General features: G+C 46.2%; 2 long non-coding RNA genes and 31 other non-coding genes across 33 annotated transcripts; 2 read left to right on the top strand and 31 right to left on the bottom strand.

Moving 5' to 3' along the window:
• Window positions 1-5,069: 5,069 nt before the first annotated feature.
• Trnag-ccc (transfer RNA glycine (anticodon CCC)) lies at window positions 5,070-5,140 on the bottom strand. Its single transcript has one exon. It is a non-coding gene; the product is annotated as a tRNA-Gly (tRNA).
• Window positions 5,141-5,345: 205 nt separating this feature from the next.
• On the bottom strand, window positions 5,346-5,416 carry Trnag-ccc (transfer RNA glycine (anticodon CCC)). The gene has a single exon. It is a non-coding gene; the product is annotated as a tRNA-Gly (tRNA).
• A 205-nt stretch (window positions 5,417-5,621) lies between these two features.
• Trnag-ccc (transfer RNA glycine (anticodon CCC)) lies at window positions 5,622-5,692 on the bottom strand. The gene has a single exon. It is a non-coding gene; the product is annotated as a tRNA-Gly (tRNA).
• Window positions 5,693-10,822: 5,130 nt separating this feature from the next.
• On the bottom strand, window positions 10,823-10,893 carry Trnag-ccc (transfer RNA glycine (anticodon CCC)). Its single transcript has one exon. It is a non-coding gene; the product is annotated as a tRNA-Gly (tRNA).
• Window positions 10,894-15,114: 4,221 nt separating this feature from the next.
• Trnag-ccc (transfer RNA glycine (anticodon CCC)) lies at window positions 15,115-15,185 on the bottom strand. Its single transcript has one exon. It is a non-coding gene; the product is annotated as a tRNA-Gly (tRNA).
• Window positions 15,186-20,087: 4,902 nt separating this feature from the next.
• On the bottom strand, window positions 20,088-20,158 carry Trnag-ccc (transfer RNA glycine (anticodon CCC)). The gene has a single exon. It is a non-coding gene; the product is annotated as a tRNA-Gly (tRNA).
• A 455-nt stretch (window positions 20,159-20,613) lies between these two features.
• On the bottom strand, window positions 20,614-20,684 carry Trnag-ccc (transfer RNA glycine (anticodon CCC)). Its single transcript has one exon. It is a non-coding gene; the product is annotated as a tRNA-Gly (tRNA).
• Window positions 20,685-27,571: 6,887 nt separating this feature from the next.
• Window positions 27,572-27,642, bottom strand: Trnag-ccc (transfer RNA glycine (anticodon CCC)). The gene has a single exon. It is a non-coding gene; the product is annotated as a tRNA-Gly (tRNA).
• A 205-nt stretch (window positions 27,643-27,847) lies between these two features.
• On the bottom strand, window positions 27,848-27,918 carry Trnag-ccc (transfer RNA glycine (anticodon CCC)). The gene has a single exon. It is a non-coding gene; the product is annotated as a tRNA-Gly (tRNA).
• Window positions 27,919-33,003: 5,085 nt separating this feature from the next.
• On the bottom strand, window positions 33,004-33,074 carry Trnag-ccc (transfer RNA glycine (anticodon CCC)). Its single transcript has one exon. It is a non-coding gene; the product is annotated as a tRNA-Gly (tRNA).
• Window positions 33,075-37,123: 4,049 nt separating this feature from the next.
• Trnag-ccc (transfer RNA glycine (anticodon CCC)) lies at window positions 37,124-37,194 on the bottom strand. The gene has a single exon. It is a non-coding gene; the product is annotated as a tRNA-Gly (tRNA).
• A 210-nt stretch (window positions 37,195-37,404) lies between these two features.
• On the bottom strand, window positions 37,405-37,475 carry Trnag-ccc (transfer RNA glycine (anticodon CCC)). Its single transcript has one exon. It is a non-coding gene; the product is annotated as a tRNA-Gly (tRNA).
• Window positions 37,476-37,680: 205 nt separating this feature from the next.
• On the bottom strand, window positions 37,681-37,751 carry Trnag-ccc (transfer RNA glycine (anticodon CCC)). The gene has a single exon. It is a non-coding gene; the product is annotated as a tRNA-Gly (tRNA).
• A 3,752-nt stretch (window positions 37,752-41,503) lies between these two features.
• Trnag-ccc (transfer RNA glycine (anticodon CCC)) lies at window positions 41,504-41,574 on the bottom strand. The gene has a single exon. It is a non-coding gene; the product is annotated as a tRNA-Gly (tRNA).
• A 210-nt stretch (window positions 41,575-41,784) lies between these two features.
• On the bottom strand, window positions 41,785-41,855 carry Trnag-ccc (transfer RNA glycine (anticodon CCC)). The gene has a single exon. It is a non-coding gene; the product is annotated as a tRNA-Gly (tRNA).
• An 8,872-nt stretch (window positions 41,856-50,727) lies between these two features.
• On the bottom strand, window positions 50,728-50,798 carry Trnag-ccc (transfer RNA glycine (anticodon CCC)). The gene has a single exon. It is a non-coding gene; the product is annotated as a tRNA-Gly (tRNA).
• Window positions 50,799-51,003: 205 nt separating this feature from the next.
• On the bottom strand, window positions 51,004-51,074 carry Trnar-ccu (transfer RNA arginine (anticodon CCU)). Its single transcript has one exon. It is a non-coding gene; the product is annotated as a tRNA-Arg (tRNA).
• A 206-nt stretch (window positions 51,075-51,280) lies between these two features.
• On the bottom strand, window positions 51,281-51,351 carry Trnav-cac (transfer RNA valine (anticodon CAC)). Its single transcript has one exon. It is a non-coding gene; the product is annotated as a tRNA-Val (tRNA).
• Window positions 51,352-51,557: 206 nt separating this feature from the next.
• Trnav-cac (transfer RNA valine (anticodon CAC)) lies at window positions 51,558-51,628 on the bottom strand. The gene has a single exon. It is a non-coding gene; the product is annotated as a tRNA-Val (tRNA).
• A 206-nt stretch (window positions 51,629-51,834) lies between these two features.
• On the bottom strand, window positions 51,835-51,905 carry Trnav-cac (transfer RNA valine (anticodon CAC)). Its single transcript has one exon. It is a non-coding gene; the product is annotated as a tRNA-Val (tRNA).
• A 206-nt stretch (window positions 51,906-52,111) lies between these two features.
• Trnav-cac (transfer RNA valine (anticodon CAC)) lies at window positions 52,112-52,182 on the bottom strand. The gene has a single exon. It is a non-coding gene; the product is annotated as a tRNA-Val (tRNA).
• A 206-nt stretch (window positions 52,183-52,388) lies between these two features.
• On the bottom strand, window positions 52,389-52,459 carry Trnav-cac (transfer RNA valine (anticodon CAC)). Its single transcript has one exon. It is a non-coding gene; the product is annotated as a tRNA-Val (tRNA).
• Window positions 52,460-66,015: 13,556 nt separating this feature from the next.
• Window positions 66,016-66,086, bottom strand: Trnag-ccc (transfer RNA glycine (anticodon CCC)). The gene has a single exon. It is a non-coding gene; the product is annotated as a tRNA-Gly (tRNA).
• A 205-nt stretch (window positions 66,087-66,291) lies between these two features.
• On the bottom strand, window positions 66,292-66,362 carry Trnag-ccc (transfer RNA glycine (anticodon CCC)). Its single transcript has one exon. It is a non-coding gene; the product is annotated as a tRNA-Gly (tRNA).
• Window positions 66,363-66,567: 205 nt separating this feature from the next.
• Trnag-ccc (transfer RNA glycine (anticodon CCC)) lies at window positions 66,568-66,638 on the bottom strand. Its single transcript has one exon. It is a non-coding gene; the product is annotated as a tRNA-Gly (tRNA).
• A 3,715-nt stretch (window positions 66,639-70,353) lies between these two features.
• Trnag-ccc (transfer RNA glycine (anticodon CCC)) lies at window positions 70,354-70,424 on the bottom strand. Its single transcript has one exon. It is a non-coding gene; the product is annotated as a tRNA-Gly (tRNA).
• Window positions 70,425-70,629: 205 nt separating this feature from the next.
• On the bottom strand, window positions 70,630-70,700 carry Trnag-ccc (transfer RNA glycine (anticodon CCC)). Its single transcript has one exon. It is a non-coding gene; the product is annotated as a tRNA-Gly (tRNA).
• A 205-nt stretch (window positions 70,701-70,905) lies between these two features.
• Window positions 70,906-70,976, bottom strand: Trnag-ccc (transfer RNA glycine (anticodon CCC)). Its single transcript has one exon. It is a non-coding gene; the product is annotated as a tRNA-Gly (tRNA).
• A 205-nt stretch (window positions 70,977-71,181) lies between these two features.
• On the bottom strand, window positions 71,182-71,252 carry Trnag-ccc (transfer RNA glycine (anticodon CCC)). Its single transcript has one exon. It is a non-coding gene; the product is annotated as a tRNA-Gly (tRNA).
• Window positions 71,253-76,184: 4,932 nt separating this feature from the next.
• Window positions 76,185-76,255, top strand: Trnag-ccc (transfer RNA glycine (anticodon CCC)). Its single transcript has one exon. It is a non-coding gene; the product is annotated as a tRNA-Gly (tRNA).
• A 429-nt stretch (window positions 76,256-76,684) lies between these two features.
• On the bottom strand, window positions 76,685-76,755 carry Trnag-ccc (transfer RNA glycine (anticodon CCC)). Its single transcript has one exon. It is a non-coding gene; the product is annotated as a tRNA-Gly (tRNA).
• An 8,942-nt stretch (window positions 76,756-85,697) lies between these two features.
• Window positions 85,698-107,461, top strand: LOC135368722 (uncharacterized). The gene is made up of 4 exons (XR_010414861.1): window positions 85,698-85,750; window positions 105,611-105,751; window positions 105,952-106,055; window positions 107,415-107,461. It is a non-coding gene; the product is annotated as an uncharacterized LOC135368722 (long non-coding RNA).
• On the bottom strand, window positions 97,165-98,380 carry LOC135368718 (uncharacterized). The gene is made up of 3 exons (XR_010414860.1): window positions 98,058-98,380; window positions 97,684-97,716; window positions 97,165-97,336 (listed from the first exon to the last, which is right to left on the bottom strand). It is a non-coding gene; the product is annotated as an uncharacterized LOC135368718 (long non-coding RNA).
• Window positions 107,462-121,896: the final 14,435 nt, after the last annotated feature.

Raw genomic sequence — 121,896 nt, 5'->3', positions numbered from 1 at the left:
TTTCGTGAGCAGCACGCTGGGAAGAACAACAACTGCCACTCCTGCGAAAAATTAGATTAGATAAATATCGGACGATTCCAGTTTCACTGGCACTGCATGTGGCTCTGTTTCCCTGAAGTTTTCATAGTTCGAACAACGTTTATTTGGAATTTCTTTAAAGTCCCCATGAATTTCCAATGAGCTTTTACTGTAGAGGTGTAGTCCACCCTGAATGTGAACAAGAGCATTTTGCATGCAAAATCTATCAAAAATGGCAACATTTTTGTGCCTTTCGCTTGTGCTGCCCCGAGCGACCGACCAAAAATATGCCCCCCTCCCCCGCTGTCCCCTGTTAAGCTGAACTCTCCTAAGACAAATTTCTGCATATGACGAACAAGGTGTAGGCACTTGGTTGGTTTCCTGTACCTTCTAGCACCTCTGTTTAGACAAACTTCTGAGGAAGAGGAACAGATCTCTGTTGTCCCTTCGTGTTAGTCTTGAAGAGATTTCACTGTATGTGCATTTATATGCAACATAAAATCATCGTAGTCGGCCTCAAACAAAGCCCAAATGCTACACCATATCGAGGACAGAAACATGCAATCCACCCGAAGACATGCCGCAATACACAGGGCATAAATCTGTGGCCACAGATTAGCACGGTCACCATCGCAAACGCCTTGTCAAAGCCTGATGAGTGCAATCATCAGTGCACTTACGGAAGCACTAGTAAGGCGTTTGTGGCCGTGATCGTGCTAACCTATGCTTGTGGCCCACCATTTTACGACATCCAAACAAGATGACCTTGCTTCTGCCTATAATGATCAGTAACACTGATAATTGGTTTAGGTCTAAAATTGCAATACAGTGTCCAGTGGAATCAGAATAGAATTTTGGAACGAGACATTCCTGAAAGTGACCGTTTTCTCCTTCGTAGTGTGTGCAGATGCTTGTGCGCGAAAGTATAGGAACCTGTTTGGCACATACAAGTCCATATCGGACAAGGAATCCAGAACAGGCCAAGGACACAAGAAGTGGCAATACTACGATTTTTTCTCAGAGCTTTTTCATAAGCATCCAAAAATACAACCCATATCTGTCCTCATGGCTGGTGCTGAATTTTCTGCAGCTGTTACCACTGGGCCTGAGGAAACGTCAGTGGATGGCTCCAATCACTGTAAGAACAAATTTTTTAAGCACATCTCTTTGTGAAACTGTCACAGCTTAATTTGATTTATTAGCAGCAGATGTAGCAGAGGATGACACACCCCCAGGCAACGATTCTACACTGCCAAGCATTGAAAATACACCACAAGGAGTAGCAAGAAGGCGCCGACGCCCAGTTCACCACCAATCAGAGGAACTACTGCACGAATTTAAGATGTATAGGAGAGATGTGGTGCAGGCCTTGCAGGAAAGAAATGCAATTTTGCGTGATATTTTAAGCTCTCTGCGTTCCAACCCATGATGCCAAGATTGTGACACGAAATAAAAACAGTTTAGTCAAGAGTTTGTGTGCATGCTGTTCAAGTTAGCATCTCAAATCAGATGTATTGTGCTGCTTCAAGCAGTACATTCCTGTCCACTGTAGAAAAAGGCATTGTACTCAACAGTTTGCTGCAATCCAATCTCGCTTGTGGCAGGCGCTGGACTGTCCTGTCTCGTTGGTGGCTGGGAGACCATCCTCATCATCACTTGAGTCTTGGTCCTCTAGGTTTTGGTCATCTTCACCAGCCCCATCGGTCCTGATGATATGGTTGTGCAGCACACATGCTGCCAGGATCACCTGATAGGGAAGAATGCTTTAATGGACGGTGCACATGGTAGTTATAAAGTGTAGCTATGCAGCTGAAACATACCTCGTTTATTAGGAAAGGATTGTCCATTTCCAGGTACTTTAACCTCCGAAATTTGCCTTTTAAGAGGCCGAATGCTCGCTCAATGCAGCTCCGGGTAGCACTGTGCACCGTGTTGTAGCGACGCTGGATGGCAGTGAGGTGGCCATTGTCACGGTATGGAGGGAGCAGCCAGGGCTGCAGAGGATATGCTGAGTCACCAAGCACATGAAACTCTGGTGAGCAACTCGACTGCAGTTTTTCCATGGCAGCGCTTTTCCTCCACACTCGTGCATCATGGTAGCTCCCTGGGTGCCCCACACACACATCAATGAAGGCTAGAGTGTGGTCGCAGGTACCTGTAGAAGAAAAGCCAACTCCGGGATATATTGTTGCCGGGTGCAGACGCAGGGGGGTCAGGAAAATTTTACACCGTTAGTGTTAGTCTATTCTGCAGATATTGTGCATATATTGTACAACTGCAGCAATTTTGAGACTTACCTTGCAGGACTATGGATGTGAATTTCTTTCTGTTGTAATAGGCCTCTTTATTTTCCCTTGGTTCCCTGATGGGGATGTGGCAGCCATCCACACAACCGATGACACCTGGGAAGCCATACTTTTCCGCGTAGTATGCAGAAGTATCTACAACGCATATTCACATGGTTGTATGTGTCTGTCATTGCAGTGAAACCAAAGTTCGCACCAACAGACATACTGGTATACAGAGATAAGGCGAAGTGCATCAAGCAGCATATAAAAGAGGTCCCCACTGATTTCACACGAGCGTTATTAATTGTGCCATTCTAAAATAAATCCTGGAACTACCTTTCATATCTGCATACGTCGGCCACAAAACGAGATGTTGTGCCAGTTCGACGAGTTTCCGTATGTACTTGACATACAGGTGGTGCGCAAGGCCCCTGCTGAGTCCGAACCTGTCCGAGACTGTTCGGAAGGGCTCTTTCCCGGCAAGGGTCCACACAGTCAGCAGAAGGCACACTTTCGGTTCGACGGAGTATGTCGTCTGCCCAGTGGCTGTAACCCGTTGTAAGAGCTCCTGAAGCAAGTGACACGTTTGTCAATGGCTACCCGACGCTAACATGCAGCCTATACGGGTCGTGGATACATGAACTCACCTCAAACGATGTTGGTGACATTCTAAAATCGGTTTGGAAGTGGTAGGCGTTGAACCGAGATACGCTTTCGGCGAGACTAACCTGAAGGCGGCTCTCGTGCATGGCCTCGGATTCTTTGTCGATTTGCCTTTTCGTAGCAAGGAAGGAAAGCGCGCCTGTTATACACAGCTCTTCATCTGTCTCGGAGGCTTCGGAAATAAGAACACCCAGTAAACGACTGCGCGGTACCATCGGGGATCTCGTCGTCTGCTCGTTGGCCGCCATTTTCAGCAAAACCAGCGAGCTTGTCTACTAAACCAGCGCCTGCTGTCGCTAGCGCTGCCCCCTACCGGTGCTGTCGGCGCTTTTTTAGTAGACGCAACCAGTGATGAGCACAGCAGTCGATGTGGACGCCATGTTCAAACTACGCGGCGGGCGATGTCGTCTGCTATCGTGACGTCACACAGCCAGCAGCAGCGCGCTCAGCGGCTCCCGACCTGCTGCCTGCGCTGGCCAGCGGGATCAGCGGCGCTGCGGCAGCAGGTTGTCTACGAAACGAGCGCGCTGCCCTAGTAGACGGAAACTTGCCATCCACTGACAGCGCTGGCAGCGGCGCTGCTTTAGTAGACGCAGCCCTCTACTCGCGACATTTCAAAACACGTACTGATGCAGATGGCGCTCAGTCTGCTCCACTTGTCGACAACGAGACCGTTAAAGTTTCGGTTTCAAACTAAAGTGAAAATTACGCAAAAGTTCGATTTCGGTACTCTGCGAGAATGTTTCTGGTACATTTACCGACAAAAAGTATCTCGGGCGAATTGCGGTAGGGCCATAAACAATTGATATATTATAGAATGTAAATGGAGATTATCATTTATCTTGCAAAAACGCCCAATGGACCCGGTGCACGTATGCTGTATGCACCTGAAAGGAATGCAGAGCGTTTTCAATTCACCCCGATGAAGGTTTGCAAATATTTCTAGGGCAGGTGTCAAAATTACAGTGGACCAGCAGGGATAAGTTCACTTGCCAGCGAAGTGGAATACAACATCCACTTCGCAGTCTAGAACTAGATGGTAGGCACACCCAGTTAGCATGGGTTAAACCAGATGGAAACCACTTGGCAGTCAAGTGGAACCAGATGGAAGCACATCCAGTTCAACTGGAGCCAGAATGATACCAGTTGGAAACCATTTGGCAGTCAAGTGGAACCAGATGGCAGGCAGATCCAGTTCAACTGGAGACTGGGTAAAGCCAGTTGGAAACCACTTGGCAATCAAGTGGAACCACTTCACTCTAAACCGGAAACAGTTTATTCCACTTTAAACCACTTTGGCATGCAAATGGATCCACTTCAGATTCCAGTTCAGATTTTCACCTGGGAAGCCTTCGAAGAAAGAAGTCTTCCACTTTTGCCGTTTGACGTCCTTTACTTTCCCGTACGTCGAGAGCAAGCGAATAACTGCCTCATCGGGGACATTCCTTGGAATCCAATGCAGCTTCACGACAATTTCCTTCACGTTGGGATCGATGATTATGCACTTCTTACCTTTCACTTGCAGTTCTTTGAGTTTCAAGAATTTTTCTTTTGCCGCGCCGTGATGAAAACTGATTGTCCACACGTGGTTATACTGAAAACCGCCAAAGTTCGCCACGTCATCTTTTTCCACTTTTCCTTCTAGGGCCTCGCCGAAGTGATGCATGTTGTACGGTCTTCCAGTAGGATCCGCATGTAGGAACAACGTGTTGTACGAAAGCTTCCCAGAAGGCATCGAAGGCATAATAATACGGTAATCCTTCGTGTCCTTTGAATCAGTACGCACTGTATTAGCCCGGCTAGGCCTAGCCGTTTGATCCGCCCATGAAGAGCTCATGATCCCTGCGTCCGCTCGCACTCGCGGCCGGAAACAGAAAGTCCTACACCAGCGGCGCCGTTTCCACTCCTATCTCCGACGAGGTCCATTAATAAAAACGTATGATTCGTAGTAATATTTCCTTCACTCATTTTCTTTGCCTCCTGGTAAATTCCTTCTACCTACGTTTCCGCACTTGTAATATTGCTTCTGAAATGGGTCTCAAACAAAGTTAATTATCAACATGCACTTTAGAACATGGTCCTTGGCACATGCAAAAGCGCTGCGCCGCCCGGGAATCGAACCCGGGTCGCAAGAATGGGAATCTTGCATGATACCACTACACCAGCGGCGCCGTTTCTACTCCTAACTCCGACGAGATCTGTTAATAAAAACGTATCATTTGTAGTAATATTTTCTTCGTTCGTTTCCTTCACAGCAGTGTAAATTCCTTGTACCTACGTTTCCACACTTGTAATATTGCTTCTGAAATGGGTCTCAAACAAAGTTAATTATCAACATGCACTTTAGAACATGGTCCTTGGCACATGCAAAAGCGCTGCGCCGCCCGGGAATCGAACCCGGGTCGCAAGAATGGGAATCTTGCATGATACCACTACACCAGCGGCGCCGTTTCTACTCCTAACTCCGACGAGATCTATTAATAAAAACGTATCATTTGTAGTAATATTTTCTTCATTCGTTTCCTTCACACCAGTGTAAATTCCTTGTACCTACGTTTCCACACTTGCAATATTGCTTCTGAAATGGGTCTCAAACAAAGTTAATTATCAACATGCACTTTAGAACATGGTCCTTGGCACATGCAAAAGCGCTGCGCCGCCCGGGAATCGAACCCGGGTCGCAAGAATGGGAATCTTGCATGATACCACTACACCAGCGGCGCTTTTTTTTTTTTTTTCTTTTCCACCTTTATTTTTCAGAGCTTACTACTCTGAGTCACGTCGACTCAATACCTCACAATACCATACACAATACGACAAAATCACAGAGAGAGAATACGATGTTTCTCCTCTATACCGGACACGTTAATAACACAATTTCTACAAAACATTCAGCCTTTCGCAGACTGTATCTAACCACTCAGGCACTTCTAAGAGCTGAGTACAAGCTAACTTTACCTGCAGTAGTTCGGCTTTGAAATATTTCATAGGAGGACACAAGGGCTCTTCGTTCCTATCGGCCATACGAAGCTTCCACAAACAGTACATGGCAACAAGAAGAACGATATCGTATCTCACATTTTCACCGGGGCGTAATGGGAGGAAGCGGATAGTGTGAGGATTAAGCGAAAGACGGCGCTTAAGGACTTTGAACTGTAAGTCATCCCAAAAGAATAAAGCTTCTGTGCAGTCCAGAAAAAGGTGATCGACAGTCTCGGGCGTGTTGCAAAATCTGCAATTCACGGACCACGGAACATAGAATCCCTTCTGTTGAAGCCAAGCTTTCACGGGCAGTGTGGACGTGTGTAATTTAAAGAAAAATGACTTCATGTTGGGCTTGACCGGCATCTTCCTGACTCTGCACAATACATCCGTGCCGTGCCATCCGGAGGGGATTTGACGGTAGATGGGCACAGGAAAGAGTACATCGAGAAGATGAGCTACCAACGTTTTCTTGGCGACAGAAAAGAGGTACTCTAGGCTGAATCTAGCCTTCAAGAAGTTTAGGCTCTCGACAACCTCTTTGTAGAACCCGCTTAAGCGTAGACTTTCTTCGTGAAACCCAACATATATATCGGGAATGTAGTTGTACGCAAGGGCCCGCTTGATGGTTTCCAGAATCGGGTGTGAACTCTGCCTATAAAAAAACAGTCTCATGACGAGTTGCTTGATGTAGAGATGCTGTAAGCCTAGTCCGCCGTCCTTGACTTTCTTGAACAGGTTTTGTCTTCGCATCCTTTCGAACGTTGAACACCATATTGTGGTGGCAAATATGCGATGACAACGATGTATAATTTTGCGGGAGCATTGCAGGACTTGCAAGAGGTAAATCAGCTTAGCGGCCAGAAAAACATTGCACACAGAAGCTCGTTGAAACATTGAGAGATCTTGTTTTTTCCAGGTCGAAGCATGTGTCCTAATGTTTTGTAATCGCTCCGACCACAAGGAGGTCGTGTTACAACTTTTGTCTAACGGGACCCCAAGGTAGCAAGGACCACGGGTTTGCCACTGAACGCCACAAAAGAATTCCGGGGCTGTTCCCCATTGACCGCACCATATCCCCAGAGATTTGTCCTTGTTTAGACGTGCCCCAGAGACTTGACCAAACACATGAAGTTCGTGAATAACTTTGACGACACTTGGCTTGTCTGTCACGAGAAACGCAAGGTCATCCGCGTACGCCACGACCTTCACCACAGCATCGCGAAGCTCGAAACCACGTATGTCACCACGAGAGATGATACGCTGGCATAACGGCTCAAGGTATAGATCAAATAGTAGGGATGACATGGGACAGCCTTGTCGTACTGAAGCTCGAAGGGGCACTGGCGCGGTAAGAGTGCCGTTAATTACCAGGCTCGTTGCAACCTGTTCATAGCACAACTTGATTCGGCTTACGAACTTGTCTCCCATGTTGACGTAATGCAAGAGCGAAAACAAATAATCGTGACACACCCGATCAAAAGCCTTAGAGAGGTCCACTTGCAGTAGGGCTACATGACTTCCTTCAAGTCGACACCAGTCTAGAACCGAGCGGACAACATGGATGTTTGTTTGTATGGTCCTGTTCCTGATTGCGCATGTCTGATGATCGCCAACAAGTTGTGTCACCACAAGCTGGAGCCTGGCAGCAAGTACTTTGGCATACACCTTATAGTCCACATTACAGAGTGTGATAGGCCGATAATCGGTCACCTTGGGTAACCGTGTCTCCGCCACTTTTTTGGGTATGAGCACAGTATGGGACCTTCGAAAACTGTGCGAGAAGATCCCGTTAGTCTCAGCTTCCGCGTAGACGCATTGTAGAATGGGCACCAGCAGGTCCACGTACCGCTTGTAGAACTCAGCTCCCAAGCCATCAGGTCCAGGAGAACGGTTAAAATTCAAACTCTGTATTGCAGAATGGATTTCCGCCTCTGTAGTTTCAGCGTCCAGGACATCTTTCTCTTGCTCGTTTAACTTGGGCATATGAGAGAGAAACGACTGGATCAAATCGTCGTCCACCGTGGCAGTTGGCCTCCCAAACAGGTTCTCATAGTAGTCAACAAATATTTGTTTCATGCGTTCAAGGTCTGTGACAACATGTCCTTGGTCCACCAACCGCGTGATGAGTCGAGAGCCGGTGTGCTTACGCTCTCCTGCAGCATGACTTTTAGACGCGGTCATATCCGGCAAAAACCTCTTCGTTCTCGATCGTACCCTCGCGCCTTCATACCGATTGTTGTTGAAAAGTTCAAGACGGAGACGAATCTCATTTAAATCTTCCAAGAACGTCCCAGGGTTATCTGCTTCCAGTCTTGTGAGTTCTTGTTGTGCTTCCTTTAACATGTTCTCTTCATACATTTCTAGGTAGGCTAGCACGTTACTTCTCTCTATTGCAAAGGCTCTCACGTCTTGTTTGAATGTTTCCCATTTAGCAGCCCAATTTCGCGGGTCATGTTGAAGCCGTGAAAGATTGGCCACCACGTGCTCATCAAAAACTGGATCTTGGAGCAACCTAACGTTCATCTTCCACAACTTCCATGACCTGGGGCTGCCCAGCCTAGGAGGGCGACACCCAATAGCGACCTTCACGAGGCAGTGATCAGTAAAATAAACAGGGTGCACTTCGTACTCACACACCGTATTCCACTGAGCGACAGAAAGATAAATACGATCCAATCGTGCGTGCGATGTACCTTGAAAGTGAGTGTATCTTATCACTGGCTGTGTGCTGTATTCGCAGGCATCTCTTAAACCATAATCACGTGCTATTCGCTGCAGACACTCGGCACTGCGGTCCTTCGCTTGAGAGGCAACGCTCCGGTCACTAGTTGACAGCACGCAGTTAAAGTCCCCTAAAACGACCAGGTTACCACGGGCTTGCAAATATTGCGTTAAGGATTCGAAGTACGCACACCTTAAGGTTGCATCATTGGGAGCATAGATAACTAGAATCCTCCAAGGCGTTCTGTCAATAAGGATATCAAGCATCACAGCCCTACCGTCGTTGTCCACCGCGTGATAAACATGAGTGTAGCCTAGGCGTTTTCGCACGAGAAGGAGAATACCTGCTGAGTAGCCCATAGCCTCACTAACAACAACGTCGAACTCATCGAGAAAATACTGGGATAACATCTGCTCAGTGTTTTCCGGAGAACCTAGTTTTGTTTCTTGGAGTGCGAAAAAGTCAACATGTGGGAAGCTGTCAAGGAGTCTTTTCAGTTGATACTGTCGCTTTTTGGTATTCAAACCCCTGACGTTAAGCGTGGCAAATGTAAGTTGTGGAGGCGTCATTAGGAGAGTGGGGAAGCGTACATGCAGGATGGGCAAAGAAGAGGAGTGAGTTCGTAGCAGTAGACTTACCGCGCTTGAAGAAGTCAAACTGCACAGTCACAAGAAACGAGTCTTAAAACAAGGGAAACGTACAATGCAACAACACACAACAGCACAATGTGACAACATGTCAGCACAGCAAAGAGCACTATTCCGACTGAAAGCCGACATCGTCGAGGGCAGAGTGCCCCACTTCGACAATCTTGACGGGCAATGTCGCCGGAGGTGATCTTCTACCCTTCTTCCTTCTCGGGGTTACCCATTGATCGTTATCATCGTCTTCTACGCGGGTCTCGGCCCAGTTGTTGCAATTTCCACCTTCCAGGACTGGGACTTGTGAAGGACCCTCTCCTGGTACTGGGTGTGGTACCGACGAGGACGGACATCCATTTTCCACCAACTTCTGAGGCTGACTCACTGAGAGGGGGGCCGACGATGTCGGCTGAGGCAGAGCAGCGGGCGGAAGGGGAACACTGGGTACACAAGGCGACGGATTGCTGTCGGCATCGTCATCAAGTTCTATGTCCATCTGATCGCCGTGGCTGGTGTGTTGACGAACCTGAGACGCATAGGTCACGACACATTCATCATCCGCATGGCCAAAGCGACGACAAACCTTGCACCACGGGGTGTGGCACTGCTTCCGAATATGGCCCACCGCTTTGCACCGCAGACACAGGGGTGGCCTACCTGGGACGGCAACTAGAACCTGACATCCGGAGATAAACATCTGATGCGGCAAGTTATCTGCCGCTACACCACGCTTCAAAGTAATAAACATCTGTCGAGTAGTCGTCTCAGCGCCCTCAAAGAAAGAGTCTCTCCACCGTTCTCGAGTGATATTCTTCACAACACCAAAACGGTCTAAAGCAGCCTCAACAGCTTCGTCAGGTACATGCTGCGGAAGCCAATGTAGCTTGATTTGAAGCTCTTTTTTGTGGGGGTCCAGAATGACGCAGCGTTTCCCTTTTACTGTCACTTCCCCAAGGCTTAGCAACTGGTCCCTCGCAGCCACATTATCGAAGGTCAGGGCCCACAGATGATTGTATACGAAGGGACCAACTGATGTAACCTGACTCCGGTTCACTTTGTCCTTGAGTGCATCACTAAAATGACCAATGTTGTACGGTCGCCCAGCGGGGTCCGCGTGTAGGAAAACTGTATTCAAGGCAACAGTACCTGAAGGAATCATTGGCAGAACAAATTTATATCCATCATCCCGGCTAGGCCTAGCCGTAGAAGCCGCTCGATCAGAGCACATATTTCTTGCGTCCGGCCGACTCGCACGAGCTCGCAAAAAAAAAAAAAAAAAAAAAAACTACACCAGCGGCGCCGTTTCTACTCCTAACTCCGACGAGATCTGTTAATAAAAACGTATCATTTGTAGTAATATTTTCTTCGTTCGTTTCCTTCACAGCAGTGTAAATTCCTTGTACCTACGTTTCCACACTTGTAATATTGCTTCTGAAATGGGTCTCAAACAAAGTTAATTATCAACATGCACTTTAGAACATGGTCCTTGGCACATGCAAAAGCGCTGCGCCGCCCGGGAATCGAACCCGGGTCGCAAGAATGGGAATCTTGCATGATACCACTACACCAGCGGCGCCGTTTCTACTCCTAACTCCGACGAGATCTATTAATAAAAACGTATCATTTGTAGTAATATTTTCTTCATTCGTTTCCTTCACACCAGTGTAAATTCCTTGTACCTACGCAACACAGGGTGCCTGCACCGACGAAAGAAAAACAGTCTCATTATCAATTGCTTAACGAAAAGATGCTGCAATCCCACGCCTCCGTCACACACAGGTTTGAAAAGGTTGCTTCTTCGCATCGATTCATAGTTGGATATCCAGATAAAACTCGCAAAAACCCTATGAAATTGTTGCAACTTCGCCCGTGAGCACTGCATCACCTGCAACCAGTAGACAAGTTTTGCCACTAGAAATACATTACACACAGCTGCCCTTTGAAAAATGGACATTTCCTCTACTTTGCACATGTTCGCACGGGTCCGCACTTTCTTGCACAGTTCCGTCCACATCTTGTTTGGGTTTCGAGATTCCTGCAGCGGCACTCCTAAATATACACTGGGTTCGCATTGCCATTTGATACCCTCAAACGTTATCGGTGTCGACCCCCACTGTCCAGCCCATATTCCAATAGACTTGTCTTTGTTAAGGCACGCACCGGAATCTTCGCAGTATGACTCAATTTCCTTCATCACGGCTTTAACACTGTTCTTGTCTGCCACTATGAAGGCTAAGTCATCAGCATAAGCAAGCACCTTCACGACACTCACTCCCAAATGGTATCCTCTGATCTCCGTGTTGCACAACACATTTCGGCACAGGGGCTCAATATAAATGTCAAAAAGTAGAGGGGAAAGCGGGCACCCTTGCCGAACCGACGAGCTCAAAGGAATTTCCTTTGTGCACCTATTATTGATGATGAGTCTTGTTTTCACTTGCTTGTAGCACAACTGTACACGTCTTGTAAAATTCGTTCCAAAGTTCATCTGCTGAAGCGTGGAAAATATAAATTCGTGGTTGACTCTGTCAAACGCTTTCGACATATCAGCCTCCATCACAGCCGCGTGGTCGCCCTCCTGCCTGCACACGTCTAGTATGGTTCGCAATACATGGATATTATTTTGAATCTTTCTACCCTTAATGGCACATGACTGGTGTTCGCCGACGATGTTTGGGATTACTCTTTGAAGCCTAGCTGCGAGAACCTTTGCATATATTTTATAGTCTACGTTGCACAAGCTAATTGGTCTGTAATCTGCCACACAAGGCACACTTTCACTTGATTTCTTCTTCGGTATTAGGATGGTGTGAGACTGGCGAAAAGATCCAGGGAGCATCCCTTCTATTTCTGCTTCTTGATAAATATCTAACAATATGGGTGATATCTCGTCCACAAACATTTGATAGAACTCCGCCCCGATGCCATCCGGCCCAGGCGTCTTGTTCCTCGCTAAGGTTGTTATCGCTTCTTTGACCTCTTCCAGTTGAATCGGCCGGTCCAACCATTCTTGGTCTTCCACAGTCAGTCTTGCTAAGTTGCACTTTTTTTCATTTGCTGCTGTCAGTTGTGGTTTCCACACCTTACCAATTAAATCGGTGTAGTATTCTTCAAAACATTTACGAATATCTTCCTCGTCGCTTAGTGTTTTTCCTTGATGTTCGATTTCACAGATGACCTTTCTCTTAGCGTGCTCTGTCTCTTGTCGGAAGTATCTTTTGCTTGGCACCTCATCTGGAAGGTATTGTTTCGCTCTTGCTCTCACTCTTGCTCCTTCATATCTGGATTGACTGATAAGTTCAAGTTTTTATTTAACGTCGTTCATTTCTTTTTGAAAAGTGCCTGGACGTTCTGACTCCAGTTTGATAATACTGTTCAGTTGTTTCTTAAGTTCTATTCACGCCACCTTTGTTCGTGTGCAAGGACGCTACTTCTCTCTATTCCAAGAAATCGTAGTCTTTGTTTGAATTCTTCCCACGATAATGTCCCCCGTCCGGTGTTTGTTATGAGACTGGTCATTTCCTTCTTGATATCCACCACATATTTCTGATCTTCTAAGAGTTTCACGTTCAACTTCCATAATATCCATCTTTCCGTTCTATGTTTCAATTTGTCATCTTCTCCGAGAGTAACCTGTACCATGCAGTGATCGCTGAAATGAGCAGCGTGCACGCTATATTTCTGAGTTCTCTTCACACATGACGATGTCACATATATTCGATCTAGCCTGGCGTGCGAATTCTTTTGAAAATGCGTGAATATTCGCTTGTTGCCTTTCCCATATTCCACTGCTTCGACCATACCACTGGTGGTTATCAATGTACGTAATGCTTCTGTGCTCTTATCAGTTAAGTGTTGGTACTGCTTCTATCACTGTCTTTCAAGGTGCAGTTGAAATCACCAAAGAGCACTGTGTTATCGATTTCTGTTGTAAGGTTCGTCAATGATTCAAAAAATAGTGCCCTTTCTTGCATTTCATTGGGAGCGTAAACGTTGATGAACCGCCACGTGTAGTTTTCTATCAGGACATCAAGCTTAGCTGCCCTGCCTTGGTTATCAGTAGCATACTGCACTGGTATCATATCCCCCCTTCTCATTAGACACAATAATGTTCCTGCCGAGCACCCAACTGCATGACTAACAACAACATCATACTTCTCTCCAAACAGGTTCTTCATTAAAACTGCTGTACCTGCGTCCGAGCTGATTTTGGTTTCCTGTATCGCTATTATATCAATGTTGGGGTAATCATCCAAAAAGCGTTTCAACTGATACTGCTTCTTACGGCAATTCAGGCCTCTGACATTTAACGTGGCTACAGTAACAGTTGTAACACGCTTGTTTTGTGCTTGTTTCTGGTGAGGAGAATAATGCATACTTAACTGTTCTGCGTTGCGGAGTCACACGTCCAGTCTATGATGCGTCTCAATTAAATAGTTCCAAAAACACTGTCATCAATAGTGGTTGCTCCTGCTTCCTGCATCTTTAGTGGAGAAAGTACAGTGAAACTGGTCTGCTTCAGTCTCTTTGCTGCAGGAGTAGTGTCACGTTTTCCTTCCCCTTGGGAATCAGGCTGCTTAAGCTCTGTTCCGCTTCTTCCCGCCGTTCTCTTCGTTGTCAGTTCACTTTCATTCATCTCTACGTCGTCCTCCTCATTCTGTCGAGCCTCGTCTACCTTGTCCAGTCTCTCGACATTTACAAATGCTTCATTGCTTTCTTCTTTTCCATTCAACTTCGTTTCCACGGCCGTGTCTCCGTCCGCCTCTTCGGTGTACATTTCCCTGTCAGGTTCGTCCTGTTGCTTAGTTAGCGATGCATACGTAGTGACACATTCATTTTCCTCATGTCCAAATCTCCGGCATTTTTTACACCAGGGAGTGTTACATGCCTTCCTTATGTGCCCAGCCTGTTTGCATCTCAAACATAGCGGTGCACGTCCACGCACATCTAGTAGGACCTGGCAACCCGCAATAAATGTCAGATGGGGAATGTCATCCAACGAACCACTTTCCCTCATTTGCAAGGTTACCTCACACGTTGTCGTTTCCACCTCCTCGAAGAACGATGTTTTCCATGTTTGCCGAGTGACCTCTTTCACTTTCCCAAAGTCAGCGAACGTACGAATGACTGCTTCATCAGGTAATCACCTCGGAATCCAATGAACTTTCACCACAACTTCTTTCAAGTTGGGATCGACGATTTTACACGTCCTTCCTTTCACCTCTATCTCTTTCACTGCAAGCAGTTTGTCCTTAGCCTCGCCATTATGGAAGCTAATAGTCCATACGTGGTTGTATTGGTACACTCCGAAGTTGGCGACATCTTCCTTCCTAACTTTTCCATCAAGTGCTTCACCAAGATGGTGCACGTTATAAGGTCTTCTGGTAGGGTCCGCATGGAGAAAAACGGTGTTGCAGGCATGTTTCCCGGAGGGCATTGGTGGCATAATGAAACGGTATTCAGTAGTGCCCTTCGTCACTGTCACTGTCTTGTTTACCCGGCTAGGCCTAGCCGTTACAGCCGCCCCAACGGAGCTCATGATGCACACGACCGGTTAGCACAAGCGCCGGAAGTGGAATCCCACCAGCGGCGCCGTTTCCACTCCTCTCTCCGACGAGGTCCATTAATAAAACGTATGATTCGTAGTAATATTTCCTTCACTCGTTTTCTTTGCCTCCTGGTAAATTCCTTCTACCTACGTTTCCACACTTGTAATATTGCTTCTGAAATGGGTCTCAAACAAAGTTGATCATCAACATGCGCTTTAGAACATGGTCCTTGGCACATGCAAAAGCGCTGCGCCGCCCGGGAATCGAACCCGGGTCGCAAGAATGGGAATCTTGCATGATACCACTACACCAGCGGCGCCGTTTTTTTTTTTTACCATTTTTATTTCGATACATTTTAACTTGACATCAGATTAAAAACACTTGCATTTAAAAGAGTGGACTCCGACTTGGAGCAACACAGCCGCAGAATTGTTCAAGCCATTCCGGTACTTCTCCTCTGTATTCAGCATATCGTTTCATTTGTCTTAGTTCTTCTCTTAAATATACCATCGGTGGTCTCATGGGCTCCTCGTTTCTGCCAGCAATGATGACTTTCCATAATGAGTACAATGCGACTACACACAAGACGTCATATCGTGGCCCTTTCTTCTCTGCTAAGGGTAAGTAGCGCATCGTGTGGGGATTAAGTCGCAAACTTTTCCCAATTAATATACTTAGGTCTTGCCACAGGAACTGGGCCAATAAAGAAAAATGTGTTCAATAGTTTCAGGTTCTCTGCAGTAACGACAGTTAACTGACCATGGTACGAATATTCCTTTCGCTGCCAGCCACGATTTCACGGGCAAAGTGTTTGTATGTATCTTGAAGAAAAATGTTTTTAGCGCTGGCTTAATCGGCATTTTCCTAATACGGCAAAGTACATCAGTACCTGGCCAGTCACTCGGAATTTGTCTGTATATTGGAGTTGGAAAGAGGCATTCAATGAGATCCGCTCTTAGCTTGCTTCTTGACACACTGAACACGTAGTCTCTTGTAAACCTAGTCAGTAGGAACCTTATACTTTCCACCACATCATTGTAGAAGCCAGACAACACAAACGTACGTTTCACAGTCCCTACCACGACCTGCGGTAGATATACCTGTCCAACACTCTGCAGCATTTCACACAAAACAGGGTGCCTGCATTTGCGAAAGAAAAAGAGCCTCACAAGTAGTTTTTGGACAAACAGATGCTGTAGCCCTACTCCCCCATCACGTATCGCTTTGAACAAGTTGTTCCTTCGCATTGCCTCGAAGTTTGATTTCCATATCAGTGTCGCAAACACACGGTGAAGTTGTTGAATTTTGCTCCTCGAACACTGCATCACTTGTAACAGGTAGACAACTTTTGCCACAAGGAACACATTGCAGACACTTGCCCTTTGGAAGATGGACAGCTCTGTCCCTTTGCACGTGTTTGTACGAATTTGCACCTTTTTACACAGTTCTGTCCACATCCCATTAGTGTTTCTGGTTTCCTGCAGGGGCACACCTAAGTATACAGTCGGATTACACTGCCACCTTATACCCTCATACATCGCTGGTGTAGAGCCCCATTGTCCAGCCCATATACCAACTGATTTTTCCTTATTAAGCCTGGCACCCGACAACTTAGAGAATTCTTCAATTTCCTTCAGCACTCCCGCAACACTCTTTCTGTCCGCAACCACAAACGTCAGGGCATCACCGTAAGCCAAGACCTTCACTATGCTGTCACCCAGGTGATAGCCTCTTATATCCATGTTGCTTAAAACACTTTGGCACAGTGGTTCTATATAGAGGTCGAAGAGTAGTGGGGATAATGGGCACCCCTGTCGTACCGATGATTTCAGTTGGATTGCACGTGTGCACTTATTATTAATTACCAGTTTCGTCGTCACTGCGTTGTAACAGAGACGAAAACGTTCCGTGAACACCTTTCCGACATTCATGTGCTGGAGAGTGGAAAATAAGAAATCATGACTCACACGGTCAAAGGCGTTCGATAAGTCGGCCTCAATGACTGCCGCCTGATCACCTTCTTGCCTGCATACATCAATTACAGTACGGAGCACATGAATGTTCGTTTGGATGCTTCTACCCCTGAAGGCACAGGTCTGATTATTTGCGACGAGGGTTCCCATGACTTTCTGCAGCCTAGCTGCGAGGACTTTGGCATAGAGTTTATAATCTACATTGCTGAGTGTGATAGGCCTGTAGTCTGCGACACATGGTATTCTTCATTCTGCCTTTTTCTTCAGTATTAGGACGGTGTGTGATCGTCGAAACGATCCAGGTAGCAATCCTTCTCTTTCGGCTTCCCGATATACTTCTAATAACACCGGTGATAACAAATCGGCAAACTTTTGATAGAACTCGGCCCCTAGTCCGTCAGGTCCCGGTGTCTTGTTCTTTCCCAATGATGTCATTGCCGCTCTTATCTCTTGTAGTTGTAATGGATGGTCTAACATTTCTTGGTCTTCCGTTGTTAGCTGCGTCAGCTTCCATTGGTTTTCACAGTCCGTCAGTTTCGATTTTCTTTCTTTACCTATTAATTCTTCATAATATTCTTCGAAGCATCTGTGTATTTCTGTCTGTTCACTGATTATTTTTCCTTCATGCTGGATTTCTTGTATAACATTCTTCTTAGCATATTGCATTTCTTGAGTGAAATGCCGTTTACCAGGTAGCTCATCTGGAAGAAATTGCTGTGATCTTGCCCTAATTTTTGCGCCTTCATATTTGGAGTGATTTATCAATTCAAGCTCGTATTTTATATCTTCCATTTCTTTATAGTATCTTCCTGGACTTTCCGATTCCAATAACGTGACACTGTGCAGTTTTTTTCTTTAATTCGTCTTCACGCCATCTTGCTTGGTACGCTATGATGCTGCTTCTCTCGATAGCAAGGAATCGTATTCGCTGCTTGAATTGTTCCCAGAATAAAATCTGGGTTCCACTGTCTGGTATGATCTTTGCGATTTCCTTCTTGACATCATCCACAAATTTCTGGTCTTCCAACAATTTCACATTAAATTTCCAAAGCACCCATCCTTGCTTGTATGATTCTAAAGGCTCGGATTTTCTCAATGTAACTTCCACGAGACTATGATCACTGAAGTACACTGGTTCCACCCGGTATTAGTAGACTTTCTTCGTACTTGACGCCGTAACATACACACGATCTAACCTGGCATGGGCATTCTTTTGGAAATGAGTAAATCTCTGTGTCTTTGGCGCTGCATATTCAAATGCGTCTATCATGCCTGAGTTTCGTATTATGCTTCGTAAAGCTTCTGTACCTTTATCAGTTGTCCCTTTTACATTACTTCTGTCGTTATCTTTCAAGGTGCAGTTAAAGTCACCCAGGAGCACTGTGTTATCAACTTCTGTTATAATCTTTGTCAGCGATTCGAAGAAAGCGTCTCTTTCTTGAGCTTCATTAGGTGCGTACACAGCAATAAACCGCCACAGGTCGTTATCTATGAGGACATCGAGACGAGCTGCCCTGCCTTGATCATCAGTTGCATATTGCAGCGGTATCATATCTTCTCTTTTTTTTAAACATAATAATATTCCCGCTGAGTAGCCATCTGCATGGCTGTCGACAACATCATCTCTCTGTTGAAACACGATGGTGATTAAATCTTCAGTGGCTTCTTGAGAACTTATTTTTGTCTTCTGTATCGCTATCAGATCTAGGTTCGGGAAATTTTCCAGATAACGCTTCAGCCGATATTGCTTTTTCCGTGAATTCAGACCTCTTATGTTTAAAGTAGCCACAGTAATAGTTTTTTCGTTCATGCAATGGTGTGTCTGCAAAAATTGAAGTGGTGCATACTTAACGTGTTTTCAGCTGTTATGAGGTTGAAGGGGGAACACACCGCTGCTATATATTTCCAAAAGGCACGTTATCCAAACACAACGCTCCGATTTCTTGGGGTATAAGAGGAGAAGTTACGTTGAAATCGGCCTGCTTAAGTCGTTTCGCACAGGACGTAGATCCACGTTGTTCATTTTCATTGCCGGCAGAAACACTGCTTGCTTGTAATAGTCCACTAACCCATCTTCTCGTTGGTTGCTGGTCGTCACGCTGCAATTCAGAGCCTTGCTTCTCATTCTCTACTTCCATGTTTGTCGCTATATCTCCGTTTCCATTGGATTCATTTCTTTGTTCATTCTTCTCTTCTTTTTCATCTATCTGGATGTCGCTGTCCGTGTCCTCCACATGCATTTCTCTTGCAGGATCCTCCCTCTGTTTGGTTCGCGATGCATACGTAGACACGCATTCTTCATCCTGATGCCTACATTTTTTTACACCATGGTGTATTGCAAGCCTTTCTAATGTGGCCTACCTGCCTGCATCTCAAACATAGCGGGGCACGTCCCTGTATGTCTAATAGCACTTGGCATCCCGCTACGAAGGTTAAATGGGGCATGTCGTCAACAGAAACATTTTCCTTCAATTCCACGATCACTTCCCGCGTTGTTGATTCCACCCCTTCAAAGAATGAAGTCCTCCACTTTAGCCGGTTCACTTCTTTCACCTTTCCGAAGGCTGATAAGGTTCGAATCACTGCTTCATCCGGAATGTTTCTCGGTATCCAGTGCACTTTAACGGTGACATCTTTCACATTAGGATTATTTTGCATTTTCTTCCTTTCATTTCTATTTCGCCGGTTGCCAATAATTTGTCCTTCGCTACACCATGGTGAAAACATATGGTCCAAACGTGATTGTACTGGTACACTCCGAAGTTCGCCACATGTTCCTTAGTCACTTTTCCTTCAAGGGCTTCACCAAAATGGTGCACATTGTAAGGTCTTCCACTCGGGTCTGCGTGCAAAAAAAGCGTATTCTGAGCAAAGTTGCCTGTAGGTAATGGTGGCATGATGAGACGATATCCAGGTTTATCCTTCGTTTCTACCTGTACTGTATTAGCCCGGCTAGGCCTAGCCGTTGAAACCGCTCCCGAGGAGCTCATGATAACCACGACCGTTTGCCTTCGCAGCCGGAAGTAGAATCCACCAGCGGCACCGTTTCCACTCCTATCTCCAACGAGGTCCATTAATAAAAACGTATGATTCGTAGTGATATGTCCTTCACTCGTTTCCTTTACCTACGTGTAAATTCCTTCTACCTACGTATCCACACCTGTAATATTGCTTCTGGAATGGGTCTCAAACAAAGTTAATCATGAACATGCACTTTAGAACATGGTCCTTGGCACATGCAAAAGCCCTGCGCCGCCCGGGTATCGAACCCAGGTCACAAGAAGGGGAATCTTGCATGATACCACTACACCAGCGGCACCGTTTCCACTCCTGTCTCCAACGAGGTCCATTAATAAAAACGTATGATTCGTAGTAATATTTCTTTCACTCGTTTCCTTTACCCCCGTGTAAATTCCTTCTACATAAGTTTCCACACCTGTAATATTGCTTCTGGAATGGTTCTCACACAAAGCTAATCATCAACATGCACTTGAGAACATGGTCTTTGGCACATGCAAAAGCCCTGCGCCGCCCGGGAATCTTGCGTGATACCACTTCACCAGCGGCGCCGTTTCCACCCCTATCTCCGACGAGGTACATTAATAAAAACGTATCATTCGTAGTAATATTTGCTTCATTCGTTTCCTTTACCCCAGTGTAAATTCCTTGTACCTACGTTTCCACACTTGTAATATTGCTTCTGGAATGGGTCTCAAACAAAGTTAATCATCAACATGCACTTTGGAACATGGTCCTCGGCACATGCAAATGCGCTGCGCCGCCCGGGAATCGAACCCGGGTCACAAGAATGGGAATCTTGCGTGATACCACTACACCAGCGGTGCCGTTTCCACTCCTATCTCCGACGAGATCCATTAATAAAAACGTATCATTCGTAGTAATATTTTTCTTCATTCGTTTCCTTTACCCCAGTGTAAATTCCTTGTACCTACGTTTCCACACTTGTAATATTGCTTCTGAAATGGTTCTCACACAAAGTTAATCATCAACATGCACTTGAGAACATGGTCTTTGGCACATGCAAAAGCCCTACGCCGCCCGGGAATCGAACCCGGGTCGCAAGAATGGGAATCTTGCTTGATACCACATTTTTTTCCCTTTATTTTAAAACATTCGGCGTTCGAAAAAACGTTCACGTCACACACAGTATCTTTTTTTTTTTTTTTGCCATGCGTACTTCCACATGGCTTACAGGACATTCACGCATCAACTATGTGTCAACAAAAAGGCTCATTGCAATTCCCGCCACACACATGTGGCATGAAAACTCCAAGCTACTTGAGGGCCCTCGCTACCTAAACAACAATCCTAAGTGGAATCACAAAACACTTGGTTCAGCAGCATGCATATACATTCCCGCACCAAGCACTCGTTAGTCATTCGTTTTCTCTTTGCACGAATTCACGTTAATGTTATTTCCGGACCTCTTCAAACAGGCCCATTCCTTGTACTTTTCTCTTCTTCTTTTGAGTCGGGGCCGTCCATTTGGTAGCGATCTGACGCTGCAACCAACTCCAATGTCCATTGCATGGCACTAAAGAAACAGGACAACGGAGTTCGTACGTTTTCCGTACAACTGACAAAGTCTTGCCTGTGTGTCCATAGGGAGTAAATTCCAACCACCACTATCACTTCCCAGATATCTGTGTGAAGGATGTCACCAAAGTCGAGGAACTTCATTTCCTCCCACTCCATTGTGGTTCCTATGCCTGCTATAATGCGCGCTTCTGCCCAGAACTGTATGGCGTCCCGGCAGTCCACAAATACCTGTCTCAGGGTTTCTTCTTCACAAAAGCAGCTGTCGCATTTGAGGGACCAGGGTATCTCAAAACCCTTGATGTGCATCCATGTCTTAACTGGCAATGTTTCCGTGTGGAATTGCACAAAACAGTCTTTGATCCATGGAGCCACTGGCATACGGAGTAACTTTTTGAAAACATCCGATTTTTCCCTGCTGGGGAACACGCTTCTGTATATCGGGGAAGGAAACAGTAGGTCGATGACGTCCCAGTATAGCTTTTTTCTTTTAACGTTTATCAAGTACTCCCAAGCGAACCTATCACACACGAACTGCACAGCCTCGGCCAAGTCCTTCTAAAACTTCAGGGCGGGGCGCTTCTTGAATCCACCTCTTGAAGTGGCCATCCATGGTGCTAGGTATGCCGAACCCATCGTCTGCATGGCTTCTCGTAGGATCCCGTTCATCTCGCCCCGGAAAAACAGGAAGCGCTGAACAACAAGTTTCACTGCTATGTTGACCATCTGGAGGCCACCACGTAGCTTCGAATGAAACAGGTTGGTGCGGTGTACAGTGTAAATTCCTTGTACCTACGTTTCCACAATTGTAATATTGCTTCTGAAATGGGTCTCAAACAAAGTTAATCATCAACATGCACTTTAGAACATGGTCCTTGGCACATGCAAAAGCCCTGCGCCGCCCGGGAATCGAACCCGGGTCGCAAGAATGGGAATCTTGCATGATACCACTGCACCTTTTTTTTTTTAATTCTGATAAAAATACACTGTACACTTTAAAAACCTTCCCTGAATGTCACCCCCCTACCTAGTGGCTGCTGCTTTGCGGCCGTACACTTGTCTGCAAAGATTAGCCTCCCCTTTCTCCACTTTGTTTTTTACAATCTTCCAGCAGTCTTCCAGTTCGTCGTCTTGCAGCACGCTCAATGTCCACAGCAGCTTTTCTTTAAAGCGTTTCCACGGAGGCACTGGCTTTTCTCGGCACTCGATCTCGTCCATTCTGAAACTCCACAGCGCGTATAGTCCCAGCACTATCAAGCTTGCCACTGCGTCGCTTTCCGAAGCCTCACCAAAGTCCAGAAATTTTATAGTAAGCCACTGCAGCGTGACGTCCTTCTCGATCAGTTCTCTAAACCCACACCAGAATTGCAGAGCTCTTCTGCACAGCAGAAACACGTGAGTGAGCGTTTCCTCTTCTCCCGGGCAAGCCGCGCAACATATCGACCAAGGTACGATAAATCCCTACCGTCTGAGCCATGATTTTACAGGAAGCACTTCCCAATGAAGGCTGAAGAAGTCCTTCGCTTCTGTGGGGACCTTGAGTTTCCTTACTCTTTTAAGGACACCCTCGTTATTATTGGGGGCCTGCACATTCTATAAAGCGGTGTAGGTAGACTTGCTGCGATCGTGTTCCAGTAGAGCTTCTTCTTCCCCACAGCCGTCAGGTAATCCCACGAGAACCGTTGTTCAAAAAAAGTTACTGCTTCTGCTATCTCCCTGTAGAATGCCAACGCGGGCGTTCGGCGGCTTGCGCCTACTGATGATGCCGTCCACCTCGCAATGTAAGCGCAACCAAGCACTTGAAGCGCCGCCCTAAGGAAAGGGTCTTTCTGCTCCCGGAAGTACAAGAAGCGTTGCACTTTTAGTTTGATGCTCAGGTTCACCAATCCTAAACCACCTTTTTTTAAGCTAAAGAAGAGATTCGTACGTCGCATCTTCTCCATCGTCGATTTGCAGATGAAGGTCGCGCACATTCTGTGGAACTTGTTGCACGTATCTACGTCGATTCTGGAACACTGCGCAACGTAGAGCACTGCGGGGTATAGCACCGAGTTGCAGATATAGGCTCTGTTGGTGAAAGACAAATATCTTCCTTGCCAACCTGTGAGGTTTCCATGGACTGACGTCAGTTTCCTTGCCCATGTCGTTCCTCTGTCCGAATTGAAGGTAACGCCCAGATACTTTCCAAGTGTTCTTGTCCAGGAAATTCGCATGAATTTTTCAGGTGCGTATGTCCATCCGCCCAGCCAGGTCCCCAACGACTTCGCCAAATTCAAGCAGGATCCCGATACTTTGCAGTAGTCTTGTATTGTCCTGATCGCTTCGCAGACTTGGAGTTTAGATGTGCATATAACGGCGCCGTCGTCTGCATAAGCCAGCAAGTTAACGTGTTCGTCCCCCAGCTGTATCCCGTTGATGTACTGGTTTCCTGCAATCCTCCTGCACAAAGGTTCCAGATAGAGAGCGAAAAGCACTGGAGATAAAGGGCAGTCATGGCGGACCGCAGAGAGGATGGGTATTCCCTTGCCAACACTGCCATTCACCCGGAGCCGAGTCGATACTTGATTGTAGCAAATGGTGAGCCATCTGATAAGGAATCCCCCAATTTGGCATTTTCGCAGCACCGCGAACAGAAAAGAATGATTGACACGGTCGGACGCTTGGCTCAAATCAGTTTGAAGTACTGCAAAAGGCTGAGATGATAAGTCCGCTACTTCACACACAGTGCGCATGATGTGCAAATTTCTTGCAATTGACCTCCCGTGCAGACCGTATGGTTGATGAGTTCCTATAACTTCCCGTAGTCCGTTTTCCACTCTTGCGGAGAGAATTTTCGCTAAGATTTTGTAGTCAGTACACAAAAGACTGATAGGCCGGTAGTCAGAGAGAGATGGAGTGTCATTACATGATGTCTTTTTTTGGTATTAAGACTGTGATGGATTGTCTCATGCTTGGCGGAAGCAGGCCTGTTCTGGCCACGTCTTCGAAAACTTTCTTCAGAATACCGCACAACAGATCGCGGAATATTTTATAGAAACTGGCCCCTATACCATCAATACCAGGAGATTTATTCCTTCCAAGCTTTTTTATAGCTCTGCTTATTTCATCTTCTGATATTTCTGTGTTGATAATCTCCTGACATTGTCCGCTCACCGTGGGTAATCCTTCCAGCCATGACCCATATCCACCTTGTAGACTTGGCTTCTCTCTGAAGAGGCTGGTGTACTTCTCTTGAAAAGCATCTATGATGTCTTAATCCTTGGTCAAGGTACGGCCCTCATTTTTTATCGCATTGATGGTGTTCCTGTCTGCTCTTTCCCGCTCCTTGAATCGGAACACCTTGTACGGCGTCTCCTCCCTTGCTAGCGTTTGCACTCTGCTTCGAATCAGCGCTCCATGGTGTTCTTCTTCGTACAGCTTTTGAAGTTCATTTTTAACTGCCTTGATGTCTTCTTTAAAACAGCCTGGATGACTACATTCTGCTTCTACCAATATTAACAGCGTTCCCATAAGCCGTTTCTTTTCCCGTTTTTTCTCGAATGCTCTGATCTGCGAATACTCGATGGCTGTTCTTTTCACCTTGTGTTTGAATCCTTCCCATGTGACAGCATTTACGTCTTCGTCCGTGCTATATTCTTCTATCAGTCTCCTCATTTTTTCCCGGAAGCCATCTCCCTCCAGGATACTTTCATTCATTTTCCATATACTGTGTCGTTCGTTTACTTTACTGGTTGGCCGTTTCTTCACAGCAACTGACACCGAGACTAAAGCGTGATCCGAGAAGAATTGAGGCTTCACCTCATAGTTACTCACATACGGCATTAGTGTTCCGGATATATACATCCTGTCCAACCTAGCGTGGGAAGTCCCTTGGAAGTGAGTGTACTTCATGCTCTCTGCCGACTTTCCATCCCATACGTCCAGTAGGTCACTATCCTGTATTAATTTCAGGAGATCCTTCCTACTTGTGTCAGCCTTCACTTGCTTGTACGAGCAGTCCTCTTTCCTCAGTACGCAGTTAAAATCACCACACATCAGGACCTCCCATGTAACGTTCACAAACTGCTTGAGCGACGCGAAGAAGTCTTTTCTGTCCGTTGTTTCATTGGGAGCATACACACATACGATTCTTATCATTCTCTGGCCATGCAGGACATCCACTATACACAGCCGTCCACTTTCGTCAAGCACACTATCAATCACAGCTAACCCGCGTTTTTCCTCACCAGAATCAAAGTGCCCGCACTCCCACCTATTGCTGTTGAAGAGTAGCACCAAAATTTCTCCCTAAAGAAATTCACGAGTTCTTTTTCTTGTTCTATCGTAGCAATCTTTGTTTCTTGAATGCAGGCAATATCAACCCTCTCGGCAGATAACACATCGCTGGTCCACGGCTTCCGCGTTCTTGATAACAAACTCACTACATTTAATGTTCCCACCTTTATTGTCTTCGTACTTGCCATCTTGCGCTTAGTTGATAAAGCTGACGTAGCCCCTAACTAAAAGAAACCGGGATCGTCCAACTGTGATGACCCAACTTCCTCCAAGGGCAACTGTACTTCAAGGGTACGTCCCTGACATGCTTTCTTTTTTATGTTCTCCAAAATGTCTTCCTGGTTCGCTTCCGCTGATTCTATGTTTTTTTCCAGTGTCCTCCCCTTTCCTTTTTCCGTACGCCTCATGTACAAGGGACCAGTCCTTCACAGTCTCTTTGCATTCTGGCGGCGTTGTTCTATTGTCTCCCGGGTCTCCTTCCATTATATTTCCTTTCCCTGCGACGAAATTAACTTCAGCTGCTTGTTGTTCCTTTTCCTCTCCTTGCTGCATGGCATGTTCTGTGTCCTGGATATCCATTACGATTTCTTCGTTATGTTTTTCCGGCCAGCCTCTTGTCATTGAAGCATAAGTCCGAACGCAGTCCTCTTGTACATGTCCAAATCCCTTACAGCTACAGCAGTAGTCCGTCCTGCATTGGCTTCGTATATGTCCCACCTGCTTACATACTAAACATAATGGAGGCTTCCCTGGGACCGATATCAGCACTTTCGCACCCATTATTTTCAGCTGGTACGGAATGCTTTCAGTGGAAACGCCATCCTTAAGCTGTATGGTGACGGAACGTGTAGTTGTTTCCACTCCTTCCAGTCCAGGTAGCCGCCATTTCTCTCTAACAATATCAGTGGTTTTTCCGTACGTGGACAGTGCACGGCGTACTACTTCGTCCGAGACATTCATTGGTATCCAATGTAGCTTTAGCGTAACCCCGCTTGAGTTGGGGTCGATGATCATACACCTTCTTCCCTTGACTTTCAACACCCCAACTTGCCTTAGTTTCTCTTTTTCCGCCTCCGAGTGAAAGGTGACGATCCACACGTGGTTGAAAAGATACGAGCCAAAACTTGCTATCTCCTTCATGTTCACAGCTTCTCCCAAAGGGGCCACAAAATCCTGCCCTTTGTACGGCCTGGCCGACGGGTCTCCATGAAGAAACACAGTGTTCTTTGAAATTTCACCTTTTGGTAACGTTGGCATGATTATTCTGTACGATTCATTCCTGTACCATGTTGTTAGCCTCATTCCTCAACGACGACAATTCATCCCGGCTAGGCTTAGCCGTTACAGCCGCTCCAACGGAGCTCATGATGCACACGACCGGTTAGCACAAGCGCCGGAAGTAGAATGCATGATACCACTACAACCAGCGGCGCCGTTTCCACTGCTATCTCCGACGAGGTCCATTAATAAAAACGTATTATGCGTAGTACTATATATACGTTCTTCATTCACTTCCTTTACACCAGTGTAAATTCCTTGTACCTACGTTTCCACACTTGTAATATTGCTTCTGAAATGGGTCTCAAACAAAGTTAATCATCAACATGCACTTTAGAACATGGTCCTTGGCACATGCAAAAGCCCTGCGCCGCCCGGGAATCTTGCATGATACCACTACACCAGCGGCGCCGTTTCCACTGCTATCTCCGACGAGGTCCATTAATAAAAACGTATTATGCGTAGTACTATATATATGTTCTTCATTCACTTCCTTTATACCAGTGTAAATTCCTTGTACCTACGTTTCCACACTTGTAATATTGCTTCTGAAATGGGTCTCAAACAAAGCTAATCATCAACATGCACTTTAGAACATGGTCCTTGGCACATGCAAAAACCCTGCGCCGCCCGGGAATCGAACCCGGGTCGCAAGAATGGGAATCTTGCATGATACCACTACACCAGCGGCGCCGTTTCCACTGCTATCTCCGACGAGGTCCATTAATAAAAACGTACTATGCGTAGTAATATTTTCTTCATTCTTTTCCTTTACCCCAGTGTAAATTCCTTGTACCTACGTCTCCACACTTGTAATATTGCTTTTGAAACGGGTCTCAAACAAAGCTAATCATCAACATGCACTTTAGAACAGGGTCCTTGCCACATGCGAAACCGCTGCGCCGCCCAGGAATCGAACCTGGGTCGCAAGAATGGGAATCTTGCATGATACCACTACACCAGCGGCGCTTTTTTTTTTCACCAGCTAATAACGTTTATTTACAAACATTCAAAATAAGGTATGACTGTACAGTGTTAATGAGTGATGTATGATGAATGAATGATGCACACCGTAGCATCCAAATACACAGGATACAAAAAAATACATGGTACACGACACACAGGTTACACAGGTCACATACAGAGAGTAAAAATTTACATACACACAGGATAGAAAAAAATACATGGTACACAACGCACAGGTTAAACACGTCACACAGAGAGTAATAATTTACATAGAGGACAGCGATTCACACAGATGCTCTAACCACGGTGGTGCTTCCAAATGCTGCATGCAGCATAGCTTCAGCTGCGTTATTTCTACTTTAAAATACTGCATGGGCGACGCCAATGGCTCTTCATTTCTGTCTGCCATACGCAGCTTCCACAAGCAATACATAGCTATCAGCATGATAATATCGTAGCGTATATCTTCATTCGGATGTAAAGGTAGGAATCTGATTGTATGTGGGTTCAGAGAGAGGCGTTTATTCAGTACTTTAATCTGTATGTCGTCTCAGAAAAACTGTGCTTCCGTACAATCAAGAAAGATGTGGTCAACGGTTTCAGGGACTTTGCAAAACCTGCAGTTGGCAGACCATGGAACATATATGCCTTTCTGTTCCAACCATGCTTTCACAGAGCGAGCGTTGATGTATGAATCTTGAAAAAGAATGTTTTCATATTCGGCTGTATGTGCATGCGTTTGACCCTGTGTAAAACGTCCGCTCCAGGCTCTCAGACGGAATTTGCCTGTAAATTGGCACGGGAAACAAGGTATCTATCAAATGTGCTGCCAACACTTTCTTTGAAACCGAAAAGAGGTAATCTGGGGTAAACCTGACTTTTAGAAAGTTGACGCAGTCCACGACCTCCTGATAAAACCCTGTCAACTGCAAGCCTTGCTCGTGGAAGCCAACATATATATCAGGCATATAGTTGTAGGCTACTGCTCTCTTCACGGCGTCTAATAGGGGGTGCACAGACTGCCTATAAAACCAGAGTCTCATAATTAGCTGCTTTACAAACAAGTGCTGTAGACCTAAACCTCCATCCTTGACTTTCTTGAAAAGGTTTTCTCGGCGCATTCTTTCAAATGTTGAGCACCATATCGTGGTGGCAAACACGCGATGGCATGCATGTACGATTATACGGGAACACTGAAGTACTTGCAAAATGTATACCATTTTCGCCACCAAAAACACATTGCAAACTGAAGCCCGCTGGAATATTGACAGTTCCTTGCCTCTCCAAGTGAATGCATGCTTTTTCATCTTATCAATTCTTTCTGACCACATCCTGTCTGTGTTTCTACTTGCGTGTAATGGCACCCCCAGGTAGTCCGGGTTGCTCGTCTGCCACTTGATATCGCAAAATATTTCTGGAGTTGAACCCCAAAGCCCACACCATACTCCTAAAGACTTCTCCTTGTTTACTTGAGCTCCAGAAGCTGCACAAAACAAGTCGACCTGCTCCATTATTTTTTCGACGCTTCTCTTATCTTTCACCAAGAACGCAACGTCATCTGCATACGCCACAACTTTAACTTCAACACCACCCAGCTGAAAGCCATGAACGTCATACTGACAGATTACGTGTCTACACAACGGTTCTAAGTACAAATCGAAAAGTAAAGGCGATAAAGGACAACCTTGCCGGACCGAAGCTCCAAGCGCAATCGGGGTGGCAATGAATCTATTCACCACAAGGCTCGTTGCAACTAGTTTGTAGCACAACTGGATGCGATTTACAAACCTATCTCCCATGTTGACATGACGCAGCAATGCGAACAGGTATGTATGACAAACTCTATCGAAAGCTTTCGAAAGATCCAACTGTAGAATCGCCACATGCCCACCCTCATATCTGCACCAGTCCAACACCGTACGAACTAGATGTATATTGGTTTGTATTCTTCTATTCTTGATGGCACACGTTTGATGTTCCCCTACTAGATGGGGCAACACAAATTGCAGACGTGCAGCAAGCACTTTAGCGAAAATTTTGTAGTCCACATTGCAGAGGGTAATAGGCCTATAGTCAGTCACTTTCGGAGTGGACCCCTCAGCTATTTTCTTCGGGATTAATACAGTGTGCGACCTCCGAAAACTAAGAGAAAAAATGCACTTTTCCTCCGCTTCTGCATAAAGATTAAGTAAAACAGGCGTGAGCAGCTCTACGTACTTCTTGTAGAACTCTGCTCCCAAGCCATCCGGCCCGGGAGTGCGGTTGAAAGCTAACTCTTTGATTGCACACTGTATTTCTGTTGCTGCAATGTCCGACCCCACCATTTCTTTCTCCTCCTCACTTAGCTTTGGCATGCTTGCAATGTACCTATTTATCAAACCCTCATCGACTTTTCGTGCTGTTTGTCCAAACAAACTCTTATAGTAATCGACGAATATCTCCCTCACTTTCTCAGAGTCACCCACTACTTTACCCCCGTGCTCTAAACTTTCAATGCGCCTACTACGCATCTGCTTCCTCTCTGTTGCCAAATAGCTTTTGTTTGGCGTTTCATCCGGCAAATATCTCTTTGTTCGACATCTAACTCTTGCGCCTTCATACCTATGTTCGCTGAAAAGGTCGAGCCGGAGCTCGATTTCCTTTATATCGTCGAAACACGTGCCTGGGTTTTTCGCCTCAAGCTGTACCAGACTGCGATGAGCTTCTTTCAATTTGGTTTCTTCACACATTCCTTGATATGCTATTATATTACTCCTCTCAATCGCGTAACCTCTAACCTCCTGCTTGAAGATTTCCCACTTTTCGGCCCAGCCTAAGGGATTCTCGGCAAGACATGCAAGCTTTCGTCGTGTGTAATCATCGAAAACAGAGTCCTGTAAAAGCTTCGAATTCATTTTCCATAGCTTCCACGCCTTTGGAGTGCGTTTTGCCGTTTCGGGATTTCCAATTGTTGCCACTACGAGACAATGATCGCTGAAGTGGACTGGGAAGACTTGGTATTTCGTCACCTCTCTGAGTTTGTTGGCGGAATAGTATATGCGATCCAATCTAGCGTGTGAGTTCCTTTGAAAATGTGTGTATTTAATTGTGTCTGGTGTACTATATTCTGCAGCATCAATCAAATAATGAGTTTCTACAATGTATTGCAGACACTCGGCACTATCATCTTCAAGATTTCGGAACGTGGTTCTGTCACTCGCTGAGAGGACGCAATTAAAATCTCCCAGCAACACCATGTTATATTGGTCATCAAAATATTGTCTGGTCGATTCGAAGAACGCACAGCGTTGATTCTTATCATTTGGAGCATATACGACTAAAAACCTCCAAAGTTCCCCTCTAATGTCTACATCTAGCATTGCTGACCTACCATCTGCATCTACGGCATAGTATACATGGGTATAGGAAAGACTTCTCTTAATGAGAAGCATGACACCAGCAGAATATCCAATGGAATGGCTAACGAGCACTTCGTATTGATTCATGAAATACTGCGATAGCATTTGTTCGGTGTCCCGCTGCGACTCAATTTTTGTCTCTTGAATAGCAAGAATGTCAATTTGAGGAAAACCATCCAGTAGCCTTCTGAGTTGGTATTGTTTCTTTTTAGAGTTCAACCCTCTAACATTAAGGGCTGCAATGACCAAATGACCCACAGCCATGATTTCTATGCTTCAATAGTGATTATGTATTTACTTATCAAATCAAATCACTTATGAAATCACTTTAGTGAACTGGAAGAGCAGCTTAAGCTTACCGACTTTGGAGGAATCTAGTTGCGCATCCTGCTAACACAACACTGAGGTAATCCAATCTCCCCAACACAATATGCTGACAAAAACCCAATATCGTCAAGAACAGAGCGGTCCACTTCAACAATCTTCGGAGGCATTGTCGCCGGCGCCGACTTCCTTCCCTTCTTCCTCTTTGGTGTGATCCAGAAATCATCTTCTATCTCTTCGGTCGCTTCATTTCCAGATCCTTCTAAACTCGACGAGGCTGTATCTTGACGCTCCTGGAGAACGCTTTTCTCCTCTTCTTGTTGAGGGTCACCCATTGCTGGAGCAATGGGCGTGCCTGCTTGGGAAGCTACTGTCGCCGCAGCAGGTGCAACAGCAGACGAAGGAACAGGAGCGGCAACGGGTGCAGCTCCATCAGCATCGTCGTCGCATTCCATGTTGTGCTGACTGTCCTGGCTTCCATGTTGTTGACGAACCCTTAACGCGTATGTCACAACGCACTCATCTTCCTTGTGTCCAAAACGGCGACACGTTTTGCACCAAGGGGTGTGACATTGCTTTCTAATGTGCCCCACGCCTTTACACCGTAGGCACAATGGCGGTCGCCCTGGTATTGCCACAAGAACTTGACAACCGCACACATACATCTGGTGCGGCAAGCTGTCCGCAGTTACACCATTTTTCAGTGTAATTACCACTTGCCGAGTCGTCGACTCAGCTCCTTCAAAGAATGAGTCCTTCCACTTTTCTCTGACAATGTTTGTCACAACGCCATATCTTTCAAGCGCTGCTTCGATTGCCTCGTCAGGTACATGTTGAGGGAGCCAATGCATTTTGATATGAAGCTCTTTCTTATACGGACCAATGAGCACACATCGTTTCTCTTTCACCGCTACTTCGCTGAGGCTAAGAAACTTATCCTTTGCACTCACGCTATTAAAGGTCAGGACCCAAAGGTGATTGAACAGAAACGGACCGACCGATGTGACCTCGCTCCGAACAACTTTGTCCTTCAAAGCGTCACTAAAATGGACAATGTTGTATGGCCTCCCAGTTGGATCAGCATGTAGAAAAACGGTATTTAACGCTACAGTACCTGATGGAATCGTTGGCAGAATCATTTTGTAACCTTCATCCCGGCGCCGTTTCCACTCCTATCTCCGACGAGATCCATTAAGAAAAACGTATCATTCGTAGTAATATTTTCTTCCTTCGTTTCCTTTACCCCAGTGTAAATTCCTTGTACCTACGTTTCCACACTTGTAATATTGCTTCTGAAATGGGTCTCAAACAAAGTTAATCATCAACATGCACTTTAGAACATGGTCCTTGGCACATGCAAAAGCCCTGCGCCGCCCGGGAATCGAACCCGGGTCGCAAGAATGGGAATCTTGCATGATACCACTACACCAGCGGCACCGTTTTCACTCCTGTCTCCAACGAGGTCCATTAATAAAAACGTATGATTCGTAGTAATATGTCCTTCACTCGTTTCCTTTACCTCCGTGTAAATTCCTTCTACCTACGTATCCACACCTGTAATATTGCTTCTGGAATTGGTCTCAAACAAAGTTAATCATCAACATGCACTTTAGAACATGGTCCTTGGCACATGCAAAACCGCTGCGCCGCCCGGGAATCGAACCCGGGTCGCAAGAATGGGAATCTTGCATGATACCCTCTCATCTTCCCCCCGATCGCTTCCGTAGTTCATTGTCCACATTTGTTTCGTTATAATGTTCATTCTTTACGTCACATATCGATTACTGCATTAATTAGCACATTTTTCGTTCGTTTATTCTGTTATGTTTGTTCTCTTGTTCAGTTATGTTCTGATATGTTGCAGTCTATGTACTTTTTATTGCCTATTTTCTATTGTATTAATATGCTGTTTTCGTTGCCACCTCTGCCACTCTCCCATGTAATGCCCTCTGGGCCCTTGGGATTAATAAATGAAATGAAATGAAATACCACTACACCATGTTTCCACGGACATCTCCGACGAGGTCCATTAATAAAAACGTATTATGCGTATTACTATGTTCTGGGTAGTTTCATTTTAAATCGAACAACGTGTGAAAGTCGTATTTTTTAATTCGCTCAGAAAAAAATTATGTTAGAGGACAGTTCAAACGACGCAAATCGCGCCACGTGCGACGCTCGTGCGTGAAGTAGTTTCCGCGTAGGAGAGGGGGAAAGTCGGAGGCTGCTTGGGCGCGCTTTCTTCTGGAGCGACTTTGACGGGATCTAGCACCGCTGACTTTATGTCTAGGAACTGTAGGATTTTTGTGATTATAGGCTGCACCATAGACACTGTCGACAGCCACCCACAGAACTCTGAGAGCCACATATTTTCTGTTAAAAAATGCCAAACTTCGCGTAAACGTTCAAAAAGGCCAAACTTTGTTACCAATTTTCTTCATGACGGAACGTCTGAGAACACCGAGCTTAGTGCCATTCGATAGGACGTTGAAAGAGCTTTCGTGCTGTATAAAATTCATTTTTTTCAGCCCAGTTGTTGCTGTGTTATTAACTTGAGAATCACACATGGTAGGCGAAAATTGCCAATGTTGCATCTCAATTTTCTCAAAAATGCCATCTTCGATTTCCTTGATTATTTTTCAAAAGGTGGTGTCGTGTCTCTACTTTAGACGTCAAGTGAGACAATCTTTTATTTTTGCCTGAGAGACGCGCGGCGATTTTTTTTTGTCAGGCAGGGTGCACGAGGCTGCGGCCTTGCGCGCCCCACCCACGAGCACGCCACCTTCAACCTCTTCTTTGCTACATGTGTCCCGTTGACGGAGAAATCAATGACCACACTGCGTGAGCTTGTTGTAGTGTCCCCGGAGCATCACTTTACGTTTACCCAATGGTCTCTCAGTTCCGTCAGGCTCATTCAAACCGTGGGAGAGTACATGGGTTGTCTGTGCGCCCTTGACGAGAAGCCCCAGTTCGACGAACATACCGACAAAGCAGTGAGAAGAAACGAAGCGCTTCGTAGAGATCTTTATCCACTGGCAACATCTTCGCTTTTGTTTCAGGTTGCCGCCAGTCTCTTAGGCAGTGTGAAAGGCACATCCTTTTCATTGGTAGAAGAACGAAAACCGAAAGTTTCGAAAAACGTAAAATGTGCCCATTGCGAGACCCCTGCAGGTGGTGGCTGCCACCATTGGATTAGCATCATCCGATAGCTTTAGACATGACCTTTCACATGATATAACGTGACTGGGTTCAAGCGCATTCTTTGTCCGCCTAGTATCGCAAAACCACGAGTGGTACGCGAAAATTTTGCATGTTCGATCTTAATTAGTTCTAAAAAGCCGGGATATTTTTCACGATTTGTTCCACAGGGGCAGAATTATGTCGGAACTTTGCGCTGCTGGTAAAGTACCTTTTCTCTTTTTGATTGAGACGTAGGGCTACCTTTCCGCGGAGCGATTTTTCCATACAAAGGCGCTCTTCGTATGCTTACGAGCGCGTTTTGCTTCGTAGTCTTTGCTTTGTAATTTAATGGCCAGATGTTGCATTATGTACTTATTTTGCACTGATGGTACGTATGTTTATTTTTTCCTTTGGAGACGCAGGGCAATACTTTCGTGGGTGACTTGAACTTGCTATTACGCACTTTCATGGGAGTCGCACGCACGACGTGTGCGTATACGCACGTGCGCATATTCACTATTCTCCCGCACATGTGCTTGAGGCAATGCACATACGCACGCTATGAGGCTGTCGTGCGAGTTAATATTAAGAAGGCAGAACTACGGCCACAGGGGACAGAAAGTTACAACACCTGAGAATACAAATTGGTGGTCGCGTTGTTGCAGTCGCCTCTTAACTTGGGCGCAATGAGTGATAGCTCCGAAGGTGTGCATGCTCTCTTTAATTAGTTTTATGCTCCGTAGCGTTATTTCGGAACCACGACGAGTGGTACAAAACCCGTAAGACCGCTGTGATGACAGTTGCTGCTCTCAAGTATAACACGTACACCCTCACCGAGATGTGTCAGTGTCACCTTGGGAATCAAAATTTCCGACAGGACAACGCACAACTAAAATCCCTCGTTTCCGGTAGCCGTAGGTACCTTAAACCATCGGTGTGGTCTTCAGTAGTCCTTCTGGCATCCATGCGCTTGAACCCATTCACTTTATATCATGTGAAAGGACATGTGTAAAGCTATCCGATGATGCTAATCCAATGGTGGCAGCCACCACCTGCAGGGATCTCGCAATGGGCACATTTTACGTTGTTCGAAACTTCCGTTCTTCGTTCTTTTACCAATGAAAAGGATGTGACTTTCACACTTCCTGGTGGACTGGTGGCAACCTGAAACAAAAGCTAAGATGTTACCAGTGGATAAAGTTCTCTACCAAGCGCTTCGTTTCTTCTCACTGCTTTGTCAGTATGTTCGTCGAACTGGGGCTTCTCGTCAAGGGCGCACAGGCAACTCATGTACTCTCCCACGGTTTGAATAAGCCTGACGGAACTGGGAGGCCATTGGGTAAACGTAAAGTGACGCTCTGGGGACACTACAACAAGCTCACGCAGTGTGGTCATTGATTTCTCCGTCAGCGGGACACCTGTAGTAAAGAAGAGGTTGAAAGTCGCGTGCTCGTGGGCGGGGCGCGCAAGGCCGCAGCCTCGTGCACCCTGCCTGACAAAAAAATCGCTGCGCGTCTCTCAGGCAAAAATAAAATATTGTCTCACTTGGCGTCTAAAGTAGAGACATGACGCCACCTTTTGAAAAATAATCAAGGAAATCGAAGATGGCATTTTTGAGAAAACTGAGATACAACATTGGCAATTTTCGCCTACAATGTGTGATTCTCAAGCTAATAACACAGAAATAACTGGGCTGAGAAAAATGAGCTCTATATAGCACCAACGCTCTTTCAATGTCCTATCGAATGGCACTAAGCTCGATGTTCTCAGAGGTTCCGTCATGAAGCAAATTGGTAACAAAGTTTGGCCTTTTTGAACGTTTACGCCAAGTTTGGCATTTTTTAACAGAAAATCTGTGGCTCTCAGAGTTCTGTGGGTGACTGTCGACAGTGTCTATGGTGCAGCCTATAATCACAAAAAACCTCCAGTTCCTAGACATAAAATTAGCGGTGCTAGATTCCGTCAAAGTCGGTCCAGAAAAAAAGCGTGCTCAAGCAGTCTCAGACTTTCCCCGTCTCCTACGCGGAAACTACTACACGCACGAGCGCCGCACGTGCTGCGATTTGCGTCGTTTGAGCTGTCCTCTAACATATATTTTTTCTGGGCGAATTAAAAATACGACTTGCACACGTTGTTCGATTTAAAATGAAACTACCCTTCTTCATTCGCTTCCTTTACACCAGTGTAAATTCCTTATACCTACGTTTCCACACTTGTAATATTGCTTCTGAAATGGGTCTCAAACAAAGTTAATCATCAACATGCACTTTAGAACATGGTCCTTGGCACATGCAAAAGCGCTGCGCTGCGCCGCCCGGGAATCGAACCCCGGTCGCAAGAATGGGAATCTTGCATGATACCACTACACCAGCGGCACTGTTTCCACTGACATCTCCGACGAGGTCCATTAATAAAAACGTATTATGCGTATTACTATATTCTTCATTCGCTTCCTTTACACCAGTGTAAATTCCTTATACCTACGTTTCCACACTTGTAATATTGCTTCTGAAATGGGTCTCAAACAAAGTTAATCATCAACATGCACTTTAGAACATGGTCCTTGGCATATGCAAAAGCGCTGCGCTGCGCCGCCCGGGAATCGAACCCGGGTCGCAAGAATGGGAATCTTGCATGATACCACTACACCAGCGGCGCTGTTTCCACTGACATCTCCGACGAGGTCCATTAATAAAAACGTATTATGCGTATTACTATGTTCTTCATTCGCTTCCTTTACACCAGTGTAAATTCCTTATACCTACGTTTCCACACTTGTAATATTGCTTCTGAAATGGGTCTCAAACAAAGTTAATCATCAACATGCACTTTAGAACATGGTCCTTGGCACATGCAAAAGCGCTGCGCCGCCCGGGAATCGAACCCGGGTCGCAAGAATGGGAATCTTGCATGATACCACTACACCAGCGGCGCTTTTTTTTTCTTTTCCACCTTTATTTTTCAGAGCTTACTACTCTGAGTCACGTACGACTCAATAACTCACAATACCATACACAATACGACACAATCACAGAAAGAGAATACGGTGTTTCTCCTCTATACCGGACACGTTAATAACACAACTTCTACAAAACATTCAGCCTTTCGCAGACTGTATCTAACCAATCAGGCACTTCTAAGAGCTGAGTACAAGCTAACTTTACCTGCAGTAGTTCGGCTTTGAAATATTTCATAGGAGGACACAAGGGCTCTTCGTTCCTATCAGCCATACGAAGCTTCCACAAACAGTACATGGCAACAAGAAGAACGATATCGTATCTCACATTTTCACCGGGGCGTAATGGGAGGAAGCGGATAGTGTGAGGATTAAGCGAAAGACGGCGCTTAAGGACTTTGAACTGTAAGTCATCCCAAAAGAATAAAGCTTCTGTGCAGTCAAGAAAAAGGTGATCGACAGTCTCGGGCATATTGCAAAATCTGCAATTCAGGGACCACGGAACATAGAATCCCTTCTGTTGAAGCCAAGCTTTCACGGGCAGTGTGGACGTGTGTAATTTAAAGAAAAATGGCTTCATGTTGGGCTTGACCGGCATCTTCCTGACTCTGCACAATACATCCGTGCCATGCCATCCGGAGGGGATTTGACGGTAGATGGGCATGGGAAAGAGTACATCGAGAAGATGAGCTACCAACGTTTTCTTGGCGACAGAAAAGAGGTACTCTAAGCTGAATCTAGCCTTCAAGAACTTTAGGCTCTCGACAACCTCTTTGTAGAAACCGCTTAAGCGTAGACTTTCTTCGTGAAACCCAACATATATATCGGGAACGTAGTTGTACGCAAGGGCCCGCTTGATGGTTTCCAGAATCGGGTGTGAACTCTGCCTATAAAAAAACAGTCTCGTGACGAGTTGCTTGATGTAGAGATGCTGTAAGCCTAGTCCGCCGTCCTTGACTTTCTTGAACAGGTTTTGTCTTCGCATCCTTTCGAACGTTGAACACCATATTGTGGTGGCAAATATGCGATGACAACGATGTATAATTTTGCGGGAGCATTGCAGGACTTGCAAGAGGTAAATCAGCTTAGCGGCCAGAAAAACATTGCACACAGAAGCTCGTTGAAAGATTGAGAGATCTTGTTTTTTCCAGGTCGAAGCATGTGTCCTAATGTTTTGTAATCGCTCCGACCACAAGGAGGTCGTGTTACAACTTTTGTCTAAAGGGACCCCAAGGTAGCAAGGACCACGGGTTTGCCACTGAACGCCACAAAAGAATTCCGGGGCTGTTCCCCATTGACCGCACCATATACCCAGAGATTTGTCCTTGTTTAGACGTGCCCCAGAGACTTGACCAAACACATGAAGTTCGTGAATAACTTTGACGACACTTGGCTTGTCTGTCACGAGAAACGCAAGGTCATCCGCGTACGCCACGACCTTCACCACAGCATCGCGAAGCTCGAGACCACGTATGTCATCACGAGAGATGATACGCTGGCATAACGGCTCAAGGTATAGATCAAATAGTAGGGACGACATGGGACAGCCTTGTCGTACTGAAGCTCGAAGGGGCACTGGCGCGGTAAGAGTGCCGTTAATTACCAGGCTCGTTGCAACCTGTTCATAGCACAACTTGATTCGGCTTACGAACTTGTCTCCCATGTTGACGTAATGCAAGAGCGAAAACAAATAATCGTGACACACCCGATCAAAGGCCTTAGAGAGGTCTACTTGCAGCATGGCTACATGACTTCCTTCAAGTCGACACCAGTCTAGAACTGAGCGGACAACATGGATGTTTGTTTGTATGGTCCTGTTCCTGATTGCGCATGTCTGATGATTGCCAACAAGCTGTGTCACTACAAGCTGGAGCCTGGCAGCGAGTACTTTGGCATACACCTTATAGTCCACATTACAGAGTGTGATAGGCCGATAATCGGTCACCTTGGGTAACCGTGTCTCCGCCACTTTTTTGGGTATGAGCACAGTATGGGACCTTCGAAAACTGTGCGAGAAGATCCCGTTAGTCTCAGCTTCCGCGTAGACGCACTGTAGAATGGGCACCAGCAGGTCCACGTACCGCTTGTAGAACTCAGCTCCCAAGCCATCAGGTCCAGGAGAACGGTTAAAATTCAAACTCTGTATTGCAGAATGGATTTCCGCCTCTGTAATTTCAGCGTCCAGGACATCTTTCTCTTGCTCGTTTAACTTGGGCATATGAGAGAGAAACGACTGGATCAAATCGCCGCCCACCGTGGCAGTTGGCCTCCCAAACAGGTTCTCATAGTAGTCAACAAATATTTGTTTCATACGTTCAAGGTCTGTGACAACATGTCCTTGGTCCACCAACCGCGTGATGAGTCGAGAGCCGGTGTGCTTACGCTCTGCTGCAGCATGACTTTTAGACGCGGTCATATCCGGCAAAAACCTCTTCGTTATCGATCGCACCCTCGCGCCTTCATACCGATTGTTGTTGAAAAGTTCAAGACGGAGACGAATCTCATTTAAATCTTCCAAGAACGTTCCAGGGTTATCTGCTTCCAGTCTTGTGAGTTCTTGTTGTGCGTCCTTTAACATGTTCTCTTCACACATTTCCAGGTAGGCTAGCACGTTACTTCTCTCTATTGCAAAGGCTCTCACATCTTGTTTGAATGTTTCCCATTTAACAGCCCAGTTTCGCGGGTCATGTTGAAGCTGTGAAAGATTGGCCACCACACGCTCATCAAAAACTGGATCTTGGAGCAACCTAACGTTCATCTTCCACAACTTCCATGACCTGGGGCTGCCCAGCCTAGAAGGGCGACTCCCAATAGCTACCTTCACGAGGCAGTGATCAGTAAAATAAACAGGGTGCACTTCGTACTCACACACCGTATTCCACTGAGCGACAGAAAGATAAATACGATCCAATCGTGCGTGCGAGGTACCTTGAAAGTGAGTGTATCTTATAACTGGCTGTGTGCTGTATTCGCAGGCATCTCTTAAACCATAATCACGTGCTATTCGCTGCAGACACTCGGCACTGCGGTCTTTCGCTTGGGGGGCAACGCTCCGGTCACTAGTTCACAGCACGCAGTTAAAGTCCCCTAAAACGACCAGGTTGCCACGGGCTTGCAAATATTGCGTTAAGGATTCAAAGTACGCACACCTCGAGATTGCATCATTGGGAGCATAGACAACTAGAATCCTCCAAGGCGTTCTGTCAATAAGGATATCAAGCATCACAGCCCTACCGTCGTTGTCCACCGCGTGATAAACACCAGCGGCGCTGTTTCCACTGACATCTCCGACGAGGTCCATTAATAAAAACGTATTATGCGTATTACTATGTTCTTCATTCGCTTCCTTTACACCAGTGTAAATTCCTTATACCTACATTTCCACACTTCTAATATTGCTTCTGAAATGGGTCTCGAACAAAGTTAATCATCAACATGCACTTTAGAACATGGTCGTTGGCACATGCAAAAGCGCTGCGCCGCCCGGGAATCTTGCATGATACCACTACACCAGTGGCGCTGTTTCCACTGACATCTCCGACGAGGTCCATTAATAAAAACGTATTATGCGTATTACTATGTTCTTCATTCGCTTCCTTTACACCAGTGTAAATTCCTTATACCTACGTTTCCACACTTGTAATATTGCTTCTGAAATGGGTCTCAAACAAAGTTAATCATCAACATGCACTTTAGAACATGGTCCTTGGCACATGCAAAAGCGCTGCGCTGCGCCGCCCGGGAATCGAACCCGGGTCGCAAGAATGGGAATCTTGCATGATACCACTACACCAGCGGCGCTGTTTCCACTGACATCTCCGACGAGGTCCATTAATAAAAACGTATTATGCGTATTACTATGTTCTTCATTCGCTTCCTTTACACCAGTGTAAATTCCTTATACCTACGTTTCCACACTTGTAATATTGCTTCTGAAATGGGTCTCAAACAAAGTTAATCATCAACATGCACTTTAGAACATGGTCCTTGGCACATGCAAAAGCGCTGCGCTGCGCCGCCCGGGAATCGAACCCGGGTCGCAAGAATGGGAATCTCGCATGATACCACTACACCAGCGGCGCTGTTTCCACTGACATCTCCGACGAGGTCCATTAATAAAAACGTATTATGCGTATTACTATGTTCTTCATTCGCTTCCTTTACACCAGTGTAAATTCCTTATACCTACGTTTCCACACTTGTAATATTGCTTCTGAAATGGGTCTCAAACAAAGTTAATCATCAACATGCACTTTAGAACATGGTCCTTGGCACATGCAAAAGCCCTGCGCCGCCCTGGAATCGAACCCGGGTCGCAAGAATGGGAATCTTGCATGATATCACTACACCAGCGGCACCGTTTATTTTTCCTGATCTTGCACATTTATTCATGATTATGGCATATTTACAGTGATATCACATGAGCTTCACGCGCGTAACGTTCCACCAAAAGCCTCCCGACTTGGGAGTAATTTTGTCACATACACACGTAACCACTCCGGTACCAATTGCCTGTACCGTGCTATTGTGTACATTTGATCAATTTCTTCTTTTAAAAAGCACATCGGTGGTTTAAGTGGCTCTTCGTTTCGGTCCAATACCCTGACCTTCCATATGCAAAACATTGAGATTACACATAATATGTCATCTCTGATTTCTTCGGTCTGTTCAAAAGGCAAAAACCTCATAGTGTATGGATCTAATCTTACATATCTTCCCAGTTTCGTTCTGAGTTCATCCCAAAAGAAGAGTGCCTCAGTACAATCAAGAAACAGGTGCTCGACTGTCTCTTGGGTGTTGCAGAATCTGCAGTTCGTCGTCCAGGGCGCGAAAAATCCTTTTTTATCCAACCATGATTTCACAGGGAGTGTCAGCGTATGCGGTATCGTACACCCTGGCCCATCCACAAAGCGTACCATTCGATTCCTCATTGCTGAAAACGTAATACTGTGAATTCGCTCGTCCAGAATCGTCACGGTTATTAAATAAACGAATGAAGTTGATAAGAACAGCGCCAGCACATTGCGATTTCTGTTGGCAACAGCGATATCCGCTACGATGGCAGACCGCTTATTGGATGAACAAATCGTCTGCTCTCGCGCCTTTTTGCAGCGGTGAGAGCAGACGACTTCCAAAAGGTGCTCGAGGATCACGGCGACGGCAATAAATTTGCTGCATGTGGTCTGGTCAAACGAAAGACGCGTATTGTAAAATGTGGCCGAACAACAATGTCAAAACGTCTCGCATCTTCATTTCGAGCGGGAGTTTACGTGGATGACTCCACCTAATAAAGGCAGTTGACGATTATTTACTAACTTGTCTCGTATCGTTCGGTATTTTGAGCACTTCTAGTTCGTCTTACCTGCGAAAAGAATATTAAGTATGGAAGTGGTGGAAACGTAACCCGGGTGTATAACAACTCTTTTGTCGACGACAATGTGACGAAAGTGGATATAGAAAAGAACCTGTTGGGTGTCACATACTCGAAGCATCTTCAACAAAAGGTCTGATTGTCACACGCGTGCGTGTACTCCGCACGTTTCGTTCACGATGCATATGAGGTAAGAGACGTTCTGCGAGCACGATATGTAAGGGACGGCGCCTGACGCAGCTCAAACTAAAAGATGTCGACTGTCACGCAGTCAACTGTTAGCGGCAACGGTGTGCAAAGAACTGGATACGCGCAGTATTGAAATGTAGGTATTACTTTGTTGATAATAGCCAAAAGTGATGTGTACAGAAATTGTCGGCACCGCACGAAACGGCAGTCCCGCGTACCTCGGTAGTATTGCGAGAAGGAAGTGCTTGATCCAGCAGGCGCTACATCAGTTTGTTTTGCATGTAGCCTCTCAAGGTATTATCCCTACCGGAGCAGTATATTGCCAAACTATGCTCAATAATGTTGTCTTGTACCCCTTCAGTAGCTGACACTAACTGATGAGAGTGGCACTCCTTCCTGTGCCAGAATCAACACCTATTAATGGGTCACAAATATAACAACTCCAATTCGCAGGCTTCACAGCTCTATTTAATTTTTCCCTGCACGTTGCTGATGTGAGAAAAGTATTGCATAATATAAATATGTAAGTTATAATCCACAAATCAGTGTTGCGATTATATGATGTTCAAGCAGCAAAAGACAAGACAACCTTGTTGACAGGACAGGACGACAGGTTGCTCAGAGCTTGCTGCTTGAACATCATTATAACTACCCGATACCAACAACCCAATTTTAACACAATTGGTCAGTGCTGTGGACGTACATTACAATAAGGGACAATAAATGATGACTACATAAACACTCAACTTCCGCAACCTTTATATTCAACGTGCTGGACATGTTAGTCTGCAACCCCTGATATCGAATCAAAATGTGAGCCAGTATGGGCTCATGAACACACCGGTGTAACATGAGCAACAATAAGCCAGATGACATGTAAACATGTTGCAAACCGCTGTTCCATCTTACAAATTTGTCATGGACGTCTAGGTATTTTTGATATTTTTGAAAGTTTTTAAACATTTCCAAATCTTTTATATTCAACGTGCTGGACATCTTGGTGTGCAACCCCTGACACAATCAAAATCTGAGCCAGTATGGGCTCATGAACACACCGGTGTAACATGAGCAACAATAAGCCAGACGACATGTAAACATGTTGCAAACCGGTGTTCCATCTTACAAATTTGTCATGGACGTCTAGGTATTTTTGATATTTTTGAAAGTTTTTAAACATTTACAAATCTTTATATTCAACGTGCTGGACATCTTAGTGTGCAACCCCTGACACAATCAAAATCTGAGTCAGTATGGGCTCATGAACACACCGGTGTAACGTGAGCAACCATAAGACTGACAACATGTAAACATCTTGCAAACCGGTGTTCCGTCTTACAAATTTGCCATGGACGTCTAGGTATTTTTGATATTTTTGAAAGTTTTTAAACATTTCCAAATCTTTTATATTCAACGTGCTGGACATCTTAGTGTGCAACCCCTGACACAATCAAAATCTGAGTCAGTATGGGCTCGTGAACACACCGGTGTAACATGAGCAAAAATAAGCCAGACGACATGTACACATGTTGCAAACCGCTGTTCCATCTTACAAATTTGTCATGGACGTCTAGGTATTTTTGATATTTTTGAAAGTTTTTAAACATTTCCAAATCTTTTATATTCAACGTGCTGGACATCTTAGTGTGCAACCCCTGACACAATCAAAATCTGAGTCAGTATGGGCTCGTGAACACACCGGTGTAACATGAGCAAAAATAAGACTGACGACATGTAAACATGTTGCAAACCGGTGTTCCATCTTACAAATTTGTCATGGACGTCTAGGTATTTTTGATATTTTTGAAAGTTTTTAAACATTTCCACATCTTTTATATTCAACGTGCTGGACATCTTAGTGTGCAACCCCTGACATAATCAAAATCTGAGCCAGTATGGGCTCATGAACACAGTGGTGTAACATGAGCAACAATAAGCCAGATGACATGTAAACATGTTGCAAACCGCTGTTCCATCTTACAAATTTGTCATGGACGTCTAGGTATTTTTGGTATTTTTGAAAGTTTTTAAACATTTCCAAATCTTTTATATTCAACGTGCTGGACATCTTGGTGTGCAACCCCTGACACAATCAAAATCTGAGCCAGTATGGGCTCGTGAACACCCCGGTGTAACATGAGCAAAATAAGCCAGACGACATGTAAACATGTTGCAAACCGCTGCTCCATCTTACAAATTTGTCATGGACATCTAGGTATTTTTGATATTTTTGAAAGTTTTTAAACATTTACAAATCTTTTATATTCAACGTGCTGGACATCTTAGTGTGCAACCCCTGACACAATCAAAATCTGAGTCAGTATGGGCTCTTGAACACACCGGTGTAGCATGAGCAAAAATACGGCTGTTCCATCTTGCACATTCGTAATGCACGTCTAGGTATTTTTGATATGAAATATTATAATCATCAATGATGATAAGGGCTTATTCGATGCAGAAGCATGGTCTTTGATGCAGATATGTTGGATGGTCCTGAAAAGGGCTTTTTTTTTTTCATAGGCCAGGGGTAATTGAAGACGTTGACGTAGATCAGCTTATCCTTGATTTTGTCATTTGCTCCAGGTGTAATGACATGAATGGAAAGCCTTCACTTATCACGTTGACAACCTCCTGCCGCTTGCGGGAATGGATAGAAAGAGCAGCTTTCTTCAGCAGTCTATCGAAGTTCTGATACATATGACGAAATGCCCAAATCTGAAATTTTGCATAACGTAAATGGTTAAAAATTGGGCTGTTCGGTACAGCATACTTTAAAAGCGATAAAAACCCCCGTGCCGGGGAACAAGTCAACAGACGACACAACACACAGGCACAGTGCCTGTGTGTTGTGTCGTCTGTTGACTTGTTCCCCGGCACGGGGGTTTTTATCGCTTTTAAAGTTTGCATAACGTACCATGAAACACACATTTTTATATGCAAATAAAAAGCTGCGCAACAAAAACAAACCTTACAACACCTTTCAGGAGAATACAACACCATGTGTACGTGACGGATCGAAACAGGTTCCGGATTGTGCGCACAACACATGCTGGTATTGGCGAGCAATGGCTACACACACACCTGCAATGTTTGTACAATTTAGAATGGTGTCACGATCAGGCGGAACATATATACGCAAAACAGTGCGCTTTTATGGATGAGTCTTACCTGTCAATCGATTCCGGATCATCCACTACTTTCACTGGCTAACCACGTTGTTGTGGCAAAGGGTCAGTAGCTAAAGGTTCATCGACGTCCCCGGTTCTTCAATCGATCGGCGCCGATGAGCTCATCTTAACCGCTTAGTGACAGGGACCCGTCACTATCGCTAAATTTGCTATCAGACATTACGACGTCGCGCGTGACAACTTCCAAGCGCAAAGCGCATACACCTCCGACTATATTGTGCATTGCGCTTCGGTCGCCCAATGGGCGACCTGCCACCATAAATACCATAACCACGTCACATGTGACGTTGCATGAGAGGGAGTTGAATCCAGCTGCGACTTCCGTCGTCTGCTGTCATGGCATATTCCTTCAAATTTCTCGAAAACCACTTCGTTGTTCTGGTTGAAACTTCGCAACTGTGTTTCTGTAGCACTCTTGAATATAATTTCAGCTAAGTTTCGGAATCGCTCGATCTGTACGAGACCGTCCCTTTAAAGAAAAAACTTTTGATTTGAGGTCTTACAGGCATGGCTCGGATTCGGCACACTATGTCCTGTCCTTCCAAGTTCGGTGGTACAATTCTATATATAGGAACGGGGAAGAGAGTGTCTATCAAGTCATGGTACAGCTTTTTTTTTTACCTACACTAAAAACAGATTCGCGTGTAAATCTTACAAGCAAAAACTGCATACATTCTACAACCTCTGCATAAAACTTACTCACAGCATACACACGCTTGACTGTCGCAACAGTTATGCTAGCCAAGTTTTGGCTTCCCACTGACTGTAGTACTGTCTTTAACAATGGGTGGTTGCACTTTCTGAAGAAAAACAGTCGCATCACCAGTTTGGCCGCGAACAAATGCCTTAGCCCTAGACCGCCTCGCTTAACACTGTGAAATAGGTTATCTCGACGCATACTTTCAAACGTTGAAAACCACACATATGTTGCGAACAAACGATGAAACTTCTGAATATTCCTACGGGGAAGTTGCATCAACTGGAGTAAATACAGGAGTTTTGAGACAAAGAATATGTTGCACACGGAGGCCCTCTGGAAAATTGAGAGTCTTCTTTGTTTCCAGCTGTGGACTGTTTTTCCTATCTGCTTCAGCTGTTCATCCCACATCGGGCTAGTGTTCCGAGTCTTGTCCAAGGGAACTCCAAGGTAAACTGTCGGCGCTGCCTGCCATCTAATTCCTCCAAAATGATCTGGCGTGGACCCCCACTGGCCCGCCCAGATCCCTACAGACTTAGCCTTGTTTAGTTTGGCCCCTGATAATTCACAAAACTCCTCTACACACTTCACACAGTTTTTGTCCTTTGCAAAATAGGCAATATCGTCCGCGTATGCTAAAACTTTCACCTCCGTTCCAAACACCTCGAATCCTGTGATGCTCTTCCTCTGAAGGACGCTCTGACACAAGTATTCCACATATACATTAAGTAGAAGTGGTGACAATGGGCACCCCTGCCTAACGGATGACTTTAACGGTATTGAACTCGTACACTGATTGTTGAATAACACCACGGTCTGGACATTCTTGTAACATAGCTGTACTTTTTGAAGAAACGTCTGTCCACTTCCATTCATGGTCATTACCCAGTATAGGAATTCGTGGTCCACTCTATCGAAGGCTTTGGTCAGGTCTGCTAGTAGCACTGCAACTTGCTCCCCTTCTAACTGGCATAAATCCAACACAGTTCTCATTACATGTATGTTCGTTTGAATACTTCTTCCTTTGATGGCAGAAGTCTGGTGTTCCCCGACAATTTCTGTAATAACCTTCTGCAACCTGCCAGCTAAAACTTTTGCGTATATTTTGTAGTCTACGTTACAGAGCATTATTGGTCTGAAGTCCTTCACTTGTGGTACTTTTCCATCTTCTATTTCCTTAGGGATGAGCACGGTGTGTGTCCGTTTGAATGATGGTGGGAATTCTTGTTTCTGTTCAGCTTCTCTGTATATGTTCAACAATATTACTGATAGGAAGTCTTTAAATGTTTGATAAAATTCCGCGCTGATGCCGTCGGTTCCGGGTGTTCGGTTTCTTGGCAACGTTTCAATAGCCTCCCGAATTTCGCCCAAGGTGATAGGCCCATCAAGATGCTCCCTGCTCTTGTCTGATAATCTTCGAAAAGTTATTGCTTCCTGAGGATTGTTCCTCGTAGATTTCTGTCCGCTTCCCATCAGTTCTTTGTACTACGCTTCGAAAGCACCTAGCATTTCTTTATCTGTCGAGATTATTTTTCCGTTGTGGTCTAGCTTGTCGATCTGCTTTGCTCTTCCTCGCTTCCGTTCTTTCCAACAAAAATTCTTTCCTGGTGGCTCATCGGGAAGAAAGTTCTTTGCGCGCGATCTTATCTTTGCACCGTTATACATTTCCTCATTTATGATATTTAGTTCCATCAGAGGTCATTTTTTGCAAATGAAAATTCCCAGAAGTCCTTCGAGCATGCCGTCTGACAGGGGTATTAGTCGCTTCTAAAACTTCGTTCCAGTTTCCTGGAGCCCTTGATTCTAGTTCGAGCACTTCACCGTGTTTTTTGTTTAAGTCATTCTCCTTTTGCTTTTGTAAGAAATTTCTTATGCTGCTTTTTTTTATGGCTATTCCACGTATCTTCATCTTGAACTTCTCCCATGCCACTGCCCATTCTTCGCTGCTTATTGCAACTTCTACAATTTCTTGCTTGACTATATCGAGGAATGATTCATCCTCTAGTATCTTTACAATCAGCTTCCACTTTTGCCATTTGTTTCTTTGGTCTTTTTTCTTCTTCTTTTCCCCAATGGTTGCTGTCACCAGGCAATGATCACTAAAGTAAGCTGCCTTTACGCTGTATTCCGTGACCTTTCGACTATGGGACTCGGATATATATATGCGGTCTAGTCGAGCGTGTGAGTTTCCTTGGAAATGAGTATATACATGAAAACCTCTTGGACAGCTGTCAGCGGCATCTTTTAAATCAAAGTTTCTGAAACACCTTCCAGTACCGCTCGACTTGAATCCCGGTCACTTTCCCTGTCGATCTGTCCCGCTGCCTAAGGGTGCAGTTGAAGTCGCCCAGCAAGATGTATGCATTTGAACTATTGAAGAGGTTACCGAGGCTGCTGAAGAACTCTTTTCTTTCATTTTCGTCATTTGGGGAATAAACGCAAACAACTCTCCAAATGTCCACGTTGTCAATCAATACATCAAGGTACGCTAACCTTCCCTCATTGTCCACTCCATGAAAGATTGGCACGATTCTGTCAGACTTTCTTAATAAGATCAGGCACCCAGCTGAATGCCCCACAGCATGGCTCACAACGACGTCATAGCTTTTCTCGAAAAGATTATGCACTAACCTAGCAGTTTCTTCTTCGCGCTGATTTTAGTTTCTTGTATACCGAGGATGTCAATATACGTATGGTGCTCCAAATACCTTCGCAATTGGTATTGTTTTTATTGAATTTAGCCCCCTTGCGTTTAATGTGCCTATGACAATACTAGTCATTTAGATATTGGGTAACGTCCTGATGCCTGATCACTCCGTCTCGTTCGAATTCAGAAGCGCCCAACGGAAGGAAGGCCATTCGTCTTGAGTTAGTTATTAGGAAAATCCATATCTTCCAGCATCGACGCTCCGGGTTCTGTAAGCTGTGGCTTGGTACTATAGCCAGAATTTCCTTTCATGCGTTTTTCCATTTGACATTCGTTTGTTTGTTCTGCATCCCTTTCCTTCCTTTCCATCATTGGACTCGTGATTACCCCTTTCCTTTTTGTTATCGGCGCCTCTGGATTCGTTTCGCTATTTTCTTTTCTTTTGTCATCTTTTCTTCGATCAGTACCCATTTTCTTCATTGTTTCCTGTTCAGATATATTTGGCTGCTGAACCGCTTCGTCGTATTTCATATCGTTGTCTCCCGGAACGTATAAGTCAGGTTCGTCCGTTGTGACTTGCCTTGTTTTCGACGCGTATGTCTCTACGCATTCCATATCTTCGTGGCCGTATCGCTTGCATTTCCCACATTTAGGTGTCTGGCATTGTTTTCTGGTGTGCCCCATTTGCCTACACCTGAAGCATAAGGGGGCTCTTCCTTTCACTGCGAGAAGAACCTGACACCCGCACAACGACATTTGATGCGGAATGTCATCTACCGTCACACCTCCTTTCAGTTGTATGCTGAGCTCTCTCGTCGTCGACTCGATCCCGTCGAAGAACCAATTTTCCCACAACACTTTGCGCAGCGCCGCCCGGGAATCGAACCCGGGTCGCAAGAATGGGAATCTTGCATGATACCACTACACCAGCGGCGCCGTTCCCACTGCTATCTCTGACGAGGTCCATTAATAAAAACGTATCATTTGTAGTAATATTTTCTTCGTTCGTTTCCTTTACCCCAGTGTAAATTCCTTGTACCTACGTTTCCACACTTGTAATATTGCTTCTGAAATGGGTCTCAAACAAAGTTAATCATCAACATGCACTTTAGAACATGGTCCTTGGCACATGCAAAACCGCTGCGCCGCCCGGGAATCGAACCTGGGTCGCAAGAATAGGAATCTTGCATGATACCACTACACCAGCGGCGCCGTTTCGACTCCTATCTCCGACGAGTTCCATTAAGAAAAACGTATCATTCGTAGTAATATTTTCTTCATTCGTTTCCTTTACCCCAGTGTAAATTCCTTGTACCTACGTTTCCACAATTGTAATATTGCTTCTGAAATGGGTCTCAAACAAAGTTAATCATCAACATGCACTTTAGAACATGGTCCTTGCCACATGCAAAAAGCACCGCGCCGCCCGGGAATCAAACCCGAGTCGCAAGACTGTGAATCTTGCATGATACCACTACACCAGCGGCGCTGTTTCCACTGACATCTCCGACGAGGTCCATTAATAAAAACGTATTATGCGTAGTACTATGTTCTTCATTCGCTTCCTTTACACCAGTGTAAATTCCTTGTACCTACGTTTCCACACTTGTAATATTGCTTCTGAAATGGGTCTCAAACAAAGTTAATCATCAACATGCACTTTAGAACATGGTCCTTGCCACATGCAAAAAGCACCGCGCCGCCCGGGAATCAAACCCGAGTCGCAAGACTGTGAATCTTGCATGATACCACTACACCAGCGGCGCTGTTTTCACTGACATCTCCGACGAGGTCCATTAATAAAAACGTATTATGCGTAGTACTATGTTCTTCATTCGCTTCCTTTACACCAGTGTAAATTCCTTGTACCTACGTTTCCACACTTGTAATATTGCTTCTGAAATGGGTCTCAAACAAAGTTAATCATCAACATGCACTTTAGAACATGGTCCTTGCCATATGCAAAAAGCACCGCGCCGCCCGGGAATCAAACCCGAGTCGCAAGACTGTGAATCTTGCATGATACCACTACACCAGCGGCGCTGTTTCCACTGACATCTCCGACGAGGTCCATTAATAAAAACGTATTATGCGTAGTACTATGTTCTTCATCCGCTTCCTTTACACCAGTGGAAATTCCTTGTACCTACGTTTCCACACTTGTAATATTGCTTCTGAAATGGGTCTCAAACAAAGTTAATCATCAACATGCACTTTAGAACATGGTCCTTGCCACATGCAAAAAGCACCGCGCCGCCCGGGAATCAAACCCGAGTCGCAAGACTGTGAATCTTGCATGATACCACTACACCAGCGGCGCTGTTTCCACTGACATCTCCGACGAGGTCCATTAATAAAAACGTATTATGCGTAGTACTATGTTCTTCATTCGCTTCCTTTACACCAGTGTAAATTCCTTGTACCTACGTTTCCACACTTGTAATATTGCTTCTGAAATGGGTCTCAAACAAAGTTAATCATCAACATGCACTTTAGAACATGGTCCTTGCCATATGCAAAAAGCACCGCGCCGCCCGGGAATCAAACCCGAGTCGCAAGACTGTGAATCTTGCATGATACCACTACACCAGCGGCGCTGTTTCCACTGACATCTCCGACGAGGTCCATTAATAAAAACGTATTATGCGTAGTACTATGTTCTTCATCCGCTTCCTTTATACCAGTGTAAATTCCTTGTACCTACGTTTCCACACTTGTAATACTGCTTCTGAAATGGGTCTCAAACAAAGTTAATCATCAACATGCACTTTGGAACATGGTCCTTGGCACATGCACATGCGCTGCGCTGCACGGGAATCGAACGCGGGTCGCAAGAATGGGAATCCTGCATGATACCACTACACCAGCGACGCCAGTTCCACTGCTATTTCCGACGAGGTCTATTAATAAAAACGTATCATGCGTAGTACTATGTTCTTCGTTCGTTTCCTTTACCCCAGTGTAAATTCCTTGTACCTACGTTTCCACACTTGTAATATTGCTTCTGAAATGGGTCTCAAACAAAGTTAATCATCAACGTGCACTTAGGAACATGATTCTTGGCACATGCAAAACCGCTGCGCCGCCCGGGAATCGAACCCGGGTCGCAAGTATGGGAATCTGGCATGACACCACTACACCAGCGGCGACGTTTCCACTCCATCCTCCGGCGAGGTCCATTGATAAAAACGTATCATTTCTTGTAATATTTTCTTCTTTCGTTTCCTTTACCCCAGTGTAAATTCCTTGTACCTACGTTTCCACACTTGTAATATTGCTTCTGAAATGGGTCTCAAACAAAGTTAATCATCAACATGCACTTAGGAACATGGTTCTTGGCACATGCAAAAGCGCTGCGCCGCCCGGGAATCGAACCGGGGTCGCAAGTATGGGTATCTGGCATGACACCACTACACCAGCGGCGACGTTTTCACTCCAGCCTCCGGCGAGGTCCATTGATAAAAACGTATCATTTCTTGTAATATTTTCTTCTTTCGTTTCCTTTACCCCAGTGTAAATTCCTTGTACCTACGTTTCCACACTTGTAATATTGTTTCTGGAATGTGTCTCAAGCAAAGTTAGTCATCAACATGCACTTTAGAACATGGTCCTTGGCACATGCAAAAGCGCTGCGCCGCTCGGGAATCGAACCCGGGTCGCAAGAATGGGAGTCTTGCATGATACCACTACACCTTTTCTTTTTCTTTTTTTTTATTCAGATGTTAAAATACGGCTAAAAACCACAAAACGCGCCTGTGCCCTTTGCTTCAGTGGTGGCTTCTTCCTGTCGTGGGTCTTGCTCGGGTGGCCTTTAGCAGGCGCATATTTGAAGCCGGTCTGCTCTTCCTCACTTTACGACCTGAGAATTCGTTCCGCTTGCCAATGCGTACAGGTTGCTTCTCGTCCCCTTCTCCAAAACGAGCTGTGGCTCCCTACTGTAGGCTTACCATGCCACGCCTCTCTATTTCTCGGGCACCCCTTTTCTCTGTCTTGATGTGTTGCAAAAGCACCCTCAACGAGTCGCACAATGCATTATCTTCTGTTGCTTTCGCAGTTGCTTCGATCCATTCAAGGGTTCCCAGAAATTGAACCCAAGGTGTCTTTGCCTTCGCAACGCACTCGGCAATAGTCCTTCGGTATCGCCACAGAGCATCTAATCCTGCCACCACGCAGCCGGGGTGTCGTTTTCTTCTCTGCCCTCGAAGACCAGGAACTTGACCGACATCCAGTCTATGTTTATATCGAGGTTGGTGTACAGCTGAAAGTGCTCCCAGAAGTCCCTGGCCCTTTTGCAGGACAGGAACACATGAAAAAGACTCTCCTCCGCTCTGCATAGGTCGCAGTTCAAGCTCCATGGCACGAAGAATCCCTTCTGATGCAACCACATTTTCACTGGTAGCACTTTGCAGTGAAATCTGACGAAAAGGTCTTTTGAACCGATTGGCATAGGTAGCCTCCTTACCCGCCCCAAGACGTTCTCAGCGTTCGTTGATAGGAGCTGTTGTCTGTACAACATCTCCACCGTGTTCCAATAGAGTTTTTTCTTCTTTGCGGTGCATAGGTACTCCCAGAAGAATCGGGCCTCAAAGAATGTTATGGCAGCTGCGACTTCCTTGTAGAAGCTTTTTGCTTGCTTCACTTTCGTATGGCCTCCCACTCTGACTGTCCACTTGTCCAAGTAGTCTACACTGAGTACTTGAAGGGAAGTTCTCAGAAGTGGATCGTTCTGATCCCAAAAGTAGAGAAATAGTTGGACTATAGAGGACTCTCAACTCGATTTCCATGTTCACAAGCCCTAACCCTCCTTTTTTCAGGTTCCAGAATAAGTTCGTCCTTCGCATCCTTTCTATGGGGGAGCTCCATATGAAGGTTGCGCACAGTCTATGGAACCTGCTGAGCATCCGGTTATTGTACCGCGTGCACTGTGCTGCGTATAGTACTGCAGTGTATAGACACGCGCTGAACACGTACGACTTGTTGAAGAGGGAAAGATTGCGCCCATGCCATGGAGACAGCACTTCCCAAAGTCTGTTGAGCTTGTTGGTCCACACCTGATCCGTTGGCTTGTGCAGCTCAAAGGGGACACCGAGGTCCCTGTCCACCGTCCTGCTCCATTATATGCCCAGGAACTCGGCTGGCGCTTCGTCCCACGGCCCCAGCCAACTACCTATTGACTTGTCGAGAGTTAAGCTTCGCACCCGAGTGCCTGCAGTATTTCTCTATGGTGCCTAGCGCCTTGCGAACTCCCTCTTTCGTTGTTGTGATGACTGCAACATCATCGGCGTAGACTAGCAATTTGATGGACTGAGTCTCAAGTTGAAGTCCTGTGATGGCTTCATTCTTGGTTAAGCTTTGACAAATAGGCTCCAGGTACGGAGAAAACAGCAGCGGAGACAGGAGACAACCCTGCCTGACTGATGCATAGATTTGTATTGGTTGAGTTAGCTGGCCATTGACCCCCAGTCTTGTGGAGATATCGTTGTAGCATACCTTTATCCATGCGGTTAAGTAAGCTCCTATGCGCAACTTGTTCAGTACCGCCCACAGGAACTGATGGCTCACTCGATCAAAAGCCTGTCGGAGATCTACCTGGAGTACCCCAACTTGAGTTGGAAGGACTTCTGCAGCCTCGCAAACTGTCCTCTTTGGATGACTCCTCTTCTCAAGCTACAGCTTTAACCCTGCTTCTGATAGCGGCACCTTTGTATTGTAGCTTCATGATTTCGAGGATTCCATTCTTTAGTTTTCGAGTGTCTTCTCTATGGATCCCAGGACTAATATCTTCTTCAGCTATGAGTACACGCAGGTCTGGCATCAGGCTTGAGGTTTCTGCCTTCCGTCTTTGCGCTTTAGCTTGGCAGAAGGCTATTGCTCTGGCTTTAAGGCGTTCCTTGAACCTCTCCCACGAAACTGCACTGACCTTCTCCTGATGTATTAGATTTTCCAGAAGACTTTCCACTTCCTGCTGGAACTCTTCTTCTTCCAATATAGTCTCACTGAGCTTCCACGCCGATGTAGTACGTCGGTCTGTTGTCCCCTTGCGGGCTGCCGGTCTGCCAATGGCCACCTCGATGCTGACTAACCCGTGATCCGAATAGGCCATTGGCCAGACCTGGTAGCTTCTCACAGCATCCACCCAGTCCACTGACAGGTAGAAGCGATCCAGTCTCGCATTGGACGTGCCCTGCCAATGCATGTAGCGAGGTCCCTGCATTAGTTGAACTTCCAAAACGTCAACCAAACTAGAGTATCCCATTGTCTTCTGCAAAGCTGACACGTTGCAGTCTCTCCTGCTCGTCACCATGTTAAACTCCCCACAAAGTATGACTCTTGCCGGCGTGTCAACAAACACCCTCAGCTCTTCGAAAAAGCATTTTCGGTCGTTAGCATTATTTGGTGCGTACACTCCGAACACTCGGACCAAATTGTTACACACGAGAAGATCTGTAACGGCGAATCGACCTGCTTGGTCCAACACAAAGTCTGCGACGGCTAACTTCCGCCCTTTTCTAACAAGTATCGCAGTTCCGGCACTGTGCCCGCTGCCTTGCGAGTGGTAGCACCAAACACTTTGCTTAAAAAAATTCACGAGATATTTTTCTTGCTCAGCGGACGAGCATTTGGTTTCTTGTATACAGATGACATCCAGATTATGTTGGTTTATTGTTCCCATAAGTCAGTGCTTCCTTTCCCGCCTATTAAGACTGCACACGTTGAGCGTGCCAAATCCATAGCTCGGCGCGATCATGATCGCGGCAGCCTTGCCAGTGCTTCGTGATCGCACTCATGATCGCAATCATCAGGCTTTGATAAGGCATTGCGATCATGATTGCGCCGACCGATGGCTAAATCTGATTTTCTCTTTGTACATTCTATGCGTCAAGGTATGTGAGTTCTGTTAAAATGTCCGTAAATAAACCGTCTTCCAGCTGAGACGCTCCGACCTCTTCCAAAGAAATTCCCGATCTCATTGCGCCCGCTTTTTTCCAGCGATTTTCCATTCGGGCATCCCGCCTTTGTTTCTTGATCTGTTCCTTGCTTTGTGCGCATACTGTTTCAGGTCGTTTTCGCTTGATTGTAGCTTCAGCAACCTCCATTCATCCATGCCTCCGCGTCATCCTCTCTTTCCTGAGTAATATCGTTGTTTTCGGGCACTATCTCCATCAGATCGCTATTTGATAGCGGTGCATCGCTTCCAGTCTCTGTATCCCTCTTATCATCTAGATTAGTTAGATCTGTCCAAGGCCTTTGACCGCGTGCCTCATAAAAAGTTTATTCATAAGTTTAGAAACTATACATCAAACGCTAAAGTAAGCGCTTGGCTTCAAGATTATCTTTCCGGGTGTACTCAGCTTGTGGAATATAATGGTTGTCAATCATTACGTAAACAAGTGGCATCTGGTGTTCCGCAGGGGTCGGTTCCTTATTGTATCTAATATATTCAAATGACATGTTGAACTCTATCGATTGCAAAGCATGCTTGTTCGCCGATGACTGTATATTATTTCAGACAATCCACTCAGACGATGACAGGAATATTTTACAAACTGGCTTGGATTCGATTAATAATTGGTGTTCTAAATGGCAAATGCTATTGAATATCAACAAGACAGCAAGCATGACTGTTATCCGGAAGAAAACCGCTTTACAAACGGAGTACTATCTCCAGGGCAATCGAGTAGACCGCTATAAATACTTGGGTGTTGTTATCTCTAGCGACCTTAGGTGAAATCACCATGTACAACATGTCACTACAAAAGCTAGAAACAAACTGTTTTACCTAAGGAGGTCACAGAGTCTTGCGACGGCTGAAGTGCGTTTATTGTCTTATAGGACACTTGTATTGCCTGTGTTACTGTACGCAAAAGTCATCTGGGATCCCCACTTAGTAACCTTAAAACAAGAGCTAGAAAAAATACAGCACCTTGCTGCTCGGTTCATGTTTAACAGGTTTAGAAGAGCAGAATGTCCAACAATTATGTGCCAACAGGCAAAGTTAGAGTCAATTGAGATCCGTAGCTTAAAGGGACCGAAAAGTGAAAAATAACCCCCATATTTTTGCCCACTGTCGTGCACAACATCGTTGTTTGATAAGATACAGAAAGCATTACTTCTCAATTCGGCATATTTTTTATGTATAAATATTTTGAAGATTGCCGGAACATGGACGATGCTGCCAGCGAACGGCGAAAAAGAGCAACTTGGGTTTCAGGTCCAGGGCTCCCAGGGATTGGTCAACCCTTACCACGTGAGAGTTAATTTTGTAGAGAACAAAGATGACGCACATTATATTACAGCTAAACGCCATTTTAAAAATGACGCTCACTTCCATAGCTTTTACGTTAATAAAGCATTCAGCTACTTCGCCGCTACGAGCTACGATCCGCCGCACCATCTGCAAGGCCGTCTGTGTTATCGCGTTTATTGTTTACGTTGTGGGTGGTCGTGTTGGTCGCGCGAAGAGAAGTGAATGACATGCATGTTCGTGTTTGTTGTGTCAATTATTCGAGAGACCTACATATGCCTGGTATAGTTTTTGTGTTCGGGGATGCAAAAATCATGTTCGTTCACCATCGGCGGCGGGCGTTTTCTACCACAAGATTCAACAGGAGAGTGCGCGAAAGCGAATGTGGTTCAAAACACTCGGTTATTAGATGTAGCAGTCGTGTCGTGTGTGCTGTTCTCATTTTGCTGCCGATGACTACGAAGATGTCGTAGAAGGCGAATTGCGAAGACGTCCGAAGCACACTGATGCTCAGTACCCATTGATTTTGCTTCACCGAGGTGACGAGTTCAACACAACGGCTTAGGTATGTACAGGCGTCACACATGTATAAATTATAATATAGCGACCACGTATTCCATTTCACTTATGTTATCCTACTTGTCCCGTACTCAACATTGTCAACATAAACAAATTTAATGTTAGGGGCCTTCCAGTGTTGAAGTGGCGCAAGACTGCTTCGTGTTTGTGTGTGATCCCGGCACTCAAGTTGACATGACGGAAATAGCTGAAAGCAGGTATGCAAAGTCCACAGATGGAAGCACTAGATTTGTTACGTGTTGCAGACTTTGCGACATTTTTTTTAGTCTTTGGACAGGTGCAGAACATTATTATGACGTCAACAAGGGGAGAAGAAACCGATCAGAACTACTAGCTTGTTTGAAGGGTACAAGAATACTTCCTGTTGAGATGTAGTTATGACTTTATGACTAAGGGACGCTATTAATTTTCTCGAGATGCATACTCTACAATTGAATGCCCAGTGAAACAGCAAACGTTCGTTGTCTTTGAAGCCCCACTACTGGAATTGTTCAATGTGTGTCAGAGCTGCAGTGAGCCATGCAATGAGCCACATCATATTGGTCCTAAATTTGCAGAGTTCCCCTATCTAGGACGCAACTGTCATTTCTCTTTATTGCTTTTCCGATCCTACCTTCTCAGAAATTAATGTGGTTCACCATACACTGCATGGGCACTGCCTTTCTCTACTCATGCTTTCGGTTTCTTGTTCTGTTGAATAAATCTTCACTTGAGTTTGCAGCCATCACGCTGTCTACTGTGTTTACCCCTCATCAATATTGATGTGCTGTAACGGTATAGCACATCAACATGCCAACAACCTACCAAACAACCTTGCCTAGTCCTACTTTTGGATGGAAACTACACGATGTGGTAACATCCATCCTCTCGCGGCCTTGCCTATCGTTCAGCGTGTAGACGAAAACACGCTTGCGACGGACTTCTGTGTGGTACTAACGACTCGGGCGGCTGCCTCGACAACGCCCCTACACCGCAGTTTTGTCCACAGTTTGACGGCTGAACTTCACCACGACTGGCCCCGTCCCCCGGAAGTTATGGACCGCGACTTCACACTAATCGAGCTAAAGGCAGCGTTGAAGCTTGTGAACGCCGCCTCGTCCCCTGGGCCCGATAAAATCACCTATGCCGCCCTACGAAACCTTGACGGGCGGTCACCCCAAGCTCTCCTTCATGTCTATAATACGTCTTGGCAACAAAAGGATCTTTACCACATACATGGAAGGAGGCATTGGTTGTTCCCATCCTGAAACCAGGCAAGCCTCCGAATTCCGTATCCTCCTTTCGCCCGGTGAGCCTGACAAGCTGTATGGGGAAACTGATGGAGAGAATGGTTTTGCATCGCCTCGACTGGTGGCTTGAAAAACAACGTGCGTTCCCTCACGAAATGGCTGGATTTCGTCGCCACCGAAGCTCCATGGATCCAGTTGTCGACCTAGTCTCCACAGTTCAACATGCTCGAGCCCATCGACGGATCGTCCGATCGGCCTTCCTCGACATCAAGCGCGCATATGATACCGTCTCGCACATTTGTGTGCTGCACGCCTTGCGCTCGTTTGGAGTATCCGGTCGGCTCTTCATCTGGCTCCAAGACTTCCTTACGGACCGAACTGTCGCTGTCCGTACGTCCCAAGGCCAAACCCTCAGCATCCTGTTCCTCAAGGAGTCCCCCAAGGAAGCATTCTCAGCCCGACACTCTTTAACGTGGTGATGGCCGGCCTACAATCAGTAATTCCTCGCAAAGTATCGTTCTCCGTCTATGCAGATGACGTCGCCCTTTGGACAGTAGGAAAATCACGCCCGGCTCTCCAGCGCCGCCTGCAGCTCGCTTTAAACAATATTCATACGTACCTCACGCACCTCGGGATGGACCTTTCACCCGAAAACTGTGTCGAGCTCCCTTTCACGCGTAAAGCTATGGCCAATTTCCCTCTTTGGCTTGGCTTAAACAAGCTTGACCCGGTACGCTTTCACCGCTTCCTTGGCGTGGTAATCGACTCGGACTTGCGCTGGGCTCGGCACATTAAACATCTTGAAACTAAAGTGCAGCGATGGCTCCCCGCAATTCAACATCTTTCTGGCTCAGGATGGGGCTGTGATCAGCGTTCCCTGCTCGCGGTTCACGCGGCATTGGTGAGGGCTACTGTGCTTTACAGCCTTCCTATTCTGCACAGGATATCAACAACTTCATTAAATACACTTCGGTCCCTGTTTGCTCGAAGCCTTCGTCGATGCCTCGGAGTTCCCAGAACGGCTGAAACACGGCAAGTACTTGCTGAAGCTGGTGAGCTCCCGATTGAAGTTCTCCGTGAACGGGAAACGGCTCGGCACTACCTCCGTTTGCGTGCTCACATTCCCCGCCACCCGCTACTCAGGAAAATTCGATACCGCCCTGAAAGCGACTTCTATCGAGTAGCGCAGAGGACACGCCAGACTCTCACTGGCTTCGTACCTAAGGACACTATACCGCCGGAAGCCCCCTGGTCTCTACCGGTACCGCCCACTTTTGTACGCCTCCCAAACCTCCTGGAAAGAAGAGATCAGGTCCCCCCTCAAGTCCTCCGAGCCCATTTTCATGCTCTGGTAGACGCGAAGTTTTCTACGTTTACGGCAGCATATACTGATGGCGCATCCAACAAGTCCGCCTCAGCCTTCGTCATTCCATCCGAAGGCGTCGTGCACGGAAGACGCCTCTCACATCCAACCTCCTCCACAGCTGCGGAACTCTATGCCATTCTTTTCTTTCTACAACACATCGCTGATTTTCCACCCCGGGAATGCGCAGTCTTTACAGACTCCAAATCTGCCCTTCAAGCAATTGAAAATTCCGGCATACGAGGCCCATCAGAACCCCTAGTCACAGACGTGCTAATGGCTTACCACACTATCTACGCCGCAGGCCACAGGCTAGTTCTCCAGTGGGTTCCAGCCCACTGTGGTGTCGTGGGGAATGAGCAGGCCGACAGCGCCGCAGAAGCAGCACTCTCGTATCGGAAACGGACCCGTATTGTTCTGCTGAGAGGAGACCGCCGTTCCATTCTGCGACGCCTAGTGACACCCCTGGCTTCCCGCCAACGGCCAACCGACATTCTTCCCCCCTCTATGTTGAACAGAGTTGATCCCACGCTCGCTTTCCGCATGCCACGAAACACCTCTCGTCAAGATGCTGCATTAATCCACCGAATGCGCCTCGATGTGGCCTTTACAGCTCAGTGGCGTTACCGCTTGAGGCAAGTTGACTCTCCCACCTGCTGCCACTGTGGTGCTCTTGAGGATCTGGAGCACATTCTTCTTAATTGCCCTCACTATGAACCTTCCCGAACCACACTCTCCGAGTCTCTTCGTCAGCTGGACTCTCGCCCTTTCTCCCTATCGAAATTGCTTGGTCCCTGGCCCAATCCAGCCCAGCAACGCTCTGCGCTCAAAGCTCTTCTGACATTTCTGGACACCATCGGACTTCGATCGTTATTGTGAAGGGGCTCGTTATTTTATTCCCCCCATTCCATCCAGCAATGGGGTAGAGTATCGCCTGTGGCGATGAAACTCCCCACTCTCCAAGGTCGAAAATAAAGTTGTTGTTGTTGGTAACATCCACATATAGAAAGTTTTAGTCGACGGAGATTTGCTGTTTTTGTACAACCTTCATTGTACATTTCTTTTGTCTCACTTAGCATGCCTGAAGAAATGTTCTGATCTTCATCAAGATGACAGGTCACTGCTCGATCTGCAGCATTATTGTTCCTGTAATCTTTTCACCAACAGAGAATACAAAAGTGAACAAATGGTAAAATATAACTAGCTCGTTAAATTCAAAAGGGAAAGACAAAACTGTTTATACTTCTCTTGTTTATTTTGTTGCAGGTTTTACAACTCTATCAAGTATGTCAAAACATCAGAGGGCAGGAAGTCCTACTCTGTTTCCTAAATCCCTGGACAATAAAAAGAAATATATAGTTTGAGTTGTGGCAAAATGTTGCTTCTGCTCTTATATTATGTTTCAATGAAATGTTACGATGCATTTGTAGTGTACACTGAAGCCAGTTTCAGTTTGCAGGGCTGTCAAAAGTACTTTACAAAAGTACGTCTCAATTACAGTAACAGAGAACTTATGCAATAAATGCAATAAATATTTAGCCATTTTGGAGTACTATGCACACCAATGGTGCGTGGTTAACTTTGAACCCAGACCACGGGTTAATAATACTTGAAGTCAGCCCTCAAGTCCTTCTTTACAACTGTTAGTTGGTGACATGATAATGAATCAGTTACAAGTACTCCGTTTGGCAAAACAGAGTTAATTAAGTGTTAAATCCCAATCTTGGTTCAATTATTAGTTGACATTTGGAAACGTGGTCACTAAGAAGTATACTAAAAGGTTATGAACACAGTTCAGCTGAATGACACTGATGAAAATTATCTTACTTACTCCTCACATATACAATTGAGACATGAGTATAACCTACAAATACATCTATGCCCACAGGTTATTTGACCCTCCAGGAACAAACTAGTAATTATAATATGCTGTGACAGCAAACAAAAAGCAATGAGAAAAACTTGCAGCAAACAAGAAATGAAAATATGCTGATAACATTTCTACAGGTCAGCGCACTGATGGGAAAGCATCCCTAATAGCATGCATGACGCAGATCCGAGATCCAGTGGAGTACTTTCCATTGTATTTTCTCGGAGCACCCCATATCCTTCTTGTGAATGGAAGACAGGTGGTATAACAGAATTTCCTGCAGAAATAAGGGTTTCCCGTCCAGTTTGCCGTTCAAGTAGCACGTAAAGACCACACGGCGCTGGCGTGTATGTTGCCATGCTCTTCGGTTTCTCGGATGTATGTAAAAGACACTTGCAGTACTTCGGTGTCAAGACACAGTATTTCGAAATATTCGTTAGTTCTGATGCAATCGTCTGTCTGCTTTTCACACGCATTCTCTACCTCTCGGCAGCAAAAACCGTAGTATCAATCCGTAGTATCCTTCGGTTTGCATTTCACACATGAACACCTGCACGACGAAAAACCAGCGCTTGTTTCGGCTTACACAAGTGCTTCTCCGTGATACATGGAAATTTCACAAAGCAGTCCATGTTCACGGCACGGTGAGCTACTGCTGAGGACGAATGTGACTCCGATTGATCTCTGGACGAGGAATCTTCTGCTGCGAAGAACACACTTTCCAGCACGCTAACGCACGAACAACAGTTCTGTGTGAGCGACAGTTCTCGAATGAGAAATTCATGCGCACTCATGTTCAAGAGGCTCGACATTCTCGACGTAGAAAGTGGTCACAAATGCCCACTGCCATTTTCGTTTTCGCCGGATTAGCGCTCGGAAGTGCACGTATTACATGCGTCCTCGACAGATGGCGCGGGGTGATGACTGCACGGTTTCCTACTAGGTCCCTGGACATGCAATTATGGAAAATTCGATTACAGAAAAACTACAGCGACTTCAGCGGAGTTCTTTGATATTCGAACTTTTGAAGGTTCAAGCTTTTCGCTGAACATAAAGTTTCGATAGGTTTATATTCACTTTTCGGTCCCTTTAAAGGAGAGGCTAAAGTTCTTATATTTAATACTTCGTAATGAAGTTCAAAGCTCTTTGAAATCCAAAATTCAGCTTCAAGACCCATTCTCGCTTCGTGACCGGCATCCTTTGACCTTGAAAGAGATCAGATGCAGAACTGACACATTTAAGTTCTCGTTTTTACCAAACACGATAGCTGACTGGAATAAATTGCCAGCTGACATTTGTAACGCGGATAAATATGATAAGTTCGCGAACATGTTAGATAATTACTTCAAAAGTGACTAATACATCCCAGCTGGCTCCGCGACTTTTCATCTATTTCTCTACTGCCATTGATTATGTGTTTATTATGCGTGTAGTTCTCTACATATTGTTTCACAAGTGTGTAGTTTTCTTCTATTCTAGTGTGTGTTCTTATTCAAGTGTGTAGTCTTTCTATGATTGTGCGTAATTTATTACACCTATACTGAGCACCGTAAAACTGCGTACTTGTATCCTACTCCTGCTATGGCGCCTGGTGGCGCCCGCAGTATTCAGAAATAAAAAAATAAAATAAATAAAAATAAATTATCCTCCTCGGTTTTTTCCGTTTCGTCTGCGTCCATCATATTAGTGAGTTTTAGTATACCGTTGATGAGGTTATCGTGCCTATCGGAACCAATCGCAGTGGCGCGTGACTCAGAATCTTATCCACTGATTGGTTCCGGTTGATACGGTTCGACGCAAGCCACGTTATCAACGGTCTGCTAAAACTCTCTATTCTCCGAAATGATGTCGCCCTTTTGTCTACGTGTCTTGCTCGCATATGTTTACACGCAATTTTCCGGTTCGTGTCAGAACTTTCTGCATTGTGGACGGCCTTGCAGTGGGCGCGGATGTGCCCAATTTCTTTACAACGTAAACATAACGGTGGTTTCCCTGGCACTGGTAGAAGTACGGGGTCGCCTCTAATGTTAACCATGTACGGAATGCGTTCCACGGTACAATTTTCATCGAGCCGAAGCTTAACAATCCTTGTCGTCGTTTCAATGCCCGCAAATTCTGCGCATTTCCGTTTTTCACGAGCGGCGTCCATGACTTTGCCGTACTCCCTCATAGCTTCGTGAATCATTTCATTTGGCAAGTGCGGCGACACCCAGTGCATCTTGATCGTTATTTCCTTGGCATTCGGGTCTATAAATAAACACCGTTTGCCCTTTACGAGGATCCCTTTCGCCTGCAGCAATTTGTCTTTCTGTGTCTCGTCGTTTAGCGTAATGGCCCACATATGATTATAGCGGTGTGCTTCAAAAGCTGCGATTTCTTTCCTGTCTATACAACCGCCTTGAAAGGGAAGTCAAAGTCCAATATCTTATACGGCTTAGCTGACGGGTCCGCATGCATGATAACAGTGTTGCAAGACAAATTACCTGGGGTTATAGTAGGCAGAATCGTCCTGTATTCAGCTGCAGTCACGTTAGGCCTACCTTCAACCCGGCTACGCCGTTGACACCGCTCGGAGCGAGCTCTTTCTCCGCTTCTGGCATTCTACGTCCGTTACCGACGAATGCCGGAAGTGGAATGCATGATACCACTACACTAGCGGCGCCGTTTCCACGCCAATCCCCGACGAGGTCCATTAATAAAAACGTATGATTCGCAGTAATATTTTCTTCATTCGTTTCCTTTACCCCAGTGTAAATTTCGTGTACCTACGTTTCCACATTTGTAATATTGCTTCTGGAATGGGTCTCATACAAAGTTAATCATGAACATGCATTTTAGAACATGGTCCTTGGCACATGCAAAAGCGCTGCGCCGCCCGGGAATCGAACCCGGGTCGCAAGAATGGGAATCTTGCATGATACCACTACACCAGCGGCGCTGTTTACACTCACATCTCCGACGAGGTCCATTAATAAAAGCTTATGATTCGTAGTAATATTTTCTTCATTCGTTTCCTTTACCCCAGTGTAAATTCTGTGTACCTGCGTTTCCACATTTGTAATATTGCTTCTGGAATGGGTCTCATACAAAGTTAATCATGAACATGCATTTTAGAACATGGTCCTTGGCACATGCAAAAGCGCTGCGCCGCCCGGGAATCGAACCCGGGTCGCAAGAACGGGAATCTTGCATGATACCACTACACCAGCGGCGCTGTTTACACTCACATCTCCGACGAGGTCCATTAATAAAAACTTATGATTCGTAGTAATATTTTCTTCATTCGTTTCCTTTACCCCAGTGTAAATTCCGTGTACCTACGTTTCCACATTTGTAATATTGCTTCTGGAATGGGTCTCATACAAAGGTAATCATGAACATGCATTTTAGAACATGGTCCTTGGCACATGCAAAAGCGCTGCGCCGCCCGGGAATCGAACCCGGGTCGCAAGAATGGGAATCTTGCATGATACCACTACACCAGCGGCGCTTTTTTCTTTTCTTTCCACCTTTATTTTTCAGAGCTTATTACTCTGAGTCACGTACGACTCAATAACTCACAATACTATACGCAATACGACACAATCACAGAAAGATAATACGGTGTTTCTCCTCTATAACGGACACGTTAATAACACAACTTCTACAAAACATTCAGCCTTTCGCAGACTGTATCTAACCACTCAGGCACTTCTAAGAGCTGAGTACAAGCTAACTTTACCTGCAGTAGTTCGGCTTTGAAATATTTCATAGGAGGACACAAGGGCTCTTCGTTCCTATCAGCCATACGAAGCTTCCACAAACAGTACATGGCAACAAGAAGAACGATATCGTATCTCACATTTTCACCGGGGCGTAATGGGAGGAAGCGGATAGTGTGAGGATTAAGCGATAGGCGGCGCTTAAGGACTTTGAACTGTAAGTCATCCCAAAAGAATAAAGCTTCTGTGCAGTCCAGAAAAAGGTGATCGACAGTCTCGGGCATATTGCAAAATCTGCAATTCAGGGACCACGGAACATAGAATCCCTTCTGTTGAAGCCAAGCTTTCACGGGCAGTGTGGACGTGTGTAATTTAAAGAAAAATGACTTCATGTTGGGCTTGACCGGCATCTTCCTGACTCTGCACAATACATCCGTGCCATGCCATCCGGAGGGGATTTGACGGTAGATGGGCACGGGAAAGAGTACATCGAGAAGATGAGCTACCAACGTTTTCTTGGCGACAGAAAAGAGGTACTCTAAGCTGAATCTAGCCCTCAAGAAGTTTAGGCTCTCGACAACCTCTTTGTAGAAACCGCTTAAGCGTAGACTTTCTTCGTGAAACCCAACATATATATCGGGAACGTAGTTGTACGCAAGGGTTCGCTTGATGGTTTCCAGAATCGGGTGTGGACTCTGCCTATAAAAAAACAGTCTCATGACGAGTTGCTTGATGTAGAGATGCTGTAAGCCTAGTCCGCCGTCCTTGACTTTCTTGAACAGGTTTTGTCTTCGCATCCTTTCGAACGTTGAACACCATATCGTGGTGGCAAATATGCGATGACAACGATGTATAATTTTGCGGGAGCATTGCAGGACTTGCAAGAGGTAAATCAGCTTAGCGGCCAGAAAAACATTGCACACAGAAGCTCGTTGAAAGATTGAGAGATCTTGTTTTTTCCAGGTCGAAGCATGTGTCCTAATGTTTTGTAATCGCTCCGACCACAAGGAGGTCGTGTTACAACTTTTCTCTAAAGGAACCCCAAGGTAGCAAGGACCACGGGTTTGCCACTGAACGCCACAAAAGAATTCCGGGGCTGTTCCCCATTGACCGCACCATATCCCCAGAGATTTGTCCTTGTTTAGACGTGCCCCAGAGACTTGACCAAACACATGAAGTTCGTGAATAACTTTGACGACACTTGGCTTGTCTGTCACGAGAAACGCAAGGTCATCCGCGTACGCCACGACCTTCACCACAGCATCGCGAAGCTCGAAACCATGTATGTCATCACGAGAGATGATACGCTGGCATAACGGCTCAAGGTATAGATCAAATAGTAGGGACGACATGGGACAGCCTTGTCGTACTGAAGCTCGAAGGGGCACTGGCGCGGTAAGAGTGCCGTTAATTACCAGGCTCGTTGCAACCTGTTCATAGCACAACTTGATTCGGCTTACGAACTTGTCTCCCATGTTGACGTAATGCAAGAGCGAAAACAAATAATCGTGACACACCCGATCAAAGGCCTTAGAGAGGTCCACTTGCAGCATGGCTACATGACTTCCTTCAAGTCGACACCAGTCTAGAACTGAGCGGACAACATGGATGTTTGTTTGTATGGTCCTGTTCCTGATTGCGCATGTCTGATGATCGCCAACAAGTTGTGTCACTACAAGCTGGAGCCTGGCAGCAAGTACTTTGGCATACACCTTATAGTCCACATTACAGAGTGTGATAGGCCGATAATCGGTCACCTTGGGTAACCGTGTCTCCGCCACTTTTTTGGGTATGAGCACAGTATGGGACCTTCGAAAACTGTGCGAGAAGATCCCGTTAGTCTCAGCTTCCGCGTAGACGCACTGTAGAATGGGCACCAGCAGGTCCACGTACCGCTTGTAGAACTCAGCTCCCAAGCCATCAGGTCCAGGAGAACGGTTAAAATTCAAACTCTGTATTGCAGAATGGATTTCCGCCTCTGTAATTTCAGCGTCCAGGACATCTTTCTCTTGCTCGTTTAACTTGGGCATATGAGAGAGAAACGACTGGATCAAATCGCCGTCCACCGTGGCAGTTGGCCTCCCAAACAGGTTCTCATAGTAGTCAACAAATATTTGTTTCATACGTTCAAGGTCTGTGACAACATGTCCTTGGTCCACCAACCGCGTGATGAGTCGAGAGCCGGTGTGCTTACGCTCTCCTGCAGCATGACTTTTACACGCGGTCATATCCGGCAAAAACCTCTTCGTTCTCGATCGTACCCTCGCGCCTTCATACCGATTGTTGTTGAAAAGTTCAAGACGGAGACGAATCTCATTTAAATCTTCCAAGAACGTTCCAGGGTTATCTGCTTCCAGTCTTGTGAGTTCTTGTTGTGCGTCCTTTAACATGTTCTCTTCATACATTTCCAGGTAGGCTAGCACGTTACTTCTCTCTATTGCAAAGGCTCTCACATCTTGTTTGAATGTTTCCCATTTAACAGCCCAGTTTCGCGGGTCATGTTGAAGCTGTGAAAGATTGGCCACCACACGCTCATCAAAAAATGGATCTTGGAGCAACCTAACGTTCATCTTCCACAACTTCCATGACCTGGGGCTGCCCAGCCTAGAAGGGCGACACCCAATAGCTACCTTCACGAGGCAGTGATCAGTAAAATAAACAGGGTGCACTTCGTACTCAGACACCGTATTCCACTGAGCGACAGAAAGATAAATACGATCCAATCGTGCGTGCGAGGTACCTTGAAAGTGAGTGTATCTTATAACTGGCTGTGTGCTGTATTCGCAGGCATCTCTTAAACCATAATCACGTGCTATTCGCTGCAGACACTCGGCACTGCGGTCTTTCGCTTGGGGGGCAACGCTCCGGTCACTAGTTGACAGCACGCAGTTAAAGTCCCCTAAAACGACCAGGTTGCCACGGGCTTGCAAATATTGCGTTAAGGATTCAAAGTACGCACACCTCGAGATTGCATCATTGGGAGCATAGACAACTAGAATCCTCCAAGGCGTTCTGTCAATAAGGATATCAAGCATCACAGCCCTACCGTCGTTGTCCACCGCGTGATAAACATGAGTGTAGCCTAGGCGTTTTCGCACGAGAAGGAGAATACCTGCTGAGTAGCCCACAGCCTCACTAACAACAACGTCGAACTCATCGAGAAAATACTGGGATAACACCTGCTCAGTGCTTTCCGGAGAACCTAGTTTTGTTTCTTGGAGTGCGAAAAAGTCGACATGTGGGAAGCTGTCAAGGAGTCTTTTGAGTTGATACTGTCGCTTTTACTACACCAGCGGCGCTGTTTACACTCACATCTCCGACGAGGTCCATTAATAAAAACTTATGATTCGTAGTAATATTTTCTTCATTCGTTTCCTTTACCCCAGTGTAAATTCCGTGTACCTACGTTTCCACATTTGTAATATTGCTTCTGGAATGGGTCTCATACAAAGTTAATCATGAACATGCATTTTAGAACATGGTCCTTGGCACATGCAAAAGCGCTGCGCCGCCCGGGAATCGAACCCGGGTCGCAGGAATGGGAATCTTGCATGATACCACTACACCAGCGGCGCTGTTTACACTCACATCTCCGACGAGGTCCATTAATAAAAACTTATGATTCGCAGTAATATTTTCTTCATTCGTTTCCTTTACCCCAGTGTAAATTCCGTGTACCTACGTTTCCACATTTGTAATATTGCTTCTGGAATGGGTCTCATACAAAGTTAATCATGAACATGCATTTTAGAACATGGTCCTTGGCACATGCAAAAGCGCTGCGCCGCCCGGGAATCGAACCCGGGTCGCAAGAATGGGAATCTTGCATGATGCCACTACACCAGCGGCGCTGTTTACACTCACATCTCCGACGAGGTCCATTAATAAAAACTTATGATTCGTAGTAATATTTTCTTCCTTCGTTTCCTTTACCCCAGTGTAAATTCCGTGTACCTACGTTTCCACATTTGTAATATTGCTTCTGGAATGGGTCTCATACAAAGTTAATCATGAACATGCATTTTAGAACATGGTCCTTGGCACATGCAAAAGCGCTGCGCCGCCCGGGAATCGAACCCGGATCGCAAGAATGGGAATCTTGCATGATACCACTACACCAGCGGCGCTGTTTTCGCTCACATCTCCGACGAGGTCCATTAATAAAAACTTATGATTCGTAGTAATATTTTCTTCATTCGTTTCCTTTACCCCAGTGTAAATTCCGTGTACCTACGTTTCCACATTTGTAATATTGCTTCTGGAATGGGTCTCATACAAAGTTAATCATGAACATGCATTTTAGAACATGGTCCTTGGCACATGCAAAAGCGCTGCGCCGCCCGGGAATCGAACCCGGGTCGCAAGAATGGGACTCTTGCATGATACCACTACACCAGCGGCGCTTTTTTCTTTTTTTTCTTTTTTTTTTTTTTGCGAGCTCGTGGGAGTCGGCCGGACGCAAGCAATATGTGCTCTGATCGAGCGGCTTCTACGGCTAGGCCTAGCCGGGATGATGGATATAAATTTGTTCTGCCAATGATTCCTTCAGGTACTGTTGCCTTGAATACAGTTTTCCTACACGCGGACCCCGCTGGGCGACCGTACAACATTGGTCATTTTAGTGATGCACTCAAGGACAAAGTGAACCGGAGTCAGGTTACATCAGTTGGTCCCTTCGTATACAATCATCTGTGGGCCCTGACCTTCGATAATGTGGCTGCGAGGGACCAGTTGCTAAGCCTTGGGGAAGTGACAGTAAAAGGGAAACGCTGCGTCATTCTGGACCCCCACAAAAAAGAGCTTCAAATCAAGCTACATTGGCTTCCGCAGCATGTACCTGACGAAGCTGTTGAGGCTGCTTTAGACCGTTTTGGTGTTGTGAAGAATATCACTCGAGAACGGTGGAGAGACTCTTTCTTTGAGGGCGCTGAGACGACTACTCGACAGATGTTTATTACTTTGAAGCGTGGTGTAGCGGCAGATAACTTGCCGCATCAGATGTTTATCTCCGGATGTCAGGTTCTAGTTGCCGTCCCAGGTAGGCCACCCCTGTGTCTGCGGTGCAAAGCGGTGGGCCATATTCGGAAGCAGTGCCACACCCCGTGGTGCAAGGTTTGTCGTCGCTTTGGCCATGCGGATGATGAATGTGTCGTGACCTATGCGTCTCAGGTTCGTCAACACACCAGCCACGGCGATCAGATGGACATAGACGATGACGATGACGAACTTGATGACGATGCCGACAGCAATCCGTCGCCTTGTGTACCCAGTGTTCCCCTTCCGCCCGCTGCTCTGCCTCAGCCGACATCGTCGGCCCCCCTCTCAGTGAGTCAGCCTCAGAAGTTGGTGGAAAATGGATGTCCGTCCTCGTCGGTACCACACCCAGTACCAGGAGAGGGTCCTTCACAAGTCCCAGTCCTGGAAGGTGGAAATTGCAACAACTGGGCCGAGACCCGCGTAGAAGACGATGATAACGATCAATGGGTAACCCCGAGAAGGAAGAAGGGTAGAAGATCACCTCCGGCGACATTGCCCGTCAAGATTGTCGAAGTGGGGCACTCTGCCCTCGACGATGTCGGCTTTCAGTCGGAATAGTGCTCTTTGCTGTGCTGACATGTTGTCACATTGTGCTGTTGTGTGTTGTTGCATTGTACGTTTCCCTTGTTTTAAGACTCGTTTCTTGTGACTGTGCAGTTTGACTTCTTCAAGCGCGGTAAGTCTACTGCTACGAACTCACTCCTCTTCTTTGCCCATCCTGCATGTACGCTTCCCCACTCTCCTAATGACGCCTCCACAACTTACATTTGCCACGCTTAACGTCAGGGGTTTGAATACCAAAAAGCGACAGTATCAACTGAAAAGACTCCTTGACAGCTTCCCACATGTTGACTTTTTCGCACTCCAAGAAACAAAACTAGGTTCTCCGGAAAACACTGAGCAGATGTTATCCCAGTATTTTCTCGATGAGTTCGACGTTGTTGTTAGTGAGGCTATGGGCTACTCAGCAGGTATTCTCCTTCTCGTGCGAAAACGCCTAGGCCACACTCATGTTTATCACGCGGTGGACAACGACGGTAGGGCTGTGATGCTTGATATCCTTATTGACAGAACGCCTTGGAGGATTCTAGTTATCTATGCTCCCAATGATGCAACCTTAAGGTGTGCGTACTTCGAATCCTTAACGCAATATTTGCAAGCCCGTGGTAACCTGGTCGTTTTAGGGGACTTTAACTGCGTGCTGTCAACTAGTGACCGGAGCGTTGCCTCTCAAGCGAAGGACCGCAGTGCCGAGTGTCTGCAGCGAATAGCACGTGATTATGGTTTAAGAGATGCCTGCGAATACAGCACACAGCCAGTGATAAGATACACTCACTTTCAAGGTACATCGCACGCACGATTGGATCGTAGTTATCTTTCTGTCGCTCAGTGGAATACGGTGTGTGAGTACGAAGTGCACCCTGTTTATTTTACTGATCACTGCCTCGTGAAGGTCGCTATTGGGTGTCGCCCTCCTAGGCTGGGCAGCCCCAGGTCATGGAAGTTGTGGAAGATGAACGTTAGGTTGCTCCAAGATCCAGTTTTTGATGAGCACGTGGTGGCCAATCTTTCACGGCTTCAACATGACCCGCGAAATTGGGCTGCTAAATGGGAAACATTCAAACAAGACGTGAGAGCCTTTGCAATAGAGAGAAGTAACGTGCTAGCCTACCTAGAAATGTATGAAGAGAACATGTTAAAGGAAGCACAACAAGAACTCACAAGACTGGAAGCAGATAACCCTGGGACGTTCTTGGAAGATTTAAATGAGATTCGTCTCCGTCTTGAACTTTTCAACAACAATCGGTATGAAGGCGCGAGGGTACGATCGAGAACGAAGAGGTTTTTGCCGGATATGACCGCGTCTAAAAGTCATGCTGCAGGAGAGCGTAAGCACACCGGCTCTCGACTCATCACGCGGTTGGTGGACCAAGGACATGTTGTCACAGACCTTGAACGCATGAAACAAATATTTGTTGACTACTATGAGAACCTGTTTGGGAGGCCAACTGCCACGGTGGACGACGATTTGATCCAGTCGTTTCTCTCTCATATGCCCAAGTTAAACGAGCAAGAGAAAGATGTCCTGGACGCTGAAATTACAGAGGCGGAAATCCATTCTGCAATACAGAGTTTGAATTTTAACCGTTCTCCTGGACCTGATGGCTTGGGAGCTGAGTTGTACAAGCGGTACGTGGACCTGCTGGTGCCCATTCTACAATGCGTCTACGCGGAAGCTGAGACTAACGGGATCTTCTCGCACAGTTTTCGAAGGTCCCATACTGTGCTCATACCCAAAAAAGTGGCGGAGACACGGTTACCCAAGGTGACCGATTATCGGCCTATCACACTCTGTAATGTGGACTATAAGGTGTATGCCAAAGTACTTGCTGCCAGGCTCCAGCTTGTGGTGACACAACTTGTTGGCGATCATCAGACATGCGCAATCAGGAACAGGACCATACAAACAAACATCCATGTTGTCCGCTCGGTTCTAGACTGGTGTCGACTTGAAGGAAGTCATGTAGCCCTACTGCAAGTGGACCTCTCTAAGGCTTTTGATCGGGTGTGTCACGATTATTTGTTTTCGCTCTTGCATTACGTCAACATGGGAGACAAGTTCGTAAGCCGAATCAAGTTGTGCTATGAACAGGTTGCAACGAGCCTGGTAATTAACGGCACTCTTACCGCGCCAGTGCCCCTTCGAGCTTCAGTACGACAAGGCTGTCCCATGTCATCCCTACTATTTGATCTATACCTTGAGCCGTTATGCCAGCGTATCATCTCTCGTGGTGACATACGTGGTTTCGAGCTTCGCGATGCTGTGGTGAAGGTCGTGGCGTACGCGGATGACCTTGCGTTTCTCGTGACAGACAAGCCAAGTGTCGTCAAAGTTATTCACGAACTTCATGTGTTTGGTCAAGTCTCTGGGGCACGTCTAAACAAGGACAAATCTCTGGGGATATGGTGCGGTCAATGGGGAACAGCCCCGGAATTCTTTTGTGGCGTTCAGTGGCAAACCCGTGGTCCTTGCTACCTTGGGGTCCCGTTAGACAAAAGTTGTAACACGACCTCCTTGTGGTCGGAGCGATTACAAAACATTACGACACATGCTTCGACCTGGAAAAAACAAGATCTCTCAATGTTTCAACGAGCTTCTGTGTGCAATGTTTTTCTGGCCGCTAAGCTGATTTACCTCTTGCAAGTCCTGCAATGCTCCCGCAAAATTATACATCGTTGTCATCGCATATTTGCCACCACAATATGGTGTTCAACGTTCGAAAGGATGCGAAGACAAAACCTGTTCAAGAAAGTCAAGGACGGCGGACTAGGCTTACAGCATCTCTACATCAAGCAACTCGTCATGAGACTGTTTTTTTATAGGCAGAGTTCACACCCGATTCTGGAAACCATCAAGCGGGCCCTTGCGTACAACTACATTCCCGATATATATGTTGGGTTTCACGAAGAAAGTCTACGCTTAAGCGGGTTCTACAAAGAGGTTGTCGAGAGCCTAAACTTCTTGAAGGCTAGATTCAGCCTAGAGTACCTCTTTTCTGTCGCCAAGAAAACGTTGGTAGCTCATCTTCTCGATGTACTCTTTCCTGTGCCCATCTACCGTCAAATCCCCTCCGGATGGCACGGCACGGATGTATTGTGCAGAGTCAGGAAGATGCCGGTCAAGCCCAACATGAAGTCATTTTTCTTTAAATTACACACGTCCACACTGCCCGTGAAAGCTTGGCTTCAACAGAAGGGATTCTATGTTCCGTGGTCCGTGAATTGCAGATTTTGCAACACGCCCGAGACTGTCGATCACCTTTTTCTGGACTGCACAGAAGCTTTATTCTTTTGGGATGACTTACAGTTCAAAGTCCTTAAGCGCCGTCTTTCGCTTAATCCTCACACTATCCGCTTCCTCCCATTACGCCCCGGTGAAAATGTGAGATACGATATCGTTCTTCTTGTTGCCATGTACTGTTTGTGGAAGCTTCGTATGGCCGATAGGAACGAAGAGCCCTTGTGTCCTCCTATGAAATATTTCAAAGCCGAACTACTGCAGGTAAAGTTAGCTTGTACTCAGCTCTTAGAAGTGCCTGAGTGGTTAGATACAGTCTGCGAAAGGCTGAATGTTTTGTAGAAATTGTGTTATTAACGTGTCCGGTATAGAGGAGAAACATCGTATTCTCTCTCTGTGATTTTGTCGTATTGTGTATGGTATTGTGAGGTATTGAGTCGACGTGACTCAGAGTAGTAAGCTCTGAAAAATAAAGGTGGAAAAGAAAAAGAAAAAAACAGCGCCGCTGGTGTAGTGGTATCATGCCAGATTCCCATTCTTGCGACCCGGGTTCGATTCCCGGGCGGCGCAGCGCTTTTGCATGTGCCAAGGACCATGTTCTAAAATGCATGTTCATGATTAACTTTGTATGAGACCCATTCCAGAAGCAATATTACAAATGTGGAAACGTAGGTACACGGAATTTACACTGGGGTAAAGGAAACGAATGAAGAAAATATTACTACGAATCATCGGGAATCGAACCCGGATCGCAAGAATGGGAATCTTGCATGATACCACTACACCAGCGGCGCTGTTTACACTCACATCTCCGACGAGGTCCATTAATAAAAACTTATGCTTCGTAGTAATATTTTCTTCATTCGTTTCCTTTACCCCAGTGTAAATTCCGTGTACCTACGTTTCCACATTTGTAATATTGCTTCTGGAATGGGTCTCATACAAAGTTAATCATGAACATGCATTTTAGAACATGGTCCTTGGCACATGCAAAAGCGCTGCGCCGCCCGGGAATCGAACCCGGGTCGCAAGAATGGGACTCTTGCATGATACCACTACACCAGCGGCGCTGTTTACACTCACATCTCCGACGAGGTCCATTAATAAAAACTTATGATTCGTAGTAATATTTTCTTCATTCGTTTCCTTTACCCCAGTGTAAATTCCGTGTACCTACGTTTCCACATTTGTAATATTGCTTCTGGAATGGGTCTCATACAAAGTTAATCATGAACATGCATTTTAGAACATGGTCCTTGGCACATGCAAAAGCGCTGCGCCGCCCAGAAATCGAACCCGGGTCGCAAGAATGGGAATCTTGCATGATACCAGTACACCAGCGGCGCCGTCGCCACTCCTATCCCCGACGAAGTTCATTAATAAAAACGTATGATTCGTAGTAATATTTTCGTCATTCGTTTCCTTTACCCCAGTGTAAATTCCTTGTACCTACGTTTCCACACTTGTAATATTGCTTCTGGAATGGGTCTCAAACAAAGTTAGTCATCAACATGCACTTTAGAAGATGGTCCTTGGCACATGCAAAAGCGCTGCACCGCCCGGAAATCTTGCATGATACCACTACACCAGCGGCGCCGTTTTCACTCCTATCTCCGACGAGGTCCATTAATAAAAACGTATCATTCGTAGTAATATTTCCTTCACTCGTTTCCTTTACCTCCGCGTAAATTCCTTGTGCCTACGTTTCCACACCTGTAATATTGCTTCTGGAATGGGTCTCAAACAAAGTTAGTCATCAACATGCACTTTAGAAGATGGTCCTTGGCACATGCAAAAGCGCTGCACCGCCCGGAAATCTTGCATGATACCACTACACCAGCGGCGCCGTTTTCACTCCTATCTCCGACGAGGTCCATTAATAAAAACGTATCATTCGTAGTAATATTTCCTTCACTCGTTTCCTTTACCTCCGCGTAAATTCCTTGTGCCTACGTTTCCACACCTGTAATATTGCTTCTGGAATGGGTCTCAAACAAAGTTAGTCATCAACATGCACTTTAGAAGATGGTCCTTGGCACATGCAAAAGCGCTGCACCGCCCGGAAATCTTGCATGATACCACTACAGCAGCGGCGCCGTTTTCACTCCTATCTCCGACGAGGTCCATTAATAAAAACGCATCATTCGTAGTAATATTTCCTTCACTCGTTTCCTTTACCTCCGCGTAAATTCCTTGTGCCTACGTTTCCACACCTGTAATATTGCTTCTGGAATGGGTCTCAAACAAAGTTAGTCATCAACATGCACTTTAGAAGATGGTCCTTGGCACATGCAAAACCGCTGCACCGCCCGGAAATCTTGCATGATACCACTACAGCAGCGGCGCCGTTTTCACTCCTATCTCCGACGAGGTCCATTAATAAAAACGCATCATTCGTAGTAATATTTCCTTCACTCGTTTCCTTTACCTCCGCGTAAATTCCTTGTGCCTACGTTTCCACACCTGTAATATTGCTTCTGGAATGGGTCTCAAACAAAGTTAGTCATCAACATGCACTTTAGAAGATGGTCCTTGGCACATGCAAAAGCGCTGCACCGCCCGGAAATCTTGCATGATACCACTACAGCAGCGGCGCCGTTTTCACTCCTATCTCCGACGAGGTCCATTAATAAAAACGCATCATTCGTAGTAATATTTCCTTCACTCGTTTCCTTTACCTCCGCGTAAATTCCTTGTGCCTACGTTTCCACACCTGTAATATTGCTTCTGGAATGGGTCTCAAACAAAGTTAGTCATCAACATGCACTTTAGAAGATGGTCCTTGGCACATGCAAAAGCGCTGCACCGCCCGGAAATCTTGCATGATACCACTACAGCAGCGGCGCCGTTTTCACTCCTATCTCCGACGAGGTCCATTAATAAAAACGCATCATTCGTAGTAATATTTCCTTCACTCGTTTCCTTTACCTCCGCGTAAATTCCTTGTGCCTACGTTTCCACACCTGTAATATTGCTTCTGGAATGGGTCTCAAACAAAGTTAGTCATCAACATGCACTTTAGAAGATGGTCCTTGGCACATGCAAAAGCGCTGCACCGCCCGGAAATCTTGCATGATACCACTACAGCAGCGGCGCCGTTTTCACTCCTATCTCCGACGAGGTCCATTAATAAAAACGCATCATTCGTAGTAATATTTCCTTCACTCGTTTCCTTTACCTCCGCGTAAATTCCTTGTGCCTACGTTTCCACACCTGTAATATTGCTTCTGGAATGGGTCTCAAACAAAGTTAGTCATCAACATGCACTTTAGAAGATGGTCCTTGGCACATGCAAAAGCGCTGCACCGCCCGGAAATCTTGCATGATACCACTACAGCAGCGGCGCCGTTTTCACTCCTATCTCCGACGAGGTCCATTAATAAAAACGCATCATTCGTAGTAATATTTCCTTCACTCGTTTCCTTTACCTCCGCGTAAATTCCTTGTGCCTACGTTTCCACACCTGTAATATTGCTTCTGGAATGGGTCTCAAACAAAGTTAGTCATCAACATGCACTTTAAAATATGGTCCTTGGCACATGCAAAAGCGTCGCGCAGCGCGGGTATCGAATCCGGGTCACAAGAATGGGAACCTTGCATGGTACCACTACACCAGCGGCGCTTTTTTGTTTTCCCACCAGGTAATAACGTTTATTTACAAACATTAAAATAAGCTATGACTGTACAGTGTTAATGAGTGATGTATGATGAATTAATGATGCACACCGTAGCATCCAAATACAAATGTAGTACCATGTACTACACCAGCGGCGCGGTTTCCACTCCGATCCCCGTATACAGTGACTCTAGTGCCACCACTGATCTCGATTGTAAAAGGCTGGATCGCGGATAGGGAGCGCGAGCGTGAAGAAACCGGCCGTCATCTTACTGTACCCACATTCCCACCCACAACAGTCGCCGCAGCGATCATGGCAACATCTTGCAATTACGGTCGTACCGACCGTACTGGCAAGGTTACAGGGCCTAAATTTATACAGGTGAGTCACTCTTTATCGAGGAATAAATAGGCGTCGATTCTGTATATTTAGTTGACCATTATGAAGTGTTTTTTGCCCAAAACGAGCACTGGATGCAGGTTGCTTGATCGCTCTCCGACGTTCAATCGAGCACACTTGCATTTTAGCCGGCGGCAAATACAGTTTGAGTGCATAATATGCTTGAAAGAACAGTATATGTGCGAGCACTCGAGCGCTTTTTTGCATGCATTGGTAGCATGGTACCAGACTTGTGCCCGTTACTCGAAAAAAGTAATTGATTACCGTTACCGTTACTTGTACGAAAAAAGTAACTGATTACCGTTACCAATTACTAGACTCCAAATGTAATTGAGTAACAAATAGAAAAGTAACGCGTTACTCTGCATTCACGCAAATTATGCCCGTCTTTGCGCGCCTCAGAGGGGGGGGGGGGGGGAGAAAGAAAGAAATCGTTCAACAGCCGAACAACTGAAATAACACGAAAAACAAAAACGCGCAGGAGAAGAAGATCTGTACGTCTACTGTATTTATCACCTGGGAAGACGTTGACCCGATTGTGGAAGAGCATTGCGTGGATCTTCTCATGACTCACTACACCTCCAAAGGTACCATAATGGTACCACCACACTGGTGTAGTAAGAGATTAGGGAGAGAGACCCTGAAATTCCATAGCCTTATTACAATGACCTCTGCTTGGTGTAGTAGAACGGTCAAAAAAAGGCTGACTGCACAAGGGTCTTGACTTTGTTCAGAATATCTGAAAGACGAGTTAATCTCTACCGGAAAAGTAATCAATTACTGAGTAATCGATTACTCAGAAAAGTAATTGATTACTCGAAAATTTACTTTGACAGTAAAGTACCTGATTACTCTAAAATTACTCACAAAAGTAATTGATTACAAGTAACGCAATTACTAGTAACGCGTTACGCACAAGTCTGCATGGTACACGGTGTTCTCTGCGGAAGCAAGTGCCACATTCATTTCTTTGAATTACCTCCACGCACAAGTTCGGTATTACGTCATAATGAGACCACGATTGTCACCTTTTGTCATGTATTGGTATTGTTTTGTGCCTTGGTTTGATTTGTGACAAAGAATCCTACGTAACGGTGGTGTGGCGCGACTTGAATAACGCCTTTGTGTCTGAGCTGTATCGTCAGCTTGTTACGATAGTAATAATTTGTAGCGTGTCGTGCTATTTGAAGCAGTTTTTAAGGCAAAAGTGGTATCTCAATACAGGTTTCGTCATGAGGGCTACCCAGTGAATAATCTGTGCAGTGTGATACGGCTGGGTGTAGAGGTAAGTATCACGTTCCTCATCCACTGGTTTCTACTTTACAGGAAGGAGCAACCTCAGTGCACGCACTGTGGTTAGCCTCTCTCAGTTTTGCATATTTTCTTACATGTTCACATCAGAAACACGCCTTACACTTTAGGCTCCTTCACCCTGCAATATAATAATTAGATATTATAATTCTTTTTAGTAGAGTTCCCCATATTCTTTCTAGGATGGTTTTTAATCTTTTTAATTTTTAGACGATACAGGGCTTGTAAACCATGTTTTAAACTGATGTTTTAACATTTGTCCAATGCATTTGTTAAACAACATATTCATTTTTAACTGGTTGCACCCAAACCGATGTTCTGATGTATTATTTCCTTTGTTGTCGATGCACCATAAAAATTGGAATAATCATCATCAATGCAGGTTACTTCACAGCTGCCTCGACATACTCAAGGAATGGGTGCAGAACCAGCGTAATGCCCACAAACTTTGACTACCACAGCACCTCCAGAAAGTAAAGGCATATGTGTCACATGGGATTTTTAAAGGCATTCACAGTATATAATACCTTGTATGAACTGTTGTAGATCTAAGCAGCCTCTACAGTACACTCTCAGAAATTCAAACTTGTCAGGGAACTGTGATAATTGTTTCAGTTAATAGGCATGCACATATACGCTCTAAGAAGAAAATTATTTATTGAGAATGCAGTACTCTGGCTACTCATGTTGTTTACATCTACTGTTGACCACATTCATTTATCACATATTATATTCTTACATATTATTAATATATTATCACATATTCGATCACATTAAATTTAAAATTTAGCATATATGAGAAAATATCAGGAGGGAAGTTGCTATTCATTGCTCATTCCAACCTAAAATTGAGTGCTACAAATTTAGAGAGCGTACCTGACCATTGTCATTCCTAAAATATATATTGCCATTGAAGCAAGGTCACAAAACAATAAATGTAGTCTTTTGCGACCTCCCTGCACGTTCATTGTATCCTGAAACGCATAAGTGCAAGAAATAAATCTTGAACTTGAATAAACTTGATGTTGTATAAACTTGACATAAAATGTTGAATAATATAATGAATGATATAAAATATTGAATAAACTTGCACTCGTATATATTCTCTTTACTCATCATCAGTGATCTTCATTACAAAAGCATATCGTGTTAGACTTTTTTGTTTGCGTTTCACAGACTGGGTACACGAGGGCCAAAATGACAAAATCACAACTGTTTCAAGCTCCAAACAGTCCTGTTGCAATTTGAAGACCATACGTGGAGCTGCATTTTTTGGAACATGCTCCACATAACAAGCATGACAAAGTCAGCACTGGATAGCAGGACCCCGTCCCCAAGCAGCTTTTCTCACGCTGCAGTTGTATTCAACAAAAGCATGTGAGTGCTGGAGAAGGACATTCAGTTTGGCACAACCGCGCCTGCAAATAATCAGAACAAATAAAGGAAGAAGCAAACAAACATAGAAGGGCTGTACTTCAAAAAGAGATGAGTCCTGTGTCTCAAGGAGGTGTTACCACTTTCTAAGTAACTTAATTGATTAAGCTTGCATCACTACCTGATTAACTGTCCTAACGAGTGTGATCTAATTGCGTGAAGTAATTATTCGGGCTGCTTCGGTGTGTCCATATTTGCGAGGCAAAGCACCGCTGTCGTTTACTAAAAGACTCTTTCTAAGGCGATGCTTGATATAAATCATACTAAACGCATACACGGCTAAAACAGCGGCTGTGATTCTACAGAACGATCTCTTTCTGCCATGCGAGTATATCTGTTCCCGGACCGTTCTTTATGGAACAATTTTTGTCCAGAACACAGTACGGGATATTATATACATGGTTGTTGTTAACCTCAAGTCGTTTCTTATTGAAATATTGGCTGAGAAACGTGCTGTAGTACAATCCCCAGCGCTGCACTGCAGTGACGGTCTAGTTTCGAAATGTAAAACATAACGTAATTAAGAATCGAACGGCAGGACACCTGTGAAACACTGTTAGGATACATCAGTATACTGGCACCTTACAAAATTGTGTGATGACAAACAACGATCAATGCTAGTAGCGCAATAAATACTCACAATCTCTGTTGCCTCCCATTGTTTTCTATGGGCACACACAGCACTTTAGGGCCCACCAACATGGCGGCCCGAAGGCACGCCTCTCCCCCACGAGCCCCTCTCCCATGCGCGATCCAGCCTTTATACATAGAGATCAGTGAGTGCCACCACCTGTAGTTGAGTGCCCGAATACTAGCTCCCTCTGTACTGAGGCACCCTAGCTGTAGTCATCTTCTTGCGCCCTCTTGGAAAGGGAAAGCGAGTGACGATGCACATAGCTCGCGCATGGAGTGGTTCCAACTGAAGAGAATCGATCACCGTTGTCTAGGCGACATCCGTAAACAATTCTATGCACTTGACACGCTATTAGACTGTGGTGTTGCGCGTTGTACGTTTGCAGAATCGTACCTGTGAACAATGCACAAGTCGGCATTAACTACAAAAGACGAGTTATTAAACAAGATAGAAGAAACAAGGTTGAAGATTGCACTAGCGGTAAGGTTGTCATGACACCGAGTGCAGTGTTGTGAATTCGAATTTTATCACATGCTCGGTTGCACGCTTTCGCTCGACAACCGCCAGGTTATGCAAAAATGTCAAAATCCAGGTTATGTAAGTGTTATATTGGTACTTTCAAGATTCTCGCTCAGCTCTAGCACCCATCAACCGTAACGCGGTATGTCGTCATGATCCAGGAACAGTGGCTACGACCTGAGCGATGTTCACAGTATGCCAAAGGTTGCGGGTTCCTGTGGTAAGATCTACTGATAGACGCGTTGCGTTGTGGCTGACAATGCTTCAAGGATCTCCATTTCGTAAGGGCGAGGTGCTAAAAATAGCTAAGTTTAGTGAATCGTAAAAGCGTGGCGGTTCCCAAGAAGATGACAGTTATGGGCAGCATGTTCGACTAATCGTATAAATTTTTTTTTCCAGATTTTTTCTTTTTTTCACGTCAACCATTACGTTTCACACTGTATTTCTATCGCGCATGTGCTTGAATGGTTTACCACACAAGCGAACGTAATTCATGTTGTTGCAGCTGATGATAATAATGCAATGTTTAATGGCACAGCGATAACTGCGACCATAACCATATATTCATATCTAGGAGAAGTACGCAGCATTACCGTCGCTACCGGCTTAGGTCGCTCAGTCTGTAGCGTGTTCGCCTTCTGATCCCGAGATCGCGGGTTCGAAACCGACCGAGAATGCCAGCAACTTGGTGGCAGGGTACAAGTTGCTTATACACGCCCTCTTCCGCGAGGGACAATAAATACGGGGTGCCGTGTGGTGAGCTGTCATCACACGTTAAAGGACCCTCAGGGGGCAAAAGAAATTCACAGACCGACCGCTGTGGCGTCGCCCATGATCTTAGTTGTCTGGCGATGTAAACCCCAATGTATATGTATATAATACATATGACCGTCGCTATGCCAACACCTGTCATTATAGCCCGAAGGGAGTAGTCAGCCCTTCGCAACAGCAACCCATACTGATTCAGAAGCGACTGGGACAGCAATTTTAAAACTGCAGAGATCTTAAAACACCCAAAGGAGCCACAAGATACATACACTTGGAGCAGCAGTCGATCAGGTTAACTGCTAAATACCGGTTTCCGAATGGTATAGTCCGAGCTACTCGAGTTTGGCACAGCGCCATTTGGGACCCAAACAGTAGGAAGTTTCATCAGTGGGTTCTACGTGCTGTTTCAAGTGGTAGGTGAAAAGGAGAGCCAGAAAACATATAGGAAATCCAGAGAAAAAGCGGAGCATCTTGCCAAGTTTGAAAAACTCGAGACAATGCATTTGAAAGTGCCACGTCGTCTGCTAAACTACCACGCGTTGCATATTTTGGGGTGCTGAAGTTTCTGCTCACTCGCGTCACCTGGCCCACAGATAGAGGTCTGTGGAAAACATCACGCTGCTCATCTCTAACTTGATTTTTCAGTCCTTTTATTTATTTATTTTTTGTCTTTTCCGTAGCGTCCTCACGATATTAAGATATACGAAAACTAGCTTTTGACACCATTGGACAACGGCATCATCTACATGGAACACACCGGATAGCGAAAAACACCAGTAGGGGACTTTTGGCTAGATGCTACAAATAGCAACACCAATTCAAAGGAGAAATAACTTACACCTGCAGTGTAGTCACCATCTGACCACGGCGCAAAGGAGCAAGCAAAGGACCGTGGTCTGACAAAACGTTGTCCGAAAACAGCCTTCCTTTATCCCAACAGGCAAAGGAAGACTACGAAGCAGAACACGATCGTCTGCGTAGTGTACTAAAAACTATAGATAACAAGACGGTTCGTATCCAGCAGAAGATAAGCACCATCGATACACCACTGACTGAATTCTGCGAGAAGAACGCTTTATCGGTTGCAAAGCAACAATACGACGATGCGGTTTCTCAATGGAAAGAGCAGCAGAAGCGAGGTAATCATTGCGTTTCATCTCCTTTCGTTTTCAAAAGTCCGCCTTCATATTTCGAAATTCGATATATTTCTTTGCTCCATTCACAGAGAAGATGTTGTCACGAAGGTGTGAAATCGTTGCCGAGCAAGTTGTCAAGTTGAGAGAGTTACTGGAACAAGCCGGCAGCTTCAGCGTGGTCACGTGCAGAGCAACGGAAGGATCTGCGATACGGAAGCTCCAATTGCAGCTGGACAAACTGAAGCAGGTATTTATAATTATTATGATTTATTTATGCTACTGGCCTCCTCCTGTGGGCCCAAGTAAGAGTGGCGGTACATGAATACAAGAAAAAAAAATGCACAAACATGAAACAATTATGATAATTGTGCCTCTGTATATAATAAGGGGTTAAGTCGAAAAATCCCGAACCGAGAAAACTGCAAGTGAATATTCGGTGAAGTAATTGCCGATGAGTTTCCTCGAACGCAAATGCAAAACGTGTAACATATATGCATGTGTCTACTCTACATGTATGTCCCGTTAGCATCGTTTCTGGGTGTGTGACTTAGCAGAGAATGAACAAAACCCAGGAGCATGATATATCCCCTTTTTCGATATAGCACCGCACGCACAGTGTTTTCGTGGAGGAAAAAGCTGTTTTTACGACTCGGACTTTCATGGTGACGCCAGGACAGGCGAAGTTACCTTTTATTTATTTATTTATTTATTTATACCCTCAGGGCCAAGCACTACAGACGGGAGTGGTTATATGAAATTAGCAATACACAGTTGAAAATTTGTTGTATTAATACATATCGCTGAAGACTGAAGGTAGTTCCAGTCCAAACTTGTTCGGGGTACAAAAGAATTAGATAACAAAACGGTCTTGTAGAGCGGTATTCCCACCTTATGTTGATGATCAATACGCGATGAGATAAACGAGGGTGCAGTGAGCAAATGTTCTTTTAGTATTGGAAGAAGAGTGAGGCGCCTCCGTTTTCGACGTAGTGACAGAGGTTAAGTTTTAAGGCTTTGTGCAGTAGAGCAGCCTAGATCGTGATTCTCGTGCTGCTAAACGAGCACAATCTTGAAAATAATGTTCTGTATGGCCCCAGCAAAATATGACTTATTAGCATAGTGCACACGTTCTTTTTGCTTTTTTTCTATTACAACGGTTAGTAGCACTGCTGACACGGTCATGTGATGTTTTTCGAGTGGAAGTCGAAGTTCATTTCCTCATCGTAGCAAAATTTTAGCTACGCCACTTGTATGCATGTGTAGAAAAGGGGTCTGGCTCTCCATCCCCTTAAGACGCATGCATTTCCCGTTTCTTATCCTCCTATAGCGATTCAATAAATTGCAATACGGTCCTAAATTTTCTTTGACGGGTACATACTGGTACGTAGATGTCATTGCAACAAAAATACTAAAAGGGGGATAATTCGACTTATCCTCTTATTGCATACAGAGGTTCAATTATTGGAACATAGCAGGTGTCGCAGTATCTACAAATGGCAAATCACGAGACAATTGCAGCACTGTTACTCTTGCCGCGAAGATTGTCTTGGCTGGGGGGCGCGTTGCTGGCATCGTCTGAAGATAGCACTTTAGTCATGCGCCACTGCAACTTAACTGCCATGCAAAGGCTTACTACATGCACACACGCACGCTGAAGTGATACGAAATAAGAAGAAATCCATCAGGTGTATACTTCACTTATTCGCTGCGAGATCGACCTATAGGGGGCAACACTGTCACCTAGTGTGTCATTCTAGTGTGGATAACACGCTCGCCGATGTTCAAAGTTGATCGTTCATTTCCGTAATTCTCGTGTGTATATTCACCGGAAGATAACTTGTGCCGCGGTGCTACGATTTTGTTCGGTTCCCCAATACTCCACCTACTGCACTGAACGCGGAATAAATGTGTAGAAGCAGACACGGAATCTTAGACACCCCGTCTGACCTGTGTGCATGGGGCCCTAAACTAAGCGAAAAGGAGTCCTCACTATAGTGGACTAGAATGAGTGGTGTGCTGAGCGGAGGCTGGCGGGTGTGCGCGCCGATGTTCCTGCCGATAGATGGTGCCACTTGCATCTCGACAGCACGCGATTGAATCGCCTCTCGGGGATTTCCGACGACTATTGGTCACGTGACAGCTCCAGCGCCGTTCGCCGAAGAGTACTCATTCGTCCTTCTTGCATGCACAGCGCTGCGCCTTCAGCAGCGCACTGGAGAAAGCGAATGACACACGTGGATCTAGTTTCTGAAATCTGTTATCTGTGCGTTATCGCTGTTATCCCAGCCAGCACGTTGATGTCAGGACGGGCGCGTTTCAATAACAAGAAAAATAAAAATTAACCAAGTCAACATCGATGTTTTGCAGTCTACATGGGGAAGCCTGCAGTCCCTTTCCTTCGTCTTCTTTACCTCGCGCAATAAAGAGAGATGCATTGCCTGAATGTGGTCTCCACATATTTATGAACAGAAGCATAATGTCATTTCATATTGTACATAACAGAACACAAACAAGCACATTGTTCGGCAGTTTGTTTGTCACCACATAGATTCTATCAATAATTGTCATTACGGCCCGGGACTTTATGCACAAAAATCCTCCAAAGTGTATGCAAATATGCGGCGCGAAACGTCCAAATATGCACAAAATATGCAGAAATATGGCACCGGGAATGTTGCTCTGGAAGCTTTTGCGTACCTTGGAACTGCATCAATACCCAAATTGTCTAGAAGAAGTTCTACAAATGAAAATGCACATTCCTGCGGGCAGTAGGGACGTAAGCTCGCAATACTTTGATTCCTTTATTTTTATCAAGCATAAGTTGAACACGCTGACCACTGATTTTCGGAAGTTGCATGGTTCTGGGTGCTAGTGGTGCTATAGCCGAATCCCTGATTGCACAGCACGAAGTAGCTCAAAATCAGCGTAGTAAGAGCTGATGACTCTCGTTTTTGAAATAACGTCAGCAGTGGCAAAACAAAGAGTAGGCAAACGTAGAAAGAAATCGCTCAAATAATATGCAACCTGCTGCAATGCTAATATCACATAATATGCAACCTTCATATTTTATGACGACCAGACAGAAATATGCCGAAATTTGCAATTATATGAGACAAAATTGTAGGATCTGTGTCGTTTTGATTGGTAACAACAACAACTACTACATGAATGATTATGCGATGAGGTGATTCACCGCAACAATTGCGATACCATACCTCAGTGCATGTGGGTTAATATATGAGTGGGATGACGATGAAAAAGATGAGGCATACGGTGGTGGTGGTGATAGGGCTTGCCGTTGTCGGCCTCACGTATGTGGGCAACGTCACGACTCACGCCCTTGGGGAATGTGCGTCCTGGGCCGACTTCTAAGGGAACTGTGCCGACATATGTCTCAAAGCGTCTGAGGAAAACCCAGGAAAAACCCCAGACGGCACAGCCGGCACCGGGATTCGAACCCGGGTACCTCCCAGTCTCGACGTGACATGGCCAGCACGCTAACCACTGAGCCACGCACACACTCGCACACACTCGCCATACACACTCGCACACACACACATGACACACGCAAATGAGATGTCATACACGCAGGTGCGTCGTAACTGATAGGGATAGTAGTTGATCCGGTCGGCCACCGGAGATGAAATGCTGTGAAGAGCACATCTCTGCATTCATGGCAACAGCTCTGAGGTCATAGGCGTTCAAGCAGGTTAGACGAAGAAGCAGGTGATTGGTAATGCGTGGAGAAAAGTTAGAATATACATTAGAACGCATTCAAAAAATAAAAATATGCATTTGAATAACTCATGGGGCCTAATTATCGTCATATTGACAGAACCTGGTTAGCAGAACCTGTGATAAGCAGAATATTCCTACTTATAGCATGCCATAACAATAGCACTGAGGCATACTCGACGCCTTAGCGATTTTTCTTGGAAACATATTAGTACTTCGTCCTGCACCGTTTGTGATCCTACGCTTGCAACCAAATTATTCCCAATAAAATTTGTTTAGTTCTATGTGCCCAATGCGCCAAGGTAAACGTTTGGAACGCTTCTAGTAAAGGGAGGCCTGATGCACAGAGACACTATACAGAAAATACAAGCGGTCATTGAAAACGACGCACCAACAATTCATTCATTCATGCACTAACTGGGTGAAAATGCTGGGACTAAGTTGTACCATGGGGGACCTGCAGCTCAATAAGTACGAACAACAGCAGCAACGTATACCATTTCGGAAGTTAGCATACAAACAGTCCTCAACAAACAAGTGCACGTTTCATAACCTATGCATGGGCGTCGAAAGGTGGCGGAAAGGCGGACTGCCCCCCCCCCACCACCTGCCATCCCTCAATGTACCCTACGTTTTTTAGAGAAAAAGGAGCAGGTCGTTCTGAAACACCTATGATTTTCTGGAGTATGTTTGCAAGGTAGATGACTTTCAAAAGTGTTCGTCAGTCACACACGCACAGATGCATAGCAAAACCTGAGGAGTATTGACATAGGCTGCGTAAATGAGCACAGTTGAGAAGTAGCAAATATCAACCGGTAAAATTCAGAAATAAACAAGCGCTTGCGGCAACAGCCCTACCCTGTCAGAAGCCAATGGAACAGCTTAATACAGAGTATCATGACTAAGACTGACATTTTTTTGAGCTGGCGACTTTTATAACGTCCACAATTACTGCGATTAAGTCCATTGACAAAGAAATGGAGGCGCACTAGGCAATAGAACTTGACAACGCTTCTCGTTAGTTCAACGCTGTGGTCACTGCAGCCCACAAGTGGCACCTTGTTTTTGCTCACCGATGATATCAGGTCAAGGATGAGGTCTGGGTGCGGTTCGTTGGCGCTCAAGCAAGTCGATGTAGCATTTTCCAGATATAGAATGAGGCTATAAAACGCGCGAGTGGGGTACAGCAACAGCATTGTCGAAGTGCTCGGTGACGTCCTTTGGCACGTCATCAGTGACATCTTGGGCACGTCCGAAGCATGTTGTACGGCAATCGACACATGAGCGCTTTAAGATGCATTTACGCGCGGCATAACCTGCAACGTAATAAATGAGCCGAGCGTCGCTTTGCTCACTGATGTACAGTAAATGATCCACTATTGACGCAGCCGTAGAAATGTTGCCTCTGTCCAAGAGTTCGTCGATACGTTGGCCCATCTGCAACGATTACATGTTCGCCGCCCCAGGACTCAGCAGTGCTGAAACCAGTCCGTCGCCTACGTTTTGGCGCTCTTGCTAAATTGTAGAAGCTAAGGCAGTTGACCACAGTGAGGAACTGCCCTGCAGACGGATGTTCGTTAGAGCCGAGCGACTGCCTAATGATGCCAAACAGGCGCTCGATGCAGTCTTGACTCATGCGGGCTGTCATGAGGTACGCATAACCAATGTATCGTGTGAGGTATTGCAGGAGCTCCTTGGTGCTTGTGATGGTGACGCGCAGTCCTTCAGCAGTGCTCCGACTCAGGAAACCCTGCTGGCCAGCATGGGCCTCCCAGTCATCCAAGTACTGCAACACCTCGTCCAAGCACTTTGCTTGTTTAGAGCCAGGTCTAAGGAAGAGACGTAAGCGTGCCATGGGCATAGAGAAAATGATGACAATACTGGTGCACAGGACTCTGTTCTCGTCATGGTCACTGCATAACTTTCGTTTTGCCGCCTTGTCCGAGCTGGCAGACCTCACTACTCTTCCTTATAAGATCAAACCACCACCACCATAACTTTCGTTCGTGTAAATGATAATGGTACTGTGATGTTACACGTAAGGTTTGTCTGCGCAGTGTGGCGACATGTTGCACGTGCTGCAGGGTAGGACTGCGGATAATTTGGACCACCTGGGGTTCTTTTGACGTGCGCCGGAAATCTCCGACACACTGTGCTGGAAGCAATGTTTACCTCCCCCACATTGCTACCTCGTTCATGCAATTTTCTGAACAATGAGCAAGAAACTATGACGAAAAGCAGAAAAAGGCAGACAAACCCCCAACCGCTTAGCTGAACGGCTATTGTAAACAGCTGCAGTCATGTAGACTGACCGAAAATTCGAAATACAGGTGTATGGTCGCATGTCTTACCTTAGTCCCTCCGCAGGAAACCGTGATGTCATGACATACGAGGGGTGTTCAAGCCAAACCGGGACTTTCTGTCTCCTGAGTGTACAAATGGCTCGCGCTACTTCTTTTTCTTCATTTTCACACGCGACAGGCCTCCGCGTTCACTACGTGGTGGTCCAAAGTTTGTGCAAAACACAAGACACGTGCTGGACAAGATGGCCGGCAACGAGGTGAGCGCACACGTCGAACAGCGAATTGTCATGAAGTTTCTCGTGAATGAAGGCGTAATGTCATCTAAAATTCACAGAAGACTTCAGGCTCAGTATGGCCACGATACACTTAGCCGCAGCAAAGCGTTTGAGTGATACAAACGGTTGCGAGACGGCCGTATGTCAGTGCAGGACGATCCCGGCCGGAACGGCTCAGAGCCCAGTGTCAGAGTTCCTGAGAACATCCAACTTGTGGAGCGCCCGCTCCTCAAGAACCGACGGATAACATGTCTCGAACTGGCTCGAAAGACGGACCTTTCTGTGGGAACATTGAACACTATCATTCATGAACACCTCCAGTTTCGGAAAGCCGGGCCTCATCACCAAAGGAGTCCTCCTCCTACAGGACAATGCACGCCCGCATACCGCGCATCTCACGACACGCACCTTACAGGAACTTGGCTGGGAGTTGCTGCCACATCCCCCTTACAGTCCAGACCTCGCTCCCAGCCATTTCATTCTCTTCGGTCCACTGAAGGCGTTCTTTGGGGGCTGCCACTTCAGCTGCGACGACGAGGTCAAGAATACGGTCCGATCATGGCTGCTACGCGCCGGTAAGGATTTCTACGCTGCTGGCATCCAAGCCCTCGTGAAACGCTGGGACAAATGCATTAGTGCAGCTGAAGATTACGCTGAAATATAAAACTAATTTCTCGCCTCTGAGTTCATTTTACTTTTGCGAAAAATGAAGCGTCCGGGTTTCACTAGAACGCCCCTCGTATATCAGCGACTTCATGAGACTGACGAAATTCTCCGTTGGCTTACAGTTGCCGCACTGTGACTACACCTGGGCGGAATATAGGAGCAGTCCTCGGACGACGTCGTCGCTGAAAATATGCATGGCCAAGTTGACGCGCTTGTCAACGGGGTCAATCTTGTCAACGGGGCCTGGATAGATGTGGGCACGCGTTACTCTCGGCATAGCTTTAAGGGCGCAATTCCCCGCATCACACTTCCAGGCTGCTGTGACATGCTCCCATAGAACCTGTTCAGATGCAAAAGGCATACGCCATGTCGTACACCGCGGATTCTAAACATGATGACACAAATTTTCAGGAAACGGACCAGAATAATTATCGGCGGTTACGTACGTTTCCCTCGTGTGTATTGAAGCCAGCCTTTTGGAATGAATTTCGTACACACTTGACGAGGTTGGGAAAGTCCGATAGGAAGTACAGAAATCTTGTGGAACCTGCGGAGTGGACCGTCTTGCAGCAGAAGTGATTCTTGTTGGTGGCTCTAGTGCGCAACATGTGCCACATGGAGCGATTCCAGGAGGCGCCGTCGCAGCACATGTAGTCAACTAGGAGTCCTGCTCCTTCACATAAGATGACACCTTCCGTAAAGATTTTCGCCAGCAAAGGTGCCTTTACGTTCCCTCGAGAAGCGAACACCCCTGAGAGAAAGAAACCGTTCACTGTTCAGTGACTGATAGTTGTTACTCAATGAGCATCTGGGTTGCATAACTGAAATAGTAAATTTTCATTGAAGTCTATTTAAGTCATCAATATTCAGCATGTCTTAACAGCACATTACCGCCAAATAATTTGTTGGACATGAAGTCACTTAGGAGTTCAGAAAAAGGCTGAGCCATTTCATTAAAAACATCGAATAAACTTCAGTCAGTAAAATATCACACACCCATCTCTAGCTAACTCGACTTCGTGGGCAAAACACAATAACGTAGATGTTTTCGCCCTTATAGAGATAAAAAACGCACGTGCGTGTTGCTGCGTCTAGCGGAAAAATAATGCGCTTATTAGGAAGCATTGTGACACCAATATCGATGCTGTTCCGTCTCTAGCTGATTAAAATCAAATGAAGCAGATGTAAATATTTTTCATGATTTTGTAAAGCCACGTTTTTCTTTGTAACCTGGATGAGAAGCAATAAAGAAGTCAGTTGCGGTGCCTTCTTCTTCCTAAAGACCTGTGTAACAACTCCCCTCTTACCATGTATACTGTGGTAACTCTTTACCCGGTAACGGCTTACTTTTTACGGTAACAGAGTAACAACTTAGTTACTTTTAAGAAATCAATAACTAGCGTATTTTGTTGCAAAAGTTGGTAACCAGTTGCCGCAAGTTACACGTTACTTTTTCGTTTCCAATTTGCATAAACAGGGACGATTTGGTGGAGTGTTGCGGACGTTCAATGGGCTTTGGAGAAGCAATACCATGAGCTGATACTAATTTTGGACACTGCTTGTTGACACCCTATGCGCATGGTATGCCGTAGATCATGTGCGGATCATCGTGTCCACGGAAAACCGCACGGTAACGAAGTGCCGATCTTGCAGGTTGGCTTCTCGGACTGCCAAAGTCACTAAACTAAGTAAACTAAATCGTTACCTCTGACTAATGGGAACGTGATATGTTTTATCCTAATTGGAAGGAGTAACGTATTCAGGTACTTTCCTACCAGGTAACGAGAAACGGCATTTAGTTCTCTCTTTTTTTCTTTTTTGGTAACGAGTACAATCTTGACAACGTCGACAGACAATGGCATGCGTGGAGGTCCGTACCCAGGATCTGCGTCCATTCACCCACGAATGGCTGAAACATGATGACTAGCCCGTGATCGGCAGTCGTGTGGCGCGGGTCATCCGGTGTGAAGGGACCAAGATCTATGAAGCCCTGGATTTCACCGCATGCTGCACTGGAGAGATGGTCTGACAGTTTCTTTCATCAAATACCAGACCTTCGTGCCGTTTGTAGGCATCCATTGTGCTCGTCTTTGCCTTTATGGCGCTGAAGATGTTCTCGTTGTATCCGACGCTACTTTTAAAGTTCTGCGACAAAAGATTCCGTAAAAATTGCTCTCCCCGTGCCTTTTTCGAATAATTAATAGTATACACACCCCGATGTAGCTCTTCAAGCACGACCGGCTCGGGAGCACCATGATTTTGCTGCGACGGAGATGTCTGTAGAGCCGCGCGCCCTTCATGTACAGGCAGTGCATTCGAGGAGCCTTTCCGGGCTATATTTTTTTAGACTTTCGCGTGGCAGAAATGAAGCAATGTCGAACATCCTCTTGCTGCTTGCGGCTCAGCATTTTGATCTGTTGGAAGAAAGATGTATGGCAAATCACTTTATTGTCCCGGTATTTGACGCATTCCGTGTAACTTTGTTCATACCTGCTCCCCGAGAACCGCATCGTCTGTCCTTCCGTTTTCTCTTCGCATCGCCTCGAGAGAGTCTTTCAGGCGGTCTATTTTCTGGGCCTGATGCTTTAATGTGCGCTGTTTAGCCCGCAACCTTTCCTGGCGGCTGGTTCCCTTCCGTGTTGTAACCCGCGATCGGTGAACACACTGACGGATCATCTTGTGCGTATACCTGCAAGCTACACAGGTCGTCCCAAATATCCCACAGGTCGTCCCAGAGTTTCCTGCATATAAAGCAAGAGATAGTCACTGACGTTCTTTATTTCACGGGCAACAAGTCTATAGTGCAGTGGCTCTCAGACTTTGCTGCAGTGGGATCCATCCAAAACAAAAAAGAGAAATGTCGTCGCGATCCCCCCCCCCCTACTATGCTCACCATGCCCATGCCTTAAAGGGACTATAAAATTTCCCGAAACCCCACTTTTTTTTTTTTTTTGCTGAAAACTCTTTTTCCCGCCGAGAAACTAATATGCCAGAAATTTTTCCGCGCGAAATCGCTCCACCCTGTGAGTGTCTCTTCCGCATTCCCCCTATCCCGCGCGTATACTCCTGTATATTGAGCAACTGTACGGACCCTTTTCCGACCCGCGTTACGTCACCGGTGTTGCACAATGGCAAGTAATGCTCACCATAGGCAGCTGAGCGCTGAGCCCGCTGCCGCTGGCTCTAGCCAGTCGCATATAGAAGGTTAAGGTTTCTGGTCGCGTCTGAGGGGAAAAGCATTACGTTTGTCTTGGTCGCAGGCGTTCTGACGTTCGGATAATACGCTATAATGAACAGCTTCTTGTGTGTGAATCGTTTACTGCACATGCACTGGCAGGTATGACGTGTGAGCTGCAGTTTTTCATCGAATGTAATCGTCTTCTGCTCGGCTGCCGTTCACAACAAGGAAGTCAAACATCTCCGTGGCTACGAGGTTTCTGCTGACGAGCTACGTGGCATGTAGGGATTCACCGCAACGTTGTATTGGTTGTATCGTCGTCACAAATGGAAAGTGTCTGGTGGATGCCTGGCGTTGCAATTATATTTACGTCAGTTGCAGTTATATTTACGTGTTGGCAATCTGACAACAAAGCAAGTGCGTTGTGGAGCGTGACTGCGATATTCGGAAGCTGTCTCCCTTTGTTGCTCGATTTGTTTGCACGAGTTACCGTACAAGACTGGGCAGTGTAATGTTTTGTTGTACTGTGTTTCAACTCGTGTTCTTCGTTATTATTACTATTACTATTCAAGCAGCTTCGCGCTTTCAAGCGATTCTGATTTACTCTGCATTTCGTGCTCTACAGACGGGACGGGCTTCCTTCCGTCAAATGACTTGTCGTTTGGCTAAGAATATGTTTCACGCAAGAACTTGTGTTTTATGAGGTATTCAATGTTGAGCACGTCATAAATCTGAACAGTTAGCATTAACAGCAGCCATGCCTACAGAAACTCAACTGCAGCGTATTCTGTAAGAGTATTCTGCACATCGTATTTATTTCCGAGAACTGTTTGTTGTTTAACAAATTTATTGTTCAACCAGGTTTCCAACATTATGAATACGTCCATAACCCCAAGGTGGAGGGACACGAACTAACGACACCAGCTCGACTGCTTCATTGCCACCTTATGCTAATGTGTTACATAGGCTTGAAGTCACTAGTTCAGGTACCTTTAAAGAAGCAAAAAGCTCCAGTAGTCAAGTAGCATGCCCTAATTAAAAAACGAGAAGAAATTGGTACTATTTCAAATAAACTGCTGTTTGGTCTTCTGGCAGAAATCTGCCTTCTTAGTAAAAGAACTGTTCAATTTGTCACCTGGACAGAGCCCTCAGCTGTGCAGGCTCCACCGAGGATGTGGACCCACTTGCATATGTGTCAAGGATGGACCACATTTAGACCACATCAGCCACATTTAGTTCAAATACTACCATAACTAATATACATAATACCTAATAACTGTAACAGCTACTTATACACATTATATGCTACACATGCATAATTTTTATGCATATGCAAACACAGGATGTATTCTTTTTTACACTGTCACACAGCTGTATTGGCACCAATGTTACCAGCAAATAAGGGCTAAAGTAGCTGCACAGGCTTTGTAGGATGCCCAGAGCAAGTTGAACTGGTTGAACACAGCAGAGCACCACTGGTATGGTAATGGCTGGTAAGGTTATTTTTGGTAATGTAAAACAAAGTGCAGTGTTGTAGCAGGAACAAAATTTCCTGAGGACATAGTGCATCAAACTTAGGTTTATTTATTTTAGAGGTGAACTGCAGAGCACTTGCCGTAGCTTTTCTGGCATGTTACCCTGGTGGAAGACTTCAGCTGCCATACACATGGGTCGCCCTGGTTTGAGAGAAGAAAATGAATAACACAGTATGCAACTCCAGTTCGGGTGAATGTAAATGGATGTAGTAATCCACCTGAGTAATGATTATAAGATAAGGAACAAACGTGTGCACCTCTTAAAAGCATCCTAGCTTATTCAGGTGTAAACAAGAAAATGTCCCCCTCAATATCATATTTGTGCACATGCGGAAGCAAACTGAAATCAAATAATAAAAAACGAACTTGTCAACAACACAGAGGGCCCGAATGGTAAGCAAGACAATGCTGCAAAGAGGAATCTGGAAGGAGTCTGTAGAACATTGGTCTGCTCTGAATAGTGGGTTGCAGTGATCATGCTGTCTCACCTCGGGGGTTTCAGGCTCCGCTGAGGAAGTTACCTGTAAACATGAACACGAAAGCAGATGAGCGAAGAGAAAAGAACGGATAAATATGTTCAATATATTACATAAATATTCTGTTAAAGTATGGTTTCTAAGATCATGCTGAACGAAGTCTATTTTTATCAACAGTGTACCACCCGAATTTACTGACTAGATTCGGTAACTTGTATTTTGTCTTTGTTTTACTCTCTCTCCCTCTTCTGTGCCGTAATCGGCCGCAAGACTCCAAGTCATGCAAATGAGAATTAACCTATTTATGCATTCCTGAAATATGTGATAGCATTTGGACCACACGGACTGAGAGATCTTTGTTAGCCCCAATAACGAAAAGTACTCACACTTCTGCGCCGTTGAGGCGGATGTTCTTTCCCCGGTGAGGACAGGTATTGTGATGGTGCTACACCTTGATTCAAAAGACACTGAGCTCGTTATCCAGTACGTTGAAGAGATTCAGCGTCCCATTCGTAATCGCAATCATGAAAATGTTCGCTACAAACACGAGCAGTCGATGGCACCGCGCCATCTTTCCATTCCGGCGGTCCGATTGCTTCGTGGCATCAAAAGCTGTCCGTCGCGTCACTGGGCCGGCCGGAAGCATATGACATTGGATGCCATATGACATTGGATGCAATATTGACGTGAATTACGACAACCAACCATCCAACATCGTCTCGGCATGTCGGCGGAAACCACGAGATGCGACTGCGATATACTGCGACGCTGCGACGATCGCCCGGAAGCTGGCGTCATGGAGATTTCCACTCCCGATGAACGCATACGCGGGATCCTACGGCGCATGCTCCTGGCGGGACCGCGACACGTCACGATGACATGTCGTGGACCGGGCCGTGGTTAAAGTGTACTAGAATATAGGGGTAGTGTGCTCACAGGCGCCGGCTCCTGAAGCTGCTCATGTCGCGTGGAGAGGAGGAAATCTAGTGGCGCTGCGTACGCATTCACGGGAAACGGAGCCGCCGCTGTATGCTGCCCGTTCTGTCAAAACAAAGTATAAATATTGTTGCGGAGCGGCATTATGCAGCTCAGTGGACCGTTTTGTTGTGTTTGGTCTCTATAATTACTTCTACTAGGGATGCACCAACGAAAATTCTACAGTGAATGGAAAGAATACCGGAAAGTGAAACGGAGCGGCGAGTGCGGGTTCCGCTCGCGACATACAGCTAGTATTCGCGAGCATGATCACGAGCGTATCCAGGGGCTGTGATCCCTCCCTCCTTTGTTGTTCAATTCATCATTTAATTGACCTAGGGAGCATTGGCCTTTTGTCTGCCACATCTCGGAAACATCGTGAATCCCAGCAGAAGCGCGTATCCGATTTTGCCTGAGGGGGGCCACACAAGTGCCATGCGCATCATCCTAGTTTACATATATCACATGCAATGATGTCCCTGCGAAATCGTGCACTGTGCAAAACAGATGCTCACACCTGGCAGCAACGTACTGAATCTTTTATTGGACTTCACATACGACTTAGTTTCAAGTGCTTTGCCCGCTCTCGTTTGCTCAACTTGACAGATTTCACACCTTTCACAAAGAAATGTAGTCTCACAACAACATAAAAATTGATTATGTCTTCAGATAGTCTCTGCATGGTCGTGACACCCTACATGCTTGTGTAATCTGGCCCTTACTTGCAGCACGTCAATAACACTTTCCGAATGTAGTTCGTTGCAACTAAAGCACTCAGTGAAGAGATATTCAAGCCTGTGCACGAAGTCGTAGAGCTGAGAAGATGGGTACAGAAGGCCTCCTTTGTCACAGTACCTTGTGTGTCTTGCCAGCTCAAGGCTGTCACCAGGGTTCTGCATTGTGAGGGCAGACGTACAAACTTCACAATTCGCCTTCAGTACACACTTTCGTGCGACGTACCCAGCAATGTAATATATGAGGCGACGATCACTCTTGACGATGTGTTGGTCATGGTCATGATGTGGAGCACGCAGCTCTTCTGGAGGCTCTGCAAGTTCATCGCTTCCGCCTTTCATCAGAAGTATCTTCGAGGTTGGTTTAGCCGTATCCATCTCATCTATGTCTAACAGAGATGAAAGTGTGCTTGACTCACAGTTTTCCTGTGAGATGCACTTAACCAGCCCATAGAAAGAAAGGCAGTTCACAAGTATCAGAAATTGGGTTGGTGTGGGATGGTGACTGCTTCCTGAGGACTGTCTTATGATTCCAAATAAGTTTTCGAGGGGATCTTGGCTGAGCTTTGAGGTCATTAGGTACTTAAACTTCACTTTTTCTGTCAGGTATGTCAACAACTGTAAAGTACTGAGAATCGTAACACGAAGACCAGTTGCTGTGGAGTCACTTAAGAACCCTCCTGTGCACTGGCTGTGATTTTCCCACTCATTCAAAAAGTAAAGGAATTCTTTAAGCACTCTGTGCTTTGGCGAGTTGGGCTTGAGAGCGTCCTTGGGAAATCGTGATGTCATAGCTGCGATGAGCTCTTGAATTCTCCTGAAAGATGAAAAATAAAAACGGGTGAATAGGGCATCACAGCTGGAAAGGTGAAAACCACGCAATCCGTATGAGTGACCCTCTCTTTAGGATTTAAGTCTTACTTGAGAAAGACTTGCGTTCCCAGAATGCTTCCCCATGTCGTCTCTAGTTCTGGCTTGTAGAGGTTGAGTGCCTGGAGAACTTTTGGACCGAGCAGCTGGAAAGCATAGCTGACCCTCATTTTCTCAAAATTATTGGGCTGCAAATGGCTGCTTGTAATACCAGGCATAGCCTTAAGAGTCACATTGCAAGAGTCGATCTTGAAAGCTTCCTTGGCATGTGTGATAGTAACCTGTAAAGTGGATATTGTATTTTGTAACATAGCACAATCCACCTACCTCTGCTCTATCTTTTGTGCAGATGTGAACCTATTGGTAAAACAGGACTTACATGACCATCTGGTGTGCTGAATCCGGTCTTGAGTAGGCAGTTCCGGAGACACTTTATGAGATGAGGAAAGTCTGACAGAAAGAACAGGCTACGAGATGGGTCAACAGGATGCTGCACATTGCACTTGATGAGGGATGCACTTCCCTGTACTCCCATTATTTTCCACATCTTTCGATTCCAACTTGCTCCATCGCAGGTGACAAAATCAACAAAAAGTCCGCTATTTTCAGCTAGGATAGTGGCTTCAGTGATCACTTCTGCAAGGGTCTCACCATTCATGTTTCCACTTGTAGCAAAAGAGCCAAGTATTTGACTCCAACTGCCCACAAACGGCACAAATAGGATCACCATTCCATGATCTGACGGAATGCGGCGGTGTTCAGGGGCAGTAAATGACCCAAGGTCTACAAACCCCTCTATGATCCCAGTCTGCTTCACAGACAAGTGCTCTGAAAGCTTAAGTTCATCGATGAGCAGTCCACCATGTCTTTTATATGGATCTATTTCAGCTGTCTTCAACTTCAGTTGGTGCAGCACTTTCATATTGAATCCAAATGACGAACGATATGAGGCTAGATAACGCTTCAGAGTTGATTTGCTTGGTAAGCAGAGGATGTTGTTCTTCCGGATGTGCTCATACAACTGCGGACTTTTCATTTTCATTAAAATGCACTCCAGTACCCACCTCTTCGTGTAACGGTTTCCATTTGGCTTCACCTTTGCAGCCTGAAAGCACTGCTTCACAGCCTCTTGTTGTCGAGCTGGTAAGCTTGCAATTTTTTCCTGCAGGGCTTATTCCTTTTGTCGACCAGAGTACTCCTGCAGCCTTGCCATATCTTCATGAACACGATTCAGGCGTGTTGTAAGACGCCTGTTCTTCTGTGTCAGAGTCTTGTATTTCTGCACCACTGAACGTGTCGATTTGAGGTCCTTTCGTTCAACCCTGGCTCGCCGTGTAAGCAGTGTACGTCGAAAATATTTACAGGAGACGCATTGGCCACCTGAGAAACGAAAAAAAAATATTGAGAATGGCTCAGGTAATGAAAGCACTCATAAACAAATGCATCTGTATGGTAGGCGGAAATGCACATACCTGTTGTAGACACAGTTGTGAGACAATTGCTGCTGTGGTAGACTCCATTGCGGGTGACAGCATGGTTCTTCAGGGACGCAGTGAAATATTGGTCAGCATAATCCTGAGTCCGCAGAGCGCCGCAACAGAGGTGAAGGGTGTTGACTTGCTCCAAGACGTTCTCTGCTTCTGTACGAGAGGATACAAACTTCTCTTCAAGCAAGACGCCCCTCACGTACACTTTACAGCACAGAACTCCAGCACCATGAACAAATATTACAACCTTCTCTGACGTGACCTCCATTTGTGAACTCAGTATTGACGTACAGTAAAACACTGAGTTATCTTGGCCTGGAAAGACGTGCTTGGACCAAAATTTTGATGGCATCTGTAGGCTTCCACTGTAGTCTTGATCATATGTGGCGCATGTGGGTGGCCGAGATGCAGTCTCCCCAGTTGTGATGCATGCACTGAATCGTGTAGAGAATTCTGACAGCTCCGGTACTGCGAGTGGTTCCGAGATGATGCTAGTTTCGTTTCTAGTAGACACAATACTGTCATCGGACCCATGGGTGTCATCACGCACTTTCTTCTTCGGTGGCGCTCCAACCTCGCAAGGTGTCTTCCTCTTCCTCGGCGCTCTTGCACGCGGCGTTTTTTTCGACAGGTAGGCCGGCAGGTCCGGCAAGAGCGTTGGGATAGCGTTGGGCGCCAGTGCAGGTTTCCCGCGGGGAATTCAAACTTCTTCCCCGGATACAACGTGGACATATTGCCGGAGCACGAAATGCGGTTCGAAGTGCCTCTCACACACAACGCATCTGTCGTCGAGTCTTTTGTCCGACCGGCGGAGGTTCCTTTCCCACTGCTCTCTCAATATGCTATCTTTTGGAACACTGAAAGGAGCTACCTTCGGGCCGTTTTTGTTATGCACATACCCCGTTCTGCAGCCAGGGGCGTAGCAGTGATTCTGCCGACCCGGCATCTTGTTGGTTCAACACGATCGCAATACACACTGGACGGACCCACCAGGGAACGCGGAATGAAGACAGCACTAACGAAGACTTCAAACTACGTTGTTGACGTCGTCCTGTACATCCACGCGTTCATCCCATTGCGCCTTCACGAAAACTCTACGACTCTACCGTTAACACTACGCGCGCGACACCCTGCGGGGCAGTTTCGAACTAGACGCTGTCGACCTCCGCGGCGTCACTGCTCCCCGTAGGCGCCTTCGTTAAGTGAGCACACTACCCCTATTCTAGTACACTTTACCGTGGTCCTGCCAAGTTGCTCGCTGTGTTTCCGCGCGGCAGCTTGCCAGAGCGCGGCGCCAGCAGTACTCCCCTCACCGCTTCGTTTAAATTCGCTCCCGAGAATACTGCTCGCACGACGAAGGTAAAATTTTGGTTCTAGACTCCGAAAAATGTTTTCTTTCTGATGAAAGCGAGAAAAAAATCATTTCATAGTCCCTTTAACGGTTTCTACTTCGACTCGTCAGATTTCCGTGCAACAAAAGCAAACATGCGCAACATTGGTACTTGTTATTTTTTGACATTACAGTCGTGTCAGCCGGTATGTGACATGTACGTTGTTTTTATAGACATACAAATTAGCATAAGTAGGACGACTCGCACGACTTCAGTACTCAAGATCGGGTACTCTTGCGCCAAACTTGCAGAAACCTTCAAGATTGCCTTCAACGGGAACAGCAGTCTCGGACTTCAGCACTCGCAGATTCAAACACACTGCATGAGGACATACCCTTGGTCCCGGCCCGCTTGGCGATCCGCGGCCCCACTGAACCTCCCGTGATCCATAGTTTAGTAACCAATAGGAACAACTCAATTTTTGAGGTGAAGAATAGGAAACTTCATCGCCATAGGATACCCTACCCCATTCTTGGTGGTGATGCTCGTTTGGTAACTACTTCTATGTAGAGGATACTAATTAACGTGACACCAACGCCGAGAGTAGGAGCCGCTCGCACACCACCACCATACACAATTAGCACGTGCGCGTATACAGAAAAGTGAACACAGTTGAAACTTGTTCACAGCCGCATGCACCAGTTATTGTCAGCAGAGCCAGTTAATTAAGGAGACTTACATAGTTAGATATATTCGCTTTGAGCTATACGATTTTGAAGCACTTAATTTGAGCTTTCTTTAAGGGACTGTCTCGTATATTCTCTAATATCGCACCTGCAAACGTTGTGTGCTCAGCTATAAATAGAGAGCGCGCACTACGTATGACGCGCGGATACGCCACAGATAACTTGGCCGTTTCCATAGCGTTGCTGCTTTCGGCTCCATCCGACAGGATCCTACAAGACCCCCCCGCTTCTTTTTATTTTTTATTTTCAAATAAAGCATGAGAAATGTCGGAAGTACAGACACCCTAAATCTGCGACTTTGGCCTGCACTGAGGACACGAAAAAGAAAATGAAAACAAAACTGTAACTGGTATCACAGGTGACAAATGTGCCCGCTTTTTACCTCCGAATTATGGGCAGGAATATCAATGTGTAGGTCAAATCGTAACGTTTCATCACTCGAATTGCTAAAAGTGAGGGCGTGCAGTTTCCTCCTACCAATTTTCCGTTATACAGTGGCACAAAAAAGTTTTTTTTCAACTAATCAGCAAACAGAACAACATTCTTGGGGACGACGGTTGACCTCCACGCTGAAAACGTTTCCGCATTTGTTACATCTATTTTGGGAGCGATAAAGTGACGACATGAATACATCTTACCAATGACAAAGCCACTGCGTCGCTTCGATGTGACTTTCCCTTCACTAATGTTCACCTTGGAAGCGTTGAAACGTCCGTTCGTAAAACCCTCCAAGGGTCCTGCACCTTGACAAGGCACTGTGGCTCTTAGGCTTTGCAGGACTTCCTCGGCTGCAACTGATGACTGTACCATTGTTTCTTCACGAAAGACTCTTCCGATGTAAGTTTTACTCAAAGCTCCGCTTCCCATGGCAGAGAAGAACGCACACCTTTCAAAGTCAATGGGAAAAGAAGCGTTCGCGCTACTCACAAAGCTAGCATACACTTCAATGTCGTCCCTGTCACTCGGCCTTATGCACACCCAAGAAGGACGGACACCGAATATTGTTTAAGAAATCCACTTTAGTGCTGCTGAGCGATGATGTTTGGTCATATTGTGGAACATCAAATTCCAACCGTCTGTCACTACTACATGACGGCGACCCTTCCTGTTGGTATGTGTGAACAACCTTACTGGGAGGTTCTTGTTCCCTCTGTGGACTAGCATCGCGCTTTCTGGATTCAATGGGCAGGACAATTGTAGGCACAACATCAACAATTATTAAATAAGCTATGTGCATTAAATTATGTCTTAAATGCACATAATATCAAGGCCAAGATCAACGTGAAATAGTATATCTTGACTGTAAGTAGAGGCGTACTTTATGCTGTCTATGAGATGGAACATAAATATTGCCCAGTCTTTGGACACATTCGGTATCGAGATGCCTACGGCAAGGTGTTCCTAGAGAAGGGTACAATACCAGAAAAGTAGCGACATAACATTTACCACACACACTAAGGCCATTTACGTTACTTTTATTTGGTAGAGGTAGCGGTATACGCGCTAGTTTTTGAAATTTGTAGTGACGCTAATATTTCGCTACTGTTTTTTGTGGAGTAGCGGGTAGCGGTATTCCGTTACTTCGTTTTAGCAGCGGGTACAACACACGGTCGTGATACCGAGGAATACTGGAGTGGTTATGTCTCTACGTACACAGCGTGGTCAATGCAACCTAATAAGACCCATATGATACCACCACGTGCTGGCACTTGATCCACGCTCGTCAATAGGACTTAGTTTGCGTTCTCGATTAAGTTCTTCATCGCTTCCTTATACAATGAATATCTGCTTACTAGGAAAGCAGCTTGGAGAAGTGGATCAACCAAATCGAAAAACTAAAGGCAAAAGTAGCATATGAAGACGACCGCAGAAAATGCAAAATGACGGAGTACGAAGACGTCCAGAGGATGCGTTGTATTGCAGAGGCGCATCTTAAGGTAAGTAACGGTTAGGAAGCAATTGGGGCAGTGGGGAACAACAGTCTCCCATCATTTTGCTTCCATTCATCAATTCGGCCATGGGTGCTGTCGGACATGCAGTTGAAGAAGAGTGTCTTAAAGTGGCAAAATGTGTATTTTCCCATACTAACACATTTTCACATAAAAAATCCATCTCTTCTTTTTTTCTTCCTTCGCAGGCCATCGAAGCAGAAGTTCCTGACACTGTAGCGCAATGGGAAATTTCTGTTACGCAGTTAAACAGACTACGTGAACTGTCTACGTTGCTATGGAACACTCTCAGGTGTCGTCAGCAAGTTGTTATTGTAGTAGTTGTTTAATAGACGACTTCAGAAAATCTCAGAGTGCTTAGCGCAGCTTCGAAGTGTGGGAATTTACTAATACGGAAGAAACGGGTGGCCTTCTAGCTGTTTCGATGGCGCCCCTACCAGTCCATTGTCCACGACGTGACAAGGCGAGCGAAAGCAAAACGTGAAGGATTATATTCTTGGTTCCCCCACTCAGTAAGCGCCCAGAATGCAATGCGTGCGCAAGGAGCGCTGGGATTTTCTGAGATCGTCTATTGCAATAGCTCCTTAAAAAAGGGCAAATTGGTGATTTATTGGCAGTGCTAGGACGACAAGACGAACACGCAGACACAAACACACACAAACAAGAAAAAAGAAACATAGGCACTGAAGTGCCAACCAACGCTTTCTTCGTGAAAACACGCATATTAATACATACCCTCTTCGGAGCTGGTTGATGACATTTCTTGTACGTCACATTTCATCCGCTAGCACGCGTGCAAAAGTTTGAGGATTTTGAGGTTTGCACATTTGTAAAGATGGAACCGCATGACGCGTATTTCAACGCGAAAGACGCCCCGTAGTACGCATGGCGCAGAATTTCACGCGAATAACCGGATCGAGCGCCCTGGACCGCGTCAGCAACCGCTTGATATTTCACGCGGCAGCGTGGCAATCACAGCGTGGCTTACACATCAGTTTGCGGTTCGGCAATCCGTGGCAACCGCTACGTTTTGTTTTTTAACGCTGCATCCACGTGTTGTACGGTTGTCATGGCAGGCCTCTGAAAAATGCTTGCAATACTTCAAGATAAATGTAGAGGTGAGGTGTTGTTGTGATATTAAAAGTAAGGAATACAGAAACGTCGTATTCAAGACGGCCATGTGGGAAGGAATAGCAGACACACTTGCTCGCTCAGTGAGGCGCTATGCGTGCGCCTGGCTGGACCATTCAACTAACCTTGTTGCAATCGCTTCTTCTCGCACTGGACACTCTTTCCTGTGGCAAGAAAATGGCTTTTGTTTCACTTTTTGCTGTATATGTGTTTTATCATGTCTCGCATTAGTGCATACTGCACAGTCACTGGCAACACTGCATGCATTTTTTTTTTCTTCTCTCGGCGAGTTCCCCGTTTCACGACGTACACTTGATCCATGCGCTTTGGCACGCGTGTTTTCGCCGGTGCGTTTTACGCGGTGGCTGTTTTACGACCTGAAGTACGCACCGTACTGTTCTAGCTGAACTGTCAGCCCTTCACCAGAGTGCCACATACAGTCTTCAGCCTCCACATCCACGTCATCATGGTGCTCGCTGGAAACCCCTCCTAATATTCCCATTACTAATTGTCTGTGTAGAGAGGAGCGAGCAGAGATTATTCCCAGACAAGTTGCATCAATCAAGCACGACGTCAGGGAGGCTGCTGAGTCATTGCAACAAACGATAGCACAGGTTACAACGTTGAAGGAGAGTCTGGACTCCATGAACAGAAAGTCGCTCGTCCCCGAGTTGCAACAGTATAAACTTCGCCTAGAGCACCTGCTTCAAGAGAAAGAGAATGCATTGGAACAAGAGGAGAAGGTAATGTTTTCTCTATTGATCAGGTAAGTAATCTCTACTGGATAGCATTGTTACGAGCAGCACAGCGTCATGATGACAATGGTTTAATGACAGAATGAGAATGAGCGTGACATGAGTCGTCGTTGTCGTCACATTACACCCCTCCCCTGCAGTTGTGACCTCCTGAGCACGATGATTAATGGGGATGAGCGAGGATGTGAGATCGTGTGCGTGGATGTGGATGTCAGTGGGTAGCTTAGCGTGCCTGTCATCCACTCTACGCTGCTGTCCTGGGCGTCGTTTATCCATGGGGCTGGGGACCGCCTGGTCAGGTCCTTCGTCATCTGGTCTGTCACGTCATCTAGGCGGGCTGGGGCGTCGACGGCAATTACAACAGCGTTGGGGCCAGAGACGCAGCAATAGTACAGGAAATGAGTCACCGGCCATGTTCTGTAGGTGTTCTTGTAGGACGTTTGAGGGTAACCGAGCCAGCACCGCTAACAAAATCTTACGAGCAGCACAGCGTCATGATGGCAATGGTTTAATGACAGAATGAGAATGCGCGTGATATGAGACGTCGTTAATTGCCGCCACAGCATGACGCAACTGTCAGACGGCAACTGTCGGTTTGTGCCGCCGCCATCTGTGAAAGTATGTTGTCATAAATTGTAAGGTCGAATTCCCATCTTACAGGTCATCCCGGGTTCCCGGATGAACACATTTCTATGTTGCCGTACTGAAAAGCACTAAAGCACGAAGAACGTCTACCATAACATGGCGCAATTCGTTGCGAATATACGTTTTCCTCTTATCTGTCATCAATGTATGCGTGTACATTTGGGGATAGCTGAGTCTTGGAGCGTGAGTGTGCACGACGCAAATTAACACGAAAACTTTCCGTTAATTTGTCCATTCGCACAACAGGCGCATCAATTTTTACCCCTTAGTCTTCTCCTAACCACACCTCAGCTCAACCCTTTATGAAAAACTTCCTCACCTCAGTGTTTTGCCGGAACACTCCCTTTAGCTCACATCTCTTCAATCATCTTCTAAATCTAATCTCAACACTGTCTTTCTATGAAAATAACGACAACTTGATTTTACGATGATGAATAGAGAGTTTAATCGCAAAGGGCGATAGTGTACCCCATTGCTCGTGGTGATGTGGGGAATGAAATAATGAGCCTCTAAGAAAAAAATGGCTATGAATATATAGCATGGGAAGGTAAGGACAAGTTAAGAATGCATCCATCAGAGGTCCTTTTTAAATTTCAAATGGTTTGTGTAGCTATATATAGATATAGTAAAACCCTACAGCGTGCATCCTAACGTAATATAATTGATTGATAAAACGAATAACTGATGGAGCGCAGTGGTGCCCAGTATCGAGCGTACCTTGAGGCCGTAATTGTAAAAAGCCGGTCGCACGTTTTATCGTCATCCAGCTGCATGGCTTTTTTTTTCCCACTGACTTGACTGCATTACAGGCTTGCCCTAGCAGTCCCGTACTGTACTGTGTGTTTATTGCTAAACATCGATGGCCTATAAATGTCAAGTGTCCACATCCACCTCCCTCGTAAACTTACCCACCGAGCAGTCGCACTGTGCTCGTGCGATTGAATATTAAACACAGCTGAACACGACAAAAAGAAAAAGAAAACGAAACCAGTGGAGTGTTTCGTGCCACCCTACGAGGAAGTGATTTTCCACTGGGGTGGATCCCGTAAAAACACGTGTTCTCTGTGTAGGAGGCAGCGAGGCTGACTGACATTGAACGCCAACTGGCCAAGGAAAGAGAGAAGTTACAAAACGAAAGAACCGCGACAGAAAGCAAGCTGAGGGAAGCGCTGCTGGAAGACAGTTTACTGTGCAGAAGGTCCAAGGCATTGAGACGCAAGGCAGAAGGAGTAGTCACGGAAGTCAATCGAATGGTATGAATCTTGCCTTATCAAATCGAGTGACACAGATCTCTTACTAGTAGTAGTGGGCAAGAGGAGATGCATCGGAATGCTCAGGCTGAGAATAAACCTCGGAAGAAAGAAAAACGAAAAGGCGGGCAACCTGTTCAGTGAAAAGATGGCTAAGAACCAAGCGAGCTGGTGAAATTGATGCATAATGTAAAACCCCGAGACTAGGGAACATGAAGAGACAGACACAACACGAGGTCTTCGTGCACGAGACGTCGTGTTGTGTCTGTCCCTTCGTGTTCCCTAGTCTCGGGGTCTCGCATTATGAATCTGTTCAAGCTTCAGTTTTGCCACTCATTTAGCTTTTTTTTTATGCGTAAGCATTAGAACGCACATGTCGGCAAAAAAATGAACCGCCGACGATTATCTGTCTCAGGCCTTGAGTAGAGCAAAGCTGTCGGAGAAGTGGAGAGTACCAAGGAGAAGGGAGCGCGCGCGCATAGTACGCCAAGTAGCACGGGTACGAATCTGCCACAGAAGCCTATTGTAGCGGAAAACTCGCGTTACCTCCGGCGCTGGACGAATGATTGAGGACCAGCCACCCTTTTTTTTTTCTTTTTCGATTATCGTCGCCAATGACGTAGAATGACATGGCGCGCGTTTCTCTAGCTCTACTTTCCTCCTTTCTGCTCTGCTTCTCGTCTTTGGTTGTTGTTGCTCTCCTTGTGCAGTGGGAGTTGCAGAAAAACGACGGATCCTTGGCTGTTTTTGTCACATTAAGTACTTTATTGTGCGGTACACATTTATGCAAGCGACACGTACACATGTTTGCAATAACGAAAATTACATGACATTAATATTGCTCGGGAGTTTGCTTGAAGAAACCTGACGTTGTTGAACTGCCTCGGGTAATGACCCGAGGCGGACTGTTGGACTGTAACTGTTGTAACTGTTGGAGCGGACTGTTGGACTGTAAGGCGGCTGCTGGGGCCTTGAGCTCAGAGGATGCATGATTACAATTAGGATCAGACATAGAGCTTCGCATGGTGAAAGTTGCACGATGAAAGCGTGCAATGAAAACTAAAAAGACGAAAGCTGGTATTCAATGCGAAAAAATAACGTTTATGAACGATTGTGAGAAGCTCGCAGCTATAGGGTATCGAATGACTTGAGTACAAATATATATATATATATATATATATATATATATGTGGATTTATTTATTGCGCTACCTCACAAAGATATATCCATGCTGAATACCGAGACAGACTTGGCTTTGGAGCTACAGGACAGCTACTAAGTTAACAACGTCGAATAAAACTTACCGAGCTAAGATCACTTATAATCACAGGCTTACAATAGTGTCAGGCCTTTAGGCATTACGACGCGAGAGGTTATTTACTCATAACATGAAAACGATAATTGTTTTACGAAAATAATCTACCATCGTAACTGCAAAGCTACGTGGTGGGTCACAGCGTAGTCTGGTATTTACAGTGCCTGATGTGCTACTTATCTGCAAAACATGAAGTGAATGCGGTGTTGTTTCCGGTTTCGACCCGTGCTCGAAGCACACATAGAGGTCTCTGTGTGTGTTTCGAACGCGTCGTCCACGTTATGCTTCTAACCCTGCCGCCTTCAAGATGCGTTCTATACCAACCTCCCCAGCTTATTCTTAGAGTTCACAGCTCTTTTCGCAAACGTAACAGTTTACACTTTGGCGAGGAGTGCAGCCTATAAAACAGCAAAAACGCAGACTACCTAGTGGAACAAATCACCGTCAAATAAGCCTGAGCAATGGGCAATACGAATAAGACGTATTAGTGTGTTTTCGCGTAATTCGTGTTACCCATTGCTCAAGCTTGTGTCATCATGGAGTGTAGCCAGGCTCCCACAGCTCCCCATAGAGCCCATAGTTTCAGATAATTCAGGCAACACTGGACATGCAACCAATGAAAATGAACTATGATGCCTACCATTCGGCCAATCAGGAGTCTCTCAGTTTGTCTCGCCTTTTTGCCCGGTACTGGCTACCATCGGCTTTTACTTTTACTGATTTTCATGCCCGACGCTCGTTAATCCGTATTCCAGAACAACTAGGCAAATTTTTGACAAGATACACATTTATTTGAAACATCGTACTGATTCAATAGTCTGACACAAATATTCACCGTGCGTACAGAGTCCAAATCGTTGCGTTCGTTGACCAAGTTCGAACTCGAAAAACACACACACACACTCTACTCCCAGAAGTGAGCGACGCTCACACCAGTGCATGCGATTTCACGGTGGGCATCTCCTTTCGTTGGTTGCAGTTGGTTGCGAAGGTTTCAACGAAGCAGGCAATGCTTGTCGCACGAACACAGAATCCTGTCTCCGTTGTGACTGCATTTGAAAATGCGACAGCGCTCACAAGTGTTCCTCAGGCGTCAGCTCAGCACTGCATTCCAGTTCTGAACTCGAGACTGTTCGTACGTAGGATACTTGTGTCGGGAAACATCACAACACGCGCTGAGTCACTCTGACACACTAACAAATTTGGGACTTCTCTTTGACATCGTCGAGACGCCGCTGCCACTTCTCTACCTTCTCTTCTCGTAAGTCGTAACTGGCCGCCAGACAGGCAGCCCGCGAAATAATGCTCTTTTGAAACTTGGCCAACCAATAGCGGAGCGCGCAATGTCCTTCGGCCAATGGGTATCAACTATGATGCCTGACGGAGTAATACCACGTGTTTATGACGTGCAAACATTTTTTAGAGCCGCGAATAGGGGGCGCCATTGGGGCCTGGTGTAGCTTAACTCCTTAGGGAGCAGAATCTATACTAGAGGGGAGGGTAAAGTTATTACATTTTGTTTCGCTGACATCATGTCGATATCCCTTCCGTTCTCTTTTACTTTTTACTTACCAGAACGCCACCTTTAGTGCTCAGCCCTGGGGAGCTATTCTCGTCAAAATAATCGACCTCGATTACTTTGTGTCTCGCTTACCATTGGTCCTCAACCAACAGTCGAGCCCTTGATACTGCAATCTTCGCGCTTTATCGGAGTGCCCATGTCACAGCGAGGCCGTCCTTCCGCGTGTTCTCGCCAGAAGCGGAAGTTGTAGGTTGTATCGTGAAAGAGAAATGTGTGCCGACGTGCGATATGTGCGCGTAGAGTGCATAGCCTACAGTGTGGCGCCACTTGACTCCTAACGTGGCGAAATGCGCAATGTTTCGCAGTCTATGCACATGAAGGTTATTCCTCAGTGAACGGAATATCCCCACATCACATTTATTGTAATACACGTTTACACTTATGCGCCTCGCTTTTTCCCCCTTTTCCCCTTGTCGCGTATTTCAGTATAGCACATAGCACCCCCGTGTCGTAGGAAAGCGCGACCCCGACCTTCCTACTGTTCATGCGCTAGAGACACCGGTGGACGACGGCTAGGAATACCGGCTAGGGATAAATAAGGGCTGAGCGTGTTCTGGTAGCTCTGCCCAACAGTTCTTGACATAAAGTAATCGAGCTCGAATACTTTTGACCAGAATAGCTCCCCTGTGCTCGACGTCGTTCAGTGCGTACACACAACACTTGGACAAAGAAGACGACCCGCTATACTACCCACATACTCGAGCGTTCCTGATGTTCGACTTGGACTGCGATCGCTGCAACCACGGCAGGCACGCACAGTTGTCATGTCAACCCTGGGGCGCGTTCCTTTCAGCGCGTGAGCAACGTAGCATTGTACACAAGCACGGGCGGCGCTACGACGCTGCGGTGCTCATGCGCTGCCAGGAACGCGCCTCTACTCGCATGACTCAGTGGTTAGCGTGCTGGCCATGTCACGTCGAAACTGGGAGGTTCCCGGGTTCGAATCTCGGTGCCGGCTGTGCTGTCTGGAGTTTTTCCTAGGTTTTCCTCAAACGCTTTCAGACATATCGGCACAGTAGAGCACTGCACGGGCCGACTTTTCCGGGCCCGACCCGGCCCGGGCGCATCGAAAAATGGCCCGGCCCGACCCGGGCCCGGACCTTCATATTTTTATGCGGCCCGGCCCGGCCCGGCCCGGTGACCCAGTGACTAGAGCCCGGCCCGGCCCGGCGTCTAAGCAAATAAAGCCCGGCCCGGCCCGGCCCGGTGACCCGGCGAGTAGATCCCGGCCTAGTATTTCCAGCCGCGACGTACGCGTTTCTGGCGATTATCAAACAAATTTATAAGTAAATTTATAAGGAGAGAAGACAAACATACAAGTGATGGCGGTTTAACACCGTAACCGCACGAGACCAAATTAAATCCAGAACGCACGGGGCGTTATCGTTACACTGTCAAGATTTTGCGGAGATAGAGCATGCTGTCGACAAACTGCTTCTCCCAGTCCCTATCCCTCTCACCAAGCTTTGCCAAAGTGATTGTGAAATATGTGAGGAGTGAGGAGCAATGTAAAGTGGCTTGGAGAATGTTCTAGAGGGCCGAATCATATGCATAATGCAGTACCCTTTGCTTGTCTTTGCAAAATATGCACAGGAATGACGCAAGCGCATGATGATATGAACTAATGCACCTCCAATGTGTGGAATTAGCTGCGTGGACCGGCCGGGCCTGACTCTCGGGAACATATTTGTCGGCCCCTGCCCGGCCCGGCCCGCGGTGGTGGCGTATTTTAACGGCGCGGGCCCGGCCCGGCCCGCGGTGCTGGCGTATTTTGTCGGCCCGGGCTCGGCCCGGCCCGGAGCACACAGTCAATAACAAGCCCAGCCCGGCCCGCGGGCCGGGTCGGGCCCGGGCCGGGTCGGGAGCCCGGGCCCGTGCAGTGCTCTACGGCACAGTTCCCTTAGAGGTCTGCCCAGGACGCACATTCCCCCTGGGCGTCTGTCGTGACGTTGCCCACCTCTGTGAGGCCGACAATGGCTAGCCCTTTCACCAGCAAAACCACCATCATGTCAGCCCACTATGAGGCAGTGGCCCCTGATGCTGCTGGGGCCGCATACAACACCCCGGAATATGTGCTAAGGCCGGATTTTTTTTTTTACAAAAAACACGTTTATTGTTTAAAGTCAGATCTTAGGTTGCTTTTACATAGGTGACAGGTGGAAAGAACTTAGGTTGGCATATACAAGTAATGGTGACGATGTGCCGGAGAGCATAATCCGTGGTGCGGACTCGCTGACTTCTCTGTCAACCGCACTTCGTCACGGTCAGTCACAGGAAATTCGATTTAGGCCTAGTGGTATCAATTGAAACAAAGTAACTCCTGAATTATTTTTTACGCAGGGTAAAGAAGACCATAAGGCCAGAAATTATATTTAGCGCATTAGCCGTCCAGCTCCTTATACAATGGTGGTCATTCAAAATGGAACGCGCGCTCCTTCTTCTTCTTTTTTGTTTTTTTTTTTGTTTTTCTCTCCATTTCTATCCCGAAATGACATGCTTTCACCACCAGGCCAGTTGTAGAATTCTCTTCTTCTGTTAACATCGTGTTTCCCGTCGTACCGTTGACGTTCCTAAGCAAATAATAATCTCTCTGCAGGAGGCCGAGAGCAGCTACGAAGAAAAGCGGCTGAAACACCTGGAGTTGGACATTCAGTGCCTCCAACAATCGAACACGTTAGCAGAGCGAAACCTGGACAGCTCGAAGAGGATCGCTTCTGATGTCGAGCAGAGGGTTCTACAAGGAGAGTTGCTGGCTCGTGATGTTGAGAGGCAGCGCGCCAGACTAAGCAAACTGCAAGAAGCTCTGTGCCAAAGAGTGCACGACGCCAGTGTACGTGAGTTTTACCAAAACGTTCTTCAACGGACCTTTTTCACATACGCGTCGTATCCTAGCAGGTCTCCAGTGAACCACGCTCGAAGCGCGTCATAACAAATACACGTGGGTAGCACAAAGGATCAATACCGGTCTGTGGTGGGGCCGACGAGCTCGCGCCGTTCGGTCTCCCCACTCGTCCTCACTTCTGTCGTCACCATACTGCGCCATCTAGTGAAGACGGAGATAACCCTCACCGGCTCCTCAAGGTCATGCGCATGCGCATAAGCCGTTGTGAAAAAGGTCCGTTCATTACAGGCTGCTAACGGAGTATTCCTAAATGCCCCTTCCTGGTGGTCTGTGCTTGCCGAGGTAAAGGCATTATGGTTATTATGCCGAACCGTGCCCTCTTACACTGCAATCAAAGTCGTCCACGTTTGTAGCCTGCCTCGGCTAATCCTCGTTGTTTACCTCTTACACTGCTCCTGTCGAGTGCAACATGTGCGAAAAGCCCCTGGTTGCTTTTGTACTGGCTGCTTTCTGGGGTTTTGTTCTTTGCCGAATTTCGAGCAGTGAGCTCCTGTCACGATGACGCACCGCACTTTTTCTTTTTCAAGTGTTAGCGCCGCGAAGCAACTGTGGCTATGAGTGGCGTACAGACGTGGGAAAATGGAGATGGGACAGCAGGAAGCAGTGGGAGACAGTGGGGGTTAGCATGCGTCCCCGGCAGACTTCATGGGGAACTGTGCCTTCATCGGTCTGGAAAGTCTGCGGGAAAACCTAGGGAAAGACTGAGACAGCACAGCGGGTCACAGGGTTTGAACCCACCACCTCAATATCTTCAGCGCGACCTTGGACCACCAACTAGCGGAAGCCTTTGTCCAAGCGGTAATTCTGTTGTTCCCCACTTTTCCCTTAAAATCGATAGAAACCCCTAATTCTATGGTAAGGGGATCGATTCTAGCGGAGAGTTTCTACAAATAATCAGTCCAGATTTTAACCGCGATGCACTCCACTCACCGTAACCAAAATAAAGTGTTGTTCCTTGTCCGGATTTCCACGGTCCGATTGCATAGTCCATAGTCCAGAGCACACCAGTATCGCCAGAGCGTCCTCCATGATGGATTGTTTTCCTAGCACTTTTTCACGAGAGCTCGTGCGGTGTGAGCGCATTGCAAAGCACGGGCAGAACATGAAATGTTTTCCAGAGCAATGTTCGCCAGCACTGTTGTTGCTCTGTGTTTTTCGCTTTCCCAGTGTGATATGACCACGAACAAATGCAAAACACGTGAGAGCACGTGTTTTTCATCGCGTGTTCTGCTGTTGTTCGACTAGCGTGAATAGGCTATTATATTTCAACAAATCATACGCAGTTGAATGAATGAAGCACTAGGTTTCGAGCTGTCTAAAATACCATTTCTTTCGTCCTCTATAGCAAAAATAGCTCTTTTGAGATAGAAAGCCCAGCCATAGATCGTTGTGCACTAGGACAGTGAGTTGCGCTTCAGTAAGTCGACGTTGTAACGGAGTAATACGGTCTTTGAATGCCGCATTATGGATTATCATGAAGGGTGCCCCATTCGGATACCAACTGTTAACGGACACATTCATGCTGGTAGACAGTAGGAACGTTTTCTCACTTCTGCCTTTTTTATTGATGACTAGGGTAAGGAAACCAGTCCGGAAGAAGAGCTGATAGCAAAGCTGCAAGAGGACCTCAGGAAGGAGGAACTACAATGTCAAGAACAAGAGCAACGGTGGCTGCTCTTGCAACAAAATGAGATGTTGTGCCCAAGTCCTGCTAGTGATCTGCAACGACTCCGTGAAGCATCCAAGCACAAGCTGCGGCTGCAAGGTTCACTGGCTCTTATAATACAGTTTTATAAGTTGCAATTGATTTAAAGGGCAAACTAATAGAAAGTTAGAAACTGAGTGCTCATGCTGTCAATTCTTGCAGTCTACACCTAATTTCATTGTCATTTTAGTTATTATAAAATGGACTCACGTTCCTATTTGGGCGTAGAATCCGTTTTCACTGTCTACAAAGCTCACTCAGCAACGAGACTTTGAATGCGAGACTTGAGGAACGAGGGAGCTGGTTCAGTCAGCACAAGAGCTACCGGAAATTCTTGCAAGTTCTTTTTGATCGTTATCCTGAACTGTACATGTGGGTACGGGACATATGGATACAAATACCAGCGCTGAACAGCTCCGTGCGAGTATAGGAGGAGGGCTCAACGCTACCCCGACCCCCGACCGTCCGCGCCTATAGGGTCGACGGTCGAGGGTTGCTTCAAGACACCATAACAACATGCCCAGAAGGAACTGAAGGCTGACGACAGAAAGTGTTGGCGCTAGTTCTGTGCATCACCACCGCCTGTTGCTACTGCCAGGGTTTGGAGTGCGGCCCGGGGTTTGAAAGGGACCCTCTCACCCAGGGATCCAACGTGTGAGCTCGCGTTGTCTCTCAAGATGTCTGAGAAAGTTGTCGCACATGACTTCTGTAGGATCATATCTGCAAGTTCGCAGGTTGCAAACGCACATTACGTATGCATTTGTTTATATGTAGGATACGTGCTGCCGGTACACAGTTGTGGGCCAAGGCAGGGAGTATCGAAAGCCTCATCGAAATCTTGCAGCGCACGCACACAACACAACATTAACAAAGTAAAGGCATTTAAAATATTTAAGGGGAGATTGCACGAAGCGAATCAGTGACGAACCAACGGATGGATATAGATTTCTCATTCGCGGGATTCTGAGTGTCCAATCGTTCCCGAGTACAGTTGGAACCACATACGGACAATCTGAAATTTTGGCGACGACGGTATTGCGCGTCCCTTGCTTGTCTACAACACGTCATGAAGAAACGGTGCTGTGTGGAAGAGCTGGAAAGATGCCTTAGTGTCTCCTGCATTAAAACCTGGAAAGCATCCACCTCACTTTTCATCCTTTTGTCAAGTTAGCGGTTAGCCTGGCAAGTTTCCTGGGTAAAGTTTTGGAGCGAATGACACTGCATACACCACAAAGGTGGCTTAAACGTGGCAGAAGGTACGATGGCCATCGTACCTTTTGCGAACAGATGGAAAGCTTCCTTCAGTCTTTGTCATCACCGTCGAGCAAGCGAGAGCGTCGAGCGTCATGGCAGCGTTCCTGGACATCGGGTAAGCCAAGGGATACCGTCAGTCATGCCTGCGTCCTATCAGTACGTAGTTGGCTGCTGGGTTGTCGAGGATGATGACCGACGGGGTAGACCAGGTGGGAAGGTCGCATGGCCGGGCTCCTGGACCACTAGCACAGGCGATGAGTGTGGTGCGGTTGACAGCGGCGTACTGCGACCAACGCTGGAGCGTGCGGCTTAGGGAGGTGCCGCTGGTGGTTGTCCGAGGAGGACGGTCCCGAAGAGTGAGGCGGCGTGACGCTGCGAGGGTCACTGTGGCGTGTTGCAACTTCTGCGAGGCAGGACCTGGCTGTTGAATGAGTGTTGAGAGCCTGCGCCCAGCGAGTCCTCGGATAACAGGCACCGTACCTCAAGCGCCTACTTCCGGAGCGCTTCGTAGGTGGTCTTGCAAAATTTGAGATGAAAGGCTCGAATGATGTGTGTTCGATGTCCGGGTCACCAGACGTAGAGGAGATGATGTTCCTTTACATGAGCTCACATCGGTAATGATGGAATGTGCTGAAGGGTCAGGTGTGCCTCACACCAGGACTGCACCGACAGAACTGAGAGGCTTGTGCCGTCAAGCGCGGTATTAGTGCAGCATCGTCGTCGTTCACGGGCCCAATACTTTTTAACCTTGTAATGGCGGGCCTGATCGCCTTATCGCTCCCACAGTCAATATGTCAATGACGTCTTCATCTGGACTGTTGGGAAATTGTGACGACCAATAAGACGTTGCCTTCACTGGGCGGTATTTGCCGGCATCTAACAGAAGGGTGCATGCATACATTAACTGAAAAACATAAGTGCTGGTCTTTACTAGGAAGGAGAGTTAATGCGTCTATCACATAAGTTAAGCATTACACATTCTTGGGAGGCATCCTAGATTGCAACTGGTTCTGGAAGAAAGTACCTGGACGCAAAGATGCACCGTGGATCTCTGTTATATACTTCAATTTTCCGGAGCCAAATGGGGGTCAATCAAATGTTTCTTCTGGCCATCCACAAAGCTCTATTCCATATGCAGCTCATACCTGCACTAATGGTATTGTGGCGGCCCGGGGACGACGACGACGCGCCATTGCTGCCGCGCGCCACTGCGCCTGCAGTCCGGCACCGGCACCGTCCGGCACCCTACCGGCACCGTCCTAGCTTGTGGCCACGAACATCTGCTAGCTTGGACATTGTATCATCGCCGGTCACGAGTCGTGTAGAGGAATACCATCTCCTATACAATGTGGTTGAGCGCCTGCACAAGCACCTCAAGGTCCTCAGACTGCGCGCATTGGTGACAACACCTGCTTCTGGTACTTCTAGGCATTCGGACGGCCATCAAGGATTCGGGTACATCACCTGCGGATTTGGTGTATGGTACGCCAGTGAGTCCTCCAGCGGAATTGTGCGATGTCTCCTCCGTACGTCAGTCACTAATCAGCCCGCACGTTTCGCAACACGCCCCTCGCAATTCTGTTTCATCTTAGGCCACCGCCTACAGCCACACGGTTACACAAAGAGCCTTCGTTAACCCTCATCTGGCTTCGGCCACTCACGTCTCCGCAAGCCGCTAAAGCCACCATACCATGGACCATACCTCACCGAGAGAGGCAGACACAAAACCTGCAGCGTTCGTGTCAACGCCTGTCCCTACGTTGTGCCTTTCGACCATTTGAAGCCAACGCACGTCGACTCCCTCGACCAGTCGGAGCCCGTTAGATCTATATCAGTGACATCTAGCTCTGTGTGACCAAACCTGCAGAGCGTTCCGTGCGCTGGTCACCAACAGATCCCACCGCTCATTACATTTGACTCTTCCAGTGTGCCAAACTGTATATTTGCCTCATCTGTTGCTGCTACCGGGTTTTAGGGGGGAAGGGGGTATTTGAGCGCCATTCAAAAACGAGGTGGTTCCACGCTAACCAGAGGTCTCTGCATCGGCTGCTGTTGCTCCGTTTTCCACAACGGATAGAACGGCTAGAAAAGCACTCCATGCATGGCGCTGGAGATCAAACGGAAACAACACGGGGGCCGCAGCTCACCCTTTTGCCTCAGTGTCGATACTTTGAAGCGTAGCTTACTTAGTGACTCTACGTGTACCCGCTGTCTTGAGGAATGACAGGAGGTTACTCTTGTCTAGATAGTCCACCCACCGGGCATGCAGCAATAAACCCCTACCCGAGAAACGCCGTCATGACGTTGGTTGACTGGCTGAAACCGAAACAAATAGGAAGGGGAGGGCTTGTTTCCACGAATGGGCACGTGTCCATGCCTCCTGTGAAAAAAAAAAGCAAGACCGAAGGTCGCGCCCATTTTAGGAACCACCGTAACCCCCCAAGGCTGTGCCTTTCGGGAGTCACAGCTTGTTGGCCGCGAGCTTCGAGCGTAGTTGAACGCTACCAAATTGGTGGCGCTGTCAAACACTATGAAGTCATTTGTTTACAAACAGGGAGATGTCTATTGCTTCGTGACAACACACGCACACATGTCTGCATTGCACTCGATGGATCAAACTTTCTCATTTTCCATTCCAGGCAGTCTGCCACGCTAATTTAATTCAATGCAGCACCTACTTTGCCTCAATGTTGCCTTCACAACTTCATACCTGAAGTACCCAATACGATGCTACGACACAAGCTTCAGCTGCGGCTTCGCGGTTAACTTTGACCACGTCGTTGTGCAATGTGAGTTTTAAGAAACGGAGAGGCGGATATTTCGGTCTCAGATTAATAGTATCCGTAGGAAGCCATTCAAAATATCTCCTAGAGCAATTCCGTCCGAGCAGCTCTCGTCTTGAGGCAATTCCCTTCATACTTCCTTACTAGTTCGCTGAATTTCTACCCGAGTATATCTGCGATTATTGGCCCTTATCAGAACCCTGCGCAACACCATGGACGTCTCCAAATGTTCACGGAGTTCCCGGTGACCACAGGTTTCCTGCATACGATTGAGTCTTATAATGAGTCTTATAATGACCGTAGAGACAGCAATTACCCCTGGTGTTCCTTTCTGCAGATGATGAAAACGGTTTATACTCTAAGCATTTTTGTGAACCGAAGCCACAGGTCAACGCTTGAAAACGTACCGCAAACGAGAAGTCAGCCTCACGTTGCATACATTTGTCTGAGAGAAAATTGATAAGTGTTGACGATCCATACATTTCCTCAAACGAAATTGATTAGCATTCCACTTCTGAACACACTGCCGCGGTACTGCGCATCATGATCGCCATTAGCTCGCTGTAGAACGACGAGACTGATCAGGGCCAATAAGGTAAGCGAACGTAAAGGAGGCGAGACAAGGACAATAACGATAACTAGTTTGGATATGGGACGGACGCAGTAGAACCAGAATGCGAGTTCTAATCGCAGCAGAGCTATAAAGTATCGGAAACATCCGGCTGTTTAAAGTCTGCAACGACAATGCAGAGATAACCTCAGTCAACCTGAGCTTGGGTGGAAGCCTCCCCGACTTCCAACAGTGCTGTTA

The sequence above is a fragment of the Ornithodoros turicata genome, chromosome 1 (genome assembly GCF_037126465.1).
Source record: "Ornithodoros turicata isolate Travis chromosome 1, ASM3712646v1, whole genome shotgun sequence".
In the NCBI taxonomy this organism is placed as follows: domain Eukaryota; kingdom Metazoa; phylum Arthropoda; class Arachnida; order Ixodida; family Argasidae; genus Ornithodoros; species Ornithodoros turicata.
This window is presented reverse-complemented; position numbering and strand designations above follow the sequence as displayed.